Source organism: Chrysemys picta, chromosome 13 (genome assembly GCF_011386835.1).
Source record: "Chrysemys picta bellii isolate R12L10 chromosome 13, ASM1138683v2, whole genome shotgun sequence".
Lineage (NCBI taxonomy): Eukaryota > Metazoa > Chordata > Testudines > Emydidae > Chrysemys > Chrysemys picta.
The window spans coordinates 51,457,874-51,585,599 of NC_088803.1; the positions used below are offsets into that span (position 1 = coordinate 51,457,874).

The window sequence follows — 127,726 nt, forward strand, 5'->3', positions numbered from 1 at the left end:
GTGACCTAGACAAATTGGAGGATTGGGCCAAAAGAAATCTGATGAGGTTGAACAAGGACAAGTGCAGAGTCCTGCACTTAGGACGGAAGAATCCCATGCACCGCGACAGGCTGGGGACCGACTGGCTAAGCAGCAGTTCTGCAGAAAAGGACCTGGGGATTGCAGTGGACAAGAAGCTGGATATGAGTCAACAGTGTGCCCTTGTTGCCAAGAAAGCCAACGGCATATTGAGCTGTGTTAGTAAGAGCATTGCCAGCAGATCGAGGGAAGTGATTATTCCCCTCTATTCGGCACTGGTGAGGCCACATCTGGAGTATTGCGTCCAGTTTTGGTCCCCCCACTACAGAACGGATGTGGACAAATTGGAGAGAATCCAGCGGAGGGCAATGAAAATGATTAGTGGGCTGGGGCACATGACTTACGAGGAGAGGCTGAGGGAACTGGGCTTATTTAGTCTGCAGAAGAGAAGAGTGAGGGGGGATTTGATAGCAGCCTTCCACTACCTGAAGGGGGGTTCCAAAGAGGATGGAGCTCGGCTGTTCTCAGTGGTAGCAGATGACAGAACAAGGAGCAATGATCTCAAGTTGCAGTGGGGGAGGTCTAGGTTGGATATTAGGAAACACTATTTCACTAGGAGGGTGGTGAAGCACTGGAATGGATTACTTAGGGAGGTGGTGGAATCTCCTTCCTTAGAGGTTTTTAAGGCCCGGCTTGACAAAGCCCTGGCTGGGATGATTTAGTTGGTGTTGGTCCTGCTTTGAGCAGGGGGTTGGACTAGATGACCTCCTGAGGTCTCTTCCAACCCTAATCTTCTATGATTCTAGGTGCATGTGTGGGTCTCGCACAGCAGAGATCTCTCGCTTCCACATCCAGGACTGTGAACAAATTTCCTGTGGATAGGAATGTGCAGAGAATTATAACACCCCAGGCAAGTTCACAGCCCATTTTACAGATTAGAAACCAGGCGCAGGGACAGTAAGTGACTTACCTGAAGCTACAAAAGAAGTCAGTGTCAATGCGAGGCTGATAACTGGCAAGTTCCTGGCCCCTAGACCGCTGCTCACAGCACTCAGACCACACACGTCTTTGTCTCTTTCTTCCTCTAGAATGGGTCAAAAGTGCACCAGAGATGAGACTAAAAATATGACCCTCAGTGACTTGCACAAGGTCACAGAGGGAGCCAAAACTAGAACTCAGCTCTGCTAATGCCCTGCTCTAACCTCTATGCCATACTTCCTTCCTAATGGCTCACTGTGAATATTAGGCTCCGTGCGAAGCTGCACCACACCACACCTGAAAGGATTTTGAAGTGCTTGCTGGGGAAGAGGTAACATATTGCAGAAGAATACCGGGTCAGGCAGGGACTTCCCTGCTGTCTGCTGAGTGTAGGTTGCATAGGGCAAGCCCATCCCCTGCTCAGGTGCAGGATCACGTGACGGGATCCCCGGGGTTCAGCCTGGGACTGTGGGACCACTATGCCCCCTTAACTCTCGCCAGCCTGAGCTGTCTCTCACAATGCCTTGCTAGTGACGAGCAACAAACCCCTCCAGGTGCTGTTATCACTCTGCACAACCGCACGTGGAGCCCCACACCCAGCTAGATTGCAGGAATGCTCCCAGAGCCACTCGTGAATCACACAGGGAAAGGCGCCAGACCCAAATCCCCCCAGCTCCCAACACTGCCTCAGGAATATACCGTCTTGCCCTACTCAAGATGAGCAATGCAGATTTATGAATTGGTTCACCACTTCATCGATGGAAAGTGGCCAGACACCCGCCTTTGCAAAACCTGAGCAGATTTCCCACACACTTCAGGCAAACTCATTGGTAAAGGTAAACAATTAAAGAAGTGTATTGATTACAAAGGTTCGATTTTAAGTGATATTAAGTGAGAGGCCACAAGTCAGAGTTAGTTACCAAAAGAAAAGAAAATATAAGCACACAGTACGACGGCTGTTGTCGTGTGGGAGAAAGTTTGAATGAAAACCCTCAACCCTATTAGACTGGGCAACATCTAGATTAAGCCGTTTTTCTCACCCCGCTGGATAGCGCTGTTCATAGTACACAGATTTCACCCTTGAAACCTGGGCCAGTCTCCTCTGTTGGAGTCTTAAGTCTTCTTCTCAGTGTCCTTGCTGCTTGCAGCAGCGGTAGGGGCAGGAGAAAGGCCAAGCCTGGGACCCCGGTGTTCTGTTTTATACCCTTAGCCCATGTGCTTGGAGAACACAAGTCCAGGCATGTCTGGGGGGCATTGCTGAGTCCCCAGGCCAGGTTGAGCAGTTCCCCTGGTGTGGCTTCATGCAGGTGAGTCATTGCGTTGTAGCTCCCTTGCTGGACAATGGCTGGTGATGTCTGTTCAGCAGCACTCAGCTGGGTGGTGGTGACCTCCCTTGTCATTGTCTCTGTAGAGCTAATATCTGGGCACCTCCCAAACCCACAGCATATTTTAGTGAAAACCATACAACACAATTCTTATCATTTCATATGCATTGGTGATACACATATTTAGATAGAACCATGTCTTTCAGCAGATCATAACCTTTCCCCGGATACCTTACAAGGCAGGCTTTATATGCAAGATCACCATTCTATCAAAATGAGGAATATGGGTGTTACAGGATGCTCCCCCAAGGTATAGCATGTCACAGATCAGTCTGGCTGTAATTTCATCTCTGGGATCCTGTAACTGTTACTTGCTTTGCCCTCAGGGCAGCATGAGAGAAATGACTGGGCCCCAGGGCTCACCCTCCCAAACAGAGGGCTGTATCCGTTTTGTGTTTCCATTTAGAGCTTATCTGACAACTCCCCCTGCACCTCCCCATTTCATCCTCTGCCCTTTGTTTTCTCCCCACCCCACCCCTGCATGACCAGCCAACGTGGGAGTCAGCACTTCCTATTCAGAGCAGCTTATCGGCCCGGGAACAGGGTTCAGTTTTCTGAAGTGAGCTGGCAGAGGTCAGATATAGGCAGGTCCAAATGCAGTGGAAACTGCACCCAGCTACTGGAAACATGACGGTTGAGTGAGTTTGGATGGGTCCCTGGTGGACCCCACCCACCTGGAGAAAAAGGCTGCACTGGTTCACATTGCATGCTGCCGATTTCTGAGGAGATAGGAAGTCTCTGTGAGCTGACAGCCTGGAGACAGATACTGTAACATGGTAGACTTTGCCAACAAGTGCCACACAGCTGGCATTAATACCACCTTTCTGAGTACAGGGGGAAACAGGTAACCTCTGGTAGTACTGAGTGGTGGGTTTGAGCAAATGCTGACCTTTTAACGGTAACCACTGTGTATCACCCACAGCTGACGCAAGAGTCCTCTGGCAGTCTGTGGTCAGCACCTATCACCTCAGCATTTAGACTTTTGCATTTTGCTTCAATACCATACAACGGCTGTTGTCGTGTGGGAGAAAGTTTGAATGGAAATTACGGTACATTCTTTTTGTTAACCAGTGGATAGGGTGCAGTACTTCAGTTAAGGACGTTTCAGTGCTGTTCTTGGCTCAGTCACTTAGGGTACATGTACCCTGCAATTAAACACCTGCATCTGGCCCGTATAAGCTGACTCAGGCTTGCGACGTTGGAGCTGTAAAATGCAGTGTAGATGTTTGGGATCGGACTGGAGCCCAAGTTCTGGGACCCTGCCAGGTGGGAGGTTCCCAGAGCTCAGGCTGCAGCCTGAACCGTAGCGTCTACATCGCAATGTTACAGCTCCTCAGCCTGACCCCAGAGGTGAAAGTAAGCTGGTATGGTCCGGTACACCGCCGGCAAGAACCAGTATGCCGTGCCGGACTGGACCAGCTTCCGCGGTGGTGATTTAAAGGGCCCAGGGCTCCAGCCGCTGTGGGGAGCCCTGGGCCCTTTAAATCCCCGCCAGAGCTCCGGCAGCCGGGCTCCTGTGGTGATTTAAAGGGCCCGGAGCTCCACAGCCGCCTCTGCAGCTGGTAGCTCCGGAGTCATTTAAAGGCTCTGGGGCTCCCAGCCACAGACGGAGCCCCAGGGCCTTTAAATCTTGAAAGGCCCCGCCTCTTCTGGCCACACCCCCGCTCAGGACTCCGGCGTACCAGTAAGTCCTTTAAGTTACTTTCACCCTTGCCTGAAACCCATGAGTCCGAGTCAGCTGGCATGGGCCAAGCGCGGGTGTTTAATTGCAGAGTAGACATGCCCTCTGACTGAATTTTCTACTCGGGTGCCTAAAGTTATGCACATAAAATAAAAAATGACCTGCTTTTCAGAAATGCTAACTGCCCGAAGCTCTCACTGACTTGGGTGGTTGCTCAGCACGGATGAAAATCAGGCTAAATATGGATTTAGGGGCCTAACTTTAGGCACTCGAGCTTAAAAATGTCAACCTGTGAGCCAAACTTTAAAATTGTTTGTTTGTGTGCATGTGTGCACAAGCTCTTGCACATGCGTTATTTTTTGCACTATCAGTTGTGCATGCAAATTCTAGACTTTTCACTCGCATACCCCACTGGCAGATCAAATAAGTTATGTAAAAATACATTTTGTTATCGGCACGCGAAAGTTACTCGGGTGCCATTTAAAAATGGAGCCCTTACCGTATGGGGGCCTTCTGTGGTGCTGATGGTGTTGGCAGTATTTTGTGCGATATCGCAAAGGCCCCAGTTCTTCAAAACCTCACACATGTATTGAACCTTATACACAGGAGTATTCATATTGATTTCAGTGGGACAACTCACATGCATGAAGTTAGACCCAGGCATAAATCTTTGCAGGAGTGGGGCCTATGACTAATAGGCATAAACTTTGTGTTTTATAGCTTTTTTCCATAAAAATCATGATCTTTACACCCCAATTAAGCAAGATTTATTTCTGCATGATTCCTCCCAGATTTAGCTCTAAATATTCCCGGTGTTTTGGAATATATTTTAATGTGGGTAAACTATTTGCTAAATATCATTACGTGGCTTTAAACAACGTTTAGTGTAAAATAAAGGTCATTCATTTGACTTTCAACTACTATGTGCAATGACTTTGATTTATTTAAACCGAAACTGTGATTCTGTGCATTTTTTGCCATGGCTTTTCCCATTTTTTACAATGACAAGTACTGAGATATCTCCGCACCAAATACTTTGAATTGCACATACTGTGCTATTACGGGACACTGATAAAGAGTCCTGAAATTTGGGACACTGTAGCAAATCCAGGTCAGTGGAGGTAAGGGACACTTGTTCTTGGCGCAGGTATACTTCATGGGAGCATACGCCAAATTCACCAATAGCAAAGTTTATTGATTTCAGTGGAGTTATACCAGGAATGTTTGCACCAAACTGTTTTAAGAAGACTTCATTCATTGAGCAGAACAAGTGAATCCTCTAGAGAAATGTTTGGCTCCGGTGTGTTCACCTGTCAACATTTTTCAGATATGTGATCAGTAAGTAGATGTAGCCTGAAGCATTGATCACACTCTGGCTAATTTCTGGAGAAGTCTGAGTAATCTCATTTGCTGGAGTCCTAGAATTATGAGGCGATATTTGTCTATGCTCATTCCACAGAAGTGAAGAGATTGGATGAGGAGTGCTTAGTTTTTAGTTCATTCATACATAACTGAAGCATTTTAGGGGACCATGTTGTGCCCTCAGTTACATGGTGCAAGTCCCACTGATGTTTCAACTGTCATTGTGCACAGATGAGAGCAGAATTTGGCTCATAGTATCTAACCTAGATAACTGAAGTCTAGAATGTGGCCTCAATTGTTGTACAAACTCCAAATATTCTGAGTAAACCCAAAACCACACTGCAGAGCCTCTTCAGTAGAGTTATATATAGTTTAACTGCTGCTTCTATTTTTTAAGTAGATATATTACTTGTACTGGTGCACTGTTTATGCAATCTGCATGAAACAAAGGGTTTGTACACAAGCTCTGCAATTTGTTTGGTTTCTACAGCAAACAGAAAGATTTCTTTGCAGACAACAGGGAGATCCCTCGGTGGAGTCCTTCCTATACAAATGGACTGGTTTGAGAGATTGTAGCAAAATGGAGTTAGTTTAATGGAAAACTAGTTTATTTATCTAATAATGTAGATATTAGCATTTAGTTAGGGGCATTTACCTGTTTGTATCTCATAACAATAAAAAGACAATGAAGGTGCCCATACTAAAATGATACAAGTATCAGAGGGGGAGCCGTGTTAGTCTGAATCTGTAAAAAGCAACAGAGGGTCCTGTGGCACCTTTAAGACTAACAGAAGTATTGGGAGCATAAGCTTTCGTGGGTAAGAACCTCACTTCTTCAGATGCAAGTACTTGTGATGCAAGTGAGGTTCTTCAGACTTGCATCTGAAGAAGTGAGGTTCTTACCCACGAAAGCTCATGCTCCCAATACTTCTGTTAGTCTCAAAGGTGCCACAGGACCCTCTGTTGCTTTTTAAAATGATACAGTGCATCTGAACCACTGTAAACTGCATCACAGTTTGCAAGCATGAAGGGACATGGGTTGGAGAGAGAAAGGAGAAATCAAATTTATTCTAAACATGTCACCATTGGACTGGTGGACTCCAGGAAAAAGAAAAGCCCACATCACTTGTTCTCTCCAGATGTACAGTGAGTCCATCTTACATAAAGACCTGCAAAAAGAAAAGATCTGATTAAAGGATAAATTGTCAGCCCACCAGTCCAAAACACGGCGATAGAGGGAAGTTGACCCCAATCAAAGGAGAAAACTTGTTAAAAGAATATACTCCCACCCAGTGCACCAACGTATAAAATTAGATAGAAATTGAACCTGATGCAAAATGGCTTGAAAAATGGAAGCAAAGACCATTTACATGAATGACTGTAAGAGGAAGACTACAGCAAAGTTATCCATACAGAAGACCACTGGCTTCCCAGTCTGCACTAAAGATGAACACAAACAAATACCCTGGAGCTCAGCTCTTCCAGATTATGACGAATTTGCAGTGGGATCTGAATTCTGCAGATTGGGCCCTTCTTTAAGTTCAACATTTTATGGGGAATGTATTTTTGGAGCATTAAACATCTTCTGAGTCAGGGCAGTTCCTTTCAAGACCTGCACTGAAGGAGGTCAGTAGGATGTGGCTGGTTAAATATGTTATAAATGATCATCATCCCCCACCCCTTGAGTTTTTACAAACCTGAGGACCATTTCCTGTTGCTTCCCACTATTTGAATACTTGTGTTTCTGCTCCTCTCTAATGATGTGCCTTGATTAATAATGAAGAAGCAACATATTGCCCCAGTTCTGCCCTTCAGTGCACAGAATAAAACTAAACCAACATTGTGCATTTAGTAACACAAATAGAAATAGATTTAACTTTCAAGCAGTTAAACAGCAGAACAGGGTAATGAGAAAAAATAAATGTGTGTGTGTGTGGGGGGGGAACAGATGGGGGTGGAGAGAGGGAATTTTATTCTCCTGGGGTTTTTGTAATCTTCATTCACCATATTTAGTAGGATTGTGACTTGCCCTTGCTAGCGCATGGAGAATTCCCCTATGTGTTTACTCCCACAACCTAGTGAATGCCTCCTTACACATCATGGAAAAAAAATACAATTGACATGTTGACTCCCACTAGAGAAGGAATTCTCACTCACCAAGCAAGCACAGGCTGGGAGTATGTCTGTGTGAGACAGAAAGAGACAAATACTTTTTCATTAGCTCAGTTTAAATGTGGTTTACTCCTAAAATGACCTGGTCAGGGTTGCACATCACCTCCCTTTTTTCCTTTATGGTCCCCTGACAAAGAAACCAGATGACCTTCGATTCAGTGTAATATGGACAGGAATACTGGTCCTTTAATCCGTACTTTTAACATCAGCGGTTTGGAGGGAAATTGGCTGGAAAAGGTGAGAGTCTTGGAATTTTTATGCAACCAGAACCACCATGTTGGGCGGTAATGGGTCCCAGTCAAACTGCTTTCTTCCCGCTCTGGTCAGAAATGAATTGGCTCTGAGGATTGGGATTCATTTGTAGGGTGCATGGAAATCCCTGTCAGAATGGCCTCTTGAAAATGAGAACTCTGACGAAGCAGCTTGTCAGCTCTGAATGCTTGTTATTTGGTTGTGGACATCTGTTTTAGGGTACAAAACATAGAGAGAGAAAAAGAGTGATTCAGCCACTTGGGATTTTGTCTTGGTCCCCAGTACAACACATTCTGAATTTAGCAAAATTACAAAGGGTTAGAAGAAATTACTTTGCATTTATCAAATGCAATGTCTGTTCTGGTTTATAGATAGACAGGGGGACGGATGTGTCTAGAGCTGAGCAGGGGATTGGGAGTAAGGATACTTGAGAAGTACTCATGGGCTCTGCAACGGAATCATTCTGTGAAAACAGGCAATTTGTGTAGCCCTGTACCTCAGTTTACCAGAACACATGTGCAAAAATGTGTGGGCCTAATTTGTGTACACAGTTATTGTGAATAGATGCTCAGCATTTGCACATGTCCATCTGATGACTGTGTAGGTAGAGTGAGCATGCAAATATGAATGCGTTAAAGTGTTCATATATTCCTTATCACAAGAGAACTGCTCGCAAGAATGTGACTTCTAAATGCTTCTTCAGTGCTAAAAACTCAGGCTGCAGAGATAGAAGCCTCAACGTCCCTGGGCATATGGTCTGGATTTATGAGCTTTGTGATTTGGCAGCCTTGGAAAGGGTGGGATACAGAAGAGTTACACTCAATCTGAAAACACGTGGGCTTTAATCCTTGACATATATCATCAATGGCCCACTGTTACACACTGTTGAAATCTGTATCATGCTTCCAGTTGACATGCACTTCATTCAGCAAACACCTCTTAGACCACACCTAGGGTGACCAGATGTCCCAATTTTATAGGGACAATCCCGATATTTGGGGCTTTGTCTTATATAGGGGCCTGCTACCCCCTGCATCCCCATCCCAGTTTTTCACACCTGCTATCTAGTCACCCTAACCACACCATTCTCCCTTTCCTGCCGTCTTTTCTCCTTTTCTCTTCTTTTCCGTCAGTTCTTTCCTTCTTTCTGGGGAGCAGCTTCCCCTCTTCTGAGGACAGATTGTGTAATTGCATACTTACTTAAAACGCAATACAAACTGCTTATCAAAACAAACAAACAAAACCCTACCTCTGCACAGCAAAATACAGGCTCAAGTGTATTAAACCCGTCCAGCTTTCCCCAGCCCTTTGTGTTGTGCGGCTTCAGGAAACTCAGCCTCTCTCCACCCTCCCCCTCTTCGAAAGCATTCCCCAGGGCAGTGCCCAGTCTGCAGCTGCTGCAGCTCATGGGGGAGTGAGTCCAGCATGACACACACAACTAAATAAATAAATACTTTCCTCTAACAAAGAGAGGAGGATGAAATCCTGGGTAGGGGTAGAACTAGGGCATGCATGCTTGGAATTGAAGGAGTCCAGGGGTGATAGGGGAATTCTCCTGCCTGGAATCAGAAGAGTCTTGGAAAGAGAAGAGACCAGGAAAGGAATAATAGGATGGTTTACAGCTAGAAACAGAGAAACCTAGGGATAACACAGAGTGTTACAAACATATTTAGAAATAGTTATATGGCCTGATTTAGTGTGTTCCTCCCCCACAACCCAGTTTCCACTTGTGCACCTGTAATTGTAGGCACTGGGATTCATCTTTAAAGCATACAACTGCTGCAACCACAGTGGAAACATTCTAATATCTGTACGTACATGTGAGGATATGTTCACATGTAAAACCCATCTGATCATTTAACATGGACAATGGGGATTTGTGTGTTAAAATTCTGTCACCTGCACACAGGTGGCAGAGACTTTCAACTGAATGTGCAGCGATGTCCACACACAATATTGGGTTTACATAAAAGGAGGCTGAAAATCAGGCCCATTACTTTTAATTTTGTATTCCCTAAACTAAGAATTGTGCCCTTCATTGCATACCTAGACAACTACTGCAAACTGTTCATTTGCATTTTAATGGAATTCTTTCTAGGGAGATGTTAGTTGGACTCCTTTAGCAATACAGAAGAAAAGGTAATTGAAAAATATACTGGAGTTAAGACATTTCATGTTCATTAATTAGGTGCATTGGGTTTTTTTTCTACAATAAAATGGTTTGGGTTTTTGGGGGGTGGGATGGAGTAGGAAGAAAGACATGCTCGAACACCTGTTCATCCACTTTCAAACATACTACGGATCAAAAGATCCTTTTAGGAATGCACTTAAGTAAGGAGCAGTGGTGTAATTTGACTGATTTCAGTGGAGTGGGTTCTCTTTATTCCAGGGCTGCATTTGACCCAATATCTGTCTGCATGGGGGGAAATATTCTATCTAAATAAGTGACCTTATATGTACCATGATTTGAGGAAAAGGAAATTAGGGAGCAGATTCTCAGAGCTTAGGCACACAATTGTCTGTGCAATTACTGAGGTTACACACAGAAATCAGATAACTGCACATAAGCGGCCACTTCCAGTTATTTACATACATAATTACCCCATTTGTGTTCATAATCACAATAAGTGCATGTACTTAAATACTTGGAATATTTGGTCCTAATCTTTCTGGTTAAATTCTGCCCTGTTACAACTGTACAACAAGATGGGCTTCAGAGACCCATTGTCTTGCCTGTTAAAGCCATCTCAAGAGCCTGGTGTCCTGCAGGCTCCAGAGCTGTTAGCTCACTCCCATGACATGTAGCACAGTTCTTTGATCTTTTGGTGTTATAGTCAAAGGGCATTATACTTTGCACTTAAATAATGTTTTGCAGCTGCAGATCTCAAGGCATGGGACATAAGCGAGTAAGCATTATCTCCATTTTACTGTGACAGAGTGATAGAATCCAATTCTCCTGATTTCCAGCCATGATCTCTGTTAGACCCACTTGCAATCCCACTAAAGTCAGGGGTCTCTGAAGTGAGTATGATTGTATTGTTCTTGGGGAACAGCTTATCCTTTATAAGAGCCGTCCCTCCTTCATGTGTAACTAAAGTACAGAGAGTAGCTTGCAGAATCTCCCTCTGTGTATATCCAGAAGCGCATCCAATAAAAGATATTACCTCATCCAGCTTGTCTCGCTCATATCCAGGGATCCTAATATCCCACAGCTACACCACCACTGCAAATAGTGGAATTCATGATTTCTATAACAGCAATATTTATTTTAAAGCATGTTTTTATCCCTTTACATTTTCACAGGACGATGGGGGAAGGGGACAGCATCACAGCCACACACACCCAAGTAAATCTCCTCCAGCCAAAGGCTAACCAAGTAAGTTCTCAGGCGGCATTTTCCTGGCGAAGTTCGATTACCGGCGACGGAAACATTTCTTCGTGGGTTGTTTGCGAGCGTGGGGGCGACACTGACCTTTGCTGACATTTACCAATGAACCTCCCAAGCCGCCGCGGGGGCCAGGAGCTAAACCCACCGGTTCCCCGCTTGCCCGGCCAGGCGGGCGCGGAGCCCCAGGCGCTCGGGGGGGGGGTTAGGGGGCGCTGGGCCTGATTGCGGGGCGGGGCGGATGCACCTGCGGGCCAGGTGGGCGCTGTGGGCTGCTCCCCCGGAGGCACCTCAGGGGCCCGGGCAAGGGGGGGTCTCTGAGGGGGGGGGCGCAGTCCCTCGACAAGGCCAACGCTCACCCGCGCACCCCACCCCCTCTCGGGGTGTCTCCCATGATGCTCAGCGCACTGCCCTCACTTCCGGTGTCCGGCCGTGGCAGCTGCTGACGGCGCCCCCGAGCCCCTGGCGCAAGGGAGACGGGAGGGGGCGGGGCTAGGGGCGGGGCTTACGGAGGCCTGTGTCCGGCGTCATCCAGTGGGAGCGCAGCAGGGGAGGGAGGGAGGCCGCACGAGCCTCGTTGGCCACGCCCCCCCCGCCCCGGTCTCGGGCCCGCGCCCGCGCGCCCGCCGCCTGGGAGCGCGCGCCAGGGGGAGCGGCGGGAGCGCGCCCCGCCCCCCCTCTAGCTTTCCCCCCCCTCATCCCCACCCGTGAGGAGAGACATTGAGTGACCGAAGGAGCCAAAGCTCCGGCCGCTCCGAGACCCCGCTCCCCTGCCTGGGGCCCAGGTAAGCGAGACCCCCCCAAGCCAGGCTCCCCCCGCACCCCGGGGGCTCGGTGCCCCCTCCCCTGAGGAGAGGGGCCGGTGGGGCTCCTCTCCGGCCCGGTAAGGGGAGGGGGCCTGACCCCCCCAGCCCGCTCTCCCCGCTTCTCCCGGCCCCTCAGGGGAGAGGGATTCGGCCCGCGCCCGGCACCCCGATCGCCCTGCCCCCCCCAGCCTGGTCCGGGGCTCCGGACTGTCCCCCCGCCTCGGCTGAGCGCTGGGTCCCGGGGCAGCGCGGCGACGCGCCCCGCTGGGGGGGGGGGGGGTCCGGCGGGGCGATGGGGAGCACGAGCCGCTCGTAGCCCGGGGGGGGGGGCGTTAGGGAGGTAGCTGCCCCCACTTCCCTCGGGCGGGGCGGGGGGCTGAGCACGGGAGTCGCGCGGCGCTTCGGGGGTGGGCGGCGCTGGCCTGGCGGAGGCGCCCCCCTCCCCCCCCCAGGAGATGAGGGAGGCAGCTACCCGCCTCACCCCCCGGGGTGCCGGCAGCACAGGGGGGCAGGCTGGGGGCGGTGCGGGAAGCCTGATTCCCCCGGTGCCGAGGACACCCCCTCCCTGGCTGCCCCGGGGGAGAGCTGCTCCCCCCTCCCCCCAGGAGTGGGGTAACGGGGGGGGGTGTCAGTGCCCCGATCCCAGGTGCTGGGGTCCTGACAGTGGGGAGGTTGTCTGAGCCCAAATGTCTCCTATCCCTGAACCGCTCTGAGCCCCCGGGGGCTGCTGGGCAAAGCCCACTGCACTCTGGGGGGGGAAGGGGGAAATTTTCCCTTTGTGGAAGGGGCATGGAGTTCCCTTTGCCACCCGTGACTGACTTGGCGTGGGTGGATGGGTGAACTAGGTGAGTGGCAGGGTTTAACCCCCCCTCCCCCATGACTCGTCCCCCCTCCTCCCTCTCCCCCCCCTCCCTGTAACCTCCAAAAGGGGAATTTTCCAGCTGGTAATTTCTGCTGCGTCAACACCCAGCTCAAGGGAGAGGAGAGGAGACAAGGGGGCATTTTAACAGCAGCTCCACTTGCAAATAACAAGCCTGAATTCTGGCTCCAGAATTAAAAACCTTTCCACCCCCAAAAAATCAGCATCTGTGCAAGTTGGACCAAGAGTTTGTCAAGAGTGTGGTTCAAAACTGCTTGGAAAAAGGGATGAGGTAATAATACTGGTGAAGCATGTTGTATTTCTTTTTCTCTCTCTCGCTCTCTCTCTCTCTCTCTTTTTAAAGCCAGGCCTGTTTTGGGTTATTGTCTCCCCCTAAAGCCAGACACAGATCGCCTGGCTTTGCCTCCATTTTAATTGCAGGCTGAAATGGGGGAAGTGACCCTATTAAAAAAAAAATAACAACCTGCAAAACAATGCCTCTCCTCTTTGGAGATGTAGGTGATTTTTAATATACTTGTAACAAGTGCAAAAGTGACTGAAATTGTTTTCTGTCAAGGTGAAAAACTAATGTGCATAACGTCCTCTTCCCCACCGAAAAAAAAACAAAGTATTTGTAAAAATAGGAGGGAGAGAAGAGGTGTTTTGGAAGGTGTTTGTAAAATAAGGGGTTGTAGTACTGGATTGCCTTTGTGTCCCTGTAAATAGACATGTCAGTTTCACAAAGTAATACAAGTAGTGTCTGATAACTCAATCCCAGATGACAAATAGAGAATGGAGCAGATTTTCGAGACTGTAATAGTGTGAGGATTTCTCTTTGATAGGAAAAAAAAAAATGTTGATACTTAATGCACCACTAAAGAACCTGTGTTAAAATGTGTAATTGAACAGTTTGAAGAAATCTAAATAAGTAGAACAATATTTTATTTTTTACACCTGGCAAGGAAAATATAAACAAAGGTTTATCAGAGACTTTTAATGACTTTCCACATGCTTTCTATTTTACAATCTCAGCGATTCATTTGTCATGGATTATAGGGACAAGATTATTATCAGCATTGTTTAAAGATATGCTAATTAGCAAACGTGTTTTGCAAACAGTGCTATTGTAGACACCTGTACCGAAGTTCTTACATGCATTTTAATTGCCTCACGTGTATCATTTTTTACATTTAGTTAATTTAGTATGGGTCTAGCTCCCAGTTGTCCTCAACAAAATATTTATTATATGTTCAAATTTTCTGTCTAGTTCCATTTTTGTTAAATTACTTACCTTAAAGGGACTTTTTCCAAAGAGAGGATGGTGCGGGGAGAAGGGGGAACAGAATGGGAATTGAAAGAAAGAACAAGGTAAGGTGATTTGAAAAACAGACAAAAATGAGGGTGTAATTTTACAAAAGAAGCTTGCAGTTACTGGATATTTTTTCCACTTGTACTGAATTTTTTCTTATATATTTTATTGTATATCATCATAACTATTATTGCAAGAGTTAGCAAAAATGCATTTACTTCTTATGGCAAGTTGATTTGAATTAAAAGAAATGGAATTTAACCACTGTGTGTCAAGTTCTCTATTTTGAAATCCTTTTAGTGATGGAAAAAATGGGTGGAGGAGTGTATTATTAGGCACAACATTTTCAACATGTGGTGAAGAATTATCACTTTGAGGTGTTTTTGGGAGCTAACAGAAGCTGATAGAGAAGATTGCCCCATGGGCCACGCTGGGAACTACATAACAATATTTATATTTGTATTTGCTGGAATTCTCATACACATGTTCCTGAAAATTATGATTTGGTTTGATAGACTAATGGGATAATTGCAGTTTAAATAGAAAATTATAGACTTTTTTGTTTTTCTTATGGGACATTTCCTCATATTCCAACTTCACTATTATAGTAAAGTAGCATCTTTTTATATGCCAGTCACTTTCACTTACTTTGTTAATTTTCATGTAAGTGATGGAAATTTTTATATTTTTATAGTGCTATGTGCAAAACGGAGAGTAAATTTTACAGACGTTAAGAGTGAAAATGACAATTTCATATTTTAAAAGCCATATAATGTAATTTCTGTTAAGGTGATGATATACATCCTAATAAATTGAACCTTTGAAAATATGACCTGTATACATGATTCTTAGAGACTAAAGAAAATGGGCCACTTTCTCCCCATGGTCTGTGTTTTTTCTGGGACAGTTGTACAGCAGTGGATATGTTCTTCTATGCAAGAGGCTTTTATAATTGGAAAGCTTAGAGAAAAAACAGTTTTGGCAAGTAGTTTTTTCCCCCTCCTGCAAAAAGGAAGGGTCTTTAGCCTGTTACTTACCGTTTTTATATTCATTCATGCTCTGGCATGGTGTTGTATTGATGTGAGATTGGGTATATTTTGAAACCGTTTTTGCCTTGCCTTCTCTTCCCAGTTGAAGTTTTTCCCAATAACACCCATTTTGATCTATTATATACATATGATTAAAGTTTTTAACAAAATGTTTCCTGTCTTGCCAGCTGAAGGCTACCACCCAATCCACATTCTTGTTCCTAGTTAGTATTTCCTACAACAGCCCAACTTTTTCTAAGGCTTCTTTCTCAGTGACTATTTTTGCCTGTGTTAACTAGCTACTCTAGAGCACTCCATGATGTATTCTGAACTGTCTTGCTCTGGTGTGAGGCACTCACATGGGTTTCCCTTGCTCCTACATGCTTAGTTTAATGGGCAAACAAAGGGGTAAAGAGAGGGCTTAGTTTAAATCTTTGAACAGCTACCTGCTGTTCTAATGGTTATTCCTTATACTCATTGTAATTCCCTGGAGCCAGCAGTTTCTGTCCATTACTGGCAACAAACTACAGTAGAAAATTCTGACACTTTACACAAAAGGATTAATAGAGCATTTTTATTTTGTCTTCAGTTTACTGCTGACCTACCTTAAACTTTCTGAATGTGCAGTGTACTTATACAATATGTCTCTAACCCTTATGTATCTTACAATTCAATAATGATGATGGAAAATGTCCTGTGTTGGTTGTCTGTAAATTGCAGATACAATAAAAAGGACCTAACAAAGTTGTGGGATGCATAATTTTTGCTTAGAGTGCAATGATGATACTGATTCTTTAATGATGCCTGTGATATTTCATGCTGCTTACCTTAAGGTATAGACGTGGACGTATTTCAAGTGTTAATTTTTTAACGAACCATTATTTTAGGGGGGTTGTATCAAAAGAATATTCTCCGGTGGTCTTGGCTAGTTCTTATTTCCCAATCTACTTGATTCCCCAGACCTTCTAATGGATTAATTGTCACTGGTGTTCTATCACTCTTGGGGCAGGGGAGAGAAGAATTTTGACTCCCACAGCCCAAAGTATTAAATTACTTATCTGATGCTGCCTTGACCTATCTGAATGCACAGCAATTGGGAGATTTGGGTTCTGATCCCACCTCCGCTGATGACACTGTGTGTGTGTCACATAATCTCTATGTATATCTTTGGCCATCTGTAAAATGGGGATGCTAATGCTTACCCACTTCTTTAAAGGGCTTCCAAATCCATAGATTATGTGTTATATTAGCACACAGCATGCTTCTTTGTCTTAATTAATTAATGCAAAATAGTCTGAAATTTTGGGTACGTTTGTCAAACATTTATGGTATATTTCTGTAAGAGGTTTGTATTTCATTCTTCTGTAAAGTCATCAGCAATATAGTTAGAGGAAATTACAGCTGCAATTTTCTTACCTAAGCACACTTTAAGGAAACATTCGTTTTTTAAATTGAAATGTGGATTTTTCATTACTCTTGAATTCTTTGCTGACAAGATGGGATCATTGACAGAACGCTAGTTAGATGGAACCATGATCTGCTTGATGTTAAAGTTTGATATACGTGTGTGTGTGTGTGTGTGTGTGTGCATGCACAAGGATGGGTAATATGTCTGTAGATATGTGCAGTAACTAGTTGAAAAGTAACTAGTACTTGAAGTTTCCCTTTAAATAGATGCATACTTGCACTCCATTCCCATATTATTATGGGGTTTGTTCCTGTTCAATTATTTTATTAACTTGTACATTTATATACTAACTATTCATATTAGTTATCTAAAATTCACTTATATAATGAGGTTGGGGTAGGAGTTTCCAGATTAGGGGCAGCAAAGAAGTCTAAAATATTCTACACATACAGTTACTGGTGTATGTGCTGAAATATACTTAGTAACTAGAATAGCAGGGTATATGTGCCAAGAATTTAGCTACTGACTGTATTTAGCAAACCGAGCAGGGGCTCACATACTGAGGAATAGTTAAAATTGAGAGTAGTTCCACAAGAACCCAGTTACCTTTCACAATTTTTTTCTTATGTTATTACTAAAGCTCTTTGGATATAAATGACCTGCATTGTTCCATCCAAGCCAGTCTTCTCTTTGTCACAAGTTAAGCAATGTAGAGTAAGGAAAACATACCAGAATAGGCAGTTGATCCTATCGTCTATTAACTGCTCTTGGCACTTGACATCAAATGCTTGCAGAGAAGATGCAAAATCTTAATTGTGCATTACTGTAGCATTGGGAGAAACTTCCTCCTGACCCTGGCTGGCTGAAGCATGAGGATTGATGAGTGTGTGTGTATCTGGTAGTTGGAAAAAGCTTTCCCAATACCAGCTAATTTGGGGACTAAGCCAAATAGCCTGGATGAAAAATACCTGTGCTGGCACACCCGTCAGAACTATGCCCCCGATGTTTTAAATAATGAAATGGGTGTGAACTGTGTTTATTTGTAACATATTGTCAAACAGTTTTCTATTTATGATATAAAAAAAATCTTAAATTACTATCACCATATCCTTCTTGGTTTCATTCCATTTCCTTTTTTTTTTTTGATAGGTTATTGGATTTAAATTAGGTTTATAAAAAAAAAAATAGAAAGAGATGTCTGTCTACCATGCTAAATTACCGTAAATAACAAACAGATGTATTTAATTCTGCAGTGTTTTAGTGTTTTCTCTTTTATCATCCTTGACTTTCTTATAACTTTCTTTACTTCTGTTAAATTCTCTACCTCAACTTTTACATTTGTTTCTCCCTTGTCTCCTGCAAAATACTTCTCAGTTCCATACTTCTCTAATGTCTCAGAATTCTTCCTCTTTCTTTCACCCACCCCTTTTCACATTGAACTTGGAAACTTTGTCAGATATCCCATAGTCAGTGTACTAAACCAAACAACCAACAAACAATAAGAAGGGTAAAGAGATCTCACTCTTTAGGTGAGATATAGTCTCTAATGCTGGGATTCCTGCTCGGGTGCTTGCTGTTCTTTGACCTGCCTTTGGGGGCTTGACATACTTCTCAAGCATCCTCTAAGGTATCCTGCTTTTCAGATGCTTTATTTGCTAATTCCTGTTTTTCTCCTCTGTGATGCAAGCCTCAGTGGTGTGAGACACTGTTGGAGCTGTTGTTCTGTCTCTGCTACATAGGTTACAGGCTGAGGGAACAGAGATGTGGCAGATGATAAGCAGTGTTCCTGTGGCATGGGGGTGAGGGAAGGAGATGGAGAGAAGGGAGGGGAATGAATAGAGGTGGGAGGACTTGAGGAAATGAATTAGAAGTCAAGTACAAAGGGAATGCAGGAGAGAGGGGATGAGAGGAGAAATAATGAGAATATTGTGTTCTACATTGTATTCCCACACTGAAGCATTTTGAAGTCGAGAGGTTTATAGATCATGGTAACTTCTAATATCACAAAAGACTGATTTAATTAGTTGGCTGTGAGGGAGGATGCCATCCAGCCGTAAGTATCAGCAATGTTATCAAGTGGAATAGGGAGGTTCTGGCTAATTTTTGTGTTTGTGTAAAAAAACCCCGCTTCTTTAAGTTCAGTATAAGTATCTAGTTGTACTTCCTTTCATATCCTTGCTATTTTTTCAGAAGGTTCTCAGATTGCTAAAGGGCAACAGTTCATTTAGTGTCCTTGTGCAGTGCTTTCCTGTAACTGTGATTTGGTCTAAATGGAAGATGGATTCAATAGGGCTGAGAATAGAACCCATGTCTCCTACAGACTTCCTGTATTGTACTGGACAGATCATTTTAAATCTTTGTCAAACTGAGTTGCCTTAACAAAATCTCCATTTTAGAGAGATCTCATGGGGTGGGGGAATGTTAGGTGAAATTAATGTTTTATTAAGACTATTGAGGTGCTTGGATGGATGTTGTAATGGAAATGCAAAGTATAACAACACCAAAGTAAACACTTCACAATGCATTTAAATTTTTTTTCACATTATTTACTTTTGGGACGTATTGTTTGTTGAGATCATTAGGCAGCTTCCTTCACTGTAATTCTGTGTGCTGGAAGTGTGAGGTTTTTGTACTGTAAATTTTTCCTTTGCCTGATCACTGTAGTAACTGTATTCTGTTTTCTTGTTATAATACCAATGTATTTTTAAACACCTTTCTTTGGCAGTGCGTCACGTTTCAGATAGAAGGAACTTCTGTATAACAGAGATATTCTTTTGGTCTCTTGTGAAAGCCGTGAGGCCACTTCTTTAATATTATAAAGCTTCAGTTCCTGTATTGAAAGGGGCTTGGAAGCATTGGGTTCAGGATTTCTTTCATAATGAGTTCTGCTGACCATATGTCTATTAATAGTATACAATCCTTAGTTAATTAAGACTGGAATCAGTATTTTTAAAATCATCTGCAAACTTAATAAAGTTTGCTTCCTGTGCAGTTGATTTTAGACATTAACTTTTTTTATGCAATTGTTCAGGAATATTTCTCTTCGTGAGATGGTAAATATAATAGTATTTTGCATGACTTAACAGGTATACCAGTTTAAAGTACAGGCATTCTTTCTATTATTAAATAATAACTTTTGGTTTACTTGTTAGACAACTTCCAGGCTTGGCTTTTTTAAATTGTTGCCTGTAAGAACGTGCAAGTCATAATAATGTAATATCTGACTTAAAACTTACTGACTTTAAATAGCTTAAAATTAAGATTTGTTTCTTCTCTTCTTCCTTCCCAGTTACAGGACAGTTGATGAACCTTCCAAAGCCTATTACCAGAAACGCTTTCCCTCCGTTCATTAAAACATGTATGGTGTACCATGACACCTCGTGGCATTTATCTTTACTAAAGAAAACAATTTTCAACTATTGGTAAGTTCTAAACACTTAAGAAAGTTGCTTTTTAGTTTGTGTGTGGTGGGGAGAAAGGGAGAAGAATTGGAGATAGCATTACCTTGAGGACTTTGAATTGTCTTGAAATTTTAACTTAACATTGATAACGAAGGTTAATTTAAAAACACAGAATTAAAACCTGACGCAAATTTCTTGGCTACTGTACTGCTCCTAACTTCTGGCGTGGGCACCTTCATTAATCCTGATCAGTCTGTTGTTCTCTCTGAGTAGATGAGAAGCGGGAAGAGAGAATATCACAGGACTCAAAACAAGAAAAAATGTAGGGGTGATGCAAAAACAGGAAAGGTAGGAGCTTCGCTGCTCTTACTGTTCCTATTCTAGCTCAGCCTCAGTTCTATGAATCCTAGAGTCCATGGTCAGGTGCAAACAAGAGTTAGCAGTGATGGACCATAACAACAGAGTGGACATTTGTTATTCTTTTGTATTTAGAAAAAAACAGCTGTGGTTCCTCAAATTTTCTTAGATTTCCTGAAATAGTATGGCTTTAATACCATGTCATTAAAAAAACAGGTATTGTTGATCTGAAAATTGATTCCCTTCCTTAAGGGAGCTAGTCTGTGACTAATAACTGTACAGAACACAGCTCTTAGAACGTAGGCATGTGAGTTTCAGGAAGTGGCTAGCCCTTTTAAGAGAGAGTGCACCTGGGACTGTGGAATATACTGAAAAATATCTTGTTACAGTGGAGTTACAGCACACAAACTAAATTTAGAACAAGATAGAGTGAAGAATTATAATTAAAACTTAAATGTCTTAAGACTACTGAATAAAATGTTTTCTTCATAATGTTTTCTAGCCGGGAGATAGGTAAAACATAACAGTGAATCACATTATTTAAGATGAAGCCATAACAAATAAATATACAGTCATATATAAGATTAAACACCTCATATCATTAACCCCTCATTGCCCCCCAAAAAATTGGCTGAAAGTCACCTCTTCATCTATAAACTAAGTTCCTGATCCTGAAAACTGTACTCCATTGGCTTCAGTGAGAGTACTCACACTATATAAAGTTACTCATGTGCATGATGAGTCTTTGCAAGATCAGGACCTATGTTTTTAGGTCTGGGAGGTCTCTTCAGATGTTTTCCTTGTCACAGCATACATAAAATAAATCCATGTAAAATAAATAGAAACTGCTGAATAACACCTTTTAGTGTAAAAGCTGGAATTCCTAATTTGCTTAATCTATTCCAAACTGTAGTTTAAAATTACCATTACATTTTTGTTTTTTGTTGGTGGGAGTGTATGAGACAATTTCTGTTAACAAGAATTAAAATTTAATTTTAAGATTGTTTTAATAATAAGCCACATTTAACAATATATTCATATACAGCCCCATACAGCATGCATGTTGGTAGAAGGGGGGAGGGATAGCTCAGTGATTTGAGCATTGGCCTGCTAAACCCAGGGTTGTGAGCTCAATCCTTGAGGGGGCCACCTAGGGATCTGGGGCAAAATTGGTACTTGGTCCTGCTAGTGAAGGCAGGGGGCTGGACTCGATGACCTTTCAAGGTCCCTTCCAGTTGTAGGAGATAGGATATCTCCATTAATTTAATTTAATGGTTTAGAAGAAAGAGCACAAATTATTATGCTAGGGTGAAATGTTGGCTTCCTTTTAACTCAGTGGGAGTTTTGCCATTAATTTCAGTGGGGCCGGGATTTTACTCTTGGTTTTGCCACTCATTGTATGGCCTTTGGTAAACCAGTTAAACTCTGCCGTAATTTCTAAATCTGTAAAATGACGATAATATCCTCAGAGGGTTATTGAAGACTAATACGTGCAAAGGACTATGTAAGTTGTAAATATTATGTTGAATTAACCGTTTTAATATTGGTCAATTCTATACACAAATCAACTGTTATATGAATGTGAAAGAATTTAGATAGTGTTATCTTTTTAAATCATGCAACTAAATAAAAAACATACAGACACTGCTCTGTGTGTGTGCGGGGAATGGCGCACCAGTGTACCAAACAGTTTTACTTCTGTAGTCACAACCTATTAAAGCTTCTTATTGGGAAATCTGTCTTTTGACATATTGTGTGTGTGTGTGTTATAAAAAGAGTGTATATATGTTTGGACTGTCTTGAATTTCTTTTGTCTTTTAGTCTAGGAATATGGTATCGGCTAATAAAATCTGGCAGTTGATTCTATATTTGCAGGAGGGCATCCTCCCAGAAATTCTGTTGTTGATTGTTAGAGGAAACTCTGTATTTTACTTAATTTTTAAGGTTAACTTCAATGTTTTATCAATTAAATGGGGAGGATTGGTGTCTTTAGGACCACAAATGTCTCTTTAAAAAACAACATTTAGAATTAAGAGTATCTTTAAAAAACTGCAAAACAAAAAAATCCTTTTCCAAGGAGTTTAAAATATGTGAACTCTAAAATTTGATTCTATACATTTTTAAGGATAACACTGCTGCATAATTACCATTGTGTAATCACATGGCATGTAAATCTTGGAATTGTGTTGATAAACTCTAGCGCCTTCTACGTTAGTGGACTAGGTAGTATATTTAGTCCATTAGCTGATAGCTGGGTGTTCAACACTCTTCGGCTGTAAGGCTTGACTGAGAGTTTCAGAATTTGTATCACGGTTTTATTTATGTTCTGACTAATTTTAATAATTGTTTTTCTGTTTATCAGAATTGTCTTTCTCCTATAAGAGTTGTAGGAATAATATACCAGTAATATACAAACGGCTCAGAGAGTTGCAATGCCTGTGCTGGTCTAGAATGTTGAATGTCCTCGACTGTTGTAGGAGAAACATTAAACCTTGAATTCTGTTTGTGACTATTAAGAGGGAAGTGGGTTTATTCTAAAATTTACTTAGATGGTAAAAACTTACACAGTTGTTTAAAAACCCATATTTTCTTTAATTAAAAGTTAACTGAAAGAAAGTTAAAGAAAGAATACAAACCTGTGTGTGCCCCTGTTGTAAAGTTTAAACTGTTGTTGCCTAAGTTATCTTGCATTTCAATCTGTCATGGAACATCATGCTGTTAGCTTTTCCCTCAAAGCCATTGAGGGCTTGTCTTCACTATGGGCTAAATCGGCACTGCTGTGACCAATGCAGCAGGTATTGATTTCATAGAACTGGAAGGGACCTCAAGAGGTCATCTAGTCCAGTCCCCTGCACCTAAAGCAGGACTAAGTATTTAGACCATCCCCAATGATGGAGATTCTACAACCTCCCTAGGCAATTTATTCCAGTGCTTAACCACTCTGACAGGAAGTTTTTCCTAATGTCCAACCTAAACCACCCTTCCTGCAATTTAAACCCATTGCTTCTTGTCCTATTTAGCAGGTCTGGTGAAGACGTGATAAGTTGATGGGAGAGCATTCTCCCGCTTGCCTTCAGTACTCCACCTCCCTGAGAGGCGGAAGCTATGTTGTTGGTGGGAGACCATCTCCCGTTGACATAGCGCAATGTAGACACCACTATAAGTTGATCTAAGCTACGTTGACTTAAGTTAATATCTTACGTAACTTTAATAGCATAACTTAGATCAGGGGTCTCAAACTCAGATGACCTCGAGGGCCGCACGAGGACTAGTGCATTGGCCCGAGGGCCACATCACTGACATCCCCCACTTGCTGCCCCAGGCCCCGCCCCCACTCCACCCCTTCCATGAGGCCCTGCCTGTGCCCCGCCTTTTCTCGCCCCTTCCCTGCCCCCATTCCAACCCCTTCCCCAAACTTAGAGAGACTTCCCTCGTTAGTGTAGACCAGGTCTAAATGCTCTACCATGCTTTTATTTTTGAAGTTTCTCGTTTTTCTCTGAAAGCATGCCTTCACCTTCAACATTAGCCTGAACTAATAAACTAGTATTTTAACAAGTTTTGACACTTTCTGCATTTTCTGATAGTGTACAGTTTACCTTTTTGTAGAATCTATTTTTTGGAGCGGGAGGCTTCTGGATTGGTTTCAAGAGACTCAGTTGTAGCCAGATGGCCCTTGAGGACTTGAGGCATGGTCATAGCTCTTGATAGCCAATTTGACCAGTATTTAAGGCTTGACCATCAAGGTTTGGGAGCACAGGGTGAAATCTGTATTGATTGCTCCCACTTATTTCAGTTCTGGCTGTTGGGGTTTTAATGTGTTTTTGTTTATCTCCAGCATTGCAGTAGCATGGTCTAAAGAATACAAATATTTCTGGCCCATCAGACACTTTGACCTCTTCTAGGAAGAGAGCTGATCTTCTAACTGTAGGCTCCACTGATGTCTAAGCTCTCATCTTCTACCATGTTTTAAGTTTACTGACTTAATCTGCACCATACAGATTGAGAGTTTGAACCTGTTCTCTGAGCTAGAGTGCTTGGAAATAGCCTGACTGAATCAGTTGCCTCCCTCCTTCATCCATTGATCTGTTAGAACATGTAAATATGCCCAGGGTGTAGTTGCCAACCATTCTTGTATTGATTGAATTGGGTGTCTTTCTGTGTTCTTGGACACTCTCTATCATAAGAATTTCTAAAAGGAGGAAATTTTCCTCTAGTAACGTCAGTGATGTCCTAATATTTCTGCAGTTTGAAATTAGTCTCAACTAATTCAGTTGCATATTCCTCAACCAGATTATGCTTATTATAGTTGCAGGCTCATTACACCATGAATATTGAGAAGAAGTGGTCTTAATGGACACGATCAACATGGAGAGGCCCCGGGCTATGACATCACCTGTTTTTTATTTTATTTTACGAAGCAGTAGTTTCAAAACGTTTCAAATGTGTTCACTTTGTCATTGTCCCATTAAGTATAAAATGCCATGGATGCTACTTGCTATAGTTACATTTCCTTTGAGTTTGGTAGAGTTTGTGATAGTGAAGATCCCTAAGCACAAACCCTCCAGATGTAGGATGCTCTTGGAAAGTAGATTTATCAATCAGTGATGTTTACATTCAGATTACATACTAGATATTCACAGCCAAATGCTGTGTAGGTCTCAGTTCTACAAAGATCAGCTTAATTTACTGATTCCATTGAAATCAAGGCATGTGTTGGTCTTTGCAGGATCAGGCCTAAACTTATGAAGAAAGGAATGTTTCACGGGTAGAGAAAGAATACCTCTTGTAGTCTGTATGTGCAGAGGAAGCAGTTATCTCTTTAAAGAGAAATTAGAAGCTGATGAAGGAAAAAGGGACAAAAGACATGCTGAAATCCCTCTGATGAATGTCTCCCAATACTACATGTCCTAAGGATCCCCTAGTTATGAAAAGTTGTCCTGTCAAAGACTGTCACTTTTGTTTCATCACTGCTATTACTTGTTCTTGATACTTAAGTGGCTTATCACCTGAACATTCTCTGCTTATGTAAAAATCTAATAAAAGTAAAGATCTCTGCTTTATCCATAATGTTTCTCAGATTAGAAGACAGTGCTTTCTAGGGGTAGAGGTTGCAGGAGTAAAAATAAGGGCAAGTACCCATTCTGGTCCTTAACTAAATGTCTTCATTCTCTATCTATAGGGACAAGATGTTATATTGGTGTGCCTTCATCATACTCTTTTGCAAGTCATGTTTAGTTCTCAGTGACACCACAGGTCCAAAGGTCCAATTTGTCCTTACCACAGATATTGGTCTATATTTGAAGGAATCTGGAATTCACAATTCTGATTTTTTTTTTCTTGGCCAAAAGGACTTGTTTCTTGAATCAAATTAAGGGTGCTTACTTCTGTCTGACAACTGCTTAATCAAGTTGTGCTTTTAAACATTGTGCAAACTGAACATCTTTGAACATCCAGTATAAACACATTTTCTTGAAAACTTGTATTGGAAGTACTCTATCATCCATCTTATCCCTAAGATTCTCTTCTGTACATTCCCATCGCCCCCCCGAAATACATCCTTACAGAAATAGGCTCTGCTTCTGGAGAATGAGCTCTTCCATTGCAAGCATGAGTAGCAGGAGAGTGACTACTGGGAATCCTCATCGTCAGCGCTTTCATGCTGCTGCTTTTTCTGACCCATTAAGTAGGTGGGAGTAACCCAAGCACAGACACAATCCTCTTCTGTTTTTCTGTTTTCCAATTAATTTGTAGTAGTGTAAGAACACACCTGTGCCTGCGTTCCTGTACATTTTATTTTTCCAGTGTTTTCAACTAGAGCCAAGTGAAATTGACAAGCATCCTGTGTCCTATTCTGGAAGCAGCAGAGTTGAAAGTGTGACCCAACCTAGCAGAGTTCGTCTGCACTGGAATTTTAAAAATGTTGGAATGCTGGGGGGGGGGGGGTGCGGGGGGGTGAGGACATGGGCAGGTGATAAGGGAAGGAGAAACATGGGATGCATTCATTTAATTTTAAATGGTAAACTTTTGGACTGAGTTTCAGTTCTTCCTTAATCTGTTAGCTGAATCTGTTTTATCTTGATATCTGTGAGCAGCACTTGAATTTTTTTGTCTATATTCCAGTTAAGCTTTTTCCCCCATGGGAGTATGGAATGGTAGGTAGGTTGCTGTTTTCCTTCTGAGCAAAGGAAGCAAAATACCTTTTAGAATTGTTGTTGTTTGTCTCCGAGATTTTTGTGGGGGACAGTTCTGTAAACTTACCTTGCACCCATGAAGTGCGTTTTCTGCCTCTCATTTTATTCATGACTAAAGTATGATGTAGCGGGTTTTTTTGGAACCCTTTAATTTTAATTGGGTTAAATCTTAATCTTGGGACTACTCATATGTGTAATGTTGACAGGAAATGGTTATAGGACTATCCTATTTTAAAGGACTGTCCTAATTTAACTGATGATTTCTCAGTTTTAGTAAGGCTGCTACTCTGTCCTGAGGGCAAACCTTTATGCTTAGGGATTGATGGTGTAAAATCAACAATTTTTGAATTGCTTAGAGTAGTTAGCACAGTGGAGATAAGATTAGTGCAGGGTTGTGCCCTTAAGGTTCTAAATTTCAGATACTAATTCAGTCTGAAAACTAAATAGTTTTTTCTCAGCTGTATTTTAAAATATCTCACCTTATGACATTTGAGGTGAAGAGAGAATATTACTTGGAAAAAAACCTTATTCAGTTGAAGCAATAAGTATTATCTTTGCAGTGACTGATTTAGCATTGGAATACTACTTTTGTGAAGTGTAGAACATTTGGTACTCTAAAGTTTAGAATTCGTTGTTAAATTTAGAATAAGTACTAAGATACTTTGTCCATCAAAGATAATGTTGTGAAAAGTAAGATATTATAGTGTCGGCCACCTGAAAAAGATGTACTTCGATGAAGTCCTTCTTCATTGTTGGACTTCCTGTGGAAGTTCAACTTCTAATAAAACAACCTCAAGTAACTGTCATTTTGACTGAGGTTTCTAGTTTAGGGTGGTATCTAATCAATTCTGTATTAACGTTCTAAGAATATTTTAACAAGGATTGGTACAATTGAAGGAGGCTACCTGATTTAGTGTTCTGAAGTCTGCAGCTTTGATCCTATTGTTTTATTTAGTAGAAAATGACTATTTTGTTGTGTGTAAAACAGTGTCTCATTTTACCAAAAAATGGATTAGAACATGTGAACAAGATGGTCCATAAGCTTTGACTCAATGTTATTTTCTGTGTCAAATCAGGCTGTATTTTATTAATTTGTTAAAGAAGTAAATGAGAATTCTAAGAACAGTAAATTGTTCACCAACTGATTACATGGACTTGGTTACATTGTGTGTATCTTCAATTTACTAGAAAATTTTTGAATTTACAGTATGTGTAGAACTAGGTTCATTCGATCAGTAATTTAGAATTGTATTTTTAATACTTAGTTTCGAGCCTAGCCTGTAAAAATGTGAGCAGTGTCACTCTGACCTATAGCTATAAGTTGACATATGGCTAAATAAAATTAAATCTGCTGAGGTTTAAGAGCCCATAGTTAGTCTGGATCTTTTTACACATAATAGTAAAACTAACACGGCTACCCCTCTGATATTATGGGTAAGTGCGTTTTTGTTTAGAAACAATTTCTATACTATTTTTGCAGTCTGTTTATTAATATGCTTTCAGTAGAATCAAATTACTATTTTTGCACATTAGCTTGTGGAGAAAATATGTTCAGACTACAGTTTATTGTTTGGGTGGGGGAGGATTTGTCAGAGTCCCTACAGATGAGCTTTCATGGTTCACTGGCCTCTTGGAAGGCAGTGTTGTGGCAACCTTCCTTCACCAGAGTACAGATTTTCCTCCCTCTGGAGGGTGTTATAACTGATAGATCAATCAGAAAGGTCCTGTAGACTACAGAGACTTTCTATGTCGGCGATTGGTAATGCTGTCTCTCCTTATTCCTTTGTTCCCTGGAAAGTGAGAGGCTGTACTCGGGCATAGTAATGCAGAGCAGTGGTGGGATTGACCATATTTCAAAGTTAAGCCTGGTAAAATACTAAACCCTTTGAATGGTATATCTAACACACGTTTTCTAAACCATTGGAAATGAGCTCTCCAAGGTTTGTTAGCTATTTTTATCAATTAAAACGTCCTCTGCTCAGATTGGTTAGCAGAATAATATATTCACTTGTACAATAAAAGTGGTATTAAAAAACTAGAAATAGCCTGATCTCTATAGTATCTGTTATATAATACTGTCAAAGTAGTAGACAATTGCAATGTTTCTGTCTTTCTACAATGGAGATTTAATTTTAGGAGTTCCAAAATTTGCAGCTATTTATCATTGTATATCACCCAGACAGGGTTTGAGAGCATGCCATTTATTTACTTCTGGTTTCTTTTCATGGGATGTAGCTTTTTGCAAATAGAGAAATAGTCTAATTAATCCTAGTGGTCAAAGATGTCACTAGTTTCAGTTAATTTTTTCTAGGGCTGTCAAGCGATTAAAAAAATTAATCGCGATGTTAATAATGCCATTTATTTAAATATTTTTGGGTGTTTTCCACATTTTCAAATATCTTCAATTTCAACACAGAATACAAAGTGTACAGTGCTCACTTTACATTTAATTTTTATTGTAAATATTTTCACTGTAAAAATTAAAGGTAGTATTTTTCAATTCACTTTATACGAGTACTGTAGTGTAGTCTCTTTATCATGAAAGTTGAATTTATGAACGTAGAATTACGCGCAAAGAAAACCTGCTTTCAAAAATAAAGCAACGTCAAACTTTAGAGCCTACAAGTCTGCTCAGTCCTACTTCTTGTTCAGCCAATCGTTCAGACAAACAAGTTTGTTTACATGTGCAGGAGACAATGTTGCCCACTTCTTGTTTACAATGTCAGGTGAAAGGGAGAACAGGCGTTCACATGGCACTGTTGTAGCTGGCGTTGCAAGATATTTGTGCCTGATGCGCTAAAGATTCATATGTCCCTTCATGCTTCATCCACCATTCCAGAAGACATGCATCCATGCTGATGATGGGTTTTGCTCAATAATGATCCAAAGCAGTGCAGACCGACGCCTGTTGATTTTCATCATCTGAGTCAGATGCCACCAGCAAAAAGTTGATTTTCTTTTTTGGTGGTTCGGGTTCTGTATTTTCTGCATCGGAGTGTTGCTCTTTTAAGACTTCTAAAAGCATGCTCCACATGTCGTCCCTCTCAGATTTTGGAAGGCACTTCAAATTCTTAAACCTTGGGTCAAGTGTGGTAGCTATCTTTAGAAATCTCACATTAGTACCTTCTTTGCAGTTTGTCAAATCTGCAGTGAAAGTGTTCTTAAAATGAATAACATGCTGTGACCGTCCGAGACTGCTACAATTCTCCCCCAAGAAGTTCAGTCACAAGTTTAATTAACTTTTTATTTTAACGAGCGTCATCAGCATGGAACCATGTCCTCCAGAATGGGGACCAAAGCATGAAGGGGCATACAAACGCTTCTCGGCTCTCTGAGCTGTGGCGCAAATGTAGTATCTGGAACGTAAATACCTTGCAATGCCAGCTACAAAAGTGCCATGTGAACGCCTGTTCTTACTTTCAAGTGACAGTATAAATAAGAAGCGGGCAGCATTATCTCCCATAAATGTAAACAAACTTGTTTGTCTTAGCGAGTGGCTGAACAAGAAGGAGGACCGGGTGGACTTATAGGCTCTAAAGTTTTACGTCGTTTTGTTTTTGAGTGCAGTTATGTAACAAAGAAAATCTACATTTGTAAGTTGTGCTTTCATGGTAAAGAGATTGAACTACAGTACTTGTGTGAGGTGAATACTATTTCTTTGGTTATCATTTTTACAGTGCAAATATTTGTAATAAAAATAATATAAAATGAGCACTGTACACTTTGAATTCTGTATTGTAAGTGAAATCAATATATTTGAAAATGTAGAAAAACATCCAAAATATTTAATACATTTCAATTGGTATTCTATTGTTTAACAGTGTGATTTAAAACAGAGATTAATCGCGATTAATTTTTTTGAGTTAACTGCGATTGACAGCCTGATATATTTTTTTTTCTCACTTCTTGAACCAACAGGAGACTTGTAATCCACAGGCTACACCTGTCTGGGAGGGGACTCTTGCATACCTGCCATGAGGGGAACTCTTGTCCTTGGGCAGCACAGTGATTCTTTGGGGGATTGCCCATATTGCAGTGTTAGTTTGAGGTATAATTTGAGGGTTGCCCTAACCTTACTCCCTTGCGCACACAAAAACTCTAGATTGAGTGAAGTGGCGCTTTAAACTATCTAGCGGGCTAGTCGGGGCAGGAGGTGTGGGTTGAGCTAGTAATGGAGTGGGAGCTCAGCTGTTCTGTGCTGCTAATACACTCTGTGCAGCTCAAATATTTTGTGGTGGGACCGCTGTCATGTGAACTAGGCTAACTTGAGTGCAGTTAATGCAAGCTAACACTGCAGTGAAGGTAAGCAGTGGGTTGCTTGTTAGTATTTATGTAACTACCATAGGAAATCAGACAGACTGTTGTAGATGGAGGTCTGGGTTGGTGGTGCCCTACTTTTTCAACCTCAGTTCATACCACATTATTGGATATTTTATAAACGTGTTGCAAATATTTTTTTTTTTTTTTTTTGGAAGCTCTGTTTCTGTTGTGAACCCCAATGGATACTTTCCAAGTAGGAAATTATACAACACTTTAAACTTGAATACATTCTATTTGAAATTTTTCCTAAAGGCTGGACGTTTGCATGTTATAGTTGTGTATTGGAAATGGGTTGCGTAAAGTAAAATTCCGTGGAATTAAGGAGGAATACATAGCAGCGCAAAGGTAGAATTTATGAAACTAAAATTTTAGTGACATCACATATGATATACTGGTGAAAGGATCTGGATAGACACATTACCCAAGAAAAATGGGATTTGATCTGGAAAAGAGGACTAGCATTCTCAATCTGAGATTTAGACTAAGATGTTTTTTCAAGGGTACCTCATATTGGTCAGGTGTGTGTGTGTGTGTGTGTATATATATATATACACACATACACAGCACTTATCCCCCTATATATAGGGGATAAGTGCTGAAGAAATTGTGGAGTGAGAGAAGATTTATGCATATATGGTGGACATGTCCACTCATTAGAGAGTATTAGGATGCAGCTTATTACCAAATACCACAATTTGTTGGATATTTATTGATCCTTTGGTAATCCTCCTGGGCTTTCTATCAGAAATGGTCACACATAAGGAAGTGAAGAATTAATCTCTCATCTGCTAGTAGCTGCAAGGTTACTGGTAGCCTTGGAAAAAGATAAATAGTCCAACACTAGAGGAATCATTCAAAAATGTGGGAGGTGGTGGTTATGTAAAAATTGATGCACCAATTGTGTACCCAACACTATAGACAGAGGACAAGTACTGTAGTTACTTAGCTATTTGGTTACGATTTATTCAGTACTCAGAGTATACTCATCTCTTCCCCCCCCCCCCCCACTCCCCGCCCCTCAAAAAAGAAAAGCACTTTCCAACTTTTTTGAATATTAACAACTGATAGTGCTACCTGATTTGTTAAATGTGTAATCAGAAGTTTCACTCGGTTTTATAAAATCACCAAAACATCATGTTATGGTAATATGAAGATGCTCACTCTGTAGTATGGTAACACCTTATTTAATCATCAGATCTCTATTTTATTACTGTAAGTTTCTCTAAAGCTCATTGTTGTAATGATTGTTATGTCTCCTGATATTTATATGGCAAGGATTTGTAAAGAGGTTAACTTCCTAAATAAATATAGTTTCAGAAAATATTTTTAATGACCTCAGTAATTATTTAAGTAGGTAATACTGTTTTGGGATGATTGAAATATTGGTAACAGAATGTCTGCCAAAAAAGCCAATGCAGCTCTTACTTACGTTTTTTTTATATCCTATCTCCTAGAACTGGAAGGGACCTTGTTTTGCTTTTGATAACTGTGCAGACTGTTCTGATCCAAAACTGGAACTTCAGATTAAACAAAAAGAGATACATTTTCAAGAGTCTTACTAACATTAGACTTTGGAGAATTAAAGCATGTCAGAGAGATCGGTAGAGGGGTGTGTGTGTCTGTCTGTCTGTCTGTCACACTCACTCACTCATTCACTCACTCACAGAGATGTGGCGACCATGCAGTAGATGTTTCAAAATGTAGAACTAAAACCACTCGTGAACCAAAGTTAGAGTAATGCTAATCCATACACTTAATAGTAAAACTTTCAAGTTTGTTAATTTAATTGAGACTTGAATTTTAATACTCTGATGCTATGTTCGTTTAATTTTGTACATCTATTAATGGACCCTATTATTGTTAGTGAAATCATTCCAGAAGTTGTCAGTTATTGACTATTTTATCTTTTGAAATCTTTCATCTGGGTTAGTAGAAATGTGTTGGCCACATGTATGACTTCATCTAGTAAATATTTTCATTTTTTTAAAAATGCCATTTTCTTCAAAACTAGGACTTTTCTTATTAAATATTTCTATTTAACTCTTTGAGGAGCCACATTACATTTAAATACTAAGTAGAACTCAGGCCTAAATAATCCAATCCGAGTTAATTGAGATCTTGTTTAGAGTATTAAAAAGAGCTTTGATAAGCTCACATTTTAATAGTTTTGTCTGTGATGATCTGTTTTTCTAAAATTGACTTCTGCTCCACAATTTTTTTCTTTAGTCTCAGATGCTTCCATTAGTTGTTAGAGGGGCTACATTTCTATAGAACTCCTTCCATTATTTCTCATAAATACTATATCTAATCACAAAGGAGGGTAGAAAACCCAAAATCTTAAAACCACAAAGCAGTGTGTAAAACTGGAACACGGGAGAGGAGGATTTTGAAGCTTACTGAATTAACTACTAGCAAATTGCCTTAAATTTAACTTGTGCTAATTCCCCAGTGATCCTTGACATAAAACAGATGCTCTAGTTTGACATGGGTAGACAAAAAAACTAATTCTTCTGAATTTGAGGCATATTTAATTTTCTCCCCCAAAGACCTCTTATATAAAAAGTACAATGATGTTATAAATGTGGTGAATGTGGAACAAAGTATATAAGGTGATCGGTTCTGTGACACGGATCAAGTAATTTATAACTGTTTCTCTCAAATTGGAAGATGTTAAACTTTACTAGTCAAACTGAACACAAATATTCTTCTTATTGCCCACAAATTTGAAGATGACAGATAATGTGGAATTCTCTTGGTGGGATGGCCACTAGTCCTCACAAATAATATATTTGATGTCAGAAAGTATTTTTTTTGTCTCCTCCTGCCTATCACTCCCTCTGGAAAGACTCACAAGAAGTTTCTCCAAAGACTGAAGATAGCAGTCTCCAGACTTTCTTAAATTTAGGGAGACCGGAATGAGAAATTCAGTCTTTCTTTCCAGTAGTGAGGTGTTATCAGTTTTTTCCACTTTTCTTTTGTAGCTATTCTGCCAGTTTCAGATTTACAGTTGAGTGATTTTTGTTAGTCTCAGAGCTAGCTTGCTCCCCTTCCCTCAAGTAGATGAATCTAAGAACCCGAAGCTTAGAAAATTCTCAGCATGCAGCACATCTCTTTGCATCAAACATAAGCAACTTGTCTTCACTTTCAAGGCCCTTCACGGCCTATCTCCACCCTACCTGTCATGTCATTGTCTATCAAGAAGTTGACTCCCACCTCTGATTGGTTGCTGATGCCACCCTCCATTTCCTACTTATTAAACTGTTTTAAATAAGCACTTTCATGTTTTCTCCTATGCTGTCATCACACTTGGGAGGAGCCCCTCCATAAACATCTGCAAAGTTATCGAAAGAGGCTCCTTCAAAACGGTTCTTAAACTTTTATTTTTCCATGATACCTAGAAAAAGTTGATAGCACAACAATGGTCTAACTGCTGAGACCATTGTTTGTTATGCTGACCAATATTGTCCCATTGTTTTCTTTTACTCCATTTTGTCTCTTGTATCATCCTTAGATTGTAAGCTTTGTGGGGCAGGGTGGTCTTTTTGTTCGTGTTCTACCACAGTGGGATGTTGGTCCATGATTAAGGCCTTTAGGTGCTACAATAATACAACTACGGTGCTTTTGCAGTAAGCCACTTTTCATGGCCCTGCAGAGCCTGGTTTCCAGTACTCTTACCACTCTTGTATTTAATATTTTAATAGAGCCTGAACTCAGAGCAGAATAATTGAGATCCCCCACTTTATTTGGGCCGATCCTCACTCCAGACTGGCTTTAGTTCTCATGCAGTCTGCCTCTGTCTTGTCTGACAATATCACAGCTACTTACTGTCAGCCCTCCGCCTCAAGATTCCTGGCAGATTTGCATGGCCTACACTCCAAAGACCCTGCCCCATAGGGAAATATTTTTGGGGAGAGTCCAGAGTTTCACCCCCAAAATGTATCCTCCAACTCCTGCCCTTCTTTGGTTCGTGATTCTTTCATCCTGCCCAGAGGCTGCATCTTCTGCCAAGGTCTTGGTAAGTGGGAGGGAAGGCGATACTTGGTCCTTTATTGCTAGACTCTAGAATCTGGTCAGAATATACTGAACAGGAAATAGCCAAATCCAGTTAGACGCTCTCCTCATCCAGTGAGGCTAGCAAGTGCTCTGTCTATAAGGACAAGGCTAGTAAAGATTGATCCAGGTCAGCTTCAGGGGCTCAGTCTCAAAAGGGTCTAGTTCAAGAAGCCCTGCTTGAATTTAAAATAAACCAAAAAACTAAGAAAAGGAGCAGGAGATTCACATCACAAGCTAGCACAGATTCCTTTATCCTAGCCATCTTCAATCTAGACACTTACACTGATTTCATCATTGTGGTACAAATGGCTTTTCTCTGTTGGAAGATAACTAGTAATGAGATATATATCCAGAAGGCAGACAACACACAAAGTAAAAATATACATATAGCCAAAATAAGCTGAAGGAAACACACGTAGTGGCAGAGGTCTTCCTTATCAAATGCTAGGGAAATTCTCTGAACTTGAGATGGAAGGCATTGAAGAAGAAACCCAAGAAAGGCTGCTGCTGCCTAAATTCTTCAAGATGGGTGAAAATGTTGCTAAATACGCTTGATATTCATAGCAAAATAAGGAAAAGTAACTCCAAGGGGAGCCTGTTTCCAACGAAGTCCAAGAAGTTGCTCCCTTTCATGTAAACTTTCATGTTGGAATGGGAACACCGAAAGGAAAGACAAAGACACACACACACACACACACACACACACACACACACACTGTTCACTTCATAACTGTGAGATTTCTTGCATCTTCCTTTGGTTGGATGATGGACCACACATCTGATCCTATATGGTTGTTCCAATTTCCTAAAAGGCAAAGCTAACTTCTACAGCCTCTAAAAGTAGATGCAGCAGTGGCCTCTTTAATCAAAAATACTGTCCTTCCATCTGAGGAGGGGGCTTTCACGAGCCCACTGGTACAAAATTATGATGCTGTGGCAGTCATGTTCAAATCATCGATCACAGTATTTCTAGCCTAGACAGATCTAACAGTTTTTTCTTTCCAAATCCAAACATTGGAAGAACTGATTTTCAAATGTTCTCTCACTTTGAGGAGAGAAGACTCTGCCTAATTCTTGTATAGGGTCTCTAAGGCTATGTCTACGCTACCGCTGGATCGACACTCTGGCAATCAATGCACCGGGGGTCGATTTAGTGGGTCTAGTGAAGACCCGCTAAATCGATGACAGAGCGCTCTCCAGTCGACCCAGTACTCCACCGGGAACGAGAGGAGCAAGGTAAATCGACGGGAGAGTGTCTCCTGTCAACCCCTACGTCGACCGAAGCTACATCGACTCCAGCTATGTTATTCACGTAGCTGGAGTTGTGTAATTTAAGTTGACTTACCACAGTAGTGTAGACGTGGGCCAAGATTTGTGGCATGTGTAATGTCTTCCAGTGCAATCTCCAGAACACCTGTATCTGAGAACTTCTTGTTGAACCTGGAAATCTACCTGCAGTGATGTCATCCAGATATTCTGCAGGTACATAGCATCAGCCTCTTTTAATTCATGCCAGAAAGGCTACCCTCTTATGGGTCTTGTTTTCCCTGGTGCTTCTTTAAAAGAGCTTCTGGCTACTCCCAAGGAAGAGGATAGATATTCCCAAGGAGGAAAATCTAGGGTTTACTCCGTCTGGAATTTAAACACCAAAAATAACACATAGCTACCAGTTCTACCTGTCCAAGGATTCCTCTTCCCTTGGAAGAGGCTACTATTTTCAAGCATCACTGGTCAAAGATCATGTGACTGGCACCAGAAGATACTACGCCATGGGATTTTCACATTCCTGAGGAGACAGTTATATTCTTGCAGACCTCAAGGAACCTCTGCAGACAAAGCAATGTGTGAAACAGTCGCTCATCTTCTGAAGTTTGAGAGAAGTCTTATAGCATACTATACATCTATTGATCTAGACTATCTCCACATCCCAATTTCTGAAAGTCATTGGAGATGACTTAGTTTTGCATACTAGCTGCTTTCATGGGATGGGGAAGGAATCAAGGCATCACAACTTTTCATTCTGTGCAATGACTGACTTGTAAGGCACTCAGTACAGGGAGTATGGTAAAACTACTCAGATTTTCCAGGCAAAGGAATAGTCTGCCCTTGCCATGGATATTTTGTTCCAGCCTTGAAACAAGGAGCTTCTCTACTTCTGAGTGAGCCTTCTGCTTCGCAGAGCAATACCAAAAATGCAGTTGGAAAAAGTTGAATTACTTATAATTGCCCATACTAGCTGTGGCGGCCCTAGACCTCTAATATCTTGGTCTTCTGCATAGCACTGTCAACCCGTTTTCATGGGAGGGGGAGTTTTCTGCTTGATCAAGGCTCAGTGACAGACCCAGGACTGCTCACTTCCAGTTAACTTGCCTCATCAAAACAAAGTTCAGTTTCTAAATGAAATAAGGAAGTATCCTCTGCTTTATAATGGAGGCTCCTATGGGCTCCCAGCTATTAAACAATTAGACCCTAATTTATAATTGCATTTTAGAATAATTATTACAATGGAGATCAAACAAGATGAGTAGACTAGGTTTGAGATGGGCAAAAATTCTGCTGGAGAAGCCTTAAAATAATTATGGAACTAATTACACATACAATTGAAATTTTGGAAAAACTAGTGAATTCTGAGGTATGGTATTGGGGAGGAGTGCTTCAGGAGATTGTCTTGGCTTTGCCAGCTTCATGTATTCAAAATAATTTTTCTGAAGATGGAATTATTTCACCTGAGAGACAAAGATAATGTGCATAATGTCAACAGAAATAATTCTCTCAAGATCCTGGAAGGACAACACATGTCTGATAGAAGCTGAATGGATAATGAGCTTAATTCCTGGCATCACAGAAGAAAAATCAATCAGACTATAGGACAGAGGTGACTTATTTAATGCTGTATGAAAACCATATATGGACTATGTTCATGCTGATACTGGAAAATTAAATAGTAGTTTATCACTTCACTTGTGAATTTGATCCTACTTGCATTATGGAAAAAAAGTTAACCTTAACCAACCTTGTTTTATGAATTTCTTTAGAAGAAACAAGCTTGAACATTTAGTAGCTTTAAGAGGGGAGACTTCTGCTGACAGTTAATTAAAGATGGTCAGGGAAAATATACTGATGTTGGTGAAGCTAGTAACGTCATCCCGTCTTGGCAGGAATCTGCTGTGAGGGTCTTCTGAATTAGTGGGTAAAAGTCCAAGTCTGATGCAACAGATACTGTTTTGGGAGTCAGAGAATCCTTACTATGCATACATCCACAGTATTTGGTGAACAAATAGTGCTTTAGGGGCCCTTGATTGAAAAAAGGGTGGTTATATAGAGAATAAATCAAATCCATTCAGTTCAAAAAGTATGCCTGGCAAATAAATTGTATACAATACTATTTATCATGACACTAAAAATGTTTTGATCGTAAATAGAAAAGGAGTTAAAGTTCAGGTGAAATTAACTTCATAGTCTTCATACATTACAACTTTACTTGATTGAGTGAGGATTTAAAAAATTCCAAAATGTGGCTTCAGATCTTTGTCTGATTTTTCTCTGACACCGTAACAGCATTATAGCCCCAAAGCAACAATATAGCAAAGTAAATGGCTAGTTTCAATTGGCTTTTACTATTTGAGTATTTAGAGTATTTAGTGTGTTATATGTAAGGTTTTTTTTTTCCCCCTGAGGACATACTACTGCTACAGGGTACTATTCAGTGGTTTGCATCCGTTAGCATAGTTTCAACTCTACTTCTTGTTAATCAAATCTTAAATGATAAAAAACTGACAGGTATTTTACCTGGACCATTTCAATAACACAAAGCTTGTCTACAACACTAACGTGTTGCACATTAATTGGACCATGCTGACTGCTGGTGTGCACTAAAGATTCCTTAGTGTTCTCTGACTTAGTGCTGCTTGAAACAGTACTATGTTAAAGCACACTAGGGAACCTTTAGTGCACACCAGAAGGGTATTCACGCAACAGTTAATGCACAACATGTTACTGCACTTCAGAAATCACACCTCCCATAGTGTGCATTATCCCACTGTGTAGACAAGCCCTTATTGATAAGCTTTTTCACCAAAATTCTGTGTTAATTTTAAGTATAATCAATGGTACATGTAAAATGTCTGAGATGTTCCTGCATATTTGAGATTGAACTTCCACTCTGATTTCTCTTAAAAATATGAATTATTTGAATACTAGCATTATGGATAAGATTAATCACATAAGGAACACACTATCTGTGCTAGGCAATAATTTTTGTTTTATGGTGACAAGATAATCCTAGAAGAGCATTTAGTGTGGTGCAGTTTCATTTCCTTTCACCAGGGCTATTGACAAAATACATTTTTACGTTTGTTTTGCATTTTGAAGTAACACTTTCCTTTCTCCCTCCAGAGTCTGTGGACGAGAAAACACAAAGATTCCCAAATGAATAACCGAAAGGAAGATATGGAGATTGCCTCCCATTACCGTCATCTGCTTCGTGAGCTCAATGAGCAGAGACAGCATGGCATCCTCTGTGATGTTTGCATTATAGTGGAGGGGAAGATCTTTAAGGCTCACAAAAATGTTCTGCTCGGGAGCAGCCGCTACTTCAAGACTCTTTACTGCCAGGTGCAGAAGACATCTGACCAGGCCACAGTCACTCATTTAGACATTGTAACTGCACAGGGCTTTAAAGCCATCATTGACTTCATGTATTCTGCACACTTAGCATTGACGAGCAGAAATGTCATTGAGGTGATGTCAGCTGCTAGCTATCTTCAAATGACTGATATTGTACAAGCTTGTCACAATTTCATAAAAGCAGCTCTTGACATAAGTATAAAGTCTGATGCCTCAGATGATCTTGTTGATTATGAACTTGGGGCCGCTTCCAGCAGTAGTACAGATGCTTTGATTTCAGCAGTGGTGGCTGGTAGGAGTATTTCTCCGTGGTTAGCTCGACGAACAAGTCCAGCGAACTCTTCTGGAGATTCGGCCATTGCTAGCTGTCATGAAGGAGGGAGCAGTTATGGAAAAGAGGATCAGGAACCAAAAACAGATAGCCACGATGACATTTCATCCCAGTCTCTTTGGTCCAGTGACATGGGCTATGGGTCTTTGCGTATCAAAGAGGAGCAAATTTCACCATCTCACTATGGAGGGAATGAATTGCGTTCTGCCAAGGATAGTGCAATACAGAACAGTTTCTCAGAACAAGGAGCAGGGGATGGCTGGCAACCCACTGGACGCAGAAAGAATAGAAAAAATAAAGAAACTGTGCGTCATATTACACAGCAAGTAGAGACTGACAGCCGGGCAAGCTCTCCAGTGCCATCTTTTTTATCTGCCTCAGGATGGCCATACAACAGTCGTGACTCAAGTAAGGTTTTTGTTTTGTTTTTTTTCTTTTGATTTTCAGCAATGACCAGCTGTAGTAATGCAAATATAGACAGTATTTTGCTTATGGCACACTGTTGTCATTCACTGAAATAAAAATATTAAGGACTTCTGGGGATTGATAATGGAATATAGAACCTTATATCTTTAGGTCATTTATCCAAACTTATCTCTGGATAGTAGAGAACTGAAGTCATAGTCATCTCATAGATATGAATTTGTCTGTGAATAAAATAGTGGCTTAAGTCAGGTCCTTGATGTACAATTGTCTGTCACCAAAACTGCCATTCTTAGTAGCAGTGTTGGTAAAGGACTGAAATTGGACTTGCCCACCTGCTAAAATAATCATTTCAGGTCAGGGCTGAGGAGCACTGGTTGTATAGAGTAAAGGAGTCCTTTTAATTGCTACTGCATGTGTTCTAATCTCTGCATCTTAATGAGATTACTGTTTCTAACACTGCCTTCTGGTACCTACAGGAGCGCCAGTTTCACTCGTATGGCCTACTTAGATCACTCCTCAATGGAGGAACAGCTATGGTGTTGACAGAAGGGGCAATTAAGGACAACATAGCGTCCACGTTCCTCCTTAATCAACTGTCAGCCAAGTGTTTAGTGGCTTTAAGAATGGAAGTTCTCATGTAGTTTTATGGTTTAGACCCTCTATTAGTTTATTATGAATATCTGCAGTCTTTCAGATGAGCAGCTTTAAATGCGTTGAAAGGGAGACAAACACACTCTTCGACTCTTTTTGAATCTTCATCAGTGTTTATCTTTAAAATAATATGAAAATTGTCTAGCTACATTCACTTTATCCACCAATTATTTAGGTTCAAGAATAAATATTTGCCTATCAAAATTATGGCTGAGATTTTCAAAGGAGCCTGAGCATGTTAAGTGCCCAACTGCCATAGAATTTCAATGAGTACAAGGTGCTCAACTCCCTTGGCCTTCTTTGGAAATCCCAGCCTGTCATGAGTTATTAACCAAATCTACATTACTGCATGCTGGTACATAAAGCCAGGAAAAAGGGAGGGGTGTGTGTGTGTGTGTGTGTGTGTGTGTGTGTGTGAGAGAGAGAGGTGTAATGTATAAAGTAAATACAATTATATGTTTTCATATATCTTGTAAGAAACAACTATAATTTTAGGAAAAAATTCTACATAATTGATACTATTTGAAGTTGAAGGGCAGTATTAGTGAAATATTTGTGGTCTGGAATTTGAATGTTAAATGTCATGGAAAGTCAAATTAGGTGGAATGAGTAACAGTCTAGAAATATTTTTGGATTTATTTTGTTGTGTGCAGCAACAAGCTTGCATATAATTTTGATCATCCTTATTGGTTAATGATAAAAACCTAAATAATTTTAATTTAAAACCAACAATGCCAAATGATAATATTGGCTTACAAGGAATTTTGGATTTATAGTTCTCAAACTTCAGAGTATTCTTGAATAAAGCCTGTTGTTCCCGTTAAGTGCCTATGATGTTATTCAAGCATAAGTATTTCTGGCTTGCACACAACCCCATAAAAACCACTCAAGCATTTATATTATTCAAACTGCGGACATTTTTGGACTGGTTTATAGAGTAAAATACAGGTATGCTGGAATGGCTGCAAAAATGGAACTGCAAAACTAAATTGCAGGGATATGTTCGAGGATTGTTTTAAAAGTATAGTTTCTTAAAACATACGTCAGAGATATTGAGTGGCATAATACAAGAGATTCTGCTGTTGGAATTAATAGGGTCTGTGTCACTGAGTTCCTAATTATTACGATACTGAACAGTATTAACTTGAAAATGGTCACAAAAACATCCTACCCCCATCCAAAAGAGATTTCCAGCATTGATTCAGAGCAGTCTTCAGACATCTGCTTCAGTGGACACTATCAAATAGTTTAGGATGGCTTTAAATCTACATTTTGTGTGTTAAAACTAGGGCTGTCAAGCGATTAAAAAAATTAATCATGATTAATCACACTGTTAATAATAGAATACCACTTATTTAAATATTTGTGGATGTTTCCTACATTTTCAAATATATTGATTTCAATTACAACACAGAATACAAAGTGTACAGTGCTCACTTTATATTTATTTTTTATTACAAATATTTGCACTGTAAAAATGATAAACAAAAGAAACAGTATTTTTCAATTCACCTCGTACAAGTACCGCTGTACAATCTCTTTATGGTGAAAGAGAAACTTACAAATGTAGATTTATTTTTGTTACGAAAGCAATTATGTGAACACCAAGGGAGGAGAAACTGCTTTTGTAGTTGGCTAACTTGGTGTTCGCACCTCAACTGCTAGAAGAGGGTCTCATCCTCCCTAACTAACCTCGTTATCTCTAGTCTGATTCTTGCCTGCATATTTATACCTGCCTCTGGAAATTTCCACCACATGCGTCTGACGAAGTGGGTATTCACCCACGAAAGCTTATGCTCCAATACTTCTGTTAGTCTATAAAGTGCCACAGGACTCTTTGTCGTTTTTATTTATTGTTCACTGTTGAAATTGAGTGAAATGCCAGAAATAAACAAACGGGGGTGATGCCAGCACAGATAGGGACCTACAGAGATCTGGCTGCTGCACCGCAAACACTATGGTCCTGAATACAGGCAATCTTTCTGAAGAAGGGAGGTATCTGAAGGCTGGCCAGCCCGTGGTATTCCCACTTAAGCCAGCTGGAGAATTGATCAGAGACAGAATTCTCCTCCTCTTTACTGTTGCAGAGTGATGTTGCTTCTTTGCAGCATATGTACCAGCTCTCCACAAGACTCTGTTCTCTGCCACAAGAGTAGGCTTGGCTTGAATGCTGCTCGGCACACTTCTGCGAGAGCACTCTGTGATCCATCATAGTGCCAGAATCAATCCCTAGAAGTGTTTTAAGTGACCAAGACACACTGTTTTTCTGTTTCACACCTTGTGTATTTGCTTCCTTAATCTTTGATACTTAGGATGCTTGCCAGTTGCAAATTTCCTTCCTGTGCCCAGTTCTGCAGATACGTTGGATGAAATGAAATCTAATTAAATAGGCTATTCACGTGAGTTCACTTCACCATTCCAGTGAGTGGAGATAGGAAAAAATCAGAGCTTAGTTTACCACTTCCTCCACTCCTATGCGTAATAGGGCTTTCTGCCTCAAATTAATATTTTCCATCTCCAGCAGGTGGAAGCAACCCTCTTGCTAGCTACTAAATCTAATAAGCTGCTAGGCTTCAGAACTGAGCTTAGGTTAGTCACTGATATTTTTTGGTTTCTTTAGCTTCTTAATTACCTATTTATTTAGTGTCCAAAAATATGCTAAGCACCTCATAAAGCTGTAATAGATATGCCCCAGCCCCAGAGAACTGATCATCTAAATAGGTAAAAACAAGAGATGATGGCAAATGCATGCCATATGCAAGCAAAGTGTTAGAGGTAATGTTTAGCATGTTTTGTTACCATTACCTTTTAACAAATGCCAGCCCCCTCCTTACTGTGAATTTAATAGCCTCCACCCTAATGAAAATCTTTTCAAACTGTCCCTAACTTTTTATATAAGGTTCTCTGTCCTCTTTGCTAATCTGAAAGTGGTCTTACCCATTCAACCCATAGCCAAGGTGGAAAAAGTACTACCTCAATTGAAGGAATTGGTGCTTGATATACCATCGTCATGTGTCTGTTTGGGATACCTAGGAGAAAAAATTATTTAAAACTTACTACAGATTTTGAGGCCTCATCTCCTCTTCATCTTGTTGAAATCTGACTGGAAGTATCTTGAGACATCTGATTGTCCTGGAATCAGGTCTTTTAGAATAGTATTTGCAAAGGCCACAGGTTAGTGTAGACCTTCTGGCAGCCTAAAATGATGATTCCCTGAAGGCCATTACAGGTTTATAGTCTGAAAGTGTTGATACCTTGCATTTGTTCTTCCCTAGAATTTTCTCTAGACCCTATATAAATAGGAAGAAGCATGATCGTGTGTGGCTTTTTGGAGTGGGAGGAGAGTAATACAGGGTTCCATTGTCATCGCCAAGTGCCCTTAATTTATTGGTAACTTTTGATGGGTGGGTATTTTAGAGTTGCTGGGTTGACATAGGAAAAGAATGAAAGTAATTTATTTCCTTGTTAGGACTTGAAGTAACCAGTGCTAGTCCAGAAACCCCTCCTGTGTTTTGCAGAAATAATTCATGTATTAAAACTTTGATGCTGTTATGGAGTTGATTATATAGTAAGTTATTTTCTGAAATTCTTTGCTAGTGTACACAACTGAACTGTAAAGGAGCTACCAGTCCTTCAGGGTAATGGTGCTTATTTCAGTGGGAAACATACATTTTGTCAATACAGGCACTGCATATTAGAAGGGTCCTAAATACCATAGTAGGCTGTATTTAAACCCCCTAGAGTGGAGCCTCAAACCCCAAAATATTCAGATTCTTGGTGAAAAGGCCAAGAGAATAATCCATGGATCTGTTGACTCCCTATCCCAGATGTGAATAGAGACACTGCTTTGCTTCCCTGAATTCCACTACACCGCAGGCCAGTTAATTAAATAAAGCAAAGGTGTGGAGTGATTCTGATAACATTGTATTGGCCACAGGCACCATGGTACTTGGATACTATAGAAATAGCAAATGGGGAAAGGGATTCTTACTGTTCCCCATTAAGTCTGGATCCACTTTCTCCAGGAAGGAATGCAGAAGCAGGATTTGCAAAAGAATCTGGAGTAAATTGAGATTCTAGACTGCTGAAAATGTGACACATGCGTCATAGTCAGAATCAGATAAGTTGCAATTTTTGAAGGATGGCCTTAATCGCACAAAATGTTTGTGGATCCCCTCTCATTGAGATCTTTGGTGGTATCCGGGAGGTGAAAAAGGTTCAAGCTTGGTGAAGTTTGCTATGTCAGCTGTGTGGTCCAGTTTATATGTTTCCTGGCATCTGTGGACACTTTATTTAGCTGAAAGGGTCTTTCATGCAGATTTCTTTAGTGCTTTTGCTGTGTTCCTTTCCCATTGCTATTTGGATTACTGTAAATTGTCTTGCCAGTCTGTCTTTCCCTTTCCTCATATCTGGGATATGCTGGGGGGTTTTTTCTCATAATTTAGGATACTTTAATTGTCTTACCTGTCAGTTGCTTTCCTATGAGATGCCTGTCAATCCACCCCTCCTTTTTTCAGTTTAGGGGAAAAAACACTATACTGTTTGCTCTGTGTTTTAAGTGTATGCTATTTAGTTGTTCTTGTAGCTAGGCAGAGCGAAGGGGTTAAAGTTCCTGGGATGTTCTTGTTTACTGACACCTTTACACTGTATTCATATCTGCCAAGTAATAGGAGCAACCACCTTCACATGATTACTAGATCTTCACTTGGTTAATCTGCTAGTTTCTTTTTTGCAAGTCAATTATTGGGGAAAAAAGTACTCCGCTGTTCCTTTAAGAAGGTTTTGAGACTTATGGAAAGATGTATGCACCTTTACAGTAAGTCTTTTCTGACAAAATGTACTAGAATCACAACTTTTAAAATATAAATTGAGAAATGTATTTTCACATTGCAACTTTTGTACAATTGTTTAACCAAGAAGAAGCTTTTTACAGAGATTTAGCTTAAGAACTTGGCTGGCTTATTTTTCAACTTCTTGTTATAAACCCTTTAGCATTAGTAAAGAATTAAAATGCTGCTGCTTGGATTATTCTGAATATAAAAGAAGCATCTGAAGTTTCAGACAAGGTCTTGTTTATTTTTTAGACTGTTCTGTTAGTGTTAGGAATATTCCCTTTACAGGATTAAATAGAGTCAGACTCTGGACTATAGGATTTGATGGTATTAAAGGTTGGCCTCACAGAGGTCAGTTATCTTCACAGGAAGAGCTGTTAGCCTTGCAAAACAGATGGTTGCTTTTCTCATATAATTGAAACTTCTGCCACTGTGTGTGTGTGTGTTTGAGAAATTGATTAACGGTTTTGCTAATACATGTCAATTCAAGCACAGTAGTTCTGGTTCAGAAATTTATTTCTAAGGAAACACTCCCACTCATCTTTTGAATCTTTGCTCCCAAAAGCGTGGAATGCTTGTTAATGGTTTAAAATAAATAAATAAATAAAGTCATGTAGCAGTAGATGATAATTTTTCAAACCAAAACTGAATACATTCGTTTTCCAAGATACAGAGTCTGTGGAACTTATAACCAAGTTTCAGCAACTAGCACACGTAATAGCTGTATTTTGAATGAGAGGCTCTAGTTGTTACATTAATCTTATGGGGTTTAAAGGGACATCGCTACCAAATTCATCTACCATCACAACTGAGTCATATTTCCAAGATGTACATTGTGCATTTATTATCTAATTAATATTAAAATGCCTTAAAATTGTTGGGACCTGAGAAACCCAAACACTCTCCAGTCAAAACCCTTTATGCTGGGAAACATCTAATGTTGCCAATGGCGTGGAAGGCTCAGCCACATAGTTTGATTAGAACGCCACACAGTCCTGCTGCCTGCTGTTGGAGGACTGTCGTCTGTAGTCCTGGTGGAGAATTCAGCTGGCTGCACGCTCTGTTATTTTGAAGCGAAATTAAGAATGCTAAATGATACAAAGGGGTGTTTGTAAAATGGAACAAGAATAAAAGCAAGAGAAAACATGCAGTCTCTTCAGCCTCTAATATTTTCATACAATGTTTTAACTCTCTAAGCATATAGCATCAACTTCACTATTTAAATAAGCTTCTTTAAAGAGTGGAGGAGAAAGTGCCTGTAGGCTACCAGAGCAGTGCAAGCATTTGATGTGTGTTCAAACTAAAGTGTCAAAATGTCAACAAACTATTTCCATTTTCACATAAAGTGTAAAGAGAAACCCTAGAAAAAAACCAGTTTAAATTGTTTTAAGCTGCTAAGGTAGTATTTACTAAACGAAGACAACCTTGGTTCTGAAGTAAGTGTTCAGTTTGGTCTCTGTGGGGAGTGGTATGTATAACTGCGAAATATTCCATGAAATGTTGTTCAGAGCATTTAAGTAGGTTTAAAAAACCCTCAAGAAGTATTTCTTTATCAAGATAACAAAAAAAATTAGTGTGGCACTTCTGTGCAAAACTGCTATTGAATACAGATGTCAAACTTATTTACCTAAAAGATTTTAATAATTGGAAGGGCAATATTGTACTAACTTTCTTATTTTGCACATTAGCTTGAACACTACTTGAAGATACTTTAAGACTGCTATAGGAGTAGAAAGAGAGTGAATAGAGCAATGTATTGGGTTCTGTTCCATGAGATTGGAGTGAAGAGTGGTCTTGCTGAACTGAAGAATAAAACTTGAATACCTTTGATAGTACACTAGACTCGTGAAGGAATGATATCTCTGAAAATTAAAATACTCTGTCATAACACAGAGCAGCCTTGTTTATACCCTGCTTAGGTTCCTAGTCCACAAAATTTTCTCAATATTTTTGGCTTGGAAGAATGTCTTTCTACAAGATATCAAGATTCCCATCACACATTGACCTTGATATCCAAAGCCTTCAGATCCTGACTGACAGGTCTGTCATGGTTACAAGGCTAGATGCACCTCTGTCTCCTTTCTGGTTTCTGAGTGTACCCCATCAAGTGTCTACCTCTCCTGGGATGGAAGCCACAATTTTTCCCTTCACAGATGGGGCCTTGGCTGATGGTAGCCTGTGTACCAACTGCACTTACACTGCAAGTCCAAGTGGAATTTAGTATTTGGTTTTCTTTCCTTGCAGCGGTTCTCAAACTTCATTGCACTGCGACCCCTTTCTGACAACAAAAATTACTATGTGACCTGGTGGGGGGGAAGCAGGAGTGGAGCCCAAGCACTGCTGCCCCAGGCTGAAGCCCTTGGCCTTCGGCCCCGGGCATTACCAAATCTAACACTGGCCCTGTCGACCCCATTAAAATGGAGTCACAGCTCACTTCGGGGTCACAACCCACAGTTTGAGAACTGCTGCCTTAGGGAGTCTGTGACCAGTGGTGAATATGGCGACAGGTCATTTCTATTGACCTATTAGGAACAATGATCTAGCAGAATACTATTTGCTGAGGTAAACTGCCAACCATGGTCCCAGAAGGACTTGTGTTCTCAAGCTTATATCCAGCAAATGGAGCTTCCTGTGATAGACCTTTTTGCCACCAAGAACAAATGGTCTCTGTTCTTTGCCAGAATATGTACCCGCCCAAGGTCCTTGGGGAGGCATTTACAGCTGTTGCTTCTTTGCTGCTATAGTATCCGAGGGATAGCCGTGTTAGTCTGGATCTGTAAAAAGCAACAGAGTCCTGCGGCACCTTATAGACTAACAGATGTATTGGAGCATAAGCTTTCGTGGGTGGATGCCCACTTCGTCGGATGCATCTGACAAAGTGGCATCCACCCACGAAAGCTTATGCTCCAATACATCTGTTAGTCTTAAAGGTGCCACAGGACTCTCAGTTGCTTTTTGGTGCTATAGTTGTTCAAGATGGCTTCATCACACATGTGCAGTCACACTTTTGATTGTAGTGTATACTTACCCTAACAGCTATTGTAGTACAAAAAAACCCCACTGAAATCCTTTTCGGTTCATTATTTTCGCTCTTTCCAGATATGAAGTCTCCTACCTGCAAGCTATTCTCACCCCTCTACTAAAAATGCCCAGGCACTAGCCTTTCAAAATCTCTCCAAGCTGTTACTCGCCCATCCTTCCCAGCAGCTATCCCTCTTTCCAACTCTGCTACTAAATTTTTCTGTAGTCCCGCATCACATTACAGCCCCACAAATTGGTATGTAACCCTTCTGTAATAACTTAATCCATCACCCTAGGATATAGGAAGTGTATCTGCACGGAAGAAGAGATAGTAATATGCACTAAAAATCCCATTTTAGATAGTGTTTTCGAAGTGTCTGAAATTTTTGCAAATAAACCAGAGATTCAGTCTGTACCTGGATGAGATGGCTAAGAGACTTTTTCCTTCTGAGCAAGATGCAAACTTCAAAATTGTTAGGTTACAGCAGAAAAATTAACCTTATTCCATGCACTCTCCATCATAAATAAGCTTCCACTATTTTTCTTAAATATTTGCAGATCAACTTAAAAGAATTTGCACAGTACTGCAGAAGTTTGAGAAATACTAATGCCCCCATATGCCTTTTCTAACCTCTTGCCTAGGTTAGGTAAGGGAATAAGCAACCTTTTTTGACCTAGTGTTAAAGCTGCTACTCAAGACTTCTGTCCCTGCCTGCTTGAAGGTTAGAAGTTATTTTGAGGCACCTATCAGCGCTTGTCCCAAACATCATCGCATAACCTAGTCAAGTTGTCTAAAATAAGAATTATTGGCAACTTGTAGAGAGAAAAGTGCAGATTTTAAAGGAGGAAAATAATGCATCTACTTGGATACTAAAAAGATCCCCAGGAGATGAGACCAGAACATACATGACAAAGTATTGAAATGCTGCATATAGCATGGTAGGCAAAATCTTTGTCTCCTACAGGCTGCAATGGCATTTCAGATTGCCAGAGCGATTCAGTCTTTTGTCCATCATGGTTCATATTTCCCTCCCAACTTGCCTGTCTTTATTGCAGCCTGGCTGGTTGGCTCCATTATTACCACCACCACCACCAAAAAAAGGTGCCCTTGATGGGAATTGTACTCTTAAAGCACGAAGTTATAGCACCTTAAATTTTGACCACTTTATTTAAAGTGTTTGTATCTCCAAACATACAATATTTTCCAAGTACCCTTTTTCCAATATATTTTGTATAATTACTGTACTTTTGTTCAGGGTAATGTGTGTGTCTCAGCAGACTTGTCTAAGGCAAGTTTTAACAAATCACTGGCTGGGCTAGGGTTTCTATCTTCCTACTAGAGATTTTTATATCAAATAGAAATACAGAACTTACGGTTAAAATCTTAATTGTGGAAGGTGATGGGGATGGTATAAGAGCCTAGATGGCATAGACTGAGTTGTACATCAGGGACAGCTAACGGACACTGAGCTTCCAAAAAAAGTTGTTTTTTGTTTCATTTTCTGCAACCCAGATGCCATATGTTGCCACTCCTCAAGTGGTGGGCATATTTGCCATATATTTGGCACAAAAGAACACTCTTGTTGACTCATAATTAGTATAGTCTTCATGGAGGCACTTTCATATGTTGTTTCTGTCGATGAAAATATCTCTTTCCCTGTTCTTCCTCTTTCTAAATGGCAGTCTCTTTTCTTTCAGCTCTGCCTTTGGAAAGATCTGGTGAGTGAGACAATGATATTAAAGTTTAACAATAAAATTGAATGATCTCTGCAGAAGTTCTGCTATGTAAGAAGAGGGATATGTTGCTTCTGAGCCTGAAAAGGAGGTAAATAAACCAAATTTGCAGCAATCACCAGACAATTTATTGCTAGTTAATTTGTCAGTTTTTGCCTGTGCAAAATGAAAACCATGTCAGGTAATGGGTAAAGAAACTTCCTTGCCCAGCCAGACACTGTATTTAGGCAATTCTTGAGTCCTATGTGACTCAGTGGAGCTAAACTAAGTGGTCAGGAGGTTTATATACAGAAAGAACGAGGTGGTGGGGACATTAAAATGTAAATTCATTTGGTAGCTGGGAGCCATTACAAATGAGCCATATTGGTTTCCACTTTCAGCATTTTATACATTTGTCTCCCACATTGAAATCTTCAGTCTGGTTTTAAATGTAATGGCTCCCAGCTACTAAACCATTTTCAAATTTTCATAGCTCCCTCTGTGGTCCAGGCTATTCATAGTCTGCTATCTGTAGACTTCCACTGCCTTCCATAGGTCAGCCAAGCATGATGATGCAACTTTCTGATGTATTTTTTGAAGGTTTTTCAGCCTGTCAGGCCCTTATCCATCAGACTGTCCTATTGAGCTGTAGATATTCATAACATGAGGGAAAATGTTGGAGTTCTCCATCACAAATAGAGAATCATGACATTGGAAGAAAGACAAATGTGTACAGCCATAAAAATTGTTTTCAGGTTAAAAAGTACAGAAGAAGTACAAAAGAAGAAAAGTGTGTGATCACTGAACACGTTGACGTTTGCATGCATGCTGTTTTGAAAATCTAGCTCTGATGTGTGTAGTGATCCCCATCCTATGAACTGTGTGGACAAGACATGAAAAATCATAGAAAAGTAATAATGGACCTTTACTAATTGCAGTAATTTGGAAAAGCCAGAGACGATCAATATGTTTAAGAAAAATTTGCTGAAACAATACAAACACTCAAGTATTGTTATGCCTGCTAATTTTTTTGATAACCAGACGTTTTGCTGCAACTATATTACAGTCATTAGTACCAGGGGCAGGGCTGACAGCGGGAGCCCCAGCCACTGTCAGCTCAGAGAAATGGGGTTCTACTGTACTAATGGGGAAAAAAGTGTGGTACAAACCTTAAAATGTATTTAAATTGTGCAAAATAAGCTAATTAAAATCAAAATTGCTGTGGAAGCCTAATATTGTGGGATCTGCAGTATCACAAATTAAGTAAGCCTTGTATATGAAATTCTTCTGCAAGAAAGTTATTTCGAGATCTTTGTGCAAGATAATTTCCCTATATATGACTTCCTGTCTTCTGTATATCTGAGTGGGATGCACGTCATCTAACCCTTCATAATATGGATTGTTAACCTTAGTCAGCAGAACTCTCTGTTCAGTGAGTGGGACACCAAAGGGACACTTCCCCGGTAGAATGTGGATGGCGGGCATCTGTCTGCAGAGCTGGTAGTCTAATTGGCACATACCATCATAGAGAATGAAGGTTCTCTAGAGTCTGCTCTAGGGGAAACAAATTTGAGGGTAGAGGGCCATTTAACACGAATACATACGGGTTCAGTAGTTCATATTCAGCATTCAAGGACAATTACAGAGGAGTCTGTGCTGCTCCTTGGATGTCGCTTGGAAGAAGTAACCTGGATCAGTCCTCCTGAATATATCTGGATTAATTTAAAAATTAGTGAGTGGGGGAGATTGGATACTTACCATTCAGCGAACTGGCATTGTAAAAGTTTATAAGAATTCAAAACGTTAATTCTCCCAAAAATACATATTTTCCAGCAAGCCACCAAAATACACAATGGTATGTAAGATGTAGAAAAAGAAGGTGCAAGACATCATCATCAGCTGAGGCCTCGTTATGTCATAGGCAGATAGTAGTGTTTTGGTTCACTGACATTGTAATTGTAGAGGTATTAGCGTCTCACCCATTACTTAGAGCAAGTCTACGCTACAAAATTAAGTCAACCTAAGTTGTGTTGAATTATTGCCTCCACAGTAATTAAATTGTTTTTGCATGTCCACACTACACTTCTTGTGTTGGTGGTTTGCATCCTTTCCTGGAGCACTTGCACTCGTTTAACTCAGTGTGGGGCATTGTGGGACGACTCAGAAAAGCAGCAACAGTTGATGTAAGCAACGCAGTGTCACACTGACACTGTGCTGATTTAACTACATTGACCTAAGCCTTATGCTACTCCTCTCGCGAAGGTAGAGTTAAGTCAGTGTAGTGGGCTAGTTATATTGATGAGAGCTACATTTTATTGTAGACACTTACACAGTTAAGTTGCTTTATGTCGACCTAACTCTGTAGTGTAGACCAGGGTTTATTTGTACCAATGGCCCCATGAAGTTTCTGCAGTTAATGGAATTGTGAATTCCCATCCTCTTGTCACTTACTTTTTTAGGTATTGGCATAATAAAATCCTTGTATGAAAGGGGCTATTGAAATATATATTTAAGCTCAAGGGGAGCCTTTGGACTTTTGTTTTTGGTCTCTCTTTCTAACCATCAAGATGGCGGTTGTGGTGGTTTTTGAGTGAGCCCATAAATTTCAGTGAACTCTTCTTCTAGGTTTATATAATGTGTTTTTTATGTAGATAAATTTTTACAAGGAGGTTTATAAAATACAATTCTATCAAGTGAAATTTGGAAGAGACTGATTGATTGCTTTCCAGAGTAATTTTCTATAAATTAGCTAACAAAGAGGTTTATGCTATTAGTTCTATCAAGTTTTGTTTGAAAAGGCCTAGACTCTATCCTTTTGTATTTTGTGTGGACTCCATAAAGGAAACCAAAGCCTCAGTCATTCTGTTGTAGATTTTATTAAGTAGACCTTAATGATATACAATTATCTGTCCACTGAATGTCAAAGGACGTCGTGTCTAACGAGACACAATATATAGTATAACATAGCATTTTGAGGTTTTTTGCACCTCTTACAGATGCTGTAGGTTGTACGCTTTCTTTTGTAGATCCACTGTTTGGTTGCCGTATAGTTAGGATGTTTTTGTTTAGCACTGCAATTGTACAGATGTGGAAAAGGGGGACAGAAAATAATTCGTCGAAGACACAAGTATCTACAACAGTGATGCTTAGTGTTACTGGAGCAGGATGAAGCTGTAACCTGTCAGTCTCCTTTTTATTTTTTGAGTTCCAGTGTTAAATATAAAATTGAACATTAGTGTTTGAATATTGCTACATTAGTGAATTTAAAACTGGTTTAGTGAAAAGTTGAGCTGTCAGAGTAATCTGGGATGTTTTAGATTATAAAAGCAACATTTGGACTCCAATTTTAAGTAGATTATTAGAGCTTCATTATTTAGACTGCTTTTATGCCATTTTTACACTCAATTTGTGAAAGATCACAACATTTCTTGTTTTAAGTTGGATAGACAGAATTATGGTGCAAGGTTGGGAAAGTTAGAGGTTAAGAATCTTGCAAAGATATCAGAATTTTTCGGGGTGTGTGTGTGTGTGTGTATGTATATATCTATATCTATATGTGTGTATGTGTGTGTGTGTATATAAAATGAGCAAAGTAATAGTTTTGCTCCAGTTTGAGCTTCAAACAACATGCCACCTCAAAAAAGTAACTTAATTAAAAACAGATTGGCAATTTAGCAATTAAGCCAGGGTTATGATGCAGGTTATTATGGTTACCTTACTACTATTTAGATGTGTTTGGCAATTAAAGCCAGACCTGCAGGGATTACAGTTTCAGTGCTCGAATACCACCTCCTGAAGTCTTTTCCTGAAGTCTAAATCAGTTTAGTCCATGTTCTGCCTTCCAGTGGATTAGGAAAATGCCCAGATTTTTAAATTCTTTTGGTACACTCTGTTTTAAATGTACAAAACGTATAATTTTAATGTATACAAGGAAATCTGCTTTAAATAGCTGCTAGTTGCAGCAAAACAAAGAAAATACAATGAATCCTGTATTGGTCTGAAGAATGTTCAATGACTAGTTCATCCTAGAATGTTCAGGGAAGAGTTCAGATACTTCACTTAACTACAGTTATAAATTTATGAAATTAATGAGATTCAATCTTTACAGGAATAGCAGTTTCAAGTTTCCATTATTAACGGGTTAGGTCAGGTTATTTTCAAGTCTCTCTGGAAACTGCTTTAAACTCAGACTTTCATTCCCTGGCTACACCCTTGCTTTAAAATGGCTCCACCCTAAACCAGCTTTAGTTCAAAGCTCTGTCTGTTTCCCTTCCCCTCCCTGCATTCCTTTTTCCCCTGGCTCCAAAGCTCTCCTCTCCCCCCCCCCCCCCCCCATATAATAACAGCCATGTTTCTGCTAATCTGCTTTAACTCCACAGATCAGAGAGCACTTCCCTTCTGAGTGTCTTTATTGCAGCTTTAATGTATTTGCATCTTGAGTTGAGGCTATACCATTCCCTAATCTATACATATCCAACTTTTAAACAAAAATTCTGTTACCGTTTTCAGCTTTTTAATCCAGCCTTTTCTCTTAGTTATACCCTTTTTTGAATATTGAATGAATAGAGAATTTTTTAAAATGTGAGTCAAATGTTCACACTGCTAAAGTATTTTCTCCTGTTTTGTGAATCACACATTCCTGTAAATGGCTCAGTATTTTCATCTTTATAATGGAAGGGGCAATTTTGCATTTATGTATGATATGTAGGAGTTCATTTTTTGAATTCAGTGGTCTGCAATCTGAAAAAAATCTGAGATCTAAAAGTACAGTGTAGTTACTACTGCTTTTTCTGAGTTTTGATCACTCCTTGAAACAAAATAATTCTTTTAAAAAGGATTTTGAAAATCTTAACATTCTGAGATAAGATGCTAATCCAGTGGGGGCCATTAGCCCCAGTGCACCTGTCATTCAGTGGTAATCTCATTGATTTATATCTTACCATAGCGTTCTATCCAAATTCGTATTATATCAGGTCATGTTATATCGGGTTAGAGGTGTATAGTTAAGCACTGGAATGGGCTTCTAAGGGAGGCTGTGGAATTCCATCATTGGAGATTTTTAAGAACAAGTTAGATAAATATCTGTGAAGGATGATATAGGTTTACTTAATACTTCCTCAGTGTAGGGAGATGGACTAGAAGATAACCTCTTGAGGTCCCTTCCAGCCCCACATTTCTGTGATTCTGCATGTGAAAATATAATTCCTGCCCATATTTGAGCTGCTCTGTAATGTGTCAATAGGGGGAATCTGAGGATAAGCTGATGGCTAAAGTACTTGGTTTTTAAGTGATCTGTCTTACAATATGCATCTTTAGTTTTTAAAAGGATATTCATTTGAATACAAAGTTCTGCTAGAACATGCCCAGTCTAGGGGCAAACCCAAATTTTTTTAGCATGCTTCAAAAAGGCTTAGTGTTAGATTTTTTAGAATTTGAAATATTGTTTTCAGATATTCTACAAGTCTAGATTTTGGAGAGTTGTTGAAATTGTCTTGTCTTGCTTTTATGTTCATTCAGACATCTGGAGTTGTGTATTGAAAGAACAGGTATATTCCACATGAACACCTTTTATTTTAGAAATTGAATAGGATTTTAGATTTTCTAATAAAAATGTATTTGTTGCATAGGTCATATGGAAATCATTAACGGCCTATGACAACCAATTCATAGACCATATTCGAGACCTTATTGCAAATATAGCAGAACTTTACCTTTCAAATGACATGCACTTTGAACTCCTTGTATTCTAGAAGTTTGATTGTTCAAATACTCAGGGAGATGGTACTACAGTGCATTCTCAATTTATTCGAGGACTCTGGGGGACCTCTAGAAATTTCTAGCTAAGACAAACTAAATGGAGTAGCTGGCCTAGCAAGCGTTGAAGTTTTCCCTCTGGGTCACCAGCAATAGATGGCAGATTTCAAAAGCTATTAGCTACGTTTTCCAAAATGATACTTAATGGATTATCCAAAGCCAGCCTGCAGTGCAGATGAGAGAGTGCTCCACATCCCAGCATGGACCACAGTAAAAAGTTTTTGTAGAACCCATAACATAGTGAAAAGTGAAGTCCAGCCCCAAGGAGATAACTTAGTCCAATTACTATTTCAGTTAAATGTAGTTGTACTTCAGAAGATGTATCATGTTTAAAAGAGGTTCTTAGAATAAATTTGTTCTTGAATATTCATGTTTGCTTGGGCCTTTCTGTAATAAAGCTGTGAATTGTTATGCAAATAAGGCTTTTGTAGCTTTCCTTTAATAACCAGGAGTATATCTGTATAGAACATATTGCACATTTTTATCCAAGTCACAGCTTATTTTATATATATATATATATATATATATATACACACACACTTTAAGCCAACAAAACTCAAAGGTGTGATAACCAAGAATCCAGTATAATGATGTGCCTGAATTCTGTCAGACAAATGAACTGCCGTAAGTGAAATTAGTAGCTTTGCTTAATAAATAGTGACCTGTAGAAAAGTTATGTCTGCTAGGAGTTTTCATTTTTGCCAACTAGGGATTAGTTGCCGCCTCACCCTGGAGAGCCATCCTGAGGTGAAATATCATTTTCCACACCCACCCACCCCTGCCCAATCCCATTTAAAAAGGTACAGTGGCAGGGGGGAAAGAATCAAAAAGCATGTGCAAATCAAAGAATGATTTCTGGCTGTTTGCAAATCAGTCTTGCCTTATATAAATTTAGTTCTTTTCACTGTTTGTTCTTGTTGAGTAGATTAAAAGTGGAAATGTGAGTGCATGTTTTTCCAGACCTGCTTCAATTTTGGCACCTTGAATAAGTCTAGTATCTTGCAGATTTTCACCAGTTCTGGACAGTTTGCTCTCCTAAAATTTGACACATTTAAAATAAGCAATTATAAGTGCATTTTGGAACAGTTAAAGGAGGTTTGTTCTGCTTCCTGAATTTGGTTGAGGTAACAACATAAATACACCCCCAAAAAATACATTCTGATGCTAAAGGGACATGAAGCCAATATCAAGCCCAAATTTAGGATTGCTAGTATGTATGTATCTATACATAAATAAATAAATGGGTTTTTGAAACTTTGCTTAAGACCTGTAGAACGGACGTGGATTAAATTCCAATTAAAAGTTTTGTTTTACGCTAACACGAGGATTTTATAAAAGTTGACTTTTCCAAGAAACTTAACAGAAATAAAACACAGAAGTCAACACACACCTTCAATATCCATTCTGTTGTCTGGTCTCAATCAGGATCCACATGAATTTTCAACAAAGACTTTCATACAGCACATGTGATAGGATTGTGTTTGCTCTCCACTGACGGCAGTCAGTCTCCTTTATGGTAACATTGGATGCTCACTGGTCAATCAAAGGACTTCTATTTGTAAGTTAGCAGACACTGGCCAATGGCTCATGTTTCCTTGTTACCAAGTGGCATGATGTCATTTTTAAACAGTCAAGTTGTAATGGGGAGCTGTACATATTAGGGTGAGCAAATTTGGGGTCTAACCCTGATTTTGAGAGTTGGATGTGGCAACAGAAGTAAAAATAATAATAATAATAATTTTCAGTTTTATCCATAAAAGGAGTCCGTATTAATGCTTTATTTTTTCTGTAAAGCTACTTTATTGTGTATTATCTTTCCCCTCCATTCCTCCAAAATATAGAGAACATTATTTTTAAAATCTTTTATTTTTATTATATCTAAAATAAATTAATACAGTGTGCACATTGATTAAAAAAGATGAGGAAAAGGCCACACCTCTGTCTAATATATTCATCAGTATACCAAAATGATTCAGTTAACCAGAAATAGAAAAAAGTAATATTAATTTAGACTCAGATCTACAGGGTATCATATAGTATTTTAACATGAGAGAGAAATAACTACACATCAGATGCACACACACATCATATTTTTAGTTTGTCGTTTTTGGTTTTGATTAGAATCTTAATCTAAGTCTCATATACTTGTCTTTTCTTGGTCTTCATGCTGCTTAGATTGTGCAGATTAAAAAAAATTCTAGTGTCTAAATCTAATTTTACCTCCATCAGTTATCATTGCAGTTTAGTGGGAAACAAAACCTTAGCATCAATCCTCAAAGAAACAAACGGATTTCAAGAATATTAACTCTTTTCCTTTGGGTTTGCACTTTCCAAACAGTATTTGGGAAAATATGTATTTTCTTCCCTTGATGCAAAATATGTCCCCAATACTTCCAAATATCACTTGTAATATGGCACTTATCCAAAACCAAAGTTATAACTAAGTTTAAAGGTGTGACATAAAGCTGGTTTAGATGAAGTACCTAGCAGTAATTTATAAAATTTATAAATTTATAAGGCATTCTAAATGCATTTGTTATTTGCAAAGGGAGCCAAAGCTTTTTATCAAAAGGACATTTCTGTCAAATGAGGTAAAACATTACAAGGTTGCTATCCCTCACTTCTTTAAGTTTCTCTAAGATTACAACATTTAAGATTATTTTCCAGGGCCTTGATCTTCTGATGTAACACTGTTATGCTTTTTAGACCTCTTTTGAAGGGGTTTTCAGCTCTTTTTGTGAGTTTGTAATTCAGTCAAGTTTCTTCAAAGCTGGGGGGGGGGGGGAGAAGATAGCTCAGTGGTTTGAGCATTGGCCTGCTAAACCCAGAGTTGTGAGTTCAATCCTGGAGGGTGCCACTTAGGGGATCTGGGACAAAATCAGTACTTGGTCCTGCTAGTGAAGGCAGGGGGCTGGACTCGATGACCTTTCAGGGTCCCTTCCAGTTCTACGAGATAGGTATATCTCCATATACTATTATTATTAACATACCCACAGACAACACTCTCCCTTTCCCATGCCCACCTTCAGTCTGTCATCTGAGAGTTGGATGCATCACCATTTAATATCAAAAATATCAAATTTAATGTGAAGACTCTTTATTTTGTGAAGACATAATTTTGTTGAGAGAGGTTTTACCAGTTTTCTTAATTGATCAGGAAACCTCACTGAATCAGAAGATGAAACTTCATCTCATTAGACCATGTGATGTAGCTGGGACAGTCATTCTTTTAGAGGCACCCTCTGTCTTTTTGATCATATAATTGAGAGAGAGAACTTCTCCATTGGGTTACCCACGCTGTTAAGATTTCATCATGTAGCCATAAATAGGTTGATGATAGTAAATTAATATGACAGTATCTCAGAATCATACCAAAAGACTGTCTTCATCCCATTGCAGACCTCCAGAAATCAAACAGCTTTATCAGAAAGTTCTAGTTCTGAAAGACTAATTTTAATTTTCATCATTCCTGCCCTTTCCCTCTCAGCTGATTTGGGGCTTTGGACTTGAAGGGCACCTTAAAGGATGCTACTTTCATATAGTTGTGAGTCTGGCACCCATAAAATACCTCCTGTTTTTGTCTGCAGAATTACCATTATCAGTACAAAGAGCTGTCCTCTGTCTTTTTCCCACATCAAGGGTATTCATTTTTGACCGTGTTTGCCACAGTTTACTTGGCATCCAGCTTTGATGCTGACTTTGGGCCAGATTCTGATAACCCCCTGTTATGTTGAGTAATGCCTTACTCCACAAAAAGTACCATTAACTTCAGTAGGGCTACCTTTAGAATAAATTACTATTCAAATGGTTAAGGGTATCAGAATCTGACCCTTTGAGGGCAGTTTTACAATCCTTGTGGTGTTAGAATTCCTCAGTCCAACTTCCTGGGTGCTGCTTGCTAGCATCTTGCAAGTAGGATTATGCAGAGGTCATTTTAATCTTTTTGATTTATTAATACACTGAAAGTCTGACTTTGGCAGTCCAAATATGTCCCCCCTTCCTCCCAGCGTATCTTCACTTCCCACTCCCACACAAGCTTGTAAATTGCCTTCAGATAATTATAGAGAGAGAGTTGGGAGTGGATGAAAAGGACATGTCCCTTTCTGTAAATTGGCTTACATATCAGAAAACCCCCAAATGAGATGAATTTATCAAGATACAGTAAGGCTTGTACTCTAAGTATCAATCCGATGTCATCTGTTAATGTCGCCTATCTTTAAACTAGCATTTACAATCTAACTTCTCTAGTAGTTCTTCTAGACTTGTCTATTTTAAAGAACATGCAATAAAATGGTAAGAATGTTTTATAAATAACATGTTGTAACAGTGTAAAAAATGTTGTATTACAAATAATGAGCCATACAATCGGAAGGCCTCAATCCTGCAAATATTTGTGCATGTGGTAGCGTTTTATGCGCATTAGTAGACTTGCTGACAGCAATCCCATTGATTGACTTCACTTTCATAATGTTAAACATGTATGTGTTCACAGACTTGGGATCTAAATATTTTAGAACTTGCTTGACTTTCCAGCAACAATAGGCTGGCCATAAATACTAGGTATGGAACTTAATATAATACTATGATAATGGTACATCTTATTAGGGAAAGTATTTGAAAGAAAATGTCTTTTGGATATTGGACCTTTTTTATTAAGGAATCCTATCTTTTATTATTATTATTATTATTCAGCTGTGGGCTTTAGATATTCTTTTTTTATTGAAGATAAAACAGAGTTGTAGACTGTCCAAGTTATTTTCTTACATAAGTGTTAAAACAGAGGTTGACATACAAGTTTAGTTTATATTTAACTCTTATTTATTTACTCTAGAAAGGGCCCATATGCACAATCTTAATAATGCTCTATAGCTCTAAAGTAGCTTCGGTCTTTCTGGGGCGGGGAAAGTGCTATATAAATACATTACTCCCCCCCCCCCCCCCCGGGGAATTATAACTTAGTGTTTCAGTACCTTCCGTTTATTTAAAGTTCCCACCTTTATCTTTTCCCCCTTTAAAGAAAAAGTTCTGTAGGCTTCTTTGTCTATAGGTCTCTTATTCTACCAGATATAAAGCACCAGAGAATATATATGCTGGTAACTAAAATATTCCATGTCTACTCTGACCATTTAAACTTGTCTGGAGGTAATGTGCTTTTAGCAGCCCCATTTTAAACAATAATTTCCTTCAATCTTATGTTTTTAAATGTTCATTAGAGGAGGGTTTGTGTTTATATCTTTGATGTGGCACTGGCAGCTTTTCTAATACTTGTTTCCCTGGTGTGCAAACCTGAGCTCCTGCACTCTGAGTGGGGGACGAAGTAGAAGGCCAGAGTCCACTAGAACACAATCAATATAAAAGCTTTGGTTTATTTTGTTCTGAAGGTGGGTGGATGCAGGCAATTGTGGTAGCTGCAAGGCATGCTTGTGAAGTTAATGTCCCCTTAGCACTGGATGGTTACATACTTAGTTTTGGGTTACATACACACACAACACAACAGTAATTTATAAATGTGACTTGTATTTAAAATGCAAAGTTAAATATTATTGATAGTGTTTCTAGAATATTTTTTAAAAATACCTACCCACCTGTGGGTCTCCCCCCCACCCTCCCAATCAGGGTGTAATATGCTACTTAATAAGTTATCTGTGGATCACGTATAGATGTAAGAAAAGTACTGTATAAATTATTCACTGTTACAGCGCACAGCAACATTTATGAATAACTCAGTTAACTCTTAAATGTAAAAATGGATTTTAAATGATAAATATCTACATTGGAAATTAACTGTAAAGTACAAATCAGGTGCCTGTTTTGTTGCTGTGCCAAATATTTATTTCTAGTAGTGCCCACTGTGTGCTAGGTACTCATCTAGCCTCTTTATATAAACCTGCACGACTAGTTTCCACAGATTAGATCATACACTCCTGTCATCTTGTACTTTAGACTTCCTTATACTTTTCTAAAACATTATTGTACCTAGAAAAAAGACATCTGAAGAAAATATGATACCACAGAAATGTTGACTCCAGCAACTTCTGAACAAAAAGCTATTTTCACCATTTGTTTTGTATGGTTCAGAGGCACACAGAGTCCCACAAAATCAAAATTCCTTGTCTCCCTCCCACCACAACCTACACATTACACATTTTATAAGATGCTCTTTCTTTATTAGGAGAAGTGGGATTAGTTGTCCATTCACAATCAGTTATTAAAGGTTCTTCTGAATATCTTTATTAGATGTCCAGATATTATGGTAGTGGCTGCTTTACAAATGCATGTGGTACATAGATAGGAGTTGATAAATCCATTTACTTGGGTGATTAGCATCCAGCTTCTGGAAAATCAAAACTTTAATTTAAAAGAAATGTAGTTTCTAGCTCTTATGCTGAAGAATACCTTCTAAACGTGAACAGAGTATTAAGTGATGCAGTTCCATCTTACTGAGTCTGCAGACAGCTCGAGTGTCTTTGGTGTTGCTTATAGCTTTGCCAAGTCTCAGCAGAATGAAAGTGACCAAAGTCATGTCAGTTTTTATGTTACTTATCAGAACCCTAAGAGCAGCAATAAAATTGCCAAGGTGATGGGTGCTTTCATTCTGCTGCAGCTCCTAAAGTTTTGTGTAAAAGCCAAGGCACTGGAGTTACTGACTTAGGAACCCAAAAATCAGGCAGAGAAAATGATCAGGTAATTTATTCACAGATGTATAGTTTCCAGGACTAGAAGGGACCATTGTGATAATCTAGTCTGACCTGCATTACACAGGCCATAGAACTTCCCCAAAATAATTCCTAGAACATATCTTTTAGAACTATATCCAATATTGATTTTAAAATGGTCGGTGATGGAGAATTCAGCACAGCCCTCGATCAGCTGTTCCAATGGTTAGTTACCCTCCTGTTAAAAATTTACACCTTATTTCCAGCCTGAATTTGTCTAGCTTCAGCTTCCAGTGGAGTTTTGTCTTCAGTCTCATCATCCAGGAGTCTTTGAAGACTGAGCTGGGGGAAACAGTTATTCTTTCTCATTCAGGCAGCCAAGGAGGGACTTACAGGAGAGGGATCAAACTCCCTTTTGCTGGTTCCTAGTATACCAATATCCTGCCCTCTCACACACAAGGCTTGAAAATTTTCCAGAAACCCAATATTCAGGAGGGAGAGGGGAAGAAATTGATGGAACAAATTTAAAAAAGAGAGAGAAGAATGGTACTGGGAGCCTGGGAAAAAAGAAAAGCGTGATAGAAAAATGTTTAGAAGGAGTTAAAGAACACAGTGAAGGGAAGAGAGAAATTGGTGTAGTGAGAAAAGAAGAAACAGGTGCTGAATATAACGTGATATTGATATACCATGAACCATGATAGGAAAGAAAAGCAAAAAGTGGAGTGAAGCCATGACCAGATAAATGTATAACAAAAGCAAGAATTGGATTTTTTAAAAATGTCTTAAATGGAATAAGAAGTTAGTTAATTACAGTACACAATTTGTATTCAACCTTTAAATTGCAGGAGCTGTTTCTTTGGGCATATGATCTGTGTCTGAGGGGTGGTGGCACAATTTTTTTCATCCATGGTAATAGGTTTAGTTATTTTAAAAGCATCAGGTACATTTTTCAAGCTCTTGAAGATTGGAATTACGTATCACTCTTGTTTTTTGTTCTTATATTTTTAGGGTCACATTATCACATCTTATTTTTGTTTTAATTCTTCACTGGAAACTTCAAGGGGTAATACTTCATGTTCTTCTGGACAGTTCAGTCTTTTTATAAATAGAGCCTTATCTAAAAAGCTTATTAAATCTGACTTCTCCTGCAAATAATTGTCCATGATGCTAATACGTTTTAGTTGATGGAGGTGGGTTTTAGATGCTCACTCTCACAGATACCACTCCCACGGCTTAATTAAATTTTTCATTTATCTGTGTCAACTTCTATTAGCATTGTAACATAGTTCATGGACGTGCTCTTCTCCTTATTGCAGCAGTAAATTTTAATCAAGGACAGAACCGGTTTTGGTTCATTGGTTACATGACATAGGTTTGGTGGATTATTATTGAGACAGGATAACTAAACTAAAAAATATTCTGTTCTCCTATAGCATTCTTTTGTATATGCTCCAGAAATATTAGCACGCCCCCCACTTCTTCTTTTTTTTTTTTTTTCATGGAGCATAGTAATAAAGTTTTCTAATCCAAATATGATTATAAAACAAAGAAGGGGGGAGGGGGGGGAAGTAATGACTTTTTATATGGCTTGAATGAGAAATGCATGTCAAGATCAAGTTGCTATTTTTTTTTTTAGAGTAAAATGTTTTAAATAAATTTACATCTCGCGTGTGGTCTGCAGTGTTTAATGCAATGTTTCTGATCCTTTAAAAATTGATATATTTAGTATTTGCTTTTTTTAAGGGTCTCTAAGCCTGTATATTTTATTAATTGCAATTATTGTAAGATGTCCAAAGGCTTGAAGCAACCCAACAGCTACATGCTGTAACCCAAGTGTCATCTTGATGTCAATCATGGACAGACACGAGCACTACCTGTCTTCTTTCAGAGTAGCATGATTGACGTAAATGCATTACTGTCTGCTCACAGATGTCACTCTAGCTATCCGGTCCCAGGAGGCTTATGTTAAGTTATACCTGTCATCCTCCATAGCTTACCATTAGACTGATTCTGAAGTTAACATGGAAGTCTGCAAAGAAATTCTTAAAAGGTTAGTGACTGTATTTAGACTTCCTCCGTTGGAATCATCCTCTTTTAGTCTAGAAACTTTTGCCTTGGGTCCCAAATTAGCAACTTGAGAGTTTTGAAGTGGTCCTTGAGTTCCTTGCCTTTCAAGTTGAAGGGATCAGCTGCATTTCAAACCCTCAGTTTGGCGGCTGGACTTCTGCAGAGCATAGAGAGAGGTTTAGGGTATGTCTACACCGTCCACATGGCCGCGCTGTGACATGGGCAATGTAGTCACGCTTTATCACCGGGGGGGGGGGGGGGAGGGAAGAGCTCTCACAGCGATTAAAAATAACCACCCTGAATGAGGAGTGGTAGCTTTATCGCCGGGAGCAAGCACCGTCTATACTGGCGCTTTTCAGAGCTAAAACTTTTGTCGCTCAGAAGTGTGTCTTTTTCACACCCCTGAACGACTAAAGTTTTAGCACTGACAGTGGCAGTGTAGACACAGCCTTAGTGATTAAGACCATACCCCATTTTGCATCAGCCACATTTTTCTTGAGGTACCAAATCCCAATAGTATCCTCAGTCTGACCTGATGTGACACCTGAGTAATGTGTTCTGACATGTGGCTCTTGCTTCTTTCATGCTACAGTTATCAAGAACATGTCATGTGCTAAGTGTTCAAGATAACTATATAGCTGCACAGAATGAGAATTGTGTGTTCTGTCTGGAGATTAGCTGATCAAATATCCCTGTGGAAAAGGATTCAGTAGCGACACTAGGTTTTCTAGGGAAATTATTCAAAGTGTAAGCTTTGAAACGTTACATTACAGCCCTTCTAGACATAGCTCAGTCCAAAGAGCTCAGGTCTACTTGGATGGAATGCTGAAAGAACAGCTAGAAGATATTTGCAGCAACCATACTGAGAATTGTAACCTAATAGTCACTACAGCATTCGTTGTTCTTGTGGTATCCTTTTGCATAATATACTCAAAAGATTGAGATCTCAGTGATATGGCATCTTGAATCACGTGGATGTGACACAGCTCTTCAGAAAAGATTGTTACAAAGAGGACAGTGATCAGTTGTTCTCCATGTGCACCAAGGGTAGGACAAGAAGTAATTGGCTTAGTTTGTAGCAAGGGAGGTTTAGGTTAGATGTTAGAAAAAACTTTCTAATTATAAGGATAGTTAACCACTGGAACAGGCTACCTGTGGAGGCTGTGGAATCCTGTCATTGGAAGTTTTAAAGAACAAATTAGACAATCCTCTGTCAGGGATTGCTTAGGTATATGTAATCCTGCCTCAGTGTGGGAGATGGACAAGTGACCTCTTAAGATTGTTTCCAGCCCAACATTCCTATCATTCTGCGATTTACCTGGAGTTGGTAAACAGTCTGACCTCAGACATGGACTTCCAAATTAGTGACCAACAACAGAACCAAATGTGTTATAAGTTTCAGAAATAGTAGCTGAACTTTGCACCAAGTGGTGCTCAACCACTGTTTATGAAACAGTGATGAATGTGGGTTTTTTTGTTCTGTGTACATTTGTAGTTGTTATTTTCAACGCTAATGTAATTACCCCCATTGCTGACGCATGATGTCAGTGACTGGTACATTTCCTAGTGTAAACAATGCAATATAGGAGGAATATTTTCCTAATATATGATGTTTCTGGTTATACAACCTGAAATTGTCACATACCACAGAACAAATTAGTATCTAGCTGCCTACAAACTTCTGCCTCCTCCCCAGGTATGTTTTAGCCAACTTTGAAAAATTCTTCTTGACTTAGGCAAATAAGCTTTATGGCAGGTGAATAAAATACAGGTTTTTTTTAAATTATCAATCATCATGGTGTAAAGGGTGGATAAATGGTTAGATTGCCAGGGCTGGTATGTTTTTATTATAGTTTTATGTAATTTGCTGCATTCATGCTTTCCAAGAATTCACTCACAATAATTTTGGATTATTTTCCACACAGAGAAGATTACCTTATGTTTTTCTGTTTTGAATATTTAATTTGTGTTTGTATTTGTAACTTCTCCATCTTCTTTTGTTTTAATTTTCTGTCCTCCCTACCTTTTGTAGAAATTTCCAGTTTAGTAGTATTTTCAAATAAAACCCTTGTTACAGCAGTGGCATACTGCTGAGATACAGTATCCCTAGGGCGCTGGATCTCAAGACCGTTAAATCCAAAGATGACGGTGAAGAGTTACAAAGGGATCTTACAAAACTGGGTGACTGGGCAACAAAAAGGCAGATGAAGTTCAGTGTTGATAAATGTAGAGTAATGCATATTGGAAAATGTAATACCATATAAAAGTATGGGGTCTAAATTAGCTGTTAACACTCAGAGTCATTGTGGATAGTTCTCTAAATAATCCACTCAGTGTGCAGCAGCAGTCATAAAAGTTAACTATCTTATGTACCTACCAAAGAACAAAAAAATGGTTTCTTGTCACTTGTACTCCTCACCAAAAAAAAGTGTCCAGTTCACTTCTATCCAAGTAGAAATGTATGTGCAGAGGCTTTGTCTGTGTTTGTTTAGGAAACTGCTACTCCAGCCACTCTGTCAAACTGCTTAAACACTGTTTCTAGAATTGTGCTAATCAGGGCCGGCTCCAGACACCAGCCCTCCAAGCATGTGCTTGGGGTGGCACCTGGAGGGGGGCGGCGCTCACCCGGGGGAGAGCGGGACCCCGGCCGGGCTCGCCGCCCTCCCCCGGCGCTCCGGCTGGCCGGGGGAGAACGGGGCCGCGGCTGGGCTCGCCGCCCTCCCCCCAGCGCTCCGGCCGGCCGGGAAAAGTGGGGCCGCCCTCCTCCCGGCGCTCCGGCCGGCCGGGAAGAGCGGGGCCCTGGCCGGGCTCGCCGCCCTCCCTGCGGCGCTCCCCGCTGGGGGGCGGCAGGAGGGTTTTTTGCCTGAGGCGGCAAAAAAGCCAGAGCCAGCCCTGGGTGCTAATGCAGGAGTCGGCAACGTTTGGCACGCAGCTCATTAGGGTAAGCACCCTAGCGGGCCGGGCCAGTTTATTTACCTGCTGACGTGGCAGGTTCGGCCGATCGCGGCTCCCAGTGGCCGCGGTTCGCCGTCCCGGGCCAATGGGGGCGGCGAGAAGCGGCGAGGGATGTGCTGGCTGCGGCTTCCCGCCACCCTCATTGGCCCGGGACGGCCAGTGGGGGCCGCGATCGGCCAAACCTGCCGCGTCAGCAGGTAAATAAACTGGCCCGGCCCGCTAGGGTGCTTACCCTGGCGAACCACGTGCCAAACGTTGCCGACCCCTGTGCTAATGCTTACCATGGTCAGCATAGTTAGGGATGAAGTGTGTGTGTCATGCACTATTCAGCTAGAATGTGTGGGCTCTCTCTAACAAGATGCATGTAATTGGGCTTCATGTGTAAATAAGGATTTTCCCAGTTAAACACTGCTTTCAGAGTTTCAGGAATGTATGACCTACCTACAGTATAGCAGAAGCTGTTAAAAGGAACCTCATGCTTTTTTAAAAAAAAAAAAAATCTTTGAGCAGACTGAATTTCCTAATAAAGATTTTCTGAAAGCTTCAGTGTCTGGAAACGAGGGTGGGGCAATGGAATAATTGTGGGAGAATTATTAGCAGATACTAATGAGCTCAGTTTTTCAGAACAGCATTTTAATTCCATATTTAATTTGTTGGCGTTAACTAGGATTTCCTGTGAATGATACAAAAGATGCAGAGAAATGCCTCTCTTTGGCAAGCAGATGTCATTTAAGCTCTCATTTAGGGTATGGTCTACATTATAAGTGAAGGTGTGAGTGTGGCATGAGTAGGCATATCTGTGCTAGATTTAATCTAGCTTGCATGGATAACCATAATAGTGAAGACGTGGCAACTGAAGCTACTAACCCAGGTATGTACCCAGGTTTCCTGATGTCTTGTAGTCAGGTTGTTAGCCTCTGCTGAAGTCCTTGCTGCACATCTACATTACTATTCTCAACAGTACTAGCTAGATAAAAGCTAGCATGGTATGCTTAGTCACACCTTCACCTACAGCAAACACATACCATAAACATTAGGTGAATTAAGGCTTATTACATTCCTCCTCTCCTTGGATAATTTAAAAAAAAAATTTTTTTACTGGAATTTGGTTGACTTGAATTTGAAAGGCCCTGATGATCTCCTTAGTTCAGGGGTGGGGAACCTTTTTTCTATCAGGGCCACTGACTCACAGAAAAAATCAGTTGCAGGCCACACATAGCCCTGCGGTGGGGGGTGGGGGGGAGAAAGGGGAGGGGCCGTGGGGGCTTGGGGCTTTCCTCCGCAGCCGGTGCTTGCAGCTTCAGCCCTGCGGGGTGTGTGGAGGCTTGTGGCTTCCCCTAGGCTCTGGGGTGGGCCCAGAGATGAGGAGTTCAGGGTGTGGGAGTGGGCAACAGGCTGTGGGAAAGGGTGAGGGCTCCGGCTGGGGATGTAGGCTTGGGTAGATCTGGGGTCAAGGGGTTTGGAGTGCGGGAGCAGGCTTGGGGTTGGGGGTGCGGGAGGACGGTTGGGGTGTGGGCTCCAGGGGGGACTTTGGGTGCGGGAGGGGGCTCAGGACAAGGGGTTGGGGTGCAGGGTGTGGGAGGGGGTTCAGACTGGGGCAGGGGGTTCGGGGTGCAGGTGTTTACGGCGGCGCAGTGGGGCTAAGGCAGGCTTCCCGCCTCCGTGCTGCTCCCAGAAGTGGCTGACATGTCCAGCCCCTAGGCGGAAGGGCTAGGGAGCTGTGCGTGCTGCCTGCAGGCGCGGCTCCCGCAGCTCCCATTGGTCGCAGTTCCCAGCCAATGGGAGCTGCAGAGTCGGCAGTGGGGGCGGGGACAGCATGTGGCGCTTCCCTGATGGCCCCTGCTCCTAGGGGCTGCAGGGACATTCTGGGAGCTGAGTGGAGCCGACCGTACTTTTAACGGCCTGGCAACCCCAGCTTCCCCACTCAGCTGGGTGAGCCGGCGTTGCTCCAGCCCCGCGGGGGGGGGCGGCGGGGTGCTGAGACCCAGGGCTTCCAGCCTGCAGTGTGGAGACTAGCCGCGGGCTAGATGAAATGCAGCAGCGTGCTGGATCTGGCCTGCCTGCCGTAAGTTCCCCACCCCTGCATTAGTTAATTGGGCAGCGATGGATACTTTAGATTCATGTGATTCTTTGCTAGCAGATTAGAAGAGCTGTTACATCAGATGAGAGAGGGGTTTTGCAAGCTCAATTAAGAGGGACTTTGTGTGTTTGGGGTTTCTTGTTTTGTATTTTTATTTTGTATTTTTTTAGTAATTTCATTAGTGTGATTAGTTATTTTGCCTTAAAGTATATTTGATTAGGTCATTTCAACTATAAATACTGAAAGCCCTAAAGTCACTATTTGATTGGCTATCTGTAATCTTGGCTTTTGACGAATATTTAATATCTTGTTGTGGTTAGAATTAATCTGCCTGTGTTTTAGCAATTAGTGTTTATGTGCCGCATGCAGCAACACATTCTGGAAACTGTCAGTCAGCATCTGTAATTGGCTATGGAAAAGAAGTGAGAAAACTGGAAATGTTTTACTGCCCAATATTTGGCAACAGTGATTGTTGTCAAACATCCTTTCAGGCCTGAATTCTTTGCCACCTCATGCAAAATCTACTACAAACAATGCTGACTGGAGTAACAGGTTTTAAAGAGGTTTGTTAAATTGCCTTTTTAATTAGCCATAATTCTCTTAATTTCTTTATCTCTTCATGCAATACTTGATTTTTGAATCGTTTTGATTAAAGGGACAATTTTTTTTAAACAATCTGTTTTAAAAATTGTTTTTATCCTCTAATTATGAACACTAATCAAAATGTGGTGAAGTATTAACATTTTCAACTTGGAAAACTAATTTTTAAAATACTTTTTTCTAAAAGAAAGACTGTTGAGCTGATTCTCCAGAAATGAAATATGGGGAGGGAGGGAAATAGTTCGGCTTTACAGAGAGCGAGAGAGAGCGAGATTCTGTCAGCTGAACCTAAACACTGCTGACATGTTTATTGCAAAGCTTGCATTGCCATCTTTTAATTTTCCCTAAATCTCCAACAGCGTTGATTGAGTACTACATAGTAGGGAATAGTTGTCATTTTTGAAGGAAGTGGAAGATGTTACTTATGGGACAACAGCAGGCTATTGTTCTATCTTCATAGATGCAATCCAGTTTAACAGAATAAACCTCGCAGTATGATAAGGAATCTAAAGTGCCCTGAGAGGCAGAGATAAGATCAGAGCATATCACAAATGACTAACTTCAGATACACTTCTGTTCAAAAAACTGTTAAGAGAAACTTCAAGTTGCATAATTAAGCACTTAAAAGCCAAGATATCCATACGATTAACCTTAATTCTGCTATTGTTATGCAAATGTTTTGGGATAGTCTTTAGTCTCATGATCACAGTGTTTCTCAAATAGGGCTCTCAAGTGTAGGGTATTGCAGAGTTTCCTCTTTCACCCCTCTTATTCATGTGGCCATTAGGAAGGCCACTAAGATGGCATGGAGTACAGGATTTTAAGTATTTTTATGAGGGTGAAAGCCAGCTTTGTCTTGTGTGTTCTGAACCCGTGGGTCTCAACAGGGGTCCGGGGACCCCAGAGGGACCGTGAGCAGGTTTCAAGGGGTCCACCAAGCAGGGACGGCATTAGACTTTCTGGGACCCATGACAGAAAGTCGAAGCCCCGCCGCATGGGATTGTAGCCCGGGGCCCCGAGCCCTGCCACGCGGGGCAGAAGTTGAAGCCTGAGCAACTTGGGTTCACAGGGCCCCCTCTGACATGGGGCCCCAAGCAGTTGCCCTGCTTGACACCAACTAATGCTGGTCCTGGCTTTTATATGCAGAAAAACAGTTGTGGTGGCAGAAGTGGGCCATGGAGGTTTTTTTATAGCAGGTGGGGGGGGGGGCTCAGAAAGAAAAAGGCTGAGAACCCCTTCTCTGGACAATGCTGTTGAACACTTTTTTAGCCAGGTTGAGATTAGGTCATGGAGGAGGGCAGGTGATTTAAAGCTCAAACTAGATAAAGCTCAGGTGGTGCTAAATTGTAGGATGTCCAGTTTAGGATGATATGGAGAAATAACATAAGCCCCCTTGGTTGAAGGTATTTGTGACAGGTTCCCCGGGATGCAGCCTGGGACTGTGGAACCGCTGTGCCCTCTTTACTCCCTATTCTGGGTTGTCTCTCACAATGCCTTACTAGTGGCAAGCAGCAAACCCCTGCAGGTACTGTTACCACTCAGTACAACTGCACGTGGAGCCCCACACCCAGCTAAATTGCATGAATGCTCCCAGAGCCACTCCTGAATCACACAGAGAGAGGCACCAGAGCCAAATCCCCCAAGCTCCCAGCCTTGTACCTCAGGCATATATCGTCTTGCACTGCTCAAGACCCTTTCTTGAGCAATGCAAGTTTATTAATTGGTTCACCACTTCATCAATGGGAAGTGGACATACATGAGTCTTTGTAATTTGAGCATATTTACCAAGCACTTCAGGCAAACTCACTGGTAAAGATAAACAGTAAAACAAGTTTATTGATTACAAAAGATAGATTTTAAGTGATTATAAGTGATAGGCAGAAAGTCAGAGTGGTTACCAAAATAAAATATAAGCACGCATTCTAAACCTTAACCCTTATCACACTAGGCAGTATTTAGATCAAGCAATGTTCTCACTCCACCGGCTCTTACAGTTCTTAATATACAGGTTTGTCCCTTAAACATGGGCCAGTCTTCTCTGTTGAAATCTTCTGTCTTCTCAACGTCCTTGTTGCTTGCAGCATAGGTGGGGGAGGAAAAAGGACCCAGGTTGAGCAATTCCCCTGGTGTGGCCTTGTGCAAGTGAGTCATTGCATTGTAGCTCCCTTGCTGGACAATGGCTGTTGATAGTTGTTCGACACTTGCCTGGGCGTTGGTTATCTCCTTGGTTATCGTCTTTGGGGGCGCTAGTATCTGGGCGCTTCCCAAACCCTTAGCATATTTTAGTGACAATCATACAACACAACTCTCATAACTTCATATGCATTAATGATATATATTTAGATGTAACAATGGGTTTCAGCAGATCATAACTTTTCCCATGATACCTTACAAGGCATACCTTGTATGCAACATCAAAATTATATACAAATAAATATGGGGGTTACAGGGTGCTCCCCTGGGGTGTAGTGTCACAGTAGTCATCTGTCCTTAGTTTCTTAATTTTGAAATGGTCTTAGACCAGGAGTCGGCAACCTATGGCACGCATGCCAAAGTTGGCACGCGAGCCAAATTTTAATGGCACTCTGCAGCCCCGCACACCTCCCAGGCCCGTGCCCTGAGCCCTGCACCCCGCACACACCCCAGGCTCCTGCCCTGAGCCCTGCACCCCCCTCATACACACCCAGACCTCTGCTTGACTCTTTCACCCCCTCCGCCCCCAGGACCCCAGCCCTGACTCTGGCACCCCCGCACCCCATGCCCTGACTCTTGCACCCCCCACATACCCATCCCCACCCTGAGCACCAAACAGGAGCTCCTGTTCCCCCCCCCCACATTCCCACCTGCACCCCTCACACCAAATGGGAGCTGCCCAGGTAAGTGCCCCACACCCAAACCTCCTGCCCCAACCCTGAGCCCCCTCCCTCATTCTAGCTCCTGGCCAGACCCTACACCCCAACCCCCAGCCTGCTCCTTCACCCACAGCCCTGTGCTCAGTGCACTCCCACCCTCAGCTCAGTGCAGAGAGAGGAAGAGAATGGGCCAGAACCAGGGAGAAGGTAGTTACCCACTGTACATGGGCAGGGCCAGGACCCCAGACCGGCAGTGGGTTGAGCGGGTCCGGCAGCCGGGATCCCAGCTGGCAGGAGCCGGCTGATGGAACCCCTGAGCGACAGCGGCCTGAGCCGCTCAACCCACTGCCAGTCTGGGGTCCCGGCCGCGGGCCCCGCACAGCCCACTGCCGGTCAAGGGTTCTTGCTGCCAGACCCTTGCCAGCCTGGGTCCCGGCCGCAGGCCCCGCTCAGCCTGCAGCTGGCCTAGGTGAACAGAACCCAGGACCAGCAGCGGACCGGCGGCCTAAGATCAACATTTTAATTTAATTTTAAATGAAGCTTCTTAAACATTTTGAAAACCTTGTTTATTTTACAATAAAACAATAGTTTAGTTATATAATATATAGACTTATAGCGAGAGACCTTCTAAAAAACATTAAAATGTATTACCGGAACGCGAAATCTTAAATTAAAGTGAATAAATGAAGACTCGGCACACCGCTTCTGAAAGGTTGCTGACCCCTGTCTTAGACAATCATTTAAAACACAGTGGCTTTTAGACACTCCATATTACAGCAGTGACCAATATGTTGTTTTTTTTGTCTGCTCCCAGACAGGAGATTGCAACCTTTTCTCTCCGGTTTGGACCTTGCTGCTGTTATCCGTGGCATTGTCACCTCAAAATTACATTACAGTAATGTAGAGTAGTGTGGTCTAGTGGATAGAGCAGTAGATTGCGACTCAAGACCTGGATTCTATTCCTAGCTCTACCATTAGCCTGCTCTGCGACCTTGGGCAAGCCACTTCACCTTTGTGCTCCGTTTCCCCATCTGTAAAATGGGGATAAAGATTGACCTCCTTTGTAAAGCACTTTGAGATGTAGTTATGGAAATTGCTATATAAATTATAATATGCTCTCTGTGGGGCCACACATTAAATCCTTTTGAAAACTGAAGCTGGTGTAGAATGCTACAACTCACTTGTTAAATGGTGTATCTTGTAGGGGAGCACACAGCATCAGCACTCTGATCTGCGTTGGCTTCCTATTGGTTTGAGTGAATTTTAAAGAGTTGGTTTTGACCTATATAGCAATAAATCATTTGGGACCTGTCTACTGGAAAAACTGCCTCTCTCCCTATATGATACAGCCACATGTGCACTCTGCAGAGATGCAGAACCCCCTTGATGGGGCATTCTCAGTGATGTCCTGCTGGCTTTCCAAAATAGCTGTAATCTGTTGACTTTTAGGACATGCTGCACCGACCATCCATTTGCTCAGGATTTTGGCAATGGCTAAGCTGTGTGTGTGTGATTGGGTTTTAGGTTTGGGTCTGTTTGGCTATTTTGAATTGATGGCTAGTTAACTTTGTTGTGTGTGTGGTCACTGTTGCTCTGTTGGCTGATTATTCCTTTGTGGACTATTTTAAATAATTATCATAATGGCTAAAGGTATGAATGTCATTTTTTATTGGAATAAAAAACTTGCAAATGTAATATTTACAACTTTACATACATGTGTATTATTTTCTAATATTCTTTTCATTCTTCTGCACTTATACTAATTGTTGTAATAGTCCATTACATTTTTGACTTCTGAGGCAATTTACCATGTCAGGTGGTCTGTTTTGTCAGAGTTTTTTTCACAAGTACTCATGTTAAACTTCATGTATAATAGATGTTGTTGTGAAACTGTAGTTTATGGTATCCTTTTAATATGAATGACCTCAGGGACCACATGGAATTGTAGTAGACCTGTTGTTGCTCAGATTTTCCAAAATCTTCATCTTGGGGAAAAGACCAAGCCTGGAAAATTTCAGCTGGAAAGCCACAATTTAAAGTGGCTGAAAACAGTTTGTGTACTAGCCTGCTGTGATAAAATCTTAACTGTCATGGTCAGTGAAACTCTTGCTGTAGTATTAAAATATGAATTGCTCAGTATAATCCAGTGAGTTACATTGATTATCTTATATTGCCTATCCATCTACGTTGTTTGTGATAGCTGTGATGTAACCACCTGCTTCATAGAACAACAGCAAAGACTGCAACCCACGTTGGAAGGATCTGGTGGAGAACCTTAATTGAATTGGTTCTGATGTATCTCTTGAAACAGAAAGTGCGCACATATTACAAATTACAAGATTATGGGTCATATAATATTGCAGTTCACCTTCAGGCTTTCTCAAGGGATGGAAGAGTTACTCACACTAAATTTGTTTCTCACCATGTATTAGAATAAGTCTTTAGTGGTTGGCAACGGAAAACGCTAACAGAGTTTTTTTTGCTTTAATCTTTGAGTAGTCTGGACATTAGAAGCATGTGAGTTGCATGTTTGGGATTGAGTAAAAATGTGTAACTGTTTTAAATTAAAATATGTAATGGACAATAAAAGTTGAGACCCAAACCAGAACTCTTACCATCTACTTATGAAAGCAAAACCAGTAGGTCCTCTTCCTATGTACTGTTGGTGCCTAGCCGTTTAGTCCTAAGATTAGAAATGCACGTGTCTAGATATCTCACCTTGAAAGTTTGAATTCTTTGTATGTTTCTCTAATGGTGTTTTTATTTACATAGGTGCTGATGTGACAGAACCCAGCAATTCGGATAGCCGAGTGGAGAGATCAGACCTTTACACAAATGTTGATGAAGCACTCCTAGGAGGTGATGCTAGCTACCTATCTCAGCCTCTTACCCCGGAGAAGGATGATGCACTTCAGGCTGCGACAGTTGCTAACCTGCGCGCAGCCCTCATGAGTAAGAACAGCTTGTTATCTCTGAAAGCTGACATGCTGGGAGAGGACAGTTCTCTGCTATTCGAGTACTTACCCAAAGGCACACATTCTTTATCTCGTAAGTTTATACTTTTATATTTTTGCTTAAAGATTAATTTAAAAACTAATTAGGGGAAAAAGGAGGAAATTCAGGTCACTCTAGATTTATTACTCCTTTGCTAGTTTTATCTGTGTTAAACTTCTGTATAAATGCACATCCCATGAGGTTTAGAATCCTGTTGTCTGTAATGTTATGCAGCATAGCTCTAGTACCAATTGTCGGAAATATAAAAGGTATTAGGGAGATATTTATTACATTGATTTGGACATTGTGCTAATTGACAAATCACTAGCATGGTTTTACGTATTTAGAGAGTATGGAATATTTGACTTTTTCAGTTAAAGAATGGATGCTGTGTAGGATTTGAATAAAAAAGTAATCAATCTTAAAGCCAGGTGGGAAGGAGCTGCCACTCCAGTAAATTTTAAAAATAAAATAGAGTTGTAGTCATGTTTGTAGACCCAACAAGCCGAATCCTTTTTTGCTTCTTCCTTTGGATTTTCTGCATTTGATAATGAACAAATACAGTTTCTATAGCCATTCTGACTTCCACTATGCTTATGCACAAAGAGTAATACTTCTTGTTTGTTTGGGGGGTTTATTTTAGGACTAAATATTTGATGATTACAAAAACTGGAATTGAGGAAGGAAGGAAAATTCTTGATAGCATCTTGTAACGAGTCACTTGTACATTTGCTAAGTATCCCCAAATAATCAGGGTAAACGTGTTTACAGTATTGCTGTAGCCGTGTTGATCCCTGGATGCTAGAGAGACAAGGTAGGTGAGATAATACCTTGTATAGGACCAACTTTTGTTGGTGAAAGAGACAAGCTTTTGAGCTTACACGGAGCTCTTTTTCAGGATAAAAGTGATCATTCTGTGCATTCATAACTTAAAACATACTTTCTTCAAGTCTGAAGCATGTGGAAGCATCATAGTTCATAGGATGATTTCCTGGTTGCTTCAGGTTATGTTCTACTGGTTATGTGTACACACCATTAATAAGAACTTGAGTATATATTCTTCCCTGTGTTGTAAAGTAGTTCTATAGTTTCTTCTAGGCAGAAGTCTTTTATAAAGTGTTTTAGATAAAACTTGGTAGGCTGGAGAAAATAGAAATAACAACCATATATGCTGTATTGAGATGGTATTTTCAGTAGTGGGGGAGAAGAACACTGGCTGGGGCATCGTACAGAGCAAAAGATGGCCATTAGCAGTATATGCAGACTTCCAGAAAAAAAAAATTAAGGCAGTGAATGACCCAAATAAACAAAGTGAAAAGAACATTTAGCACATATTTGATTTTTATTTATTTTTATTTTTGAAGGCCAAAATGTTTAGGTCACCTTTAAGCTAACAATCACCTGAATTGCATGATGAATTACAGTGCAGTGGCAATGCAATTAAACATAACATAATGGCAAATCTTAATATATATTAATTTTTTTGTTGAAGTTAGTCTGGTTTTAAAACTAAGGGGGGTTGGTGGTTGTAATCTTTTTTTGCAGCTTGGAGTTATGTGTTTTGTTTGTTTTTGGGGTGATGTTTTGCATTTTTTTTTAATTGGTAGGGTAGCTTCTTTACTTTGGTAATCTCTCTAAGTAAATAAGTAGAATATTCTGTTGTTCAGACTACTCCTAGAGTGCAAATGGCCCCATTGCAATGAAGCAGCACATGGCCCTTTGTACCACCTAAACTCTTGTTGCAACTGTATGGAGGAACCTGTAAGCAGAGTGTTTGCACAGGGGCATTTTTGCCCTCCTTGCATTCTATAGAAAGGGTCTCCTCACTAGGCCTACAGATGGGTGGAGGCTAGAAATAGGGCAGGTCAAGGGAGGGGACCTGGGATCAGTGTTACATGGACAATGTGTCACGCCCACTGCTTCTAGGAGTAATAGCATGATGACGCAGTTTCTGCCTTCATTGGCAAGAGTAACAGCTCTGGGAGGATGCCACACTGCAGCCCCTCATCTTGGCCCTAGATTGGCAGGTATTTGATTTCACATCCTTGTGCTTTCACCAGCACATGAAATTCACCCACATAGACCCTAATTACTTGGTCTTCATGCAAGTGAAATGCATTTCTTCTGAAGTTAAGAGAAAAAGATAATTGGTCTATAGTTCTTGCCACAACCATGCCCAAAAGTCTGGGGAGACTCATTTTACAGCTGATTGAATCAGGGAATTGGGGGGAGGGGGACCCTCCTCTTTATTTTTTATTAGGCTCCTTGCTGTTTGTTAATGTATCACTAAGAGCTGCTGGCATAATTTTGAGTGTACTTGTTTTATAATGGTCCCTTCAATCTGAATATCTTTCTAATGTTAATTCTTTAGTGATATTTAACTCTATACACTAAAATTTCTCATTAAACTTTATATCATGTTTTTTTTTTTTTTTGTTAAAAAGCCATAAGTGATAGCTTGTTGTTAAATCCGTGTTTGGGATTAAACTCATAAGTTATAACGTATCATGTGATTAAGGCACTGCTAATACATTCAGAACATGCTATTTAGGTTAGTAGTCGATCTTTGGATTTTTTTCCCGCCCATTATTTCAGTTCTTTACTTTCCTTCTCAAACCCATGAGTTGAGGATTTTGTCATTTAAACCTTTGAAACTTAAAAAAAAAAAAAAAAAAAAAAGGCAGTGAACAAAGTTCTTTAAAAAAAAACACATTATTAATTGTAGTTTTGTTTTCTATCTTGTCAAATCTGAAAATGACATGCACTAACACCAAGCATTTCTAAATGGTTTTCAACCTGAAGCTTTAAAAAAAGAAAAGAAAGTGTGTTGGATCTTAACCATCTGTTGATTCAGTTGTCTTCCTGACCCAGAAAATAATATTGTAAGAAGATTACCTAAATAGTGTTGGTAATATTTGCTGTCCTTTCTCTGAGTAAGGTTGAGGTAAGGAGGAATAGGTTGTCAGAGTGTATTTTCTTTGTTTGACATACTCATGAGCTTTCTAAGGGGGGTGTAACTCTCACTGTTAGGGATGCAATGAGGGCAGGGAATCAGGGGGCCCAGGATTCCCGCCCTCCTTGGCCATAGATGGGGAGGGGGTCCCAACTCTCAGGGTGATGCAGGGAGGGGAAAAGTGTTTCAGTCAGTCAGTGTCTCTCCTGTGGGAGGAGAGCGAGAAGAGGTCATGGCAGTGGGGGGGAGGAGGGGGAAGGGGCCGACGCATACACACAAATGCACCTCTTGGACTCCCTCTTTTAGGAAATTTCTGGTTGCACCCCTGGTTGCTGTAGAAATACAGGGTTTTTTTCAGTTTTTCTCTGGCATAGTTTATACTGTTGTAAGAAGCTAATTGAGAATACATAAAGGTGCTCATCATACCTTTGCTGATTTTTCTAATGGATTTTAAACCTGAGAAATCTTTGTGCTTGGTGAGTAAAGGGAACTGCTGATTACTAAAAGGCTTAGTTTCATGTCAACTTTACTGTGGTATTGTAAACATTAAGCTAACAAAACAAAGTGTAAAATTCTGTGTAAATGAACATTAATTTTAAAGGATGTACAAGCATTGTACCTTTTGTAATGATGACACTGAAAGAGAAGCATGAAATCCCTAATATTCAATTAATGGACAATGGAAATACAGGATGATTCCTGTTTCAGTGGATATTCATATATTGTGTTTAGAACAACTGAGCAGAAGGTAATGCATACTTTTAAACTTAACCAATTCAAATCAGCTTAAAAATAAAAGTAATAAAAAAATTAAATTTATTTTCATTTCTTGCCATTCAGGTAATGCTATAGGAAATAAATTGATCTGATTACTTTTTCCATATTTTCCATAGTTAAAAAGTCAGTTAAGTTTTCCGTTTTCTGGTGATTGAAATCAACTCTCATTTAAAAAAAAATTTGTCATGTTTTCAGATTAGTCTGTTCTAAAGTTCTCCATATGTCCGTTTGGATCTTCCTGTTTACTCTCTCTGTTTGTTTATAGAAGCAATTCCTATGAGGCGTGTTATACAACAGATTGCATGGCAAAAAGGGCCATTTTCTCTTGGGCTAACCAGTTAATATTTTATTTTTAGATATGCATTGAAGCCAATAATTTATACTTTCACTAAAAGTTAAAGGAATACGTTTATACTGTGGTCAGTTTTCCCAAGTGGTATTCATGTAGGCAGGAACGTTTTCTGACAAGATTTAGAGGAGAGTTGATGTCATTTTAAGCATGTCATAATCATCTTGGCATTTCAATTTAAGTTTTCTACAGGAGTTGACTGTTAAATCTGTTAGTGCTCTTGGCAGTGGAGGATACTATTTTCATGTCGCTATCACTGAGATCTTCTATGTATATTTTTCCATGAACAGTGCTGACTACAGGACAATTGATAGTTTTAATTTCTGATTAAGAAAATCGTCTTGCTTCCATGAAACAATTTAAAGAAAAAAATAATCTTAACATTTCTTACTATATTAACCAGAATGGATTAAAACCTAAACTCAGACATTGTTTACTTACATGCATAGTACAAAACATCAATGATATACCTTCATTTGATACTTGCAATTGGTGGAAACAAACAAGTAGATATTAATTGTTGTTCTGTATCTATTTTATGCTGCATATCTTTCCTTTCCATTTTCAGGAGTGGCATATTATTTCCCCTTATGCTCCAAAAAATTGCCCATTCTATTAGCCTTCGCTGTTGCTTTAATAAGTGGGCAGCTGTTTACTTCACGTTTATTACCAAGTATAGCTTCCCAAGGGAACTAGCAAGGGAATTACGAAAGCTAAACCACTGTTTCTTACTTTGCTAAAGTTCAGACTACTTTTAGCCTGAATTGGACACCGTATGTAAGTTCTCTAGAGTCACAATGCAGAGCTGCAATGTAAACAGGGCAATATGCATCAGTATTGTAGATTTAATCAGAACACCAGTTAATCTCATATTTGTGTAGGTGGACTGTGATTGTGCAATTACCTAAAGTGTTGTAATACTATAAACCTGATTTTTTTCCCCCCATGATTCATTTGAACGTTGAAAATATTTTTTACTCTGTATCTCAAAGAAGATGTATTAGAATTGGAAAAGGTACAGAGAAGGGCAACAAAAATGATTAATAGTATGGAACAGCTTCCACATGATGAGAGATTAAAAAGACTGGGACTTTTCAGCTTGGAAAAGAGATGACTAAGGGATATGAGAGAGGTCTATAAAATCATGAATGGTGCGGATAAAGTGAATAAGGAAGTGTTGTTTACTCCTTCACGTACCACAAGAATTGGGTCACCCAGTGCAATTAGTAGGCAACAGGTTTAAAACAAACATAAGGAAATTCTTCAGACAATGCACAGTCACCTGTGGAACTCATTGCCAGGGGCTATTGTGGAGGCCAGACCTATAACAGGATTCAAAAAATAATTAGATAAGTTCATGGAGGCTAGGTCCATCGATGGCTATTAGCCAAGAAGGTGAGGGATGCTCTAGATGTTCCTAGCCTCTGGGTGCCAGAGCAGGGACTGGACAACAGGGATGGATCACTCGATGATTGTCTGTTCTGTGTATTCTCTGTGAACTATCTGGCATTGGCCGCTGTCAGAAGACAGGATACTGGGCTGGATGGACCATTGGTCTGATCCAGTAGGCCGTTCTTACATTCGTATGTACTCTCCATGTGTTCTTGAACCTGCCACAGACCATTGCCCATTCACAAGGAAATCACATAAGTTCTAATGGTAAATTAAGACAAGAAATCCACCTGTTTATAACTGGAGATAGTAACTTAGTAATTTAATTTTGCCTCATTACTGCCTACATTTAGTTTTTCTTGGCATTCTCCACTGCCCTGCAATGTTTATTGTTAAATAGAAGGAAAGCTTGAAAATATTCTCTTTTCATTGCTCCTGAATGTAACTAACTAAACTATGAGAGTAACTTTAATACAGAAGACCAAAACAGAGGAGGCCAAACCAGAAGATAGTAAGAAGTGCAAGAGTAGCAGTGGTGTTTCACATGAACTAAAACTTAAATAAACTGAGGAAGTAATGGGGAATCCTTATTACAAGGCATATTAAAGTCACTTTAATCTTTTTTGGTATTTAATAAATGTTGGGCGGTTTTGTTTTGTAGTGGGTGGTTTAAGTAAGAGACTCTTACCCAGTTTCGGTGGAATGCTCCATTGTAATTTTGATTAAGTTGTATCTTTTGTGAAATAATTGTTCATGCCATGCAATTTAACATTTGCACGTATTTAATAATTTGATTAAAATTATGCTAAATTTTTATACACCTTGTTTGCTATCTTGCAAGCAAATTATTGTACTCTCTTGTAATAAGAATGAAAAGCCTTTGAAAGGACTTAAAGTATTTTAAATTGTGCTTTTTTTACAGCTTAGTTTACAATACCATATTGAACAATGCATATACAGTATTTGTTCCTAATGATTTTGCCCACTTTCTTTTCACAAGCAATCGTTTGTTTGTGAGATTGAAATGAGGCAACAATTAAGATGGCTGTTAAGGTTTAATTAACAATTTTAAACTTGTATAGCAATTTGTCTTAGTCAAAACATCATTATATATTTTCACCATTGATTGTCAACATACTTTCTGAGTACTGTATACCATTTAGCTGCTGTCACAACATGAACAAAGGGATACACTTTTATTTTGTCTGGCACAGCAAAAATAAATTGGCCTTTTAGTGGCCAGTCATTTTCTTTTCCCTTAAACTGTAGTAGAGGTTTAGAATGTAATTCTTTTTAGGGTTTAGTTATGCAACCTCGTACAAGTCTCTTAAGCTCTCTGCTTTCCCAATCATAAAATGTAGGTAGTACTTTCTCACCTTTTGTAAAGCACTTTGAGATCTGGGATTAAGGATACTATATAAAACAAATTATTTTATTTATTTATTATGGTTAAATGTTGGGCTTAAAACTTTGACAGAATTTTTAAAGACAATTATATGGATAGTGGATAAATAATTTTTGTATATGTTCATGGAAAATTTAGAGCTATATGTTTGAAATAGTACTTGTTAAAGCAGTGTAATTGTTAAGAATATTTGTGCTACCTTTTTGCTTCTTTCTCCCATATGACTCTCTTTAGTGACCATATTGCTGCTGTGAGCTATAACCCCCACCCCATACATCACATGCAGACAACTGGCATTTTGGGTGGGGAGGCTGGTTATAAAAACACAAAAGGCCTGGCATCACTACACTGCTGCGTTCCCTCCCACTGACAGAAGATAAACTGCAAGTGCTCATTCACTGCCTTTTCAGGGCCTTTTTTAAAACCACCAGCTGGTGCTAGTTCACGTGGGTGAGACTCGTTTCCTGTGTTCCCCAGGGCCTGGTGCCAACTTGAATCGTTCAAGGGGCGAATTTGATGGCAAAGTGGAAGCACCATCTCCCCTGCTGCCTTCATCACACCTTGCCACTCAGAGCCCCCCTGTGATCTCCTGTTCTGGTGAAATGTCACCAGAAACCATGATAAAAGGAAAGCTGTCTTCCTCGGCTCAGGTAAGATCAAGAGATAGCGGCAAAAATTTGTAAATGTTAGGGGGGTTTAACACACATTCTCCCTAGTAGAAAAACGTGCAGTGACCATCGTATTTTATACTTTTGCCATGTCACACTAGAGTTACATTTTCAAAATATCGTTAATTTAAAACTTCAGCAAAAAAAATCCAGATTTGCTCCTGGGCTGGATTAAGAGCTAATATTTCCCTAATTTTGCAGCTCCCTTTCCCTTTTTTCTTTCTTTCTTTCCGCAGTGGAACGTACATCCAAAAGTAATTAGTGTTTTTTACAAAAATGGCATGTGTGCTTTTTATTATAAAAAACATTAAGAGTTATAATACAGTATAAGGATGCTTGAACACGCAAGTGTCCAGTGTGCTTTTTTACTCAGTACTTAAACATGGATAGAAGCAGGGATTGCTTTCCGTAATGGAAAAGTTTCTGAACTAAAATATGTAGCTGTCAGTAATGAGTTACCTTTTTAAATATTTTTGAATGAGTTATTTACTCCATTTGTTTAATAAGGAGGCAAAATACAGCTCTTCCTTTGCAGTCACCTTAGAAAAAAACACATGGTAAGAAAGGTTAATTAATCACCCCACCCTGTCCCCAATCTCTGAGAAACCTACCCAGACTACAACATCCGCACTATTCCATAGACAGGGTCACCATCTGCCATGCAGTGGCATAGTGCAAACTGCTTATGCCAAATTCAGATCAGTAATATCATGTAGTCTTAACATAAAAGAAACTGAGGAGAGCATGATTTTGCTTGATATGGCTATTTCTGTATGGAAAGAAAAATATCAGTAAAGGGTTAAGGGCAAACTAGGTACCTGGATCCATATGCCAGCTCTTAAATAAAAGTAGCCTGACTTTCAGAATTGCTCTGCACTGTGGTTCCCATTAAGTTGAAGGGAGCTGTGTGTGCTAGGCAACTCTGAAAATGGAACCACATTTACTTACGAACCCAAATATGAATTTAAATTCCTATCTAGGTTCCCTTCTTCGTGCTCCAAACTTGAAAACTTGACCTCCATCTCTAAATTTGTTAATAATGAAAAGTCTGTAGAAGAGAAATTAATTATTGCTGAATAGAATGCTGGATCTCTGTTAAAGAAGTGGAGGGTTGGTGGGTGGGTGAGAAATATTTTTCTGTGTGTTTATTTTAACTTAATTGCACTTTTCATTTGCAGGCCCCCTGTGATGGATTTTTAGCACTGTGGCAGTTTGACAACTCTGACACAGGTAAATGGAGAGAACAATACCTTTAATAAAAAATTATTTTGTACTTAAAGTCATTAACGTGTGTGTGCATGTGTTTCTGTTTTAGATATAAACATTTCAAGATCTGAAGATGACTTAAGGAATGAAGGCCTGTTCTCGGATTCAACCTTAACCAAGAGTCTGACTTGTGGTTTCTGCAGGAGGGTTTTTGAGTGCACTGAAAAGTTGAAGGAGCACATACACGAGCATGCTTTTTCCATGATTCTTCCTTTTGACTTAATTGACTGTGCCAGACCTGTGCTCATTGACCTCACTGATCATGTGTCCCAGGATCAGCTTGCCCGTTTCCAATGCTCTAAGTGCCCTGCAAGCTTCACACTAAAATCAAATATGGATAGGCATGAAAAGACAATCCACTTTAACCACAAGAAGATGCAGTGTCCTGACTGCTTAAAACTCTTCCGAGACAAAACAGATCTGAACCGGCATCTCATGTCCGTGCACTCAGATGAACGTACCTTTGTGTGTCTCTTTTGCAGTAAAGGTTTTGGTACACAAAAGAATCTCACTACTCATATGAAAGTGTGTTACCTGGGCTCTGCCCAGCCAATGGGTGAAGAAGTTCTGGATCGTGTGGATCAAAATCAGGAACCTGAGGAGGTCCATCAAAGCTGTATTAAGGAAATGAGAAAATCATGAAATTGGAGGGAGATGGGATCACATGTTTTAGGCATTAATTTTTTTATTAAATCCATAAATTAAGAGGAGTATATTGCTGCATTGTTACTTGCCGAAAATGGGTTTACCATTGGATAAGCTATAACACTATAATAATTCCCAGATATTGGACAGATTGGTCAGGCATTATTTCAGTTCCAGATTTTGTAAACTAAAAACTCTAATTAGAATCAAGATGCAATTTTGTGTAAGAATATTTTTGATAGATAATATAATGGTATTTTGGATTACTCCTGATTAGAGGTTGCATTCCCTTTAAATTTTTACATGTCATGATTAAGAGCTTTGGCTTGTGTATTTTTTAAATATAAGCTCAAGCCTTTAGAGAAGATTTAATTTGTTATACAGAGATAATGGTTTTAAAGATAATTAATTTATTTTTAAAAGCAGTTTTAAAAGATTCCTTTGTAAACATAGCAATTCATGGCAGTATGTTATTTGCTGTCCCTATGTACTGTGGGGGTCTTTATGAATGGAAATGATCAGTGATTGTAAACATTTCCTTGGTTTAAAATTCTGCTTTATGGGTTCTGTTAAAAATAGTCTCAAATGGATTATTGAGAAGTATACAGGATAACTGCATTTGGGAGTGGAAGAGGGTGTGTCTCTGTGTCAACTTTGTCATCTAAGGAGATTTCCTCCTCTGATGTTAGGCATTACACAGTTAAACTATAAGCTTGTTCTGTACTGCAGCTAAAGTGAATCTGTTCTGAAAAGAACAAATTCCAGCAGATCTCAGGCATGGGAAGAGGAAGATAGTCCTACCAGAAAAGGTGAAGCTGGCCTGCTGTTTAATACAATTAGAATATGGCATTTTGAGATTTTTTTTTTAAACTTCCTTTGGCTTCCTGCCAATGTATCATGTATGTGCACTCAGCCACTTCCTCTTCCCTAAAACACTCTGGTTGTTGCCTGTATTAGGTGAGAAACTCTGTTGAACCACTGTGCAAGTATTTCTGCTTTGCTGAATGTCTTCATTTATACTCGTTTTTAAAACCACATAAAACTTCTGGAATGCTATTGGACAAAGATTAGATTTATATTGCATCAAACAGATTATAAAAGAAACAGAACAACAAAAGACCTAAACTTTGCAATTGCACAACTGTGGGATTGAGCTGCTAGTTCCATCTCTGGCCCAAACTGCCAGTTAATGAAAGTACTTTGCTATCACCAAATGCCACAAGCTATTTATAAAGAAGTCCAGCTTTCTGTATCATATTTAGAAACTCTGTGCTACTTGGGCATGGTTCTATACTAGGATTTTTTTCAAATTGCTGCAGGGTTAAGAACATTAGATTATTTAGTATGCTGCTGAATGTTACCTGGAGTTATTTTCTATATCTAGGAGTAAGAATGTGGCATTCAAAAACTAAGTTTCTTCAAGTGTTTTAACTCCGTCAATTGGTCTGTACATTGTGGTTGAGCCAGCCCAATTGAATGTACATAAAAATAGATCCTCTTGCTTCAAAAAGCCTAATACTATATAGTGGGGACAGTGGAGCTTGACAATCAGCCACTGTTACTGGAAGGTTGAAGTCTAACTATAGTTCCCATTTAATTACTTTGGTTCAATTATTTGAAAGCTGTGAACTGTTTAACTTACAGCTTGCTATTTATTTTCATACAAATACATATTAGTTTAATTACTCTAACAATTGCTGTAGTTTAAGCAGGGCCGCCCGGGGGGGGGCAAGTGGGGCAATTTGCCCCGAGCCACGCAGTGGCCCCCACAAGAGTTTTTCGGGGCCCCTGGAGCGGTGTCCTTCACTCGCTCCGGGGGCCCTGGAAAACTCTCGCAGGGCCTGGGCCCACGGAGCGTCTTCCGCACCAGGTCTTCGGCAGCAATTCAGCGGCGGGGGGTCCTTCTGCTCCAGGACCCGCCACCGAAGTGCCCTGAAGACCTGCGGCGGGGGGTCCTTCCGCCCCAGGACCCGCCGCTGAAGTGCCGGGTCTTCATCAGCAATTCGATGGCGGGGGCCCCCCACCGCCGAAGACCCCAGACCCCCTGAATCCTCTGGGCGGCCCTGAGTTTAAGGCACAGTAAGTGTGCTTTTCAAATACTCTGCCCAATGCACAAGTTGTCAGCAACTTGGTCTGGTGCTTAAGTGTTATGTAGTGTGTTGGGGTTAATTTGTATATTGGTTCTTTTGATGTGTGTGACAACATAACTAGGAAACAATAACAAAACTTTTAGAAGTAGTAGTCCTGTGATTTCTCCAAAGTAGTTCTCTTGTAGCATGGCCATACCTCAGGAAAACAAGGCAGGGAAATGCTTAGTTTTGCACAAACAATATTGTATACTTGTAGGATGATTAAACATTAAGGGCCGGATTCTTTAGCCTGCTAAATCCACTTTTGCAAGCTGCACAAAGTGGGCATAAAACAGCTGAAGATGGCCAGTGGAGAATTTCTCATGCAGAGGAACGGTCTACCAGTGGAAAGCTGGAAGAGGTGGCTCTACCACCCCCAGCATGGAGGGGAAGCGCCGCCTTCTGGAGCACTGATCCACTACACTCAGTCTTCCTCTGGTGTAAATTATATCTGCTTCACTGCAGCTCTAATTTGCACCAGAGCTGGGTGGCTTAGGGCCAGGAAGCCACAAACACCACTCAACCTCACCCCCACTGTGTCTGAGCAGATCACAGACAGTTTGAGAGTCTGTTCCTATGTAACAATTATGGCACATATCATGTTAATTGATATAGCAAGAAAGTCATATTAAACACTCCTTTGTCCATATAATGCTTTCCCCTTATTGATTATTGATATATGTATAAATAAGCCTTAGAATCAACCTGCTCCTCCTGTTATGCACTTGACTAATCTGCCTATTTGATGTTTGGCAATTGCTAAGTAAATTTACTGTGCTCTTTGGCAGATGGGAGAGGAGGTGGGAAGGAACTGAGCAGTGAGAGGGAACTGTGAAAAATCTCTCTGCCCCCATGAAAAATATCTGTGGCATTATGGAAGCAGCAAATGAGGGCTTATCTAGACCATATCGGAAAGGGAGCATGAGTAACCACAGCATACCTAAAAGGACTGTTGTCTCATGACAGAGTCATAGTCATAAAGTTTAAGGCAACGGGGCTACTAAAGGGTCTGACCTCTTTATCGCAGGGCACCAACACCCTCACACTAATCCCAACTAACCCAAAGTATTACAACCCATAGGAAGTTAGACTGTTATGTGCCACAGGCAGATATAATGGCCATATTAAATACTTATTGGGGGTGGGGGTTTCCCCCCTGTACAAGGGAATTAATACCTGTGTAACATCAGTCACAAATCTGGCTCCTATCTGATTTCTTCAGTGATGCTTCAGTTCAGTCATTGGAACTCAAATTGCCACAATGGTAATAAATGTAGTGAAACACATATGGAACTGTTAAAGTCACTGAATACATCTTATAAATAGAAGGAGTAGGTGGATCATGAAAGAAGACCCTTGATCATTTCTTCCTCTTTTCTCTCATTCTAACCAACGCTCTGCTGGTTCTCTGATTTTGTAGCATTTTCTGCAGAGTTTGTTGTTTTGAGGTTTTTAAGTTTGTCCTTTATTATTTTGTGTTATTCTTTGTGAAAGTGTCTAGATAACATTCTTTCAACTAGATTAGCCCTCATTTCCCTAATGTTTAAGGGACTTGATTGAATTAATTTAACATCCAAATGAGATCACATAGGTGTGGAAGAAATTACTTTCTACTAGACAGGTTAATTAGGCATTTTATTGTAATATGTACAGTTGATACTGATGGTATTGATTCCTGACACCTGTGCAAATACTTATCAAACTTTTTGAGTGACTTGCAAGTTCTTGTCTTCACGGATAGGAGCAAATTTATTAAAAACACCACAAACATTAGAATTTCAGGAAACAATATAACAGATGTTATATAGTTGTAATAGAAAACTTTCTTAAAAATACAAGTTTAAGTTCAGAATTAGGAAGTAGGAGAAGATGTGATAGGGATTATTGGTTTTACTATGTAAATAAAAAAAATTGCAGTTTGAGCTTAAAAATATAAAATGCAGTCTAATGTGTAAAAGGAAAGGGGGAAAACTTGCCTCAGGTTATTTTGTGAAATACTTCTTGGCATCCAAAAGATTCAGTATTCCAATAATTGTCATGCAGTAACACAGCATATGCATAAGTTACAGATTTATAGAATAAAATGTAGTTTTATATAGCACCTTTATGCAATAGTTATGTGGTGTTTTACAGAATAGCTACTGGTATTGATGTAACTGTGTAGGAAATGTAGAAGCTGTTTCTGAGGCCTGGTCTACACTTTTGGGGGGCGGGGGGAGGAAATCAATCTAAGTTTCACAACTTCAGCTATGTGAATAACGTAGCTGAAGTCGACGTACTTAGATCTACTCACCGTGGTGTCTTCACTGTGGGAAGTCGACAGCTGACGCTCTCCCATCAACTCCACCTGCGCCTCTTGCCCTGGTGGAGTAGTCATCGGGAGAGCGCTCGGCGGTTGATTTATCGCGTCTAGACTAGACGCGATAAATCGACCCCCACTGGATCGATCGCTGCCCATCCATCCAGCGGGTAATGTAGACAAGCCCTGAGAGGGAGAATTTTGGTCAGGAAACAAGTTTTCCCTTTAATTTAAAAAAATATTTATTTTCCGTAGAATCAGGAGAAATGGCTTTTGGTTTAACATCTTGTCTTAAGGATGGCAATTCTAATAACACACCAAATGGAATAATATATTACAATCTTACAGTAGTGGACAACTGAAGCAGGGGAATGCCAAACAATATATGGCACAGAATTGATCTAGTTACTGCACAGGATTCCAGAAATTCTGTCTCCGTAATTTGGGATTTTGAATTATGAACATATCTTTTGGGGGGTCCTGATGGTAGCAATCAGCAATAAAGAGAAATAATTATGAATAATTGTTGCAAATGAGATAAGCAAGATATTAAGAAAGCATAAATTTAGCTGTGGGGCTTTTTGTTGCGCGGGGGGAGGGGAGGAGGGAGGGAGGGAGAGAGTTGTCTACAAATCTTCCAAACTGCAGACAAACCTTACAATAAAATTTCTTCTGTAGACACTGTGATGCTAAATGAAATGGGTTCCCTTTATCACTGACTTGGAGTGCATATTCAAAACTAGAGTGGAAATAACATCATTGATATGAATATGTTACATGATAGGTCTAATGCATATTAACTTTGCATAACAGGTTTTTTTCCTATATCATCTAGGCATTTGTCAGTGTTTAGCAGTGACAGTCGACAGACCAGATTTATACTTTTGAAAAAGTTTTAATCTTTCTCCATTGGGAATTTGTTTGGAGTTTATTTAGATTTTCAAACAGGTTTTTTTACAAATTTATGCAGGAAATGCATGTACAAACCAGGGTAGTGTTAAATCTGTACATCACTTTTTCAGGTGGGGAAGCGGGAGGGGAGCTAACATGTATTAGCAAGGAGAGAATTCTAAAAATGTAAAACAATGAAAATTTACCTCAGTGAAACTAGATAGATGACTTGAGACAGTAATGCCAAAGTTTTTGTAGTGTTGCTGGATAATTTTTTTTAAAACACTCATTTTATATAAATGTATTTATAAAATTATTTATTTTTGCAGTTTTTGTTTAAAAATGCAGCTCTGTTCATTATGCATATTTCATTTCTTGGTGCTATTCCTCATTTAGAGATTTGCCATGTATCGCTGTTGGTAATGATCTTGGTAATCTGGTCAATGATCGTTTCCTTGTTTACAGATGCTGCTATTTCTACGTGTTGTAAATATTTAATATTAGCCTTTTTATTTAGAGCAAATAGTTTGTACATTTAAACTTTGTCATTTAGACAAAAAAATGCATTGTCTGTCCATACCAAGGTTAATGTATTGTTGACTAAATATACGTGCTTATAGGTATGTGTTTAACAGATAGTGCTGTGAAACTCTAAAATGAAACTGTATTAAAGTTTTTCTAATGATGCTTTTATTTGTCAAGTTTTTAGTTTATAGATGCAGAATTAAAAATATATGGATATTTGACAAAATATTTAGTTTTTAATAAAATTATAACTGCACAAATTATTGTCCTGTGTCTGTTCAATCTTAAGTAAACAGAGTTTCTTAGCTGGAAAAATGTGTCATCTGCACCGAGATTCACTTTAATACCCAAAGCAGTAAATTTGAGGGACATTTATCATAAAACGTTTTGGATCTGTTATTTGAAACAGAGTTTGTATCTGAATTTAACATAAGACTTTCATATCTTTCTCTTGGTAAGCAGAAATAGTTAAAATGGTTTAATCTATTTTAACCATTCTCTTAAAGCTTTTGTACCTGATTTTTTTCATACTGTTAGGTATCCAAATACACTCATTATTTGCATGAATTTGCTATGATAGTGCACCCAAAGTGGGGTAAATGGACATTTTGTACATGGGTTTGCCTGGTTAACTCCTGCAAATGTATACCTTGGCTTTGAAATTGGGGACTTCTATGTCTGCAGTAACACATGCAATGTTGCAGTGTAATTTATTTAGCTTCACAAGCTTAAACCATATGTTGTCTGGACAATAAGTTGAGGGAAGCCCTCCAAGGGGCATCTTAGTATTGTAGGAAGTAATGTGTACAGTAAGTGGCATTCTTACCTCTGAGTTTCACATTTTTTTTTTAAATAATTCTTGGAACACTGGGGAAGTTCTGGAACTCTGGAAGAAAACATATGTGATGCCAGTATTTCCAAGGATAAGCAGGATGACATGGGTAGCTATAGGCCTGTCAGCTTGATGTCTATCCCAAGAAACTAAGGGAATAGCTGTTATGGGACTTTTTTAATGAAGAGTTAAAAAAGAGTAATATAATTAATGCCAGTCAACTTTGGTTAACAGAAAACAAATCGAGTCAAACTTGATATCTTTATTTTAAACGCGATTACAAGTTTGGTTGATAAAGATTATAATAGTGTTGGTGAAATATACTTAGATTTTGGTAAAATATTTGACTTGGGAATTAATTCAGGAAAGTCCTATGGTTTGAATTATACAGGATGACAGTAATCCCTTCTTTTCTTGCCTTTGTAATCTACAAATCAGAATTGAAACCGTATCACAGAATGGTGTTGGGGGCACTTAATTTCTGTGAGTACTCCCATGGCACTAAGTATAGGTGGCATCCTGGCTAATTGTAACTCTGTTAACTACATTCTGCTTACGTAAAGTTCTGCCGTTGAAACACCAGCAATTTTTTTCTTCGATTGCTATTCCAAACAGCCCCGTACTGTTGTTGTGACTTACTCCGGCCTTTCAATTTCTGTTCTATGTTACCTCTTCTGAATAGCTCCAGTACCTATTTCTGTTGCTGGTAAGAGGTTTCTTGGTGGACAGTGTGAAACTGATTTACAGTTTCATTGTTGTTGTCAGGATTCTGAATAGTGAAACTAACCATAGTCTTGTCAGCTTGACTCCACTTAAATGCCAGCAGCAGCAAAGGCGCTTAGAACTGTCTGTCTTTGCAGACTCAGCTCTGGTCTACACTGGGGGTGGGGGGGGGGAGGGAGGAGGGAATCGATCTAAGTTGAGCAACTTCAGCTACTTGAACAATGTAGCTGAAATCGACGTACTTAGATTTACTCACCACGATGTCTTCACTGCGGTGAGTAGACTGCTGACTCTTCCCCGTTGACTCCACCTGCTCCTCATGCTCCGGTGGAGTACCGGAGTCGACAGGAGAGCGCTCAGTGGTCGATTTATCGTGTCTATACTAGACACGATAAATCGACCCCCGCTGGATCAATTACAGCCCGTCGATCCAGCAGATAATGTAGACAAGTCCTCAGGAAGGCAGTACTGTATCAGTTCTCATTTAGAAGGTTCTCTTTGCAGCTTCAAGGATTACACTTGATTTTTCTTAAGAACATTTTAAATTCTGCAGAAATGGATAGCTTCAGCACTCCTTCACACACCCACTGGGGAAAATTTCCTACACCCCGTCGGTAAGAGGATCAAGACCTGCATTTATTTATAGTGTATTTCACCAGTAAATTACTATTAATGACATTTTTTTAGGTGATGGTGAAAGCTAATCCAAAATGTAACAAATTTGCTGTTAATTTGAGGCATTTTCATTGAAAGGACCCAATTTGTTTTGAATTAGTATGCCATACTAGGTCAGCATTTTCTTAAACTGATTTGGTTAACTGTACATGAGAAGGAACACCACCTGTTCACAAAGGTGGACCTGCAGGAGCCTTGTTTACTGCATCTGTGACTACTTTAATTCCTGTAAATAACCACCTCTGAAGGAATCCAACAGAGCTGGATAGCTGGGAACGACATAAGGATTGTATTAAGTTACGTATGTTCGGTTTAAATTGTTAAACAATACTGAAAATAGCCTTGGAGCTATGGGAGGTTTAGATGACCTTGGCTGATCTTACCTGATCTGCTGATAGCTTGCTTACCTTGTCTAGATTCTGTAGTATTTGGGTTATGGTGATCCTGTGGTGTGCAAATGTTTTGTTTGTATAACCTATTGTTAGTAGTCAAGCAGCTGAGAGATCTTATCCCCTATTCAAATTGGTAACAGATTATCATAAATATCTTTGTCCTTCACAATATTCAAACGTGCTAAAGATTGCTTATAAAAGAAATAGACTGGGAAGCGTGTTAGATACGATACAAAGGCAAAATATTTTTCATCGCAGGCAAGTTGGAAAAATAAAATAGACTAGAATACCTTTCCATTCTCTAGTTTATTTCAACAGTGCTTTACAAGTAAGAAGTTAAATACTGGTAGCACAGTGACTATGCAAGCAAGCTGTTGCTATTGTTTTATCAACAATAGCTGGCGCAGAGCAATGGATATTAGAACGTGCTTTATTGAGAGAGAATGGTGCCGGGAACTCAGGTGTTATATTTTTCATTTATTTTGCACTTTTCATCCCATAGGTTCCCAAAGCAGTTTGCATGCATGTTTGTAATCCCTTTAAACTAACCTTAGGAAATTCTACTTGACTGGAGTGGGTAATCTTTTCTGACAAGTGAATAAAATAGTCTTTGTGTTTTTCATTATTATCATTATAGTCACCATGGTACAGGTGGATGAATAGGTTTTGTGCTTGGACTAGTAAATTTTCATGACAGTTTTCCAGGGCTGCTTTAAATAACTTCAGGGTGGAACACACAAGCTATAGAACACAACAGAGCAACAGTTTGGGACAAGATATGAGGACTGTTAAGTTCAAAGTGCTGATTTGAGGAGATTTAGAGGTAGATTTAAAAATAACTGCCCCATTTGCTGGAGCAGGAAACTATACTTTGGATCTTCTCTCTAAGTGGTCAGGACTAGAGCCAGCCAGAGGATGACAATTCTGTTTCATGGCAATATTTGAGTTGTTGAAATTTGATTTCATTCCATGTTAGAACGAAAACAAAATTTTCCAAATGCTTCCACAAAGTGGAATTGTGTTAAAATGTCCATTTTTCTTATCGAAAAGATCAGATTTTCAATTTGGGCATCTCTCTCTTGTCAGAAATTACCAGAAAGCCCTGGACCTTAGAAAACTGATAAGTCTCTGAAACATGGACTCTTCGAGTTAACAACATATTTCAATGAAAATATATTTAGTCAAAAATGTTCCAACCAGTTCTTGTTAGGACCACTTTTGTGCATTATCTGGAAAATGGCATGTGGCAGCCCAGCACAATTCTGGGGCATTTTTTTTCAGGAGAGTGTCTGCACTGTGTTTGCATGAGGAATCAAACCTAGTTCCCCCTCTCGTTGTGTTTGCTCTGCAATGCAAATAAAAGTAAATTTTTAAAAATAACTGGTCACCAGAGTAAGCTGATGAAACAGGCCTGCTGAGTAAAAAGATGTCATTTTAAAGTAGTTCATTTTTTCAGAGTACAATTGCACTTGAAGGGCGCGAGTCTGAGATGCTGAGAGCTCTCAGTGTTGACTTAGCTAGTGGGATCTTTGCAGGATGTAATATTTGAGTAAGCAGCTTATCATTTAACTCGGTACCTTCAATGACATAAGACCATAATAGACATTAGACTTCCCTTGTTTCCTTCACTCTTCTACATGCGGTGCTTCATTTGAAAACACAATGCTGGTTTGCCATCTACCTAGAACAATAGCATATTTAAGCCCACCAAGGTTTAAGATGTCAACTAGAATTTGCTTTTATTGAATGCAAACCAGTATCCTTAAGATTAAGAATCCAGTTCCTTACTAGCAGTAAAACTGCTTTGGGCAAAGATGATCATTGAAGTGGGTAATATTTAACATATAGTAATGGCAACCAAGAAAATTATTAATGAGAAGATATCAAATGCTACATGCACAAGGACAATGACCTCCAAATGTATAGTGCGTGGGTTCCATTAAGGAATATCAGATCTTCTGTTTTCCCCTGCTTTGTTTTGCATGTTCCACTTTCATTTTTATTTGGAGGGGGAAACATCAACACAGCTTCTATGTGCACTCTGCTGGCAAATTAGACCCTTAGGCTGTCAATACTGTATGTGTCCCTAGAGTCCAGTTTGAGTGCACTTTACCTCTAAAAGGATGGCAAAAGGAGAAATATTGACAGCACAGGAATAACTTATAAAAATTCATTCTCTTCCAAATCATTCCGGAGAATGTGATAAGAAAATTAATCTAACAAAGATTATACAATTTGGACTGTGAACACTCTTTCAAGAACTGCGCTTTAATTCAACATTTTGTATCCGCTTTTTGCTACTCTCTATACTTGCAGCAATAGTAATACTACTTTAAAGATGGTTACTGTTAAATGCTTGCATGGTGAACTCTATATTTGTTCAAGATGCCCCTCAATCTTTGAACATTAATGGAAATACTGCCATGGTACCTGGTTTATTATAAACTGCATTTCACTCATTCGTTTTACTTAGGGGTTTAAAGAGAAATTCTGCATACTGCTATCGACATGTCACATTTGTGATCCTCTCTTCACAGCCAGTTATTTCTGACCTGATTCTGCATGTAGCTGTTTCAGTACATCAAGGCATTGTCACTAACTAGAACTATGCTTGAATTTCAGATCTCTCTGTTGGCCAACTAATTCCTGAAAATAATTTAGCATTATAGCAGATTATAGTCCCCTTTTGTTTTGTACTTTAACAGACATTAAGGAAATTGGGTCATTCTTTTGCTGTTGCTAAATATTTGACAGCCTGGTGTACTGTCTTATCAACAAGTTTCTCTGGGGGAGATACTTGAAGTTCCCAGCTGTGTTGACACAGTATAAGTACCCTAGTTAAAATCTGCCGCTTAATAAGGCAGACATTAGAAAGACAGTGTAACATAATTGAACTTGTTAAATGTTTTCCTTATGCGGAGCGTAAAACAGTGGGAATGTGGTCGGACAGCAAAAACATTAATGAACATTAAGCAAGAAAATGGATTATTTGAAATGTTTTAAGTTGTAACCTGCTTTCTTGGGTTGCTCTTTTTCAGTAAACGAATTCACAGTCATCAGAAAAAAATTCAAGTGCCCATACTGCAGTTTCTCAGCCATGCATCAGTGTATCCTGAAGAGACACATGCGATCCCATACAGGAGAAAGACCCTATCCTTGTGAAATCTGTGGGAAAAAATTCACACGCAGGGAGCACATGAAACGGCACACCTTGGTAAGTAGGAGCGTTTGAAGTCGTTGGAAAATAGAAAGATGGTTTGTTGTGCTTAAGGAGAAAAGGAATTTCACCTGACTTAGATTTGTGTTCTGTTTTTCCCCTGGTGCTCTTCTGAGTCTTTTATGGAATGCAAAAGACCTCTGTCCTGTTTTCTCCACTTTTAAAAGTCCCAGGGTCTTGCTTATTGTTCCTCTGGAGTTATTCAACAATGGGTCCTCCAACTCAGCCAGAGTTGTTGCTGAAGAACAATTTGAAGTGGTCTGCACACCCTGTTTAGTGCTCCTGGCCCCAAAGTGAGGGACTGAGCTGGAATCTCAAACCTCACTTCCTATTGCACGAAACTATTTTTTAATGCAACATAGACTGCTGTGGAGGACCTATTAGACTTTGGTGCTTCAAGGCACAAGAGACCATGTTATTTTTAGTATCAAAAATGTTGGCCTAATAGGCTGAATAATTAGGAACAAATTTTTTTGAAGTAATACATCACCCAGTAAAAGCAAGGAAATTCTGTTCCAGGACTACCGCTATCCTGTTGCGCTTAATTATCATTTAATACATAATTTCATTAAAGATTGCTTGCTGTTCAGACAGCTGCTAGAACAGGGATCGGCAACCTTTGGTATGCGGCTCGCCAGAGTGGGCCGGGTCAGTTTGTTTACCTGCCGCATCCACAGGTTCAGCCAATCGCAGCTCCCACTAGCGGCGGTTCGCCGCTCCAGGCCAATGGGGACTGCGGGAAGCCGCGGCCAGCACATCCCTCAGCCCGCGCCACTTCCCGCAGCCCCCATTGGCCTGGAGCAGTGAACCATGGCCAGTGGGAGCTGCGGTTGGCCGAATCTGCAGACGCAGCAGGTAAACAAACTGGCCCGGCCCACCCCGGGGAGCCGCGTGCCAAAGGTTGCCGATCCCTGTGCTTAGAAGGTCAATATGTGCTGTTGTAACTTGCTGGCTTGTCTCAACTGAAGCATTGTTATAAACACATGATATTGTGTGTGCATTTTTTTGTCAAATTTCCTTCTTTGGTGGTAGTATTTTCCCTTCCATGCATTTGTTAGCATCATTTCTATAGACTTGCACTTGACAAGCCTTCACCTTGATGGTGTGGGGTGATATTGTGGGATAGTCCAGATTACATGAAGTCCCATCTGGTGATAGTGAAATTAGATATCGTTGTTCATACTCACTAGCTACTTTTTCAAAACCTTAATATCCTGGCAATTTCTATTTATCATAATAAATTCAGTACACACAAACTAGAAGTGCTAGAATCTAACACTTGCCAAGTTTATTTTGATTTTATTTTTAAGCAGAATGTTTGGGCTAGTATTTGACACAAAGGAATCTAAAACTAACTCGCATTTTTCTCCAACAACAACAAAAAACCCTTGAAACAGTTTTAGTTTAAAAAGAACAAATTTTATGTCAACTTCTAGCACAATAGTTTCAACAGCCAAGACCAGCACTGTCCCTCTCCCCTTAAATCAGGTCTGTAGCAAAAACACCAGTTTCAGCTTTAATTTTAGGGATGGTAGCAGCTTCATAATAATACTTTCTCATACATCAACTGGTTTGTAACACTGGCCTAGTCTTCACTTACCGGCTGGTCCGGCGGCACGCCATCGATGTTCTGGGATCGATTTATCGCGTCTGGTTAAGACGCGATAAATCGATCCCGGATCGATCCCGGAAGTGCTTACAGTCAGCGCCGGTACTCCAGCTCGCCGAGAGGAGTACGCGGCATCGACGGGGGGAGACTTCCGGCCGCGTCTGGACCGTGGTAAGTTCGGACTAAGGTACTTCGAATTCAGCTACGTTATTAACGTAGCTGAATTTGCGTACCTTAGTCCGAAGTCCGGACTAAGTGGGGACCAGGCCACTGTGGGAGAGAAAGGGAAAAAGAGAGCTGGGCAGATAAATCACTGAAAAAAATTATTAGAGCCTGTTCAATAACTTGCTTGTTTTTACCTTTCATCACCTTTTTAATTTTGAATTTGCAAATAGATACAACTATTAGAGAATTCAGTGGAATGTATTGTCTTCAGAAACAACAGTTCTTGATTGTGGGCTGTAAGACTGACTAAAATCTTCCAGGCTAAGAAAAACCCTTACCTTAATGGGTTTTGACAGATAGGAGCTGGAGACAGCTTTTCCTTTTAAATGATGTGTATTCCATGTGAAGTACATGTAAATTAAGGTATCACAAAAGATTAAAGATAAATTTAGACTGATTTATGTTTTACTGGTTATAATTCAAACAGCAGATATCCACAAAGGAATCCTCTCTCCCATCACCAAATTTTGAATAGGTGATTTAAAATGATAATTCAAGTTAAATATAACACATTTGAATATCCTGAAATATCCTGCAAGGTTTTTTCCTGTTGTAATGGATAGTTTTAAACAGGTTAAATGTAGCATATTTTTATTTTCTCTTGCACAGGAAGCAAACTACATTGTCTTTCAGAAGTGAATTGAGAGAGTTTTGTACAAATCCATCTTAGATCTCCATTTTTGCTATAAGGAAGGCCCATCAGGTCACTACCATGGTGTACTGAAATGGAGTTAAAATTGTTTTAGTATATACATGGGGAGGTGTATCAGACATCTCTGTGAGATCTATAACTTTTCTTCATATGCAGTTGAGCCTGTCCCTCGGAATCCAGTTATTTCTTGTTGTTTTGAAAGTGCCAACTGAGTGTGCAGATTTGTAGGGCAAGGAATAAAGTCCTGAAAAAGTGTCACATTGGAATAAAATGCATTACTACTTATGTTATCAAAGTTATTCCAAAGAATTTATCAGTTTAGTTATAAATCGGTTAAAGGTTGGGTTAACAATCATAGAAATGTTGGGCTGCAAGGGACCTCGAGAGGTCAAGGCCAGCCTCCAGCCTGAGGCAGGACCAAGTAAACCTAGACCATCTGTCAAGGTTCCTTCCCCACTCTGAATTCTAGGGTACAGATGTGGGGACCTGCGTGAGAATCTCTAAGCTTAACTACTAGCTTAGATCTGGTTTTGCTGCCACCACCCAAATTATTTGAGTCATTTGGGAAACTCTGTCTACCACCCTCCCCCCAGAATATATCCCTCCCAAGAACTATAACCCTTCCATGGGTAGCCTTGAGAGACTTCTCCACCAATTTCCTGGTGAACACCGATCCAAACCCTTAGATCTTAAAACAAGGAGAAAATAACCATTCCCCCTCCTTTCCCCCACCAATTCCTGGTGAGTCCAGATCCAACCCCCTTGGATCTTAAAACAAGGAAAAATCAATCAGGTTCTTAAAAAGAAGGCTTTTAATTAAAGAAAGAAAGGTAAAAATCATCTCTGTAAAATCAGGATGGAAAATAACTTTACAGGGGAATCAGATTCAAAGAGCCCAGAGGAACCCCCTCTAGCCTTAGGTTCAAAGTTACAGCAAACAGAGGTAAACACTAGCAAAAGGAACATTTACAAGTTGAGGAAACAAAGATAAAACTAACACACCTTGCCTGGCTGTTACTTACAAGTTTGAAATATGAGAGACTTGTTCAGAAAGATTTGGAGAACATGGATTGATGTCTGGTCCCCCTTAGTCCCAAGAGCGAACAACCCCCAAAACAAAGAGCACAAACAAAAGCCTTCCCCCCACCAAGATTTGAAAGTATCTTGTCCCCTTATTGGTCCTTGGGGTCAGGTGTCAGCCAGGTTACCTGAGCTTCTTAACCCTTTACAGGTAAAAGGATTTTGGTGTCTCTGGCCAGGAGGGATTATAGTATTGTACACAGGAGGGTTGTTACCCTTCCCTTTATAGTTATGACACCATCCCTACCAGGTGTCTGTCCAACCTGTTCTTAAAAACCTCCAATGACGGGGATTCCACAACGTCCCTTGGAAGCCTATTCCATATTTTAACTACATGTATAGTTAGGAAGTTTATCCTAATATCTAACCTAAATCTCCCTTACTACAGATTAAACGGTTTACTACTTGTCATACCTTCAGTGGACATGGAGAACAGCTGATCACTGTCCTCTTTAGAACAACCCTTAACATACTTGAAGCTTATCAGGTTCCCCCTCAGTCTTCTTTTCTCACGACTAAACATGTCCAGTTTTTCTAACCTTTCATCATAGGTCAGGTTTTCTAAACCTATCATCATTTTTGTTGCTCTCCTCTGGAGTCTCTCCAGTTTATCCACATCTTCCCTAAGGTGTGGTGCCCCGAACTGGACAGTGAAAATCTCAATTAAAATAACTTAAAAATCATGATTGGTTTTGTGTTCAGACCATTGTTCCTTCTATGAAGAAGCAATAGGTAGGTTCACTTTGCTTTTTGGACGTTACAGTTCGGACCCATCAGGTATACTGACAAAAATCTCCATAGAGGAACCCACTGACTGAATATTTTCACAAAAGTGGGAACCCTACAGGGGAGGATCGTGTATAAGACTCAAGAAAATGGATAGTTTTATATTCATCAGATTTTTTTTTTCCATTTAGCACAGCATCTCTTTCCACAGGCTACTAGTTCAATCAGTATCTTGATCTTCACCGACAGGGAGGTGTTGCGGTTTGTGTGAATTGAATATGGGTAGGGAAACCCATGGGATCTTGTGCCTTGTGCTTATTTGCCTTGTAACTTTATTTTCCTCATATGTCAGACGTTTGTGCTTCTTAGTGCCAGTTTGCAGGTAGAACTGTGGAGATGAACGTTGATGTGCATTAAATGCAGACTGCACCTGTTATAAAAATAACTTCCAGACATACATCTCGGAGTAAAAAGTTGAAGTAGAGAAAAGGAACTGTGTTTAAACCACCAAAGACTTGGCTTCTTTCAGTTCCTCAATCAATGTGCAAGGTTTAAAGGGCCTGGATTAGCTTATGTTTAGCCCAATTTTTTGTTTTAAAAATGTTTTTTTTGTTTGTTTGTTTTTAAAGCTTTTACATATAACCTCAGGTCTGTAGAAATGTTTCTGTGCTGTATCTTTTTAAAATCCAGAGCAAGTTTTTAAACCAATAAGATTTTCCCTGCATTCCTTGCTTCTCAGCTACTTTTCCATTGTATTAGAGCATAAGAAGCTGAAAGAGAAATGAACTAGAAACAGAAATGACAGATCTATTTTCATTGTCCAGGTTGAGAGAAATACAAAATGTGTGAACAGCACAGATTCTAGTTGTAGTAACGTATGCAATGTTAACATAGGTAAGGACATAAATTTTTAAAAATATGGTTTTAAATCCGATATTGTCTCTTTAAAACACTGTCTATAAAGAGTTAGTTTTACCAGTGTGATTTCTATCTGAAGATGAGTTAAATCAACAGCTGTGCTTCTGAAAAACACACAAATGACCTCAGATGGCAAATATCTCTTTGATATTTCCTTTCTTCTATTTGATTTACAGATGTGTACTGAGAAATACATACTCTAAATAAGGTTCATTTATTTTATTTTTAAATTACCATTTACTTTGGAGGGCTTAGATGTAATAGCAATAGTAACCAGTGGATAATGTGGTATCAGTTAACATTACATCATCACTCGCTTTCCTTGAGGTTGCAATGCACATTGTGTATCCAAAAATGGATGTCCACCTTGGAAGGAAAATGTGTAGTCTTATAATCAAATATTTTTAAACGGCTTCAGCAAAAAGTATTGCTCTGCTGTTGTTTGCTGGTGGGGTTTTTGTTGTTTTTCCCTTTGGGTTGTCCCTGTGTTTGCTAACATTTTCTGTCCCCTGCTAGTTGCAGTGTCCATAGTGACCAGAAATTACTTCAATCTCGTGGCTTTGTGAATGACAAACAACAGCTTCCCTGGTTGCTGAGCCCCCAACTCCTTGGAGAAGCTAGAGCTTTTTAAAACTATAAACTGACGTTTTTCGTGTAGCTAGTACATTGTGAATGCAGCTTGTTTGGTTCACACGTGCATTCTGAAACTATGTTCAGTTCCTTTTTCTGGGAAGAGTTGTCTGTAGTCAGCTGGTAGGCAGTTGTCTGCCTAGAGCAGATGCCAGTGTCCTGTCTTAGCTTGCCAAATGGTGGTGTTTATATACAGGGTGGCAGTTAGCCCATACCACTTAAACCAGAATCATCAAGGGGCTTATGTTATCAGTTGCTATGGTATCTAAAACCCTGCCATTTTTTACTTCCTTCCATGAGTATGTGTCCATTCGGATGAGTGCCCAGCCATCTGGCCTTGGGACCAACTGCTCCCTGAGATGTCCCTTTATTATTCCCTTTGGGCATTAGTCTTCTGGTGTTCAGTAGGTACATCCAAGCAGTCAGCTCTGTCCCCTGCAGACACAAAGGTTTCAAGGTCTGTTGTTAGTTTTGCCGTTGTAGACCCCTTGTCATACCAGCTGGTTCCCTGGATCTTTTTAGTTTGGTGGGGACATGTTTTCTTTTTCTTTTTTACTCTAGGATTTGGTGCAGTTGCAGCCAGGGCAGTTATTCCCCTTTGAAATATTGGTGAATATCCTTATTATCAAATACAGTAAGCATAGGGTCTGTCTATCATGAAAGTGGTCATTTTCAAATACTGAAGACAAACCGCATATCTGCCTTTGTTTTAGATAGTACATCTTTTGAGTTAACTGGGGGAATGGAAATAGTACATTTTGATGGCAAAATCCAGTAGGGTGGGTCGCTTTGAGTATTCCAATTAGACTATCAAATGTAGAAAACGGGTGGGGAGGGTGGAGAATAAGAATCATTTAAAAGTTTGGGCTGCTGGTCAGTTTTCTGTTTGAAGTTATGGTTCATTTTTGGTGCATATTGTGTCACTTCTGACTCTTGCTCTCTTGGCCCTGCGGACCTCACCTCATCTGCCTATTTTGCCATCTCTCGAGACAGTGTTGATGTTTTGATTCCTGAAAATCTTTTCAGTAACACAGACTGACATACATGGTTGCAGCATAGATTATTTTAAATGGCTTTTAAGATCCCTTCTTTAGCATGGGTCTACTATCCAACTTTTTTTATTTTTAAAGTTTGCTTCATATTCGTATGGTAATAAATACAACAGTATTTCAAATAGTTTTCAAGAACCCATCTTGAAAAATATTTCAGAGCATGGAATAATGTGTGATTCGATAGGAGTAAGAATGCACTGGCTTTGGTGAACTCAATGTTGATCAAAGAAGCATGACTAACAACTTCCCAAGGTTTCAGAGTAGCAGCCGTGTTAGTCTGTATCCGCAAAAAGAAGAACAGGAGGACTTGTGGCACCTTAGAGACTAACAAATTTATTAGAGCATAAGCTTTCGTGGACTACAGCCCACTTCTTCGGATGCATATAGAATGGAACATATATCCAACTTCCCAAGGTGTGATTATGCTTGTCCTTGCTACAAGTTTTTGGGCCACTGTGTCCCCCTTTTAGTAGATACATCTTATAGGCAACTATGTCAAGAGCAGACACAGTATATGGGCAGTTCTTCCCCATGTCTCCATGCTATCTGCTGATTCAGTTACTGTGTTTCTAACCTTTCTGTTTGCTCACTTTACTTTTCTTTTTTATTAACTTTTCTCCTGTTACTCCCATTCCTCCTTTTTCCTGTCCATTTTTATTAGTTTTTGCTCTCTTGGTTTTTTTCTCTTCCTTGCCCTTGTTCCCATTGCCTATTCCATCAATGACCAGAAAGCTACATGCTGCTTGTGATGGAGGTGAATATTGGCGGCTTTCATGTGGCCGAGACGCCTGTTCTCACAACTGAGCTGTGTGTTGCGAGGGGCGACACACACAGATTGGACCAGCAAGCTGCTTTCTGAGCCTGCACTCCCCACCCCATGAGCTGTTATCTCTGGGCAGCTTTATGAGGGCCCATCACAGGGCCAGAGAGGCTGCCTACTTCTTTACCCCTACCAGCATGTTTGCAGTGAGAAATTGGTCCTGCTTTAATTGCTCCGTTGCTCCTCTCATATGGCACCTTACCCAAGTCGGGAAACCTAACATAATCCATAAGTGTTGCTAAACAGAATGACTACAGTCTGTTCAAACAACCTAACTCTGAGACTAGGAGTATTGTGTTCTTGATACTCCCAGCTGCCTTGAACTTTGAGAAACAGAAATCATCAGAGAGCTTAGTGCCTTCCGGAGTGGAGTGCTTGACTGTTACAAAGTTCATGTGAGGAAGTGTTGCACTTTATATCTAAGTTTTGAGAGAATTTTTTGTTGAGACTGGCATTACATTCCCACAGTTTCTGTCTGCTCAAATGCCTTGGTGGTGGTGGTCAACTGCATTACAGTGGATGGGAATTACTCAGGAAATCCTTTTTCTTTGAGCTGAGACAGGAAATTACATATATTTGGGGATTCAGACCTGGATGTCAGTAGTCACAGTTCTCAATCCTGCCAGCACAGCTAACATCTCCTGAAGGCAGCAAGAGTGTGGGCTGTTCACCCCCTCTCACGTGCATTTAGCCGTGGTACCAACTGTGCTGGTTACAGACAATTCATTTAGAAAGCACCGAAAGAAGAAAAAAGTCTTTTATGTACACTTGATTTGTGCTACAAGAATTCTTACTTTTAACTAAAATTAGTTGATTTCCAGCTGTCTGTTTTAGTAATTATTTATATCGCCTGGGGACCCCAAACAGGTTGTTATAGTGCCTATATATAATATATAATGAGAGGCTATGTCCCTTCCCCAAAGCGCTTACAGTCAAAGCAGACAGAGCAGATGAAGGGTGGGAGAAAGGAAATAGGTAGTATCCCCATTTTGCAGATGGGTAATTTAGGCACAAGGATGAAGTGAATTGTCCGAGCTCACCCAGGCAGTCTGCAGCAGATTTGGGAATTAAACCCAGATCTGAATCCCAGACCAGTGCCTCAGCTACAAGACTGCCATCTCCTGTTCAAAGTGACTTATGGCACAGCTATATCTTGACTTGTTTATTTTTTTCCTCTCTCAATGACATTTTCTATGTGGCACATTTCCTGACTGGTTTCAGATTAATTTCAGATTTAGTCATGCAAAAACTTTGGATCAAGTTATGCCTGATGAAAGTTGGGCTGCTTTAATATCTGTCCCAATATCTCCTTTTTGTGTGGAAAAGCCAACTCACCACCTTACTTGAATGTGAGGAAGCATTTGTTCTAAACTCAGATTGTCAGGTCAAAGTCTAGCTATTAATTTGGGGTTTTTTTCATCCGTTCCTTACTATAATAACTTTGTGGCATAGCCAGCGTAGTTTAAATTGCCCTAGAGCCCTCAAACAGAAGCCAGCTTTTCTCTGGTGGACACGGTAGGCCCATCAATTCAAAGAATAGACAGTCACAATCGATTTGAATGCTGTTCCCAGAGACCTCTTGGCACTGTAACATCTTAACAGAAAGAACCTTTAAAAGCGTCACGTGTTTACGCGTGCCATGTTATTTTTGGTGTGACTCCATTGAAGTAGAGTTCAGTAATCCTGACCCCACTGATACGTTCTTTTCTTTAGAAGTGGAGTGTAGCAAATTAGCTTAATGAGTAGATAAGCTCCCTTGCTTTACCTAAAGTGAAAATACGCTAAGGCAGAGATTACGTGTATTAGCGTACTTTGGATGGAGCTGTGTTTAAACACACAAACTCTTCAAGTGCTTAGTTCTGGTTATTATACTGTGAAGTTTGGGTCAGTTAGAACAATGTTCTCCCTCTGAATAAATTCTGCAGATGACTTTTCCACTGCTGCTCGTGCTCTCTAACTGGAATAGCTGTGCATAATGCCATGTTCAGACACACACTGCTGTGTGACTCTTTCGAGAAACAGAAACTTTTGTGACAAACCTGTCAAAGTAAACATACATTTTGAAGCTGATGTGCATTAGAAGGTGGTTTGGTTTTTTGTTTTGGTTTGGGTTTTTTAAGTGGATACATTGGCTACGTTTTTATTCTTTAGCCTGTGGTGATAATGATGGAATACAGACTGCTAAATTCATGCATTACAATATCCTGACACCTGTTGATAAATTACCACCTTTGAGCCTGTCTTCGCGGGGAACATTTTTGAAAAACTTGATCAATGTAACTGTCAGTGCAACTAAAGCAGGATACACCTCTCCCACAGATGCACTGCACCAGTCCACGCCAGGGCTTGCAAAGGCACAACTTAATCTGGTTAATTGCCGAAGTAACCTCACTTTACTTCAGTGTACTGCAGCTCCATTAGCAGTTTGCACAGTGTAGCTACACTGACCTGGTTACACCAGTGAAAATGTTCCTGAGGTAGACAGTTCCTTTGTCTGACCAATAGCAAACATGGAAATTCTGGTTGTTGTATCTTTGAGACATTTCTTGGTAGCTTTTAACTAGCATCTGGTGACAGCTATTTTAAGATAGTACAAGACTTTCAAAATGTAGTAGGCATTTTAGGAATGTGTGCACTTTAGTGCCCTGTGGTAAATGTAGGCTTAAATTACTGGTTTCACAGTCAGGGCTGTTTCAAAAAAAGGATTTTCTGTTGCCTTGTAAAATACCTTCCTACTAATACTGGTAGAAATATAGTGGGTAAAAGTCATACCTGGGACCCATCATTTCTGTTCCAAATACCAGCCAGTGACAGTTACGGGCTACGCTATTTTTTTTCCCCTTTACAGCAAAACAGAAAGCATCTCTTCTTTCATGGACCACATTTGCAATTCTCTGCTTAATCTTCTCTGCCTTAATTTTTTTTTTCTATTTTTTCCTTCCCTAGGTCCACAGCAAAGATAAAAAATATGTATGCAAAGTGTGCAACAGAGTGTTCATGTCTGCCGCCAGCGTGGGAATTAAGCATGGTTCCCGACGCCATGGAGTTTGTGTTGATTGCTCTGGTCGAGGCATAACAGGCCACTTAGATCAGAATGGAGGAGAAGGATCTCCAGATGAATTGTATCCTGGTGAAGGCCAGTACATGGAGGATCCAGATGACATGAAGGTGGAGGGAGATGAAGAGATGGGGGATGATGATGATATAAAATGGAAAGATGATGTAGGAATTTCACAAGATGATGTGATTCTAGAAGATGACAAAGAAGATGTCGACTCTCCACAGGAGCAAGAGAACTCTGGAGAGAATGACAAGGATTTTACTTGGATTTCTTAGGGAAACGGGGAAGGTTTTGTTTGTAGGGGGAGGGAGGGAAGACAGAGTGTGCTGGGAAAAACTAAGTAGCCTTGTTGTTGTCCATGTGTGCAAAAGAGTTGTTTGTGGGTTTTTTTAAAACAAACAAGTCCTTTATCTGTACCATTCAGATACTGTATTAGTAAGTGTCACTTTTAGTGGCATCAGTTACATCCCTTCCCCTTCTCCCCCATGGAAAAATACGATTGTCTGTCTTTGCCTCTCTGTGGGAGCAAATCAGATTGCATGCAAGTGACGTAAAGTTTCTGAAGATGTGAGCACTGTGAGGGGGGAGAGACTAGGAGACAGTGTAAAGCGTGTGTTCCTTTTATAAACCTTCCCCACCCTGAATTAAATACCAGGGAGGTTTTGCGTCCCAAACCATTTTTTTTTAAGTTTTGTTTGTTCTAAATTCACAGCAGCAGTGGACTTACTTACAGACTAGTATCATGTAAATAAACTGACCTGTATGTTTGAGGGCTTCTCCATATAACCCAAGCCTTTCACAAAGAATTAATTTAAATATTTAATTTTTTTAATTTATATCTTTTTTTTTTTTTTTTAATGGAGCCTGTTAGATCAAACAGCAATTCAGGCTGCAGCCTTAAGAGCCACTTTCATAACATGGGGTCTTAACTCCCAAATAGTCCATCAGGTTAAAGATCATGAAATTACTTGGGCCCACTGGCATCTTAACAGAATCCAGTTTTCCAACCTTGTTTAGTTACGTTATGTGAAATGAGTGGTGGTGTTTCCATAAGATTTCTTTTGTTATAAAAGACGCATATAGTTTAGTACCCAGTTGCTTGGTTTACATGAAAGTTGTCACCTTTCTCCCTTAGGTGTCAACTAACTGCCTTTTTCATATTTATGTGTAAATTTTAGTAAATATAAGTCATTTAGCAAAATGAATTACAAATTGTGATAACTTAAGAAACTAGGGGAGAAATCCTGGTTCTGAATTCAAGATTTCTCCCAAGTTATATTATTATTCATCCTTGCCAAGCTAAAACAGTCCTACTTAATTTGTAAGTGTAGTCCGGATATTTAATTGACTAAGTAAAATTTCCTTTGTTTCAGCCAGGCTGGTTCCGGGTAAGTAAACCTTCTCTTTTAGAGAACCAGATTTCTCCACTAGAGCATCTCCTCTTTCAGTAGAGTTTACATGGGTGTGTTCCAAATAGTTCAGTTCATATTGGCCATCGCTGCCTTCCTATGACAATGTTTAAAGAAAAAACTCAATGAAAGTGTCCTGTTCATAATAAAAGCTTCTGCTGTACCTTTCACCTGTATGCTTTTGGTGCTTAAAAAAAAAAAAAAAAGCTGAAGACCTCACTGTTTTCTTGCTATGGAGCAGACTTTTATATAACCTGTATGAATATGGTGATCTTGAAACCTGCCACAAATAAGCAACCAGTTAAATCTAGGAAGCCAAATGATTAAAAGGTGCTATTTTTCCCCCAATTGTGGGAAAGGCAATTTCTTGTGGGAAAAGCATATAAGTCCTTGCAGTTTAATTTTAACAAATGGAAAGCATGGTTCTCCCCAAATTTTGGGACTCCACTCACAGTGGTTTATACTTTCACATTGTGCAAAAGCACCAGAGTTCTTGCTGTTCAAGTTTGGTACTTGTCAGTAATTTGGAAAAATGTTTTTCTAAGCCAATCCATGTTCTTAAATCTACTGTTAGCTCGAAGCAAAGCTCTGTCATCACTTGTCTACACTGCTGCTAATATTTAGGATTGAGAAAGTTACCCGACAAAAATGGACAACCAGATTCTTTAAATATTCAAGGAATAGTGGGGGAAGGTCATATAAAACCATTTTTATGAAACTGTAAAAAGCTGTTTTTGCATTTTAGCTTGTTGTAAAGCCCTATAACTGTGTTTAAAAAAACCCCAATATTTTAAGATTGGACCTTTATATCCCTTTTTCTAAGTGCAAAAGAAATCAGCAGCTGTGTCCACTCTGTGTTGATCATAAAACCAGGCCATTGTTTCATGAACTTGACTGCTTTCACCTGTCAGATATGCAGGCTGTGGATTTATTGCCATTTATTCTGTAAATATTACGTTTTTTCCCTAAACTTCCAGCAATCACTTGTTACATGTAGACAAATACATACAGTACTTTAAAGATACCTGTCGCTTGGCTTTTTATATATTAAATCTATTTAAAAACGGAGAAAGGAGAAAAAACCCAAAACCACAAACCTTCAGTTTCTACATTCCAGTTTTGGTCCACCCTGACTCCACTATACAGATTCACTATCTTCAGCTAGTACGTTTTAGGGAGAAACACAAGGTATTGATCCTGAGTTGACTTTTTCCCTTGTCCCTGCCCCCCTTTTGGGCAAACTTGATTTTGTATTAGTATTTTGGGGTGCTTAGCTTTATTTCGTGTTTTATTTGGAAATATTTTATATTGCCTTTCTCTTTTCCTTTTTTTTTTTTTTTTTTTTTAATGGTGGACAATAAGCCAAATGGCTTTCATAAATGTTTTCTACTAGTGCCACTTCTGTGCTCTTCAAACTGAGGATGCAAAAAAAACCAACAAAACCCACAAAAAGCTAACTTGTTATAATGTTAAAATTATAATATGGCACATGCGTCTATATTACTAATTTACACTAAATAAATATATATACCAAATAAATCATTCTAATATGTGATGTATACTTTGAAGTGCTTTGTTTTTGATGGAGGTGTGCAGATTTGGAAATTAAAAACCTTTCAGGAATTTCTTTTTAAACTTTCACACCCTATAGGGGTGAGACATGGGATTTTATTTTTGAAAGACAGTGAGTTTTAAAACAGGGATACTTTCTCTCAAATGGAAAGGGAGGCTCTCTATACAACTTTACCGGTTACTTCACTTCTGTGTTCTAAACTGAAATCTGAAACTGCACTATGTTTAACTGCAGGGATAATCTCTGTAAAAATGAAAAGAAATCCGATTTGAAAACAGAAAATTAAGCATGAAAGAGACCAGCAATTTCCAGGTCCATCCCCAGGCCCAATTCCACAAAGACGTAAGCAAATGCCCAACTTTGTGCAGGTGTTTGACTTTCTAAATTTGGGGCGCCCGTTTAGAGTTTGCCAACCATTGCTCACGTTTTTCTGTGTCCAGATACTTGTGTAATTTGCTGCCTATATAAATTTCTATCTTTGCTGTTCTGTGTAAAGAAATTCTGCTTAAATGTTGTTCTATCCAACACTAGCTCAAATAATCTTTAGCATCCGCTCTTCTATTTCCCTTCAGGAATTTGTATATTTTACTGAGGTTCCCTTTTTAAATTTCATTTTCTTTAAAAAAATAAAATAAAATAAAATGCAGATTTAATTTCAGAAAACAACTCCCTTAAAATGAAAAATTAAGACATTTGATCTCAGTGGAAATGTGGGTAATTGTTAAAAATGTTTTATATGTAATGTGTAATCACTGTACCCTGAATCTTTCTTATTCTCATCTTTTTTATATATAAAATGGGGCCAGGACTAAAAAGAGCATCTCAAATGCAGCTTTGCTAATTTCTCATGCAGTTCAATGATTGAATGCATTTCTTCAGTTTTGTATACACTATCTATGCAGCTCCGAATAAATACCTAAAGCATGCTAAATGATGCAGTAGGTTAGACCTTTGTACAATACTGCATTAAAAGCTTTCTTGAACAATACAGGCAACTTAGGTTCTTGGCTTCTCCTTCCTGTCAACTTTTTGTTTCTTTCAAAAAGTCTTTTTAAAAAAATCCTAATTTATATATATTTGAGTATTGTTTCTTTATATATTAAAGTTTAAGGTCACCATAAAACCTCACAAAGATACAGAATGATTTTGCAGGGAGATGAGAAGGGGGACATGTCTCATGAAGGTTTTCAAAGTGACTGGTTCTTTTTAAAAACAAATAGTGTTTGGACTATTAAAGGAATATTTTCTTATCAAACGGAAACCTACTTTAGCATTAGGTCTCATTTTATGTTTTGTATCTTGAATTATGCCTTTAAATGTTCTGCAACTCCAAAGTGAAAATCGCATTCAGTTGACTTATATATATATATGTATGTATGTTTGGGAATTTATTACTCTGGGTTATGTGTCAAACTCTTGTTCCTGACAAAGTTATATATTTTGACTCTCAATTTGCAGTAGAGCATTGGGTCAAACACTGCCATCTTTGACTAGGCACCTCTGTGAAAAAGATCCACCTTAATGCTTCCAATTTTGCACATCATCCTTTAAAAAAAAAAAAAAAAACCTCCAAGAAAATGCAAAAACTGGAATTTTTTGCAATATTATGAAAGATAATCTTATTTTAGCTCATTCTGTGACATGTGCAACTCTTAAGAAAGCCATACTTAATGGTTTTTTTATTTTTAGATTCTATATTGTGTTTTGGATTTCTGCCTTTTTTTAGAATTTCTGCATAGTAAGAGTGCTGTGTGTATGCTTTCATATATATTTATTTTTCAACATGCTTTAAACCTGTCTACAAAAATAAAACTAAAAATAACAAAAAAACACCAAGACAGTGTTTGAAGATTGTTGACTATTTTTTTTGCTGGGAATATTCTATATTATACTGACTTTATATTAATTATTATAAACCTGTGTTTGTATTGGAGATGTGTTTAATATTTTGGGGAGGTGGGGAGATTTTAGTAATCAGAAGTCAGTGGGAGAACATGACTGTGTGTTGTACTGATTTTCTGTAAATGTAGTTCAGGTAAATATTACCTTATTTTCTAGTTGATCTCACAGTTTCTTGTCTGCCTAGGCATGCCAAAGGTATGCCTATTGATTATGATTACTTTATGTGATGGGATTAGCTTAGACATACTTGCAAAAATCAATCAGTTTCAATAAATTGGGAAATTGCTGCTAAAACACGTTGTCTTGGTTTTTTCACACACTGATTGAGACGTGATAGACATCCAAGTGTCCCATAATATCACTTGAGAGAGTTTGGTTCAGAATCTTGAATGGCCTTTTCCCCCATTAAATTGTCTCCACAGAGACACCCTGTCGAAGCCCACCTGAGCATCAAAACTATTCATTTTGGAATAAGAGGGGACCATGTTAAGTCCAGCTCATGCAGGGAGATTTATAAAGAAGCATGAATCCCTTCTTACTTGAGCTCCCTTTTTCCTATCAGTGGATCTGGAGTCCGACTGAGTTGCTCTGGCTTGAAGTTTTTCTTTAACATTTCTACATTTTGATGGACATTTTCCTTAGCTTAGATTTTCTTACTAAACTGAAAACCATTTTTCCTCAGGCCTCATTGAAAAATTGTAATAGAAATTCGAGGGGTAACCCAACTCATCTCCCCACTGATGTAGGAACATGTTTCCAGCTGTACCTTTATGACTGTTTGACAAGTCTAGTTTTAAATGTCCCAAACGATGGGGCTTCCCTTCACTAGGAAGCCATTCCACCTCTTGGAACGTTTTCCTTAATATCATAAGCAAAAGGCCTCCCTTTCGTAATTCCACGCCACTACTCCTAGTTATGGCCCTTTGTACTATACTGAGCTATGGGAGAAGGTGAGAGGAAGTCTGGCTTTAAACGCTGTGCTTCATGTGCATGTTTGGAGGGTTCCCCATGACATTTGTGTTCTGCCCAGAGAATGCCGTTCTCAGAACAGGCTGTTAGTCTCAAAGGTGCCACAGGACCCTCTGTTGCTTTGTTCTCAGAACAGGCTTTCTCAAACAGTGAGGCCCCCTACTGGGGGTGCAGGGAAGAGTTTCTGAAAGGAGCCTGAAAATCTTGTAAATTTAAAGAGGAGGAAGCAAGAAAATGCAGATCTCTGTGTGGTCTTTTCTTTTACATCACCCCCAAGGAGCTTGTTCCACCTCCAACCACATTCTCTCCTATGCACCCATCAAAGGCTGTTAGGAATTCCATCCTCTGCAGTGATTCCTCCTGGCCACAGGCTGGCACTGTCATGAAGGCCAGGGAAACTGTCTCCGTCCTCAGTGCTACCCGGGGTGGAGGCAGCTGCTGTTTCAGGGGTAGCACCATGGCACTGAGGCTCCCTTTGAGCCCCTATCCCCTTGGCCCATTCCCTTTGGAGTCCTTAAACATTGTCTCCCACCCAGGTTTCCCCATGAGCCCTCCTTCCCCCCAGTGAGACTTGCAGGTCACTCTCCCGTCACCACGTGGGAGACGCAGTCTTTCCCCAGCCCTGTAGGTGCTGCACAGAAACCACCTCCTGCAGCGCCGGCCTGAAGTGCCCCAAAACCAAGAGCCAGGCCTTGAACTCAAAAGTTAGGGAATGCCAGAGTTAAGCCTACATGGGCAACCTCAGTCTGGCCCCCTTGTGTACATGGATTGGAGTGCAGTCTGTAATTACATGCTATTTGTCCCACAGGACCCCTGCCTCCTCTAGGACTTTTCAACCTTTCTTTCTGAGCGCCCCCCCCCCCCCCCCCCCCAACATGCTATAAAAACTGTATGGCCCCCCTGTGTCGCAATAACTGGTTTTCTGCATATAAAAGCCAGCGCCGTAGATACGGGGTAGCAAGCCGGGCATTTGCCTGGGGCCCCTGCAAAGCTACGTTGCTCAGGCTTTGGTTTCAGCTCCGGGTGGTGTGGGGCTTAAGGCCTGCGCTTCGACCCCATGCAGCGGGCTTCGGCTTCCTGCCCTGGGCCCTAGAAAGTCTAATGCTGACCCTGTTGGCGTCCCCAAAACCTGCTCGCAGCCCTCCAGGGGGCTTCTGACCCCCGGTTTCACTGCTCTAATGGACAGGATGGATGCATGTGGAGTCTGGATTAAGGGGGCATGGGCAATCGTAAATCTGGCATTCCCTAAATGTTGGGTACTTGGGTTTACAGCCTTAACATTTTTCACGTTTGTGATGCGAGGCCTGGAGTTTAGAGTGGCGGGTGCTTGCTGTTACCATTTATTGGCGAGCAGTGGAAAGTGGCCCAGAGCTGCTTGAGAACGCCAGATGGGCAGAAACTCTGTAGGGGAAAGAGCTCTCTGCTGCCATCTACTGGTGATCAGGGAGAAGAGACCGTTAGCCAGGCCTCATTTGCATTTTTGTTATGTAAAAGTTTTAGGGGTGGTGGTGAAAATTAGTTTTTGTTTTTTGGGTGAAAGGATAATGAAATGTTGTTATCCTTGCTGGGTGACAGAAGGCAAAAGAACTGCACCAAATGTGCCCTGGATGAGGGGTCACCCTAACCAAATCCACTCTCTGGCATGGTTGGATAGTGAAATATGGACAGACACCAAAAGGCTAAATATTGTCCCTACTATACTGAAAGAATCACAGCTGAGTTAAATGAAGATGACTCAGGACCAGACTGTATAGTATTTCCCCTAGGGGTTGCAGATGGGCCTGCTGACCTCTGGACTTTGCTAACCAGGGATAATCAATGATGAGTGAAGTGCAGTAGCAGAGGGGGAAGGTGACTGTGACAACCAAACAACAATGAGAGGGTGTAATAGGAGAAGGGGAGAGAAATTGTTAAAGGGACATTTTCTTATCAGGTATCACACCCAGTGCCGGCTCCAGCGTTTTTGCCACTCCCAAGCGGCGGAAAGAAAATAAATAAAAGTCGCGAGCGGCAGCACTTTGGCGGCACCTCTACCACTGCCGCTTCATTCTTCGGAGGCAATTTGGCGGCAGGTCCTTCCCTCTGAGCGGGACTGAGGGACCCGCCGCCGAAGAGCCGGACGTGCCGCCCCTTTCCGTTGGCCGCCCCAAGCACCTGCTTGCTGCGCGGTGCCTGGAGCCGGCCCTGATCGCACCGGCCCTTCGGGAACTGAGCTGATCTTCTGCCAAAGATACCATGGGGATGGGTGATTTATTTTATACATACATACATACATGTGTTGTTACTGTTCCTGAGTTGATTCTGCATCCCCTTTTCCTTGAATGTCTCATACTCAGACTTGCGAGTGGGGAAGTATTGCCTATTAAAGATGTTAGTTTCCCAGGTATCTGAGGAGGGGCTTGAGCTGGTATTTGTTTCATTCTGAAAGGAACCCTAGATATTTGAAGCTGGTTATTTTTGCTGCTGACTACTCCTGGCTGAAGGGTTACACTAACTTAGTCTAGAGTAGACTTTACCCTTTTTCATGTCAGTATAATTTCAAGTCCCAGTTCTCCTCCACTTCCTCCCGTCCTGGATTCTGAAGTGGGGTTTGGGACCATTTAATGCTGGGAAGCATCTTATTGCATGTTAAAATGTGGCTCTAATCTAACAAAACGTATAACAGCCTGAGCAATCAGTGACAGTAGAGTGCCTGCACGTCTTGCTTTAAATACATTTGGGGGTCTAGGTTTTGCCCATTCGTTATTGCTGTGAAGTGTTTTCCTTCCTGTAAGGGGGGAGGGGGGGACACATGGAAAAACAGACCCTGGCCCCAGCTATATTGAATACACACAATAGGTAAAATGGGCAAGAACCCCACTAGCTCTTCCTACGCGCTGAACCGTTAGTAACCTGGTGCAGAGGTACCCGCTGCCCTCTAGTAGATTTGGCTGTGGCCACTCCGGCTTCGGGTGGTGGAAGTGGGCCGAGGGAGAAGCTGCCGTAGTTGGGGGGAAATACACATCTCCCTTGGGCCCATTCACCCCCGTCCACCATGGGCAGCTGTCTCCTTTCGTGCCTAGCTGCTCACCGGGCCGCTTGCGCGCCATCCCTGCTTCAGCGTAGCGGCCGCAGGCTCGCAGTGCAGTATACGCTGGGACACACAGGGAATGAGCAGCCTGAGAAGGGGGCAGGATGAATAGCTCCTCACCACCCCCCGTTTGCCCTCACAAGGGCTTGGCAGGCGCCTGTTCACCAGCAATGCTCCAACGGAGAAGGGAGATGTTATTTTCCCAAAGAGAAAACAGGACGCCACACAGGGGCCAACCTGCAGCCCTCCCTGCCTTCTGCCAGCAAGGATGTGCTGGCCTGAGACACCCCTCCCTTCTCTCCCCACATGTGAGGCTGGCATGAGGCCCCGCTGCCCACCTATGCAGCCAGCCCAAGCCCCACTGCCACCCACACAGGACTGGCCCAAAGCCCCCATCAACACCTCCCCAGTACCTGCATGGGACCAGCTCAAGACCCCCTGCACAGCTGGCCTGCCAAAGCCGCTCTCCCTGACCCTCCCTCCGGTGCAGGGCTGGTATTGCCACTTGCTTCCTCTGTGCCCCATGGGGGATGGCGCATCCCACTTTTTTGGCACCACGGCACTTGCCGACTGGTGAGCAGTTGGCTGGGACACATGTCCAGTTTTGCCAAACAAAGCCGGCCGGCCAGGACAGGGCTTAAAGATGGGTCTGTCCCAGCCAAACCAGGACACAGGGTCACCCTACCACGGAGGTGCTGCTGCAAGAGAGCATATGTGTGCACATCCACACACACACCCGCCCCCTGGAGCCTGGCGTCTGAGGCTTAGCTGGGCGGTGGCGTGACCTGCACCCACAGGGCTGGTTTAGTGCTGCGGGACAGGAGACCCGCTGAGCCCCTGAGGCTGCTGTTGGCCCAGGTGTCCTGAGGGGGCAGTTGGTGGGGGGGCAGTTTACTCTTATGCCTGCATACGGGGGTGGGGGTGGGGGAGCTGCAGCCTTGCTGTGCATTGCCTCCAGACAGGAGTTGTTTGTACCACGCCCCGCATTGCTCTGGTGAGGAGCGGCGGGTGGCCTGCCATGGCGCGGGTGATGGGCAGCAGGGGGAGCCTGAGCTCCACCTGGCCCCGCAGCAACACACCCATGCGTGGCTGGGGCAGGGCAGCTGAGCCGAGGGGGGAGCAGGCCAGTGCCGGGGGCGTCCCTTAAGGCCTAGGGCCGGGGCCTGCCCCTGCCCCTTGCAGAGCCAGGCCAGCCCTGACACTTTGCTTTGGCTTGTGCCAGCGACAAGTGGCGCCCACCCACTTCGGCTCGGGTCGCTGCCGGCGGGAGGGGCGGGCTTTGCCACAGCCGGCACCTGCCCTGTGGGGGGGGCTACACTGGGCGGAGAGGATAGAGTCACCAACTTTCTGCTTGCAGAAAACCGAACACCCTTGCCCCGCCCCCCTGCCCCAAGGCCCTGCCCCTTCTCCAAGGCCCCTCCCACCCACTCACGCCTTCCCCCCCCCACACACACACACACTCATTTTCACCAGACTGGTGCAGGTGGGGGCAGGGAGGTGAGGGCTCTGGGGTGGGGCCGGGGATGAGGGGTGCAGGAGGGGGCGCTGGGCTCGGCCGAGGGGTTCAGCGTGAAGGAGGGGGTGGGTTATGTGGGCTCTGGGAGGGAGTTTGGGTGCGGGAAGGGGTTGGGGTGCAGGCTCTGGGAGGGGGCTCAGGGCTGGGATACAAGAGGGGGTTCAGGGTGCAGGCGCTGGGTGGCGTTTACCTCAGGCGGCTCCCGGAAGCGGATGGGATGTCCCTGCGGCACCTAGGTGCAAGGGTGGCTCCACACGCTGCCCTCGCCCACGCCGCTCCCATTGGCCATGGTTTCCAGCCAATGGGAGCTGCGGAGCCAGCACTCGGGGCAGGCGCAGAGCACGGAGCTTCCCTGGCCGCCCCTGCACGTAGGGGCCACAGGGCCACACCGGCTGCTTTTAGGCGCTGCAAGGTTCCTGCCTTAGCCCCGCTATGCCGCTGATTGGACTTTTAACGGCCAGGGTCCCTTTTTGACCCGGCGTTCCAGTCAAAAACCGGATGCCTGGCAACCCTAGAAGAGGCCACGAGGCTCAAACCACCTGGTGGGCTTCATCGCCTCACGGCTCAGCGTCCCGGCTGCTGGCAGCAGGGGTGGGCTGAGGCATCGTCGAGGGGGGAGCTGTGTATGTGCCTGACGGGTTAAAGGAGCAATGGGAGAGACTGCTGCTCCCCAGAGCGTCTGACGCTTGCGCTGCTGTGCAGGAGGGGAGAAGTCTCTGAGCTTTCTGCACCACAACCCCTCGTACTCGGGGCCTCTTGGAATGAGCTGGGGTGGGAGCAAGGGAGAAGTGGGGGGGCAGCCTATCGCCCTGTGCCCCTGGCTGGAATCAGAGTGGCTCCATGGGGTGTGTGCACCACAGGCCCTATAGCGCTGAGCTAACGTAGATTCTCCTTTAGCCCACACAGTAGGGGCCTGGCCTAGATGGGCAGGAGGGCCCTACGCGGGGGCCACTGGTTGAGGGGCAGCACAATATGTGCCCCAGGCAGATGTGGACTTGCAGCAGTCTAAGCCAGCCCGCCATTGTTACTATCATGTTAGCACAAGCCTCTGTGGCCTTTAGCTGGGACCCCTGTGCAGACCCCTCACCTGGTATCTGGTGGGGCAGGAGTTCCCTTTGAGTATGTTACATCTGTTTTCAACCTGCACTCCTCCCAGAACCGCTGCGGGCTGGCCGGACGCTAGAGCGCTGGATGGCAGGGAGCGGGGCCACTTGAGCAGCTGGTCCCACTTGAGCCCCCGGAGAGCTGGCCCACCGCACGGGCACCTCTTCCTTGTTCCCGGCTCCTCAGTTACACCAGTGCTAGAAGTACATAGACTTTGCCAGGGTTACTTTTCCTTGGTAGCTAGTGCCGTGGTTAGGGGGTTGGGGGACCCTGACGGAGGTGGGGATACAAGATGGTTTGAGCCAGGAGATAATTTGACAGTGCCTCATTGTAGAAGAGCCATGGGTTTGCTTACGGGGCCTTTCTGCGACCCCATCCTGCCCCAGGTAGAATGTGGCCACAACCCACCGATGTCAGGGCCTGATTAAGACAGAAGAGGTGGTGGCACCTGTAGGAAGTGACGGGTTATGGAGCGGCAAGCTCCCGGGGTGTCAGCTGGCAGAGCTCTGTCCAGCCCAGGTGGGATTTGTCACGGACAGAGCTGAGCCGGCACAAGGCCATAGCGTAGCCAGAGCTAGCCCAGCCGAGCTGCGCTGGTGCCAGCATGTTCCTTGGACTAAGCTGCGTCCACACCAGGAACGCGTGGCCCGTAGAGATACCGCTTCAGCCACGCGGGCAGAGCGCTCCTCATGACCTGGTCTCGGTTCTCTGCCTTGGGGCAGCCAGCTGCAAGCTGAGTTTTCAAACAAAACAGCTGCGTGTCTGCCGGGGGCCTGGCTGCACCCTTCCAACAGTCAGCTGCAGGCCCCGATCACTGCTGGATGGAAGCTCCATCAGGCCAGGGAGCAAGCCCAACTTGTCCCATTTTCCTTGGGACTGCAAGGGGTGACGATGCTGGAGGCAGCTCTGTGGTGGGGGAGCTGGAACCACCCAAAGGGCTGCAAGTACAGTTTACCCCAGAGGCACAAAGTTCAGGGTTTCTCAACCTTTTTGATCGCAGGGACTGGCTTGCTGCCTTCCTAAACGGTCAGGGAAATCTCAGGGACCGGCGCCGGTCTGCAGATGGGTTGTGGAGAAACAAAGCACCAGTCCTGGGAAATGCAACAAGCTGGTTCCATGCACCACATGCCCTCCGGTGGCGGCTCCATCCAAGGGTTTACCGCTCTGCAAGCTGACGGAGTCACTCCATTGGTGGCAGGAGTAAAGGCCACAGCCCCTAGGCCCCGAGCCAGGGAAGTATTTGTGTACAAGTCTAACTTTGTGTCACCCGCTCCCGTGTTCCATTCCCCACTGGTGAGTACTGGGGATGGGGCATTACACACCCAGCTCCCACCAGCCCCACTGCACTGCCCTACGATCCAGCAGCCAGCGCGGCAGCTCAGCCGCCCCACCCAAACTCCCCCCCCGCAAGCCGTGCACAAAAGGCACACAGAAGAATGAATCTGAAAAACACAAATCTTTTATTTCGCTTGTCTCTGACAAACCCTCCCTTCCAGGGGCACACGATTCCGGGCACAAGAGGGACCTGAGCGAAGCACACGTGCGACAAAGAGCATCGGCCCAAATTCCACTTGCAAAACCCTGGAAGAAAATTTGAAAAAGGGGCAGCCCGAGCAGAGCCCGCCCCAGCCGCACCCCTCCCTGCCAGGAAGTGCCACAATCCCGGGTCCCAGAGGGCAAGTCCCTGGGCCGGTTTTGTACATTCTAGCCCAGGTCATTCCAAGGCCGGTTTCACTTGTTCTGTTTTTTTTTTTTTAATTGCCGTTTACAAACCCCCCTTTCACACATTGATTTTCCTTTTGGCTTTGTTACTTTTCCCCGGCCAAGCCTGGGATCCCCAAGGGCCGTGGTCCCTCTTGCCTCGAGCCAGCAACCTGGGCCGGTTTGCGCAGTTGCGGGAGATGGCATGGCCTCTTCCTGTCTTCCCCACCAACCGAGCTCAGCCTAGTGCACGTCCCCCCGCTCTGGTCCTGACTGACGTGAGCAGGTGCTGGGATCCCACAGGAGCCGATCGCAGGCTCGGACTACACCTGCTCGCGTTCTTCATCTTTGCTTTTTCCTCCAGTCTGAACAGCTCAAATGAGGACTGACTAGGCTGCAGGGCTCCTACAAAGTGCATGATCATGCCTTCCCCTTCGTCAATGGGGCACCGTGGGACCTGGCACGTGGTGCCTCACCCCCCCTTCGCGATACACTCGGCCCTCTTTGGAAGGAAGTGCTGGCTCAGCTCATGCACGGGCCCTGGTGCATTCTTCCACCACAGAGCAGCTGTCTGCCAGGGCCCTGGGGCTAGTTTGCAATGCAGGCTCAGTACCTGTAATCAACAGTGGACAGGGTAGGCGACAGGGACTAGAGAAAGGGCTGGTCTGACACCCGTTCCTGCCCAAGCTTTGTGGTCTTAGCCAGGACCTCAGGTTCCTAAAGGAACCCACGAGGGCCAGACAAGGGACAGGAAATCCAAGCAGAGGGACCCCCAACCCTGCTTCAGTGCAGCTGCAAAAAGCATCAGTACCTACAAAGACCCCTAGTGCATGAACCTGTCAGTGTCCCACACGGTCAGAGAAATGTGTAATATCACGCAGCCTGGGGAAACAAACAAGCTACATTCATTGCCCGATGGCCAGCAAGTTCACACAGGTCAGAGCTAAATTCACCTCTAGGGAGGGGGATGGCTCAAGTCCCCTGAATTGTGACTGCCTGTACAGAGGGCATGCGGGCGTTCGGAGTGTGGCTAGTACGTAGCACATCTTCGGTCCACCCAAATATCTGATACGTATTCCCTGTTCATCTGGCTCAAAGAACGTATCCATTGCATTGGGAGAACACACCGCTCCGTCAGGGCACTCGCTGCAACCAGTTACCTTCCCCCGCCGCACAAAGCCGAAGGCGACACCTCTGTGAGCAGCAGCAGTGAAGCTAGAATTGGTGAAAGGTCCCCGCAGGGCAGGGAGCTGGTGGCCAATCTCTGGGGCGAGGGTGGCACTGCCAGCCAAAGCCGTTCAAAGCCACAAAGGCGCAGAAGCCTCCATCACTTGCATTTGCCATGGCCAGGTAGGTAGCACTGGCAGCTCTGTTCTCCGGCAGCATTAAGCTCGCTTGTATCAAGTACCACCAGAGAAAGGAAAAAGGCCACCAGGATTCCTTGGGCAGCCACCTGGACCGACCCTCCCCGTGCAGGGACCCATGGGTGCTGCAACCTGGAGCTGAGACAGCAATTCCAGCCAGCTGCGTGTCACAGCCCCATCCCCCATCACACCCACGGCCCTGCCAACAGGGCCCCATCTCCACTTGATACCCGTCAAGCCAGGACCCTGCATAGCAAACCACAGAGGGGTTTTCCCACTGGGCAGGGAAGAGACTATTCTCTGCTTTACGGCTTAGGAGCACGATCTGCACCCATGGGATGACCCCGCTCCCTCCAGCCTGGGCCGACCTGCCCCCTGCAGGCCGATCCCATGCTCAGCACGCTAGCTTTAGGCAACGTTTCTACCACTTCCCCATAAATACTATTTCTAGTGGATGCGCCCGTTGGACCTTTAAAAGACACCAGGCCTGCATCTGGGGATGTAGGATTGTCGTATCGCTGAGACCCGCCACGCACTAGAACTGCAACCCTGCCAAAACCAGCCCGAGGCCCAGACAAACTCCCCCCGCCAGGAGAAATCCTCGAGTGTGCAGTGCTGTCACCTGGGACAATGCTAGGATCCCACCCTACTTCCACTGAGCCGGGGAAGCAGGAACCGAGCCCTGCGGGAGGAGGTCCTGGGAATTTGTGGGGAGATCTTCCAGCAAAAGGGGATTAACATGCTGAAGAAAGCAATGAAACAGTCATTAACGCACCAGGCCCAGTGGTGCCAGCAGCACTGACCCTGCTGCTTGGGCAGCCCCTTCCCTGGGATTACGCTTCTCCACTTTGCCCGTGGCTGCAAGAGGCACACCCCTCCCCTCCCCTCCTCACTTTGTCTGGGGAAATCACAGTGCAAATTCGCTTTCTTAAGAAAAGTGAGTTGTGTGCTAGTGAGCAGGGCCAATCCCAGGCCCCAAACTCCCTGATTTACCCTCAGAATTGGCACACCACAGGCAGGGCTCAAAGGGTCCCTCAAAGGGAGACTTCTGGTGACTACAGACCAGCACCAGCTTCGAACCTGTGCCCCGGCGGCGGACAAGGGTTAGTGCGAGCAGGTCCTCGCTACACCATGCAGTGTTCTACCCTGAGAGAAGCCGGGGGCATGCGACTCTCCAGCCTTCCCCGGGAGCTCCCCCAGAGACAGCGGGTTCTGCGGGATCCAGTAGCTCTGAGTGGCTGGGAAGCTCAGGAATGGTGGGGCAAGGGGCGAATATGGACCCACGGAGCTTGAGAGGGAAGAAAAAGGCTTTAGGAGGAAAATAGCCCAGAACAGCAGAGCTCAGAATGATCCGTCCTGGAGCGTGGGTGGGTGAGCTCCAGTCTATAGAACCGTGCTGGGATACTGCCCCACCGGCTGCTCCGCTGCCTTGCTGCCCGGGGCCCTCTGCGCCAAGCCCCACATCACCTTGCTCTGAGTCTGAGCACCGGAGCTGGCCAAGGAGGCACCTGGCCAGGGGTTCTAGCTGGGGATAAGTGAGGGGAAGGTTTGGCAGCAGATTCATAGAATATCAGGGTTGGAAGGGACCATCTAGTCCAACCCCTGCTCAAAGCAGGACCAATCCCCCACTAAATCATCCAATTTTTTTGCCCCAGATCCCTAAATGGCCCCCTCAAGGGCTGAACTCACAACCCTGGGTTTAGCCGGCCCATGCTCAAACCGCTGAGCTCTCCATATGATCCCACCAGATCAGCTGAGAAATAGAGCGGGCACCAGCTGGATCTGGGGTTTGCATCCCGACCCCTCTCCCCTGGAAGGATCCGGCATAGGCCCATGGCTAGTCAGAGCCCCCCCTACAAAGCCATCCTAACACTAGCTCTCTGAACCATCCTGAGCCAGGGGTCTGGAGACCGGAGGCAGGAGATCAAGAATGATCGGACGAAGCTCCCATGAGCGGAGCCTGACAAGAACCAAGGACAGCACCAGCTGAGCAAGCAGGAGGGAGCTGCAGCCATTAAAGTCTCTCCGGCCATCTTGGGGAATTCTTCAGGGGCCGTAAAAGATGGCGGCAATTCTGAAACAGGTGTCCCAGGACTTTGCTTTCCCGGCCCTCCCCTCAGACTGTTGCCCAGCAGAACTGGCAAAACTTCCAACCGAGTTTTCAGTGACGTTTTTCAACAATGGGAAAACGCCACTGAACATTCAGAGAACCATTAAAATGCTTTAAAAAATTCTCAGGATTATTTTTTTTTTTACTTAAAAAATAAACCAAACCAACCTCCCCCCCCACCCCAGTTTGATCACATGGGCAGCTGTAGCATCATCAGGCTAGAATCCCCACAGCTCACCCCCGCCCCCAAAACATACAGTCACCCCTCCACACCCACACCGACAAGCAGGCCAGGAATCACTGCGCTAGGCATTCCCACACCACAACCCTCCCGCTACTGTTTTCTTCCTGTGCTTCCGACCAATCAGAGCTCTATTAATGGGTGGGGGAGGGGGGCTGATTTTTGTTTTAAACACACCCAAAGAGGGCAGGTTTGTGCAGGCGATTGCTACACCCCAAATCCATGCAGGATGGAAACCAGGACACAGCGTTCCTCCACGAGTGTTCATCTCGTGTGTCTCAGCCAGACACACGAGATGAACACTCCCAAACTACGGCCCTGACTCCCAGTCCTGCACCTTTCACATTCAGGAGCTCCCCCGCAGCATTCACACTAATACAGACCTGAGCAGGGCTCCCTTTCCCCCACCCGAGTTACAAACACACACGGGCCTGCCACCACTCCTAGCCAAGTCTCCCAGCACCATACACCCATCTGTGAATGAAGTCTCATGTTGTCCCCTGGAGGTAGCCAGCATTATCCTTGTTTTACACAGGGGTGAGGTGCACTGGATCCCCACTCCCACTGAAACAGATGCAGGAGGATTGATTGCCCAAAGCCATGCAGCAAGTCTGTGGGTGTGGCAGAAAAAACAACCTGGATCCGTGCACCCCATCAGATCGTCCTCCCTGGTTACGGAACACCCATTCCCAGCCCGGCACTTGGCTACGCCAAGCCCTCACCTCCCTGGAAACAATCAACCTGCTGAAGCAGATGGGACATGTAAACTTCCTCCTGTCCCTACGAAACCCCTGGAGATTGGAAGCACTCGCGAGGGGCCAGCCCTGCAGACCAGTTCTCACCACGGTGACCTGCCACACCCGTGACTGGAACGCTGCAGGTTTCCAGGGCTGGACCCACAGCAAGCAGGAGCAGCCCTGCTGCGACAAGGGGGAGAGCAGCGCTAAAGGAGGCGGGACCCTGCCCAAGCAGGGCCTTGAAATGCTCAAGATCACTTTCCCCTTTGGCTTTTTAAGCCGGGTGCCAGCGCAAAGCGGGACGTGCTTTAGGCAGCTGCCAGCAGAACAAAATAGCAACAACACAAGGCAGTGACCTATGCACCAGACCGGGAGCCGCGAAGGGAAGACTTTCTCACACTGACTCCTGTGGCTTTGGGCAAGGCCCGAGCCCACTGCCTCAGTTTCCCCATCTTAATGATTGTTGCTGACAGAGCTGCTGGGAGATTAATTGATGTCTGGCGCGTGGTGTAGAAGGGCTGAGTCACTGAACTATTTCCAAACGTGTTTCCGTGCAGGGGTTTCTGCAGATAGCCTATGGCCAGGGCAACCTCCACACACACGCTTTCTCTCCTCCAAGCCACCCTCCACACACACTGTACCCGGGGAGGGGGGGGGGGGGGAAGGGGAGAGCGAACAGTTTTGAAAATTGCACAAAGTCCCCACATTTAATCGGTCAATTGTTCACCCACAGCCTAGGACCAAGGGCTAGTGGCGATGATCAACTTACAAGCAGAAGGGAGGGGGGACAGATGGGGCGCATGGGGGTATTCAAAAGTCATGAGTGTGAAAAAGCCCCTCATCACCTGCCCCGGTGAGGCAAAGCGAGGATTGTGCCAAAGGGAAACTGTCAAATCGTTTACCATTAAAATACCAGGAGAGAGCCCATGGTGAAAATTATTCTAAGCCTAGAGAGGCCAGGGGCCCGACGTGAGCTACCTTAAGAGCGGCCTGGATTTTCAGTGCTGAAAATCAGGGCCCAAGAAGGCAGCTCCGGTCAGTTGCCCGAAAATCGCGGGTTACTCTCGAAAGCCTTGTCCTTGTGATTATCACTCCGCCAGCGCTAGTCGCAGCCCAAGCACGTGGCCGCAGGAAGAGCAGCAGAAAACCTGCCTCCCCGGGCTGTGCTACAAGTCTCTGCTGGTGCACAAGTTTCAGCAAGAGTGGCTCTCTGGACACCCCCCAAGTCCCACCTACACTGTGGGCGTAAGCGGGATTTCAGTGGTCTCCTTAGCACCACTTAATGTACTTAAACTAGACACCTGCCTAAGCACCCTGCCGAGGCCCACAGCTCTGGAGTATTCCCCCGGCACAGACCGTACTGCCCAGGCACAAAAGGCAGCAGAGGAGTATTCATTATACATTCAGAATAGGGAGCTTTTTCCATTCAAATCCACCTCAGCCGGGCCACTTGGGGCACAGACAATTGGTTTTGTTTACAAAAAACCAACAACAACAGACATAGAATTGAGCCAGGCTACAAACATTGAAAAAACA

At 41.6% G+C, this 127,726-nt stretch overlaps 1 protein-coding gene across 13 annotated transcripts; it reads left to right on the plus strand.

Annotated features, from left to right (window-relative positions):
• Positions 1-11,199: 11,199 nt before the first annotated feature.
• ZBTB46 (zinc finger and BTB domain containing 46) lies at positions 11,200-113,672 on the plus strand. 13 transcript variants are annotated; one of them, XM_008170018.4, is made up of 8 exons: positions 11,867-12,018; positions 12,968-13,190; positions 19,933-20,065; positions 39,361-40,330; positions 76,362-76,637; positions 83,937-84,109; positions 85,306-85,357; positions 85,443-92,142. In XM_008170018.4, the coding sequence occupies exons 4-8, from the start codon at positions 39,394-39,396 to the stop codon at positions 86,033-86,035; spliced, it is 2,031 nt and encodes a 676-aa protein (XP_008168240.2). In that variant the 5' UTR covers positions 11,867-12,018; positions 12,968-13,190; positions 19,933-20,065; positions 39,361-39,393; the 3' UTR covers positions 86,036-92,142. The 13 variants fall into 13 exon arrangements, with proteins under 13 accessions (XP_042703314.2, XP_005291803.2, XP_065422298.1 ...); XM_005291745.5 differs by having other exon boundaries at positions 11,871-12,018; positions 13,010-13,190; XM_005291747.5 differs by lacking the exon at positions 12,968-13,190 and adding an exon at positions 14,197-14,266 and having other exon boundaries at positions 11,871-12,018.
• The last annotated feature ends 14,054 nt before the right edge of the window (positions 113,673-127,726 follow it).

What these genes read in the sequence shown, in the direction of transcription:
- ZBTB46 (XM_042847380.2), top strand. Translation starts at nt 39,394, where the DNA reads ATGAATAACCGAAAGGAAGATATGGAGATTGCCTCCCATTACCGTCAT. An exon ending in AGGCACACATTCTTTATCTC is followed by an intron (nt 76,638 to 83,936) that starts GTAAGTTTATAC and finishes TGTGTTCCCCAG; the next exon opens with GGCCTGGTGCCAACTTGAAT. An exon ending in GTTTGACAACTCTGACACAG is followed by an intron (nt 85,358 to 85,442) that starts GTAAATGGAGAG and finishes TTTCTGTTTTAG; the next exon opens with ATATAAACATTTCAAGATCT.